At 37.1% G+C, this 144,179-nt stretch overlaps 7 protein-coding genes and 1 long non-coding RNA gene across 8 annotated transcripts; 3 read left to right on the top strand and 5 right to left on the bottom strand.

Moving 5' to 3' along the window:
* Positions 1–5,818: 5,818 nt before the first annotated feature.
* LOC119085473 lies at positions 5,819–7,940 on the top strand. The gene is made up of 2 exons (XM_037195890.1): positions 5,819–5,875; positions 7,574–7,940. Exons 1-2 carry the CDS (start codon positions 5,833–5,835, stop codon positions 7,870–7,872), a joined length of 342 nt encoding a protein of 113 aa, XP_037051785.1. The 5' UTR covers positions 5,819–5,832; the 3' UTR covers positions 7,873–7,940.
* A 19,595-nt stretch (positions 7,941–27,535) lies between these two features.
* On the bottom strand, positions 27,536–32,027 carry LOC119085472 (extracellular matrix-binding protein EbhA-like). The gene is made up of 3 exons (XM_037195889.1): positions 31,880–32,027; positions 31,453–31,689; positions 27,536–31,278 (listed from the first exon to the last, which is right to left on the bottom strand). Exons 1-3 carry the CDS (start codon positions 31,919–31,921, stop codon positions 27,586–27,588), a joined length of 3,972 nt encoding a protein of 1,323 aa, XP_037051784.1. The 5' UTR covers positions 31,922–32,027; the 3' UTR covers positions 27,536–27,585.
* An 18,195-nt stretch (positions 32,028–50,222) lies between these two features.
* LOC119085547 lies at positions 50,223–51,776 on the bottom strand. The gene is made up of 3 exons (XM_037195967.1): positions 51,218–51,776; positions 50,470–51,003; positions 50,223–50,398 (listed from the first exon to the last, which is right to left on the bottom strand). Exons 1-3 carry the CDS (start codon positions 51,704–51,706, stop codon positions 50,306–50,308), a joined length of 1,116 nt encoding a protein of 371 aa, XP_037051862.1. The 5' UTR covers positions 51,707–51,776; the 3' UTR covers positions 50,223–50,305.
* Positions 51,777–63,267: 11,491 nt separating this feature from the next.
* Positions 63,268–88,586, bottom strand: LOC119085549 (vasorin-like). Its single transcript, XM_037195968.1, has 3 exons — positions 88,422–88,586; positions 87,343–88,358; positions 63,268–63,309 (listed from the first exon to the last, which is right to left on the bottom strand). Exons 1-2 carry the CDS (start codon positions 88,430–88,432, stop codon positions 87,362–87,364), a joined length of 1,008 nt encoding a protein of 335 aa, XP_037051863.1. The 5' UTR covers positions 88,433–88,586; the 3' UTR covers positions 63,268–63,309; positions 87,343–87,361.
* Positions 67,503–70,933, bottom strand: LOC119085480. Its single transcript, XM_037195896.1, has 4 exons — positions 70,753–70,933; positions 68,156–69,255; positions 67,673–67,768; positions 67,503–67,616 (listed from the first exon to the last, which is right to left on the bottom strand). Exons 1-4 carry the CDS (start codon positions 70,931–70,933, stop codon positions 67,503–67,505), a joined length of 1,491 nt encoding a protein of 496 aa, XP_037051791.1.
* Positions 88,587–100,352: 11,766 nt separating the features above from the next.
* On the top strand, positions 100,353–101,180 carry LOC119085552. Its single transcript, XR_005089312.1, has 3 exons — positions 100,353–100,510; positions 100,586–100,886; positions 100,952–101,180. It is a non-coding gene; the product is annotated as an uncharacterized LOC119085552 (long non-coding RNA).
* A 1,419-nt stretch (positions 101,181–102,599) lies between these two features.
* LOC119085481 lies at positions 102,600–103,128 on the bottom strand. Its single transcript, XM_037195897.1, has 2 exons — positions 102,817–103,128; positions 102,600–102,758 (listed from the first exon to the last, which is right to left on the bottom strand). The coding sequence occupies exons 1-2, from the start codon at positions 103,126–103,128 to the stop codon at positions 102,600–102,602; spliced, it is 471 nt and encodes a 156-aa protein (XP_037051792.1).
* A 5,356-nt stretch (positions 103,129–108,484) lies between these two features.
* LOC119085482 lies at positions 108,485–109,651 on the top strand. The gene is made up of 3 exons (XM_037195898.1): positions 108,485–108,605; positions 108,798–109,238; positions 109,409–109,651. The coding sequence occupies exons 1-3, from the start codon at positions 108,549–108,551 to the stop codon at positions 109,649–109,651; spliced, it is 741 nt and encodes a 246-aa protein (XP_037051793.1). The 5' UTR covers positions 108,485–108,548.
* Positions 109,652–144,179: the final 34,528 nt, after the last annotated feature.

The raw sequence follows: 144,179 nt of genomic DNA on the forward strand, positions 1-144,179 counted from the left end.
TTTTCTTCGCCTAATATGTTCGTAAGCAGATTCTCCCGACGTTTTCGCAATATAAATTCGTGTCATTGAAAATTACCTAAAAATGTCATTGACATAATGTGCAGGCAATATAACCAACTTCAATTTTTTACGTTGCTCGTAAAAGTAAAATAGCATATGCGGGAAGTAATTGATATCTCGTATCACTATGAGTGAAAGTACCTTGGGTTGAAGCCCTCAGATACTCTAACTCTTGGATGATACCAGATATCAAATTTTCTCCATATGATAATCTACTAAAAATGTAACGTAGTTACTGCTTTATGCTCAAAACAAACGAGGCATTGAAAATGTGTTTTGGTCCTATTTTTCATGACGAAATTTTCGAAACTGTCAAATGAAGTTTGAACTTTTTCTATTCAAAATCGCGATTGCTGCATATGTCAATGAAAACTAGGACCAAAACACGTTTTCAATGCCTCGTTTGTTTTGAGCATTACAGCTGTTTTATTTGCAACTTTAAAGAATTCGCTGCGTTTTCCGAAAGAAAATGCAAGTTCTATATATGACATTAAGCCCTTAGGTCTGACAAATTTATTTTATGCTGACCTAGTTCAGTCTTAGTTAGTGATAACTTATATTATCCTTTATTTATTCCTAGATTACAATGGCGTTCCGGCACATGATCAAAACAGATACAATTCCCACTTTTGTGCCCCCTCATTTCACCCATTAAGTAATGTACATACACAAGACGACAGTATTCGCAGCTACGAAAATATTGACCAATCATTGAACAACGAGCGTTTGAAATTGGTCACTAGAATAAAAAAGTGCTTCAAAGAAACCGCAAAAGATACTTTTGAAAAGGTAAACCAGCATTGCAACCATTTCCAAAAAATTGTCTTTATCTGCTAGTGCTAGGGGAGTATATTTTGTTCTCGCTCGCGAAGATAAAATATAGTACCTACCTGGTTCCAAATTGCTATTTTGGATTATAGCCCTTGCCCTCTGCTTAGGCTATAAACCCCACTGGCCAAAATAAAAATTTGGAACCAGGTAATTAACGTACTATTATTATGCTCTGAGTAAGATTCCGAATGGTTGAAATATGCCACGTTATCGTTTCAACTGGCGAAACCCTTACTTGTGTATTGAAATTAAACTTGTTCGAATGTTGCAAGATAGAATCAATTAAACAGCATTGGCAACGTTAGAGATATGATAACGGATTTGTCAGTCTCGTGACAAACGGCGATGTCACCTATTTTCCTGTATATGTATACGATCTTTCTTTCAAAATCTGTCCGTTAATTGATTTTTGGAATTGAAAAGAATAAATTTGAATTTTATTACAGAGCTCATCACTGTTTGATGGACAAGACTGGCTTAAGGTCTCTAACACTTTCTCGGATGGAATGAAAATTTACGTGGCGGAGATGATATGTCCAATTTGTTGTAGTGCGAATATTATTATATTATATTATACCGAGGGGCGAAATAAATAAAATAACCAAGGAACAAGAACTTATCGCAATTCACTGGGCTATAAAACATTTTCGGCCCTATGTTTATGACACGTTTTTTACGGTCAAGTCAGATCACAAGTCGTTGATTTACTTGTTTAGTTTAAAAGATCCGTCGTCACGGTTGACGCGAATTCGGCTTGATTTAGAAGAATGTAATTTTGTGATAGAACATATTAAAGGAAAGGAAAATGTCGTAGCCGATGCCCTCTCTCGAATCCACATTGACGAATTAAAATCGATAAAAATATTGACGCGGAAAATTTTAGCCGTTACAACTCGGTCTATGTCTAATAGAATTAAGGAAAATAAAGAAAAAGAAACTAACGACGATAAAATGCATGAAAAAACCAAAATTGCTGAACCAAAGACTTTTGACATATTGAAAGGATCAGGAGATGGAAGGTTGCCGCTAATGATTACTGAATTTGAAAAAGATAGGGCTACAATAAAAGTGCACTTTGACAAAGATAATGAAAATAAACAGGTAAATAAAAGAAAAAGGGCTCAATCCAAAATAGAGATAGACGTATCTCTGACGGGAAATGAGAAATTTTTTCTCGAAACTATTTTTTCAAAACTCGAAAGGAAAGCCATTGAATTGAATATAAATAAAATGATGATAAAAGACAAGGATATCCTATTTAACCTGTATACAGCCCAAGAGTTTAAAAACGTTGCAAATAAAATTCTTAAAAAACTCTTTATTTTAATAATTCCATCTCCAAAAGAAATAAAAGATAAAGCGGAACAAATGTCGTTGGTTGAGAAATTTCATGATGATTTGACTATGGGAGGACACCCAGGTCAAAAACGTTTATTAGCTAAGTTGAGACAATATTATTTATGGAAGGGAATGTCACGCGATGTAGCTCGATATGTAAAACAGTGTGAAAAATGTTTATTGAACAAAATCAAAGTCGGAAATAAAGAGCCTGTAGTACTTACAGAAACTCCATTGAAGCCATTTGATAAGCTGGTTATAGACACAATTGGTCCATTAAATCTCTCCGAATCCGGAAACCGTTACGCTCTCACTATTATTTGTGACCTTACGAAGTATGTAATAGCAGTACCAATACCAAACAAGGAAGCCGTTACTCTCGCTAGAGCATTTGTGAACAATTGTATTCTGATTTTTGGTATTCCTCTGGAAATTTTGAGTGATTTGGGAAAAGAGTACAAAAATGAGATTTTCAAGCATGTGACCGAATTGTTGAAATTGAAACAATCATTTTCCACACCACACAGACATCAGACAGTCGGATCTATTGAAAGGAATCATCGTTCCTTTAATGAGTATTTGCGAACTTGTTTGCCAAATGGAGGTCAAGATTGGGATGATCTTCTTCGATATTTTCTATTCGCATACAATACGACTCCTAATACATCTTTTGAGTTTAAATACTCACCATATGAACTCGTTTTCGGCAAAATACCTCCTACAATAGATTGTGTCAGAAGTGACACCATTGACCCCTTATACAACCATGATGATTACGTGAAAGAAATCAAGTTCAAACTTCAATTGGCTCATTCCCATGCACGGGAATTGTTGAAAAAAGCAAAACTTAGGTATAAAGCAATCTATGATAGAAAATCAGTACCGATAAAATTGAATATCGGCGATCTAGTTGTTGTCACTAATGACGCCAGAAAACAAAAGCACGAAAATACTTATCTCGGTCCATTCGTGGTGGTAGAAATTAAAGAAACCAACGTAGTTCTTAAGGATAGAATTACTAATAAAATGAAAGAAATCCATAAAAATAGAATAAGAAAAGTTCCATATGAATATCAAATTTTAAAATAATTTTATGATTTATTAATTAATACTTCAAGAAAATAAAATACCATGCTCAAATACAATTTGAATATAATTTCTACATTTTTACTTATTTAGTTTAAGAAAATATGAAAAATAAATAAATCTCTAAAAAAAAAAAAAAAAAAAAAAAAAAAAAAAAAAAAAAAAAAAAATAAGAAGTAAGGTGTGAATCATGCATAAATGTTTAGTTTAAGAAAATATAAAACCTAAAAATAATTCCGGAAAATAATTGAGAGACATAAAAATTTAAGAGTTTGAAATACGAAATAATACGTGACAAAATTCTGTTATATTTTGTCACTTTCTGAAGGAAGGAAGTGTAGTGCGAATATTATGATGCACTGCAATTACGAGCCCAACATGCATAATGAAATGTAAATGCATGCTTGGCGACAAAATACATTATTAAATAAATTCATTATTGTATCAACCGTCAATCAAAGTGGTTTAACATTAAAAACGCATATCATTGTCATGGTAAAGTTTCTCCACAGAACAAGGAGAAGGAAGCAGGAAGACTCCCGAAGTGGGACCTGTATTCTGTAAAACGCCACGTGATAACTGTACATTGTAAAAAAGGTAATTATATTTAACCGAGTCAAAAGTGTGTCACGAGTGTGCAAATAATATTTTCTTCCCGGTATCAAAATCCAATTTCCCTATTTTTCCCGGTATCTACTAAAATTCGACTAAATTACCCTGTAATAATATTGGGATTTCCCGGTATCCGGGTTTTCGGCGAAAAATTTCCGGGTATCCTGGATACCAAGATACAAATTATTTTCACACGCGGTGTGTCATCGCTACTACAATGCTTTTTGTCGTTGTTGGAGAAAGAAATTTATTTAAGTCAACAAAATAATTTTAATATAGAATTTCCAGATGAAAATACTGCACCATCTAAACTGCCGACTAAAGAGAATTTGCATCTGACAGAACAGGAAGAAGAGAAAATTGAAATGTCTGAATCGTCTGATGGAAAATCAGCCGAAAAAAACAATTCGCCATCTGTATCCGTAAATATTCAAATTCCACCCGAGAAGAGCTTATCCGAAGGTAATTAATTGTTATAATTCGAAAATGTTGAGCATAATCTACTGAACACGAAACTCATATCTTTGTCCGGTGAGCGCTTTTCAAAGTCAATCGTTAAAAGTACTTTTTCGCAAAAAGTGACGAAAAGTAGAACCTTCCGTTGCTTTTATTGCGAAAAACGTTGTACACTACTCGGTGATAAATGATTTTTTAGGCACACGTTGTGTATTGTCACACTCGACCTTCGATCTCGAGTGACAATCTACACATCTAGTGCCTAAACAAGCATTTATCCCTCAGTTGTATAAATAACTATTTCATCCAATAGCGGCCTCGCTAGGATAAAGAGATTTCGTAGCTAATCTTCTTCTCTCTTTCGTGAAGAGTTATACTCGTAAGACCTCTAAGATACACGTTCTATTAATTTTTGGATGATTTTGAGAATGATTTTAAACAAATTCTATTTAGATTCATCTTCGGATTTTCCATCATCTGTAATAGGAGATGAGTCGGATTCAGCTGATTCTGAAGCAGGTAAGCTTATCGGACTGCAGTTATATAAGTTATAAAACGAAAACCGATTTTTGATTTACAGACGCCAAAAATGTTACTAAAAAAACCAGCGAAAAAGGTAAAAAATATAAAATAATCAAGCTTCACTGAGAGAGTCTTGTCACACTAGCACTAGTCTTGTCACAATATATCAGGCTTGACTCAACCTTTGAAGATAGAAGAAGCGTATTTATAATGAACTTTAACGTCTCGCTACTACTTGTTTTCATGTAGTCTAAAGTTCTAGAAAAACACCCGCCTGAAGTAGTTGCAAAAGAAGTTGCTAGATTTTTAAAAGGAAAATATTTTTTGCATCAACTTTTGCAATTTTTTTTAAAAGACTGTGAGCCAGCTCAAGTATTTAGAAAAGTAGCTATAAAAGGAAATAATTTTTTGTTACAACTACTTTTAAAGGCTGATCCAGATAGGTATGGGGTACTTTGGCGCACATTGCATTAAAACGCAATTTTAAACTTTAATATTTTTGCCACATTTTCATTTGATAATTTTCGAATTGACTTTCTATAAATTCTAAATTTTATTTAAAGCCGCTAAGAAACGCATACTGGAAAAACCCATTAACCAGCGTAAATCCAAAAGCACTTCAGAGTCGGAGAGTGATATTGGAGGTAATAATCGTTGACATCAATAATCAACATAAATTACAAATTTAATCTAATTACCAATTGATACAAAATAGGAAAGATTGCTATTAAGAAAAAGAAAACATTTGGCAAACGCCGCAGAACAGAAAAGACGGTTCACTCTCCAGGGAATGGTTGTTCAGGTACTAAAATTGTACACCAGTTAACAACAATTCTATTAACTAATTCCGATCAAAATTTAATAGACAACAAAAAAGGTGAAAAAACCGCTAAAAAACATAAAATGAAACCTGACCAACTCCAACAAATGAATGAACCAAGTTCGTCAGAGTCGGAAAGTAATTCGACAGGTATTACGCCACATTTTGATTAATATGTGAATAGATCACCATCTCAAGTAACCGACTGACTGTTTCTTAAAAGTCTTTCGCAAATCCTTTAGTCGCGTGCATCTGTATTTATGTATTTTGTTCCTTATTTTTCACCGCAGTCTTTCGGTTTATTATAATATAAATTCGAGTATTCGACCAGAATCAGCCTTAGGCGACGGGGACATCTACAAATCATGTCAGAGGACAAGAACTGACAGGCAAAACGTACTCAAAAGAGAAATCATCTTCTTTACATTTTTTCTTTTTATGAAGCGCCAATGTTTTTGTTTCATCATCTAAGAAATCTTCATTTTTTTTTTAATGAATTACATCTAAGATTTTTCGAAAAAACTGACGTCCACCGGGAGAAGTGGGTTCAGCAAAATCAGACACAACTGACAGGCGGGGAGGTGAACGAAAAATAGTCAAAATCAACTCACGGGGTTTGGGTAGGCATGTTCGATAATTCATTCGATTGATAAAATATCGATTATTTCCCTGGAATCCATTATCGATATTTTCAGAAAACCAATATCAATCGAATGTTTTATCGATAATCGATAAATATCGACTGAAAATCGATAAATATCGACTTATAATCGGTACATAACGACTGATAATCGGCAAATATAGACTGATAATTCGATTTTCAGTGGATATTTGTTGATTATCAGTCGATATTTATCCATAAAACATTCGATTGATATAGTATCGATTATTTGGAAGTTTTATCATCGATTGATGATATTTTTCAGTGAACATGCCTAGGTTTGGGGATATTGCGTATGACATATTTTAGTAGCTCAAGAAATCCTATTTTTAATATTAATTTGAAAGACACATCCAGTTACTCACATATGATTTTTTAAAATCTGGAATCTTCTATCTTGAGACAGGATGACATCCTGAAAGTAAAATTCAATTACGCAACTCCGATGTTAAATAAAAAATTCTTGATACAGTCGAAAAAAGTGCATTGTGACATGTTTCTGATTTAGGAGTGAAGTTATTGTATTCGCAATAGCTTGTTTATTTTTTTTTATCCTTCGCCTCAAAATGATGAAATATCAAAATTCGGAATCTAGTACTTCTTTTTGTAAAACAAAAGAATAAACAGAATGTGTTTTTTATCTCTTTATTTTTAACAGCGAAAAAAAGGCTGCAATGCAGTAAAAAACGATCTTTTCAAAAAATTAGGAATGTGTGGGTCACTAATATAGATAATCTTCAATGCCGTTTGAAATGCCCCATTCTACATTAAGAAGTGCCATCCACGTTAAAAAATAATGTCATTTGAACGAAAGATTTTGAGCTGCCCCCTATTGTTCGTTCTTTTCTTTACACAGGATTTTAAATTTAGTACTCAAATCACAGCTCATTTTTGACATAAAATTTTTGGTTAAATAAGACAACAAAAATAATCTGAGGCTACGTTTGAAAGTACCGTAACTTGAAGATGATCTATAGCCTAAACCATGTCCTAAAACAGAAAACACGTCGGTGTTCACTTTTCTGCCTTAATTTGCATAAGAAACGTAGCAATGTTTTTAAACAAAAGAATGCTTTTGCTTAAAAACATCGCTAAGTTTCTTTTGCAAATTACGGCAGTTTTCTACGACATACACATATCGTACATTCATTTGCTATTTGTACACATAATTTGTTGTATTGTTACAGGAATTTCACAGTGGCAAAAACCAGGAGTGACTTTCGGATGGGTTAAGATGACAGTAAAGTCACGTTTCCAGCCTGCATTCATTTTCCCGAAGCCTGAAGGCGAAGAAAAGCCTAGAGCCCAGTATATTCAGTTGAATGGAGATCTATCGGATTTGACACATTCGGTAGAGCAAGTAGCCACGCCAGCAGAAGTTGAATCGGTTAAAAAATCGAGAAAGTCGCAGAACTATTTGATCGCCATCAAGAAATTTAATGGAAAAAATAACTGCAATTATACACCAAATGGTCCTCAATTGTAGTACCGAAAGCATCTAACTATACTTTGTCTAAATTGTCTTTCAGCTGTCACTTTTCTGAAAATTATTAGTTAAATTTATAATTGATTGTTGTATGAGTCCAGGAATGACGGACATTTAAGATTGTATGATCAGTTGGATGTACTTGATTTCAATAAAACAATAATTTCTTTCTAAGAAATCCACACTAAATACGTCTCTTGCGGCTTTGAATCGCCTACAAACTCATTAACCGGTATGTTTTGATACGAAGCATAGTGTTTATTGTAATTTGAGGGGTTCGCGAAGTAGTGAAACATGTTTTTCCAGATTTATTACTATCTCCTCCCCTTAGCCCATATAGATTCTCTTAAACCCTGGCTCACCTCACTTTCTCGAACCCCCTCGAAGTTGATAAGGATTCTAATGAATTCAATGAATCTAATACCTACTCTCTAGTTAAAAAAAATTAGAGCGCACGCCAACATCAATATAGATTATATAGCGGCATTCTATAGCTGTAATAGTCAATACGAGGTTGCCCTAATTTTTTTTTAGTTTTTATTTTAAAATATTTATTTTCTTAGTGTGACATTACATCCAGGGTTACATCACACAATCGGAAGCGACGATTAACTTAATAAAAACGTATGCGACAATATTTAAAATCATGTACTTCAGTTCATGAAACTATACTCGGAAATCAGAACAGGTCTGGGTTGTTTTAGTTTAAGGTTAGCTGTACACTTGAACACTTGGACACTTGAACCCGATTTAGTTCACAGTATATAGCAGTATTTTTATCTAGCTTGCGCAAGAAAAAAAATCTTGGGTTAGTCCGCAGGTCAGCATTATTAAAGAATATTTCATAGATATAAGCTTCCCAGCTTTACATTTATTTACTAGATACCAGTTACTAGGGAAAAGTTTTCCATAGAGCACCTCATTTTCAGGAAAACTTCTTACCTTACTCGTTAAGTAAAATACCACATTTGAGAAATAGTTATTTCACGGAAAATTTGGCAAATTCGACATTTGTTGTGTGCTGCATATATTTGCTGCAGACTGAATAATGTTCCCGTGTGTTGTATTACAATAAACATGTAATATGAATATTTTCAAAATATAGTTCCGGCAACAATATTATTCAGCTCGTAGGAATATTGTGAGGTTCCCAGGTATATATTTGCTGTGTGCTGAATTATATCTTCAAATTAGTTGTGGGATGTATTACTTAACTTTACCTGCATGCCGAATATTGACTAAATGGTACTATCGAACTATACCTGCATGCTGAATATTGACTAAATGAATAAAGTCGTCTGTATTTGGAATGGACTATGCAACAATAAATTTATTGTTTTAATGAAATAAAAGGTAGATCTCAAGAACATACGCAAAAAGATGATTATCAAATCTAATTTTATTCCTTCATTTAAAGTTATTTCTATTTTTACCGAATTAATATGCAATGATAATGTTACATTTATGTATTTCAATAGAAATTTTGACGAACGAACTTTTAAATCCATTTTCGGTGTTAAAGGCTTTTGAAATGTTAACAGAAATAGTTGGTGCTATTCAGCAATAAATGAGGGAATTTGTTTATGTACTGTCCGTTTGACAAGAGGATCGCCACGGTTCAGCAGGGGTTTTTGAACATTTGTTTTTTACACGTTGGCACACGTGCTCTTGTCAGATTCAAGATTCTTTTTACGAAGGTTACGCTGATTATACTTTGTGAAAAAGGCCAATACCTTGCAAATATGTCACATCTTGGACAGAATTTGACACTGCAATATCTGCAACATGAAAAAACTAAATGAAACCCCCTGAAACCCCGTGCTTCCACCTACGTAATATACACAAACTAGGTGAGCCAATCTTAATTTATTAATTCGCGTAATAGATGCTCACTATTAATGTGAACAGTTTTTTTGTAGAACGATTGAAAAAACCTCTAATTCAGAACCAGGCTCAGAATTAAAATAATAATATCCGATGACATTGCTTAGTGGGGAGAAGTACTACATTTCATAGAAAATAAATTCAATTAAATGTTGTTGCATAACCCATTCTAAATACGGACGACTTTATTCATTTAGTCAATATTCAGCATGCAGGTATAAATATGCCTGTGTGCTGCATAAAGCAAAGTAACAACGGTTCGAAATAAGACTGCCACTATATGCAAGCAGTATAGCAGCAGTGGTAAAGTCGTTGGCAGTCAGAAACTGAGGTTAAGCATCGATGGTCGCGGTCCGTACTTGGGTGGGTGACCGGAAAAAACGTAAGCAAAAAAAAAATCTGTTAGCAATTTAATATGATGAATTTAAATATAAGTCTACGGCTAATAACAAATAATAATAATAAAATTGAAAAAAAAAAAAAATTTGAAAAAGTTTTTCTGTTTACTTTTGCTAACGCAAATAAAATTGATAAAGTTAATTAAATCAATTTCTTCTATTAAACGATAAATTAGGTTGTTTATTGAATTGAAAAAATGGCGTCATTTTATATTATAAAACAGGCATACAGCTAAGACCTGCACGCTGAAAAATAATATCCAGCACACAACAACAATATTCATTTGGCGGGCATTGTATGATCCTCAGATCAATATGCAGCACACAACTAATGTTCTATAATTGTGAAGCTGTTCCCGATTTCTTCGTCTGGGGTGCATATATGAGTTTTCCGTGTTGTTAACCGGGGAAAGCAAAGTAGGAAATTGAATTTCTTGAATTTCGACGATGTTGGCCAGAACGTAGCTAGTGTCATAATACACGTAGTTTTTCCAGACTTTCTGCAGATGTCGCATCACAATGAGTACAAATACCACGGGCTGAAGCCCTCGGATACTCATAACCATCTGAATACGATATATTAAATTACTCTTCAAATATAGTACAGTAATCTGCTATTAATTGATAAGTTTGAATTAATAACGTTCCGACTTTGGATGGTAGGCTGTCTGACTACTAATTCTACTAAAAGGAACAAAAAATAGATCAAACGGGGATGCCATGTTCGTGGCCTTCCTCGACACTTTTTTTGGTCATGGTTATTTTGTTCGGAATTGTCTGGGATTATATTGTACAAATTTCGTTAGATATAAACTCTAAAATTGAAATCTATTCGCGTCATTGTCATAGTTATCCGTTTTCAACTTTGATTTGAAAAGTCAAAATGGAGAAAAATATTATGAAAAATGAAGAAAGCAAAGGTACTCAATCAATTTTTTTTCGTTTTACAAGATCTTGAAAGATTTTAATTATTAGCAATTCAGAAAAATTGAATGGGCGATGAAGAATACGCGAGGAAAAAAAAGAAAAGGTTGCAAACTTTGTTCGACAAGCTTTTAAAGCTCTCAAGTTATGTTTGGATGGTTTTCAACAAGAAGGTATGATAAATGTTTGAGCACACAATAATGAATAATATGCCGCTCAAGCAGTCGCTCAGACCGATTGATATTTGTTTGAACAAATAAAGATTACGAAAACCTCTATGCGAGTCGAATGCTTAATTTACTCTTTACGTAGTCTGAAAATAGCGTACCTGCTAGTTCAACGTTAAAGAAGGTTTTCCTGATCATTATTGTGCTTAGCAGAATAATACGATACATCCTGCATTGAAGCATAATCGAATTCGCCTAAGTTTTCATTTTTATGTTTTAGAGTAATCCACCGAAACCTCGAAAAGATGATAATGTCCAATCTAAAAAAATGGTAAAATTTTTATGAATTTATTTTATTCTGTTAATTTTTGGTTTCTTCGCCACAATAACTAAATCCATTTTTTTATAATAACGAACATATCCTTCACCCCATTCTATTCACTATTAGTGAATAGACTGTTTCAAGAGCAGTGGACTCTTTGCAAATTTGTAGTCTACATTTAAGCGGAAAGATATTTGTTTTCTGATGATTTCTCTGAGCCATATTTTTTTAAAGTAAAATCATTACAGCACGCCAAAATGTGTTATACTTTTAAAGGAAAAATTGGTTTGTGGGTAGCTTTATCTGTGCAGATTACATAAATTTACAAAATCTGCACATGTTTCTCCAAGAGGAACTATCATCCATAAACCAATTTTTCCTTTAAAAATCACACATTTTGCGTGCTTTAATGGTTTTACTTTTTCAAAAAAAGTTTTTGGTTCATCGAAATAATAAAAAATTGAATATTTTTCCGCCCAAACGTAAGCTACAAATTTGCATAGCTATTAACCAAGAACCCACTCTGAATCTTTCTATTCTCCTCTTTCGTGCAGACTTTAATTTAATTAACATTAGCATAACGCAGAGACAGGCCTCCGTCAATGGGCCTGTTGCACTTTGCTTTCTGTAACAATATCCAAGCTTCATACCAACTACAGCTTACTTTTTTATCGAATAGGCCGAAAAAATCAAATTAACTCATATTCGCGGAACCTGGAACTATCACGACGACACCGGTTATATGTATACGAAAAATAGAACTTACAAGAATGTGGTCTACTTGGTCTGTCGAAATAGCACTGCTGCTAATTGTCCAGTACGAGCAAAATTAAAACCCAATGAAGAAGCTGAGAGGTCGAATGTCCACAATCATGCTCCGGACAAAAAAGCTGTTGACATAAGCATTTTCCAACAAATTCTGAGTCGCATATGCAAAAACGATCCTACCCTTCCACCACTTAAGTGCTACATACAAGCAAAAAATAAATCTAAGGGAAAAGTTGATCGTGGGCACATTCCAATAATCTCATATTTCCAATCGATGATTTATCGAAATCAGAGACGTACCATTCCATTAATTCCGAAAACTATTGATCACTTTGAAGAACTTGTCAATGAAATGGAAAATCATATACGGTATGCTTTTGATGATGATAAATCGATTTTCTATCGAGGTGTTTGGGCTGGTGATACTGGGACAAATATTGCTTTTGTCTCAGAGCGAACTCTTCAAAAAGTATCGGAAATGAAAGGTGTCACACTATTGATGGACCGTACTTATAGATCTGTACCTCATCACTTGAAGCTTCATCAACTGTATATCATTAACGTGATAGTGCGAGACCGGTGTTTTCCGTTAGCCTACGTGCTAATGGAGCGTAAGGATTACCTTTCATATATGAAAGTTTTATCGGAACTGAAAAAGTTAGTACCATCAATGAAAGTCTTGGAATGTATAACAGATTATGAATGTGCGGCCCGGAAAGCAATTTTGGAGCAATTCCCTGGCGTACGGTTAACCGGGTGCTATTTCCATTACATTCAAGCTTTAATTCCCTTGACTGAAAGTCAGGGTCTAACGGTCGAAAATGGGTAAAAATGAGGGTCCGTAACCAAAATAAATATTTAAAAAAAAAAAAAAATGAAAATGAGGGTCCGTAACCCAAAAAAATATTTTTTTTAGAAAAAACTGAAAATGAAGGTCCGTAACCCAATTTTTTTTTTTTTTTTTGAGAAAATTATGAAAATGAGGGTCCGTAACCAAAAATAAATATTTTTTTTAGAAAAAAAATGAAAATGAGGATCCTTAAAACAAAAAAATATTTTTTTTTAGAAAAAACTGAAAATGAGGGTCCGTAACCCAAAAAAATATTTTTTTTAGAAAAAACCTGAAAATGAGGGTCCGTAACCCAAATTTTTTTTTTGAGAAAATTATGAAAATGAGGGTCGTAACCAAAAAAATATATTTTTTTTAGAAAACAAGGCATCAGAACAGTCGGAGCGTTTGCTGCGACTTAGCCCCGTACAACCCGTAATCCTATTTCGTCCGCAACCATAATACGTCCGAAGCCCTAATAAGCCCTAATAAACCCTAATACGTCTACAACCCTCTAATGCGTCTGTTACCAAAATGCAAGTCAAGTTGGGCATTGTCAAATTTACTGAAACTGTTCATTTTTAAAATTGCGCATAGCGCAATTACGAAAGCCCGTACGAAGTACCTCTCAAATAAAACCAACAATTTACGACATTATTTTAGAAACCCAAAATTTTTTGCCAACTTTCCATTGGGTATTCAATTACCTCTCAAATGAAACAAAAACTAGCAAAATCGGTTGAGATTTACTCGATTTATGTGCAAAAAACACTTAGGGCCGAGTAGCGGCCTTAATCCAAGGGCCTAAATTTGAAACTTTTTTCGCCATCAGTCTATTCGGCATTCAATTATCTCTCAAATGAAACAAAAACTAGCAAAATCGGATGAGATTTACTCGATTTATGTGCAAAAAACACTTAGGGCCGAGTAGTGGCCTTAGTCCAAGGGCCCTAATTTGAAACTTTTTTCGTCACGTTCTTTTCGGTATTCAATTACCTTCCATAAAAAACTAAAACTAGCAAAATCGGATGAGATTTACTCGATATATGTGCAAAAAACACTTAGGGCCGAGTGAAATGGTGGAATGAAAAATTTTATATGGGAAAAACTTCTTTTTTGTTGAGGAGAGCGTGATGAGGGTCCGTTACAAATTTTTTTTTATTAAAAAATGAAAATGAGGGTCCTTAACCCAAACAATATTGACCACATAACGCCGATTCCAACCGAGAATCAAGTTCAAACAAGTGACCACTATAGAGCGTGTAATTTCGAACCAAATTCTACAAATTCTACAAATCGGTCGTGTGGATCAGTAGCACTTTGCAGCTTCATGTCTCTAGCACCCCCACCATTTCGGGCTGTGTCCACTAAGGGCTTATTGTTTAGAACGCTTTTAGGGAAGGTGAATGAGAGTTTGAAGTTTTGAAACATGTTGTTTTAATATTTTAGCGTAGACTAAATGAGGCAGTGGCGGATTAACCTATGGGAAATTTGGTACCGTGCCCATGCCGCTGGAAACACTTGGCGCTGGAGAAACTCGTGCACCATAAAAATTTCAAATAATGTTCTCTAAAATGCGTGCAATAAAATGCAAAAAAAAAACCAAATTGGCGCTGAATTTTTGAAATTTGGCGCTGCATTTTTATATACTAGTGGTTCTGAAAACCTTAATCCGCCTCTGAAATGAGGGATTCTTTTGAAAAACAGCCTGTTGAAATTGAAAGCATTTTTAAGTGGATATAAAAAAATGTATCTAGAATTTCTGTTTGAAATCCTCTCAGGAACATAAATTTGCTTACATCCGTCGTAGGCAATGAATGTCAAAACCGCCAGACAAAAATTCAGTGTTTGCCCTAATTTAGAGCAGACATGCGCATCCCGGGCTTCCCGTCATTGTTTTAGATATAACGATTTTATAAATATTATCCAGCAGCTGTAATTACTATAAGAAAAAAAAATTTTTACAATTTTTTGTGGTTGGATTTTTTTGAGTAGTTGAACTAGGTGTCAAATTTACACTTCAAATTCACACTCATCGAGACACTATCATTGCATGTTGGGTGACATTGAAAAGCTTAGACCAGTAGCAATCAGAGGCAAAAGTTCTTGTGTTTTCGATACGTTTCGGATGGTCAGCAACCGTTAGAGATTTGCCAAAATTATCAAGTTTTTACCCCTATTTGCAACTACTCATATCTCATCGGAGGTGAATTCTACCCGCGTATAAGGCGGTTTGCCCCGAAAGTACATACAATCACATTTATAATGGCATCACACGACCTTGTACGTTTCGTGTATCTGGAGAAATTCCCATTAGAAAAGTGCTTGTTTTCTGTTTTCGATCACCTCGCGCTGGCCACACAACAATCGAGGAATTTCTATGAAAGTGGTTTAGACTTCTAGGGGCCAATAGCTATTAGGCACATATAAAAAATTCACTGGGTGATGCGTCCGATTTCGGCAGGCTGTCCAAAAGAATCCCTTAATATATTTTTGTAGTGAATACGTAATTTGGGACTAGTTTAGGGCTGACGATTGAAGACGATTGCATTTACCCTGCTTTTAAGTACCGTAAAGTTAAACCGCGTTCTTTGGCTAGTCCTTATTTTAATGATGATTGATTTGCGTAGCATTAATAGTATGTGGTCCGTAAGCTATGATCAGTTTATATATCGCGAAAACTGCTACAATGCATGGCTAGTGATGGAAAATTTGGATAACTTTGTCCGATTAGAAGCCCTAGACCGGTTCCAAACGTCAGCTCTAAATGAGCCTTAAACATCATACTACCAATTAGCGCTGAAACACTTAGTGTATTGCTAAAACAGCATATATGACATGGTTTTTCACTTAAAATGTGAACAACTTCGCCAAATTAGCAGCCTTAAACTCGCGACAGGTTCTAATTGTCAGCACAAGCCTCAAATTACACATCAACTGTAAAGTCAAATTTATAATAAATTTAAATACACTAAAATGATAAAACGTCATGTTTCAAACATTTAGGGTTCACTTTTTTGGGCAGCCCCAACCTCGAGTCCAGTCATCCGTCATCCATAGACGAGCCCTATAAGCTCTATAAGCTCTAAGTGGACTGTGGACAAAGCATAACGTCAGTAAATGTTTGTGAACACGATAGAGTGTGTAATTTCGAACCTAACTAATTTGGTTTCAAAAGAAGCGCATATCGATTTTATAGGTCGAGTACGAGTTTGAAAACGAGGATAATCTGTCGAGTAGTTCAACGGTGGTAGGGTTATGTTTTAAATGTGGAATCGAAGTCAGTAAATTACGTCTGTAAATACATTGCTGATTATTGATCAAACTAACTCGATTAGGAACGCCTTTAATTGTTTCATTTAAATTTTCAAATATGTACACAACAGTCAAGGGATCTGACCCACCCATACCGGTGGGACCTAGTCAAAACGAGTAGACGACTTGGCCTGTTAAAAGATGAAAAGTTTAAATCAGCTGTAAACAAAATAGGTGCTCTAGCACTATTGCCACAAAATTATATAATGGAAGGTTTTGAGGCCATTTCGAAAAGTGTTGAAAATTGCAGACAGTGGAACAAATTTCGGTCGTATTGGTTGTTTCAATGGAAAAATGCTAATATTTCGGTTTATGGGTTAAAACACCGCACCAATAACTTTTCCGAGACGTTAAATCGTACCATTAACAAATTGATTGGCTTCAAAGATCCAAACATATGGAAACTAATTCTAAATTTGCAGTCATTGGAAATGTTAAAGTCAGACGAATTACAGCAAGTTAAAGGTTTGCCACCGATACGTCAAAGTAAAAAAACGATTTTATTTAACAAAAAAGTGGAAACCGCAACGAATCAATTTGAAAACACCGAAGATGTTATGGAATTCCTCGACTACATCACTTTCACCGAAGATTTAACAACAATGTTTAATAAGCAAGGGGATTTTGACGATCCAAATGAACATGAGACTATTCCAAACATGTTTAATGAACTGACCCTGTTTCGAAAAAATCATCCACGTACGACTGTAACAAATCGAAAGCGTGCTTCGGGATCGTCGGGAGGTGGCAGTTCTAAGAAAAAGAAAAGATAAAGATCGGTGCTAGACTGCTAGTGCGTCTTATCAAAATTGTTATTTATGTTAATTCTAAAAAACTTTTCGTATATAAATTTGCAGTTGTAAATAAATCGTTTTCGATCAGGGTGTAGTTCTTTAGAGTCTTTTTGACCTTGATACAACAATGACCTACAATAAAAATAGAAGTCGACGTGTCTCGAAATCCCACTTTGAGTAGATATGCTTAATATGTTGTTATTTTACACTCGAATCAGCAGCCCAATCTTTCTATTACTGCCTTAATTCGGAAGAAAAACAATTAAATAACAAAAGAATTATTGGAAAATCTTTTGTTATTTCTACTGTAAATTGTTTTTTTATCAAAATTACGGCAGATTAGGTACTAGTAGCTCATAAACCTCGTTAAAATTTTAAATTATCAAATCACAGAGTAAGTTGAATGCGATCTAACACTTTAGAAGAATATTTTAGTAACGGATCTCAACGGAAACACATCAGTGCATCCAGGATGCTGCATCCTTCAAATTTGTGTAATTTAAACCAAAGAAAACCATTGTATTGACTCTTCTTCAAAGTTCATAGGTGGCATGGCACGAGCTTGTTTTAATTTCACGCTTGTCTTCGGCTCGTATAATTAAACACTTTTTGAAAAGACCGAATCTTGTATCTTAACAACATATGACTGAGTTTGCTTTTGTCACGAAGTTGTTATCTCCATGTAATGAGTTACTTTACTTGTTACTGCATTTGTAAATTCACCACTTTGCACGCTTGTACAAGATAAAGAATTTAAGAATAAAATTTTATTGTACGCCGAGAGTGTGTTGGTGTAAGAAGTACTAGATTACATTGGGCTCTGCGAAAGTAATTCATTACATGAGTGATACATTTTCTAGTACGAGGAGAACTTACCAGTGTAGTTTTTCTTTGGAAACTGATATTTCAACTATTGTATAGACTTCGCATATCTGAGCCGAAGCTGCGTATGTAACAACACGTGTCAAAATATCAAACAAAAACGAGTTTTCTAAAGGAAGATCACTTTCGCTTTGTGTGCACCAACATTTCATCCTATTACAGTATATATATTACTCACTTGTCACGAAGACGTCGAGGCGTGCCGAGACTGATAGTGACAAGTGTGTACTCTATTTTATCACATAAGCGAAAACGAGACAACAACATAGAAGTGAAGTGTAATTTTTGAATTATTCTTCTAGTTAAGTAATTTTGACATCGGAAATGTGATAATGTGATAATAGTAGGTTACAGTGCACCCTGCGAAAATGATTCATTACATGGGGGAACAATTTTGAGATACGAGCAACTCACAAGTGTGTGTTTAAGCGCCAAGGTTTGAAAACTGTTATTTTGACAAGGGTAGAGTTTGCATATCCGAGCCGAAGGCGAGGTATGTAACTACCCGCGTCAAAATAACAGTTTTCAAATCGAGGCGCTTAAACATACACGCGTGAGTTGCGAGTTTCAAAATTGTTCCACCATGTAATGAATCATTGCAGCAGGGTTAGGGTTGCCATTCGTCCTCTTTTTAGAGGACATGTCCTCTTTTTTCGTCTAATTCTTCTTTTTTGTAAAACTTCTAAGAACATCACTTTTTTCACACAACGTCCTCTTTTGTCCTCTTTTTTCTAAAATATTGTTAAATTTTAGCAAAACTTAACAGATGTGGTCGAATTTTACGGAAAAAATTTCGCTGCGCAGCTATTTCTAAAGCTACATAGTTTCTACAGCATTCGAATGATATAGTTGACTAGTCCTCGCAGTCAAAAATTCGACTTCATATTTAGGAATTAAGGAAGCTTTAGCATTATGATTGGGAATTTTTATGTTTTTATATGAATAAAATAAGGAGTAAACCAGGAGTATTAAAAAAACGAAATTAAGTTGAAATCGAAATCATATTCTAGCAGCAATTTAAAAATGCAACTAAATTGGTGTGAAATAGGCAGATTGTAGGAAATTCGTGAGAAACGGAAAGGTTTTAGAAAATTTTCCTACATTGGTCAGAAACAGTCAGATTTCAGAAAATGAGCCTAGAACAGGCCTAGATTTGTAAATTATTAAGAAACACGTTTCTTATTTTTTAGATTTTTACTTCGAAACAAAAATGGAGTATCGAAAAAAACTTATGAATTTCTTCTGAGATAAGTGCATGTTTGTAGCTTACAGTTCAAGAACTCCAAGTAAAGTTAGCAAAAAAAGTAAAAGAATCACTTTTCTGGAAAATAAGGAAATGGTAGTTACTGAAACCTCGGATTCGCCTCAAACCAAATGAAATTTTAATTTTAACTTTTCTCACTAATTATTTGAATATCTATTGGTCCACATAGAATAATAAAAGAGCTAAGACTCTATATTTGTCCTCTTTTCGTCCTCTTTTTCGAATTAAAAGGCGTCCTCTTTTTGTCCTCTTTTTTCGTACAAAATGTCCTCTTTTCGAATTTTCAAAAATGGCAACCCTAAGCAGGGTGCACTGTATTCTATTTTATTGCTTGCCCATGCGAAAATTGATTCTTACATATCAATTTCTATAAATAGCAACAAAAGCTGAAATCGGCTCATACTTCTTCATAAAAATATCCCGAAAATATTGGTATTGGTACAGCAGTATTGGTACTGCTGTACCAATACCAATATTTTCCGTACCGAAAGTGATCGAAGTGATCACACCATAGCAGGTGCCATATTGTCATTGAATTGTTATTCCGTTCCATGATAATACATTCTAAGCAATGATTTTGTTGTTTTTGTTATTTAGACGAAAACTTTTGCAGTGAAGTGAAATGAATTGTATCTAAAATTAATCAATGTGTGAAGTGTTTTCGAATTGAAGTGAAAAATACGCACATGTGTGTTCATAACAAACATTGAAATTATTGCTAGAAAAAATATGGATGACGCTTTCAGTTTTGTGATTTTTCTTTTTAAGAATTGAAATTCTTTTGCCACACTGAACTCTCGCCACTGCAAAATAATTGTCCAAAAACACAAAACATCAATAATTATTCCCGTTTTCATGTTAGAGAGCATAAAATATTTCAGATGACGCATTCACCTTCATATGGCTGCACCCCACGAAAACTGATTTTACATGAATGACTCGAGCACCCCGCGAAAATAGAGATTTCCTGACGAAAGTGTCACGCAAATATCCCTCATGTAATCGACCATTTTCGCAGGGGCCAAATTGATATGTAAGAATCAATTTTCGCATGGGGCAAGCAATAAAATCTATTTTAAAGTAGACTAATCCGCACGAGTGTGTGTTTCCTCATCTTGTGTGGTCTATGTTGAAATGTACTTTTTATTGAAAGGCCTCAAATTTTGTGGATTTCGAACTTATCTGTTTCGACACGACGACAGGCCCTGCAGTTGATTTTAATTTTTAAATTTCGTTATTCATGAACCGCACCACTCTGCAATATTAAAGTGAAGTGACATGCACTGAAATCACCTAAATGTTTCGCTTAAAGCTTTTGAATCAGCAGGCTTTTTCAGTTATAAGATTCTGGTGACATTAATTTATTGCAATATTTTCGTTCTATTTATTTTGGTTTAATGCAGTTCTATAATCTAAATGTAAAAGGAAGACTATGCAACTTCTAAATACGGGATTATACGCCGCGATAAGGTTCTTTCTACTAAAACATATGTTCGAGTATTCCGAGTATTCGCAGAAATTACGGTTGCGCCATTGTGTTGAAATATTTTTATATTTTATCGGTTCTCAAAACAGTTTGATTCATTTGATAAAACATTTTGTTAGTAAAATTGTGTTGAGTGCTTAACGAGAAACAAGAAAAGCCATTATTTAGAAGAAAGAGGACTTCTAGAAGCAAAATATACTTTCCGTAAGTCTGCTACGATTTTTTGCACCTATTATTAAATATGAAACGCGTCACCGTCTCCTAAGGAGGATGTTAAGGTATTAAATATTTTATCGAGTTAATCGTCTTCTAACCCTTGATATCAAAATTCTGAATAATTTTTTATGCCACTCATCACCATAATATGCACAATTTTGCAAACTTTAGACGCATCTGTAGCATAAAACGTTGTATGCAACTCATGTAGAGGCTAATAAAGTACTTTATCTATCTAGAACGATAATCTCGAGCTTATCTCCCTAGGAAGTTTTTACTTATCTCGATATATCTGTTCTCGACAGATAAAATATGCTATGCACCTATTGCCAGACTGTTAGTTTGACGTGTAGGCATTACTGCCCACGCCTTCGGCTAGGGCAATAATGTCCTACACGTCAAAATACCAATCTTGGCAACAGGTACATAATATATATTATATGTCTCTGTGTAGTAAGACTAACAGAAAAATGATATGCACCTATGTCCAAATGTTTATTTTGAAGAGTTGGATTATGATCCGCGCCTTCGGCTTAGGATCACAATCACCAACTCGTCAAAATAAACATTTGGACACAGGTGCATAATATTTATTGCACCTCGATTGCATAAATCACTAACATACTTCAGGCAACATTCCCAATAGGTCAGCAACAAAACTTGGTTGCATAATTTGAAACAACCAAACCAGTGCTGTTAATGTATACATATCTTTATTGTAAAGTGCTTTTTACGGTAGAGCAAGCGAACTCTAAGTCGCTCGATATTTAAAACTATTTATGCTACTAGAATTTGAAACCGGTATCTCGGTTATCGATGTAGTAAACAAGGTTACTACTCCGTCTCGAACCGAGCTACCGTTTTACAGTTATGCACTAATCATTTTTGAAATCCAAAAAAAATTGGCTGGTGTAAAACACATCTGAGTTCTAGAAGTAAAAATATCTATTATATTTGATTACGTACACAGTGAGAGTGTTGTAAAAGTGATATATTACTGATGTATAAGTGTTGGATTCATGTGGAAAAATGTGGGCCTAAAGTGGAAAAGTGGGGTGTGGGTGAGGTGAAGCGATGATTGAATTATAAAATATTTGTACAACAATCACACCACCCACTCAACAATTATCCACCAGTTTTACATCAGTCGCACCACATTGATACAACAGTTCCACGCTGCTAGTAGACCACCAGAGCTACACATCATATGGAGAAGTGTGGTGATAAAGTGGAAAAATGTGGGTTTAAGTGGAAAAGTGGGGTGTTGGTGAGGTGAAGCGATGGTTGAAATATAAACAATTTATACAACAGTAATACACCACCAGCACCACAACAAGTGTTTGATGATAGTGGGAAAATGTGGGTTTAAAGTGGAGCAGTGTGGTGTAGGTGATGTAAATTCGATGGTCAGATACTTAAAAATTGATCCAACAACCGTCCCATTCCACACAACAATAATCCCACTGTTTACCATCAGTTACACCACACAAACACAACACTTATACAACCCAACACCTCACTTGTACAACACATGTACATCAGTTTTATAACAAAAATACAACAATAATCCATCAACTCCACCGAAAATTTATCAGATTGCTTATTATCAGAGTGACATACACTCCTTCAGACTGACTGATTGTAACTGACTGGTGTTCAAACGGATCATAAACAACTTCAGAGGTGGTATCAATCGTGGGATTATACACAGAATTAAAGTACGTCGCAAACAAGTTGCAGATTGATGACCTACATGAAGCTTCCTCATCCAAGTACGTCATACAGTTGGGCAACGTATTAGTCTTCCTCAATGACTTTGTAAAAGCAAAAAAACACTTAGAGTTCGACTTAATCTTTTCCTCACAACTTTTCACGTAATCGTTAAAGCAAACCTTAATGCCAGCTTTCACTGCCTTACGAAGCTTAACGAAATCAAACTCGAGTCTTGGTTTAACCGAAGGACAGTCCTCTCCTTTCCTTCCTCTTTATCAGTGATATCAGATCATTCGAGTAGTAAACCGGGTAATCACCAGCATGAACAAATGTCTTAGGAATCGTTTCAATGAAGGGCTGAAGAAGATCATAAAATTTATCAACCGCATTATCAACATTGAGGTGCAAGAGCTCATTGCGCCAGTCAATTTCCATGAGACCTTTGTTCAGATGATCGTAATCGGCCTTGAAAAAGTTTACTCTTGGCGGTCTACGTTCCGCCAGGAATTTACACCGTGATAAGTTAATACACATATCAAGAGCCGGATGGTGGTCATCCTCTGGGACTAGTGGACTATCTGACCTATCTGACGAACAACATTAAGCTGATTCAGATCACACAATGATAACATATCGAGGAGGTCATTCGGAATGGAACCATTTACATCGGACGCATAGTAGTTATCACTCAACGGGTCATGACACCACGTTATGCTTCCACCTAGGTTGTAATCTCCATACATAACGAACGAATCATTGACGTTCGATGACATCATATTCTCAACAGTTTTCTCGAAATGTTTTCTATACTCGTCTAGAACAGTGCCGGGCTCAATGTACTTCACATTGAAATATGTCTTACTGCCATCGACGTGTTCAATTGACACCCAGAGATCACTTTGGAGCTCAAAGCTCGAAATACGTTTGGAGAAAAGTTTTTTGTTCACCGCTATCAGGCACCCACCACCATCTTTTTTGCCTGCGGCTCTATTGTCACGATCGTTTCTATAGACAACGTACCGATCATCAAACTGATCGGACGAAAACACGTCTTCTCTCAGCCACGTCTCACAAAGTATTATAACATCATACGATTGCAACAACAGCTGAGATCTAAAGTCTCTCGTCTTAGTTTTCAGTCCACGAACATTCTGATAATACACTCGTAACATACGATTCATCTTAGATTGAATCATTTTGTAGTCAACAATGAAACAAAATTAGCAGAAATATAGTTTTCGGTTTTTCGTTTGGTCTTACGTCGTAATGCTAATTTTGCCAGAGTGGACCACAAGTAATTCAAACAGTGCTTGACAGAAGAAAGCCGTACGGCCTTCAGAACAGAATTTAAAAATAAATGGTTTTGCGTTTGGTTTTTCGTAAGAAAATATGTATGGGATTGCAGTTCGTTTTTTTTTAACTGAGGTGGTTTTACGTATGAAATTATAGTTATTTATAGCAAATTACAATTACAGAGATTAATTTACCTTTTATAAGAAGTAGATCTACGATCAGTCGGTTTCCACCGATCGAAATTGGACAAAATTCTTTCAATAAAGGTAATAGTGACTTATTCATTGCACTATAGCGAACACATTACTGGTACAGGTGACTTAGCACAAAGTAAAGTTACCGTCGTGACCTTCATCTCATCATCAATCGTATTGAAACGGACCAATTGAGGTTATGTATTCACGTTCAATACTTTACGCTGAAATTTCCTAAGTAATCACAGCGTAATCGACGAAATTTCAAATATATGAGCTTGAATATGCACTAAATAATTGGTTTACGTTGATTTGGCTTATTCACATAGGTTTGAACTTATATTTTTTGTATTAAATTTACGGAGCAAAAGAATTTGACTTTTCACTCTTCTTCTTCTTTGTAAGTATCATTTTCACCGATTTATATTGATTTTACAAAAATCCAAAATGGCGGCCGACGGCCATTTTGTTAGGAGGTGGAAAGTAGTACGGCTGCTTTACATTCGTTAGTACCTTTCAAACAAAAACAAATCATGAAATTCGGTCAAAGTTTACTCGAGGTATTAATAAAAAACACCACCTTCACTGTACGGCCGAATAGCCAAATATAAGCTCACTCCAAGAGACCTAGCTCACGCTCCGGTGAACCAAATTTCATGAACTTTTTTTTCCCTGATTGGTACGGGTACCTATCTACCTGATACCTATCTAATAAAGCAAAATCCGTTCAAATTTGGCCTACCTACAATCAAAAACGGCTTGCCGCCCTGTACCTAGTTCACACCAAGGGGTCTAACTCACGAGTCGGTCATCCAATTTCCATAAACTTTCTTTTGGTCGATAGGTATTGTAAATACCTTTTATTTGATGTATCACTTACAAGTTTAGCCTTTAAATGGCCAGAGACATCTTTGGAAAACGTTAAAGCACTTATTGGGCCCCAGCTCGGGAGGGGTCGACCCAAAATCGCCCATCTTCGAACTTAGCCTGTCTTTTGATATTACCAAACTGTTGGATTAGGTAATTTACACTAATCTAGTGTTCGATGTTTAAACTTTAGTATGCCTGGAAACTAAATTTTCTCGTATGATTTTCATTCTGTTTTATCACTTAATACAATTCAGTTCGTAATTAAGCTGCTCTGTGTTTCAATACAATTGAAGGAAATCTACGGAATCTAAGAGGTTATCGGCCCAGGAACGCAAAGGTATGGCAGAAAAAGAAGCGAACGTGAAACGTTTTCAGTTCGACGGAACGAATTATAACAATTGGAAATGCATGCCGTGTTGGAAGAGAAGGATTTAATGGAATACGTCGAGGAAGATCTGGAAATAATTACGCTAAATGCTAACGATCGCGATTACAGAAAACATTTAAAGAAAGAAAAGATATGCAAGTCTGTACTAATCCAGCATATTGCGGACAGTCAATTGGAATACATTAAGGATAAGTCGGTGGCAAAGGACATCTACGACGCTCTCAAGTCAGTATTCGAAAGAAATAGCGTCGCCGGTCAGTTGTTGCTCCGAAAACAGTTATGCACTTTGAAATATGACGGAATCGGTGATATCATGAAACACCTTCTGGAATTTGATAATATCATTCGCGAATTGAAAGTAATTGGAGCGAAACTAGAAGAGATAGATGTAATATGTCAACTATTGCTAACATTGCCTCAGTCGTATGATTCGCTCGTCACGTCATTGGAAACCCTTCATCCTGAATCACTGAACATTGAATTCGTGAAGAAACGTTTGTTGGACGAGCATGGGAAAAGATCGGTTCAGAACAAAAACGGAATATCGAACAATGGACACTTTTCAACTGCTATGAATACATTCAGATTCCAGTGTCACAGCTGCGGGAAGGTCGGACATAAGAAATGGCAATGTCCAGATCTGAATACCCATTCGAATGGTAACGGAAATGTATCTTATTGGCAAGGCTTCAACAATGGTAACGGCAACGGAAATTACAATGAAAATTCGAATTTTAACAAAACTCCAGTGAACAACCAAACCAGAGCAAACTTAAGCGAAGCTCGTGCAGATCGTTGCAACTTGTAATCTGTGCGAAATGGAATTGGAAGGAATATGGAAATGGAAGGAATATAGAAATGGAAAGAAACAGGAAAGAAACTACAATATGGAATCGAAGCTTGGAAATTTAATCGGAAATTCAATCTTTGATTTATGTAACTTAAGCGGGGGTGTTGGATTAGGTAATTTACACTAATCTAGTGTTCGATGTTTAAACTTTAGTATGCCTGGAAACTAAATTTTCTCGTATGATTTTCATTCTGTTTTATCACTTAATACAATTCAGTTCGTAATTAAGCTGCTCTGTGTTTCAATACAATTGAAGGAAATCTACGGAATCTAAGACAAACGGGGAAAAAAGAATTTTGAAATAGGATTTGATTTACTCAAGATATCGACGTGACAGACGGACAGACAAAATTTTTATTGCGGACTCGTCATCTATGAACATAGGCAAACACTTTGCCCTTACCGCCTGCTTCGAAATCCATCAATTACACACGGCACCGTAATCCTATCAGCCCCTTCGTACATCGTACGGGGCTAAAAATACAAAGCGTCAGTACTGTTTCCGGTTCCCTAACAAAATGTAAAAGGCTGTCGGCTATATTGGATTTTGGTAAAAGTGATATATCTTAAGAAAAATGGTGCTTAGAGAGTTTTTGGTAACAGAGAAGCAGGGCCGTATCTAGATGGGGCGCAGGGGGGGCGGCGCCCCTCCTAGAGAAGTCATTCTTTCATTTTTTTAATTTTTCCCATACAAAATAATTTTTTTGGACCTTGCGCCCCCCCCTAGCGCACTCGGATTTTGAAGTCTGGCTACGGCCTTGCAGAGAAGTAATTGGTTATGTGTGTGGGGTGATTCAGTGACATTGTGATAAAAAAAGTTGCAAATTTGGTCCGTAAATTTTTGTTTTATTTGGGCATTCGGGCTTTCGTAATTGAGATATGTGCATTTTTTAAGATGAATATGAATACTTTCATCAAAATTGCACATGCCACACTTGAGGTAAGTGGGCAATACTGTCAAGGGTTACGGACCTAATAAGGTCACGTACGACATAAGTTTACGGGTCGTACGAAGCTCAGTCGCAGCATACGCTTCGACTATTCTGACGGCTTGTTTTTAACTCTGCTGAGGGGATGCCTTCACGTTACAGGTATGAAAAACACAACCATTTTGGCACGGGGAAAACTTTATTATTTGTAAATACCCCAATATCCATCAACCGACTGCACTCAAGAAATTAGCAGCAGCTTGTTGTTTTTGTGTTATTTTATTTTGAACTTTTTGTTGCTGAGCCTCTTGTTTCGCTGCTGCTGCTGCGGCAACAACGTTTGCAAAGTTACTTAATGCTTGTGTTGCAGCTTGAGCGTTCTGTTGTTGAGCAGCTGCTGCATTGCTTACTACAGTTTGAATAGCTTCCACTTTTTGTTGTTGGGCTTGTTGAAAGGCACCAGCCACACCAGCAGCAGCTTGTTGTTGATTTGCAACGGCCTGGCCGACAGCATTCGCGACGTTACTTAAGACCTCTGATGCTGCTTGAGTATTCTGTTGTTGAGCAGCAGCTACATTACTTGCTATAGTTTGAATAGCTTCCACTTTTTGTTGTTGGGCTTGTTGAAAAGCACTTGCCGCTCCAGCTTGGGCATTGGCTGCATTATTTACTAAATTTGCAATGGCTTCTTGTTGGACCGACGCGGCTTGGCCGACAGCATTTGCGATATTACCTAAAACCTCTGCAGCTGCTTGAGCATTCTGCTGTTGAGCAGCTGCTGCATTGCTTGCTACAGTTTGAATAGCTTCCACTTTTTGTTGTTGGGCTTGTTGAAAGGCACCAGCCACACCAGCAGCAGCTTGTTGTTGATTTGCAACGGCCTGGCCGACAGCATTCGCGACGTTACTTAAGACCTCTGCTGCTGCTTGAGTATTCTGTTGTTGAGCAGCAGCTACATTACTTGCTATAGTTTGAATAGCTTCAACTTTTTGTTGTTGGGCTTGTTGAAAAGCACTTGCCGCTCCAGCTTGGGCATTGGCTGCATTATTTACTAAATTGGCAATGGCTTCTTGTTGGGCTGACGTAGCTTGGCTGACAGCATTCGCGACGTTACTTAAAACTTCTGCTGCTGCTTGAGCATTCTGTTGTTGAGCAGCTGCAACATTGCTTGCCACGGTTTGAATAGCTTCCACTTTTTGTTGTTGGGCTTGTTGGAAGGCACCTACCGCTCCAGCTTGCGCATTGGCTGCATTATTTACTAAATTGGCAATGGCTTCTTGTTGGGCTGATGCGGCTTGGCCGACAGCATTTGCGATATTACTTAAAACCTCTGCTGCTGCTTGAGCATTCTGTTGTTGAGCAGCTGCAACATTGCTTGCTACAGTTTGAATAGCTTCCACTTTTTGTTGTTGGGCTTGTTGAAAGGCACCAGCCACACCAGCTGCCGCTTGTTGTTGATTTGCAACGGCCTGTCCGACAGTATTTGCAATATTAGTTAACACCTCTGCTGTTGCTTGAGCGTTCTGCTGTTGAGCAGCTGCCACATTGCTTGCTACAGTTTGAATAGCTTCCACTTTTTGTTGTTGAGCTTGTTGAATGGCGCTGACAGCTCCAGCTACAGCTTGTTGTGGATTTGATATGGCCTGCCCGACAGTATTTGCAATGTTACTTAACACCTCTGCTGTTGCTTGAGCGTTCTGCTGTTGAGCAGCTGCTACATTGCTTGCTACAGTTTGAATAGCTTCCACTTTTTGTTGTTGGGCTTGTTGAAAGGCACCTGCCGCTCCAGCTTGGGCATTGGCTGCATTATTTACTAAATTTGCAATGGCTTCTTGTTGGGCTGACGCGGCTTGGCCGACAGCATTTGCGAAATTACTTAAAACCTCTGCTGCTGCTTGAGCATTCTGTTGTTGAGCAGCTGCAGCATTGCTTGCTACAGTTTGAATAGCTTCCACTTTTTGTTGTTGGGCTTGTTGAAGGGCACCTGCCGCTCCAGCTTGGGCATTGGCTGCATTATTTACTAAATTTGCAATGGCTTCTTGTTGGGCTGACGCGGCTTGGCCGACAGCATTTGCGATATTACTTAAAACCTCTGCTGCTGCTTGAGCATTCTGTTGTTGAGCAGCTGCAACATTACTTGCTACAGTTTGAATTGCTTCAACTTTTTGTTGTTGGGCTTGTTGAAAGGCACCTGCCGCTCCAGCAGCAGCTTGTTGTTGATTTGCAACGGCCTGTCCGACAGTATTTGCGATGTTGCTTAAAACCTCTGCTGCTGCTTGAGTATTCTGTTGTTGAGCAGCAGCTACATTACTTGCTACAGTTTGAATTGCTTCAACTTTTTGTTGTTGGGCTTGTTGAAAGGCACCTACCGCTTCAGCTTGCGCATTGGCTGCATTATTTACTAAATTTGCAATGGCTTCTTGTTGGGCTGACGCGGCTTGGCCGACAGCATTTGCGATAGTACCTAAAACCTCTGCTGCCGCCTGAGTATTCTGTTGTTGAGCAGCTGCAACATTGCTTGCTACAGTTTGAATAGCTTCCACTTTTTGTTGTTGGGCTTGTTGAAAGGCACCTACTGCTCCAGCTTGCGCATTGGCTGCATTATTTACTAAATTTGCAATGGCTTCTTGTTGGGCTGACACGGCTTGGCCGACAGCATTTGCGATATTACCTAAAACCTCTGCTGCCGCCTGAGTATTCTGTTGTTGAGCAGCTGCAACATTGCTTGCTACAGTTTGAATAGCTTCCACTTTTTGTTGTTGGGCTTGTTGAAAGGCACTTGCCGCTCCAGCTTGCGCATTGGCTGCATTATTTACTAAATTTGCAATGGCTTCTTGTTGGGCTGACGCGGCTTGGCCGACAGCATTTGCGATATTACCTAAAACCTCTGCTGCCGCCTGAGTATTCTGTTGTTGAGCAGCTGCAACATTGCTTGCTACAGTTTGAATAGCTTCCACTTTTTGTTGTTGGGCTTGTTGAAAGGCACCTGCCGCTCCAGCTTGGGCATTGGCTGCATTATTTACTAAATTTGCAATGGCTTCTTGTTGGGCTGATGCCGCTTGGCCGACTGCATTTGCGATATTACCTAAAACGTCTGCTGCCGCCTGAGTATTCTGTTGTTGAGCAGCTGCAACATTGCTTGCTACAGTTTGAATAGCTTCCACTTTTTGTTGTTGGGCTTGTTGAAAGGCACCTGCCGCTCCAGCTTGGGCATTGGCTGCATTATTTACTAAATTTGCAATGGCTTCTTGTTGGGCTGATGCCGCTTGGCCGACAGCATTTGCGATATTACCTAAAACGTCTGCTGCCGCCTGAGTATTCTGTTGTTGAGCAGCTGCAACATTGCTTGCTACAGTTTGAATAGCTTCCACTTTTTGTTGTTGGGCTTGTTGAAAGGCACCTGCCGCTCCAGCTTGGGCATTGGCTGCATTATTTACTAAATTTGCAATGGCTTCTTGTTGGGCTGACACGGCTTGGCCGACAGCATTTGCGATATTACCTAAAACCTCTGCTGCCGCCTGAGTATTCTGTTGTTGAGCAGCTGCAACATTGCTTGCTACAGTTTGAATAGCTTCCACTTTTTGTTGTTGGGCTTGTTGAAAGGCACCTACTGCTCCAGCTTGCGCATTGGCTGCATTATTTACTAAATTTGCAATGGCTTCTTGTTGGGCTGACGCGGCTTGGCCGACAGCATTTGCGATATTACCTAAAACCTCTGCTGCCGCCTGAGTATTCTGTTGTTGAGCAGCTGCAACATTGCTTGCTACAGTTTGAATAGCTTCCACTTTTTGTTGTTGGGCTTGTTGAAGGGCACCTACTGCTCCAGCTTGGGCATTGGCTGCATTATTTACTAAATTTGCAATGGCTTCTTGTTGGGCTGACGCGGCTTGGCCGACAGCATTTGCGATATTGCTTAAAACCTCTGCTGCTGCTTGAGCATTCTGTTGTTGAGCGGCTGCAACATTGCTTGCTACGGTTTGAATAACTTCCACTTTTTGTTGTTGTGCTTGCTGAACTGCACTTGCTGCATCAGCTGCAGCTTGTTGTTGATTTGCAACGGCCTGTCCGACAGTATTCGCGATGTTACTTAAGACCTCTGCTGCTGCTTGAGTGTTCTGTTGTTGAGCAGCTGCTACATTGCTTGCTACAGTTTGAATAGCTTCCACTTTTTGTTGTTGAGCTTGTTGAATGGCACCGGCAATATTGGTGGCGATAGTAGCTCCTCCTGATGCAGTTTGAGCAGTGGCCACATTATTGATGAAATTGGTTACTGCCTCGACTTTGTTGCCTTTTTTTCCAGCATCGAATTTCGGAAGTGGTGAACAATAAATCTGCGAGCGTTCATAATATTTAAAAAATATTTGATTCAACGTTGGCTTAAGCTCAAAACACACAGGCATTGAAAACGTGTTTCTACCAAAATTGTCTTTGATCTGTGATCTTTAACGAAACTATAACAAAGAGAATTTTGATCGAAACACGTTTTCGATGCCTCTGTGTTTTGAGCTTGATATCACTTACTTGCACCGATACGAGTAACAATGTAAACAACACACAATTCATTTTTATGTGAAATTACCACTAACGTATCTTCTTGAACATTGATTTAAATAACTTTGTCCAAAGTTCTTATATAGGAAAATTGTTGGGAATAAATTATTGTTTTTATTTGCACATATGTGAATCTGCACTTGTTTCAATATAGAAATTGTGTCAAGCATAATTTAAAAATTTTAACTAATAATTTCCGATGGATTAGTTTTGTACCTTTATTGGTTTGAAACCCATTTTTATTTTGAACATAAAAAACATCCAGAGATGTAGCAAGAAGAATTAAATAAGTAAACCTAGAATGTGTGTTGGTTTATTATTTATGATTCGCTGACGTTTTAAGAGCTTATGCCATATGATTCCATTACCTGAAACGAAATAAATATTTGCATCTCACGAAGCGAACACACGAAATTCCTGAATAAGTATGAATTCACATACTGTTAGATGTATGTGTTTCTTTGACGCAATAATTATGTATTTACATATATAAAAATATTTCTGTTCTGCTTCGCACCTTAGAATGTTTGTAAGACGCGTGATCTTAAGTGTTTCCGTGTCATCAGCATTCCTGATTCAGCAAAACTTTTGAAGCATTTAGAATATCTCAGTCGAAGATATCTTAGAAAATCGTCATTGGCGTCAAAACAAAGATATCTGGTTTGAGGCCTTGTCTCTAAAAACGGCTTATATGTGCACAGGCAGGCTAGCGGTCTAAATAGCTCACGACTTTTAAATTGTGTACCTGATTTCATTAATGAGCACAATGAGAGAAAATTAAAACTTATATGGATTCTTATAGTTACTTATTTTTGATCAGGCCAAAATCGACTTAAAGATGGTAATTTAAGGGAAAGTCATCGATTGTGGATTTGAGCACTATTTCACAGGACTCTCAATGAATGACGCTGTCGAGAAGGCGGTCACTTCTGTCACTTCACCGAAGGCACTGACTCGAAGGCAGTGGCATCGTTGATTTTTACGTTAGTGACAAGAACAATTTCCACAATCTATTTCCTCTCGAACAGATCGATCTGGCTAGGCCTGATTGTCAATCCAGCACTGCAAGCAACATCTAAGTTATTCAAATCACCAGAATTAATTTAATTTTTATGCTAATTTAATTCCACGCTACTTCAGGTACACCGACATTCTTATGCCGAAAAAAAACGTCAGTTATGCAAATTAGCAGAGAATTTCCAAAATTATGAATTCTGATTCTGAATTAAATTCTTTTACTTATAGGTGCACGTGAACTTACAACTGCAACGGTTATTATCAGAGTTCTCATAAATAATCACTTTAACCGTAGGTGTAAATAATTTTTTTTAAAAGATTTTTTTTTTGTAACGGTCGAGTAATTTATTAACATTTTTAATGACGAGCAGATACATTTTTTCATCAACGGCGTGCCACTAAGTAGATGCCAACATTCTCTCTTCTAAATTATGTTTGCACTGTTAGGCCAACTCCCGACCTAGCGGCACGTCAGGTCCCTTGACTGAGCATCGAACATTTCTGAATCCTCACTTCATGAAAAATTTTCTAAAAAAAATTAGGACAAAAAAAAGTCATCATCTATAGTTAGCTTGATTTTGTATAGCTTGCATCCAACCAAATGAAACACAAAGTTCATTGACCTAAACTTTATTGTTTACCCGTGCATTCGGTCCTATTACAGACCATTTTCAAGGCTAGAAACAATAGTAAAAATTTATCATGAACCTAGTGTTCCACTTAATCAAAATTGAAGATAGCTCTTCTTAAACTTACGAATAAATAGGAATCTAGTATCTCAAAAAATTAATTTCGGTTGCGAAGATTATACCTTGTTCTTGTGTTGCGATTTAGATTATTGTTGTTGTTGACACTTTCAGTGTCAACCGTCAAAACATCTGTTGCACTGCTTACACTTGGTACGTATGAAGGTGGTAGTGACGGGTTCATAGTGGGAAGTTTCGAATTCTGTTTTATGATGTTGTAAAATACCGGGCTGATGTGTGCCGCATCAGACTTAAAATTGACTGCTTGGTTGCCATGTAGAATAATTTGATTGGCTTCATGAATCTTAAGTACTCCTTTCTTCCTAACTTTTTTCAGGATTTCTTTTCTGTTGAAGTCAAATTCATGATGGTTCGGTCCTGTATCAACAACATGTTTCACCAATGCCGTTTTCTTTGGATTCTTGTCTCTGTTCTTAACGTCCGATTCGTGTGTTTTGAACCGATCGCATAAACACCACGTAGTTTCACCAATATAGAATTTTCCGCATGTTTTGCATTGCACTCTGTATACCACGAATGACTGTTGGTCGGTTGTTAGTTTCTGTTTCAGATCTGTGAACATTTCCCCAACTTTTGCTATTGGACGCGGTGCGACGATTACGTTTGGAGCGATTCTGGTTAGCATTTTGGATAATTTCTCCGATAACCCAGCAACGTATGTCATACCTGCGAATCGTTTCGGTTTTGTGACAGCAATTGTTGAGTTGGCATTCGGTTCAGTAACGACATTTTCCAACTGGGATAGGTCAAGCGATTCGTTAACCACAATGATCGCTGATTCGTTTGGCACTCTGTTTTCGGAGGTAGTGGTGTGATTGATGAATGGATAGCTTGCCATGTGTTTGGAGCCATTTCCTTGACGTGAACTGTACACCTTACTAATCAAATAATCGATGGTTTGGTCCGGGAAGTTGTTCTTTTTCAAAATTCTGCGGATGGTCTCTTTGTTATCCTGGTGGAACGATGAGTGGCTCAGACTAAACACTCGTCTAACTAAGGCCGTTGCAGTGTTCAGGATCATGTTTTTCGGGTGTTTTGAATAATAGTTCAGCAACCGGTTCGATGCAATGGGTTTGTGGAACCATTTGGTTTTCATTTTGCTGCCACAGTTGTAGACCGTTGTGTCCAAAAATTCGATGGATTTGTCATCTTTCTGGATTTCAACAGTCTATTGTCTTGAACCGTTTGAATGAGCTCCTTTTTTATAGCAGTCAGGTGATCATCAACGTAGGTGAACCAAAAGTCGTGTTGAACACCCAATTCTTCCAGTGTCTTTTCAACAATGTATTCTACTACTCGTTCAACAAGAATCGGTGCGAGGGACGATCCCATGAACATGCCACGTTTCTGTCTGTAGAATTTGTCTTCATAAACAAAGTAGTTCGCTTCGTTCAAACATAACCTTAACATTTTCATAAAGTCTTCCTTTCCAATGCAGGTATGAAGCTCCACCAGGTGGAAGTCTTTCTCAATCATTTCGAGGGCCAATTCGACCGGAATGTTTCCAAAGCAATTCACTACATCAAACGAGACCAGAACGTTGTCTTCGCTGATGTGTATGTTCCTCAATTTCTTGACAAATTCTTTCGAATTCTTAATGCCATACTTCGATTTAAACGATTTTCGCAAAATTGTGGCCAAAAACCGCGCCATTCTGTACGCCGCTGAGTTTATTGTGGACACTATTAGTCTCAACCGGTGACCGGCTTTGTGATATTTAATTTGTAGAGAACAAGAACAAGGTATAATCTTCGCAACCGAAATTAATTTTTCGAACCAATTACTGCTGTGATACTAGATTCCTATTTATTCGTAAGTTTAAGAAGAGCTATCTTCAATTTTGATTAAGTGGAACACTAGGTTCATGATAAATTTTTACTATTGTTTCTAGCCTTGAAAATGGTCTGTAATAGGACCGAATGCACGGGTAAACAATAAAGTTTAGGTCAATGACCTTTGTGTTTCATTTGGTTGGATGCAAGCTATACAAAATCAAGCTAATAATTGCCCCCAAAGCCAGCAATACAACTTAAAAGACAATCATCTATAGGTCGCGTAGGAGCAATTTTGAAAAATTCCGGATTAAAATGGGTAGAGAAGCGACTAATGAAAAAAAAATTTTGAAGCAAGGACACCAATATTGAGGACCGTTTTATGCTCCTCTCTGGCGTACGTACTTGAGTTAGTGAAAGACTGGGTCTTAACCCATACGAAGTACTAAGGTCTTATACGCTTAGAGGGATTCTTTTCAATTTCGACTGACCGAAATCGGCGCTATTTATTCCGGGAATTCTTTATATATGGCTTGTTAGGCCTTGGTGCCCCAAAACCAATGTCAGATATTTTTGATATTCCATACCTGGCTGGTTGTAAGTGGTCAAAAGTCGAAAAATGGGGTTTCGTAGAACGGATTTCATTTCCGTAAGGTGGCGAGGACGCGGGCGTGTATGGATTCGTTGGAAAGCTGAGGTCGAGTACGCCTGGGGCAAATATTAACTTCTAAAAATTTGATGATAAACGGCCGACAATATGAATTCCGGAAAATTTCTCAAAATCGATGTAACCTCGGTGAACTTTGATGAGTGATGTGACCTCACTAATGCATTTATTTGATTAAATTGTTACTTATTACTAATGTGGAGGACCTCAGCTTTACAGTCATACGCATATTTAGTAGTTTGGCGGAGTGAAACACATAGTTTTAATCCGTTACGTAGTCACGTTCCATCGGTTTCTTCGGTAGTTTTGTAGAGATTGTTTTTAAAAAAACTTTCAACTTCTCGAGTTATGACCATTGGAAACTTAGAATCGTCCGGGGACATCTTCTCCGGCTCCCGGGAACTGTCCCCGGAGACAGTCTTCGATGATCTACGTTTGCAGACACACACACACACACACAGAGAGACACACAGGCTATTGTGGACGTGAAAATTCGCAAAATTCGGTACGCCCTATTCGTTGTTGAGAGCTTACTGTCACTTTCATTCAATATTTTAAACTCTTTCTTTCAAATAGTTAGTATTGTATTGTTGACGTATTGAAAACGTTGGTTCGCTCCTTGAATTTGTTCTTTTTTTGAGTGAAATCGGTCGTTTTAATAGTTTATTTTGTGACCATATCGTCAACTTATTTTTTTTTCGTTCTTTGTATGCCAAATTTATGGAAATTGCTGAGATTTTGGTTAGTAGGGTGTAGCGGTTTTTACAAAATGTGTTAGTTCTTTTAAGGCTCAGACGGAAATCCACTCAGCTGGTCCATCTGATCATTTTATGGAAGAAAAAAAAATTTCAAACTTTGATTTTGTGCTGCCGCCAGATCGATTTTTGAAAATTTCGTCGTTTTCGGTCCACGTCACATTTATCGATTTTTTACGGTGGGCTCAGTGTACATAAAAAGTTGAGTCAACATGGTAATCTAATCTCCAGGCTTCACAGATTATTTTATAAAAAAGATCAAGTCTAAAAAATATTTTTTGAGTTCATGACTGATTGTCAAAGTTCCCCGATGGTGATTTTGAGACTTTAATCTCGCCTCGAAATTTGATGAAAATGTGCAAAAATGTAAATTAAACTTTAAATATGCTAAATGGACCGCGGTGAGTCAAATACAACATCTGATTTGATTTGGGACACCTAAATTTGATATTTATCGTAATGATACTTACAAAGTCACTGATCAGTGAGTGGTTACGTGTGTGGGGTGTTTCAAGGATTCCAAATATGGATATCTATATATAAATATATATAGCTATATTGAGCTATATAAGGCTCATTTTCTTTTGTACAATTCTGATGTTCGTGCAATTAACAAACATTCGTGCGGTCCATGCACGGCTAAATCGTCTGGAAGCGAGAATTCGAGCAAACCGAGAGTGAGCCAACCGTATGACACATCTCGAAGCACAAGGGAAAGAATTAAAGCGTCAGTTGTCGGTTGTCCTCGCGAAACAAAACGAAAAACAATAATAAAACCGATTTGTCGTAGTCAAGTCATTCCCTAGAGTACCTAGAGACACCGTTTCGTCCAGCTGATCTCAAAACTCACTAGTTCACTTCCATAAAATTACCGTGAATTTTATGTGGAAACAGCACATTGGGGGACTCGTCAGGAACGACAATGTCGAGAGTTTTGTTATCGTATGCGCTCTACGGTAAGGAGGGAAGCTTTCGTTTAAATCACCCAAAATTCAACGTTAAAGAAAATAAATAAAAAGAAACGGCAGGAAAATGGCTTTATTGAAATAAAAAATAAAATTCAAAACCTGAAACAAGTTCCATTCGTGCATCGGCTACCACTGCAACTCGCTCGCTGAACATCACACAACAGACAAGGAAATAAACTTTCACAAAACTTCCACACGACTTCACGCACTTTTTACACAAACCAGTTTCGCACATACCAATTTTGCTTAACCTGAGACGAAAAGCTCCGGGGCGCAAATTGCAAGAACCGGACATCTGCACACAAACCAAAACAGGACTCCTTTTCACATTCACTAAATCACAAAGAAACTATCCTTCGGAACGACAAACAGAGCTATAGCTCTTCCCTTGCCCACACATCACGTAAAGTGACAAAAAAGAAGAAAGAAAAGCTGTTTCGACCTCGAGAACTAACGGCGGTCACTGGTCAGAGTGGACTGACCATCTTCAGTTGCTTCCGCTAGCCTCTTACACAAGACAGCAGCAAAACGTTCCATGAACAAGTGTAGGATAGTTTGCATTGAGAAATTGCCATCTGCTGATGGAAAATTTGGGGAAATAGCGGAAAGCTGCTAAAAACCACCAAAAAATGCAGCAAACAAAAGAACTGAGCCTGAGCTTCAAAAGCAAAAAATAAAAAATAAAAATCCTCATGCGCCGTACTCACGTCACCAACCGTCTGATCCGTTCATTTTCACCATTCATCCATCCAGCGAAAATTGCACAATCACTGGCAAAACAGCAACAACGACAACGAAATGGAAAAACAATGCGAAAATCTCGCGAAAAACTTCGATTGAAGTCAATTTGACTGAAATAATTTGACTGAAAATGTTTCTTAGCCTTCTGTGTAGAAGAAAATCTCGTAGTGAGTGAAGTACGGCCTCAAGCTACACTAATTGGCCCAAAATTCCGGATGACGAAACTCTATTTACAGAGAATGACTCGCCAGCACTCAATCTGTAAAGATCAACCAGTCGCCTTCAAAACACAAACGTTGAAACTCAATTTGCAGGGAATGACTCGCTATAGCACTCGATCTGCAAAGATCAACTTTAGTCGGCTTTACAATGGAAACATCAGAACTTTTCGTCTCAGTTTAAGCAAAATTGGTATGTGCGAAGTTGTTTCGTTGTCGTTGTTGCTGTTTTGCCAGTGATTGTGCAATTTTCGCTGGATGAATGAATGGTGAAAATGAACAGATCAGACGGTTGGTGACGTGAGTACGGCATGAGGATTTTTATTTTTTATTTTTTGCTTTTGAAACTCAGGATCAGTTCTTTTGTTTGCTTTGCTGCATTTTTTGGTGACTTCTTAGCAGCTTTCCGCTATTTCCCCAAATTTTCCATCAGCAGATGGCAATGTCTCAATGCAAACTATCCCACACTTGTTCATGGAACGTTTTGCTGCTGTCTTGTGTAAGAGGCTAGCGGAAGCAACTGAAGATGGTCAGTCCACTCTGACCAGTGACCGCCGTTAGTTCTCGAGGTCGAAACAGGTTTTCTTTCTTCTTTTTTGTCACTTTACGTGATGTGTGGGCAAGGGAAGAGCTATAGCTCTGTTTGTCGTTCCGAAGGATAGTTTCTTTGTGATTTAGTGAATGTGGAAAAAAGTATCGTGTTTTGGTTTGTGTGCAGATGTCCGGTTCTTGCAATTTGCGCCCCTGAGCTTTTCGTCTCAGGTTAAGCAAAATTGGTATGTGCGAGAAGGAGAAAGAGAAAATATTTGTAAAAGATTCGGAAAATCGTAAATAAAATTTGTTGTTGTTTAAGGTACCGGTAGTGTGTCATTGAATAGTTCATTTATGGTCATGAAAAGTTGTACAAACGAAATCTGTTATGTACAAAATGAGTCCCTCACGTACAATATGGATTTTTTTTGTACAAATTCATGCGAAGAAATTCGATTTTCTTTGTACAAAATTGGATTATTTGTGTACAAAGTAGTTTTTTTGTGTACAAAGTAAGTTTTTTGTGTACAAAGTCATGGTGAAAGTGTTTTTTTTTGTGTACAAAGTAAACTTTTTGTGTACAAAATAAACTTATTCTGTACAATATGGAAACGAATTGTACAAAAAGAAATTAACCGCTATATAACGGTATAGATAGTTATTTTGAGCTATATACTAGCATATTTATCAGTAAATTGTTTATTTATAGGTTAATATAGGACTGAGGAAATTTTAGATCGTACGGGGCTTCGTAATTGCGCTATGTGCAATTTTTAAGATGTACAAATTTCATAAGAATTTTACTTTACCGACGTTTACGGGCGCAGTAGACTTACGGTAATAGTAGGGCGACGGACGAACTAGGGTCACGTGCGCAATAGATGTACGGGTTCGTACGGGGCTCAGTCGCAGCAAACGCTCCGACTGTTCTGACGGCTCGTTTATAATATGTCCGACACTTTTTTGAATGAAAATATTTTACCGCCGAAGTGAACACAGCAAACATTCAATCTAGTACTTATAATAGCGGAGTGTCGCAGTTGTGTCGAAATATTTTCTGTGTTTTTGTCGCGACAAAACAAAAAAAAACTTTGTGCATTCCACAACTGAAATACGACCTATTTTGCCATGATTTTTCATTAAGAAACGTCAGTTTTTCCCGAACTATATATCGTGCGGGAAAAAACTTCATTTCTTTACGATTTATAGTGCGGGAAAAGAATTACATGAATTTTTCTATGACTATAATTATTCAACAAAAACGTTCCGTATTTATAATACAATTTTGTCAATTAACATGTAATAAATGTAAACGATTAATTTGGATTTCCATGAGTGATTGGATGGCCAGTGATTCGATGTTGCCACAACTTCAACGTTTTTTTAAGTACCGAAAAGGAGCGTGTATTCGAAAAAGGCGTTCACGTACAGGAATCGGTCTAGAAGTCAATACAAAAATGTGAACGTCATTGTTGAATCAATCCCTATACACACAGCGTCAATTAATTGCTTCGGTAAGGTATCAAGTTATATCATCGATTTCAATATCCATATTACCCATTTTAATTAATCTAAATGTATAATATGAACATCTATCTCCTGTTGCATCTATTTTTTCCAATCGATTTTACTATCCACCCTGGAATGATGGGATGGGAAGCGGGCATTATTAGCTCGGTTTTAGAAGCTTTTATCGTCATTTTGTGTTTAACAGCTAAATCGATTTGTCACTTTCAGTCTTTATAACATCGTACTCAGACACAAACAAATTAGCGCTCAGTACAGTTTAGCTCAGTTCAGTAATCTTTTACGAACTTGAGTTAGTGACCCGTGAAGGAAGTAACGCTTTCAGTTGCAATGGAAATTCAAGCAGTACTAGGTGCTCTGACTCTTATTTCTCAAGAAGCCAAGCTTATCGATGAGTTGAATGAGTGCTTCAAATTCGACCATAATGTTTTTGTGCTAGATTCATCAGCAGATATCGATCGTTTTCTGAGACATGGAAATCAACCGAAAAGTCTATTCGTTTTTGAGCGTGCTAATGGTAGTGTCACAGGTCTAGAACATGTGAGGAAGATTGAAAGTAAAAATACTTTCATGATCGTTGTTCCGGAGAGTTCATCATTCAAGAAGAACATAAACTTACTGGAAAAGGTCAAGAGCATTCAACGTGTCCACAGATTTATGAAAATCGGAATATTCTTTCAAAGTATCACTTCCATGCGCGACATACGAATCCATTTTCTCTGGTTCAGAGGTCAGACTGTTATCAACGTGTTTGCGGCAGCTTACGCACACGTAGAAGGTTCGGTACCACATATTGAACGTTCGTTGAATATTTTCACGTTTCATTCGTTCGGAACTTTTGCAGTCATAACCGTGACGAATAGAAAAATGTGCGAGGAAATATTTCCTACTCTAGACTCAAACTATCATCAACACGAGTTCCTAGTGTATCGGTTTTTGAATAGCTTTTACAAAAAATTCTGGGTCTCAGTATCCCGATTAATGAATGCGACATTTGAGATAGTCGAATTAGACCAGAATAGAGTGGACATAATTACGTTTATGCATTCGGTATCGATAAACTCGTCTACATTTCCCATGTACCCACTATGTACAATGCAACAAATTATTGTCGTCCCTGAAGCCGAACCGTATTCCGGTTTCTATGCATATCTCCTCACTTTGACGTCGAACAAATTTTTCGCATATTGTTCAGGAACACTCATTGCAACCGTAATGACATTATTCGTTTGTCGCTACATCAAAGAAAAGAAAATTTTATTCTTTCAAAGTTTAATGGACGTTCTGAACCTTCTGATCAATGATAACGATTCTATAAATTATCAACGCCTTTCTCGTGCCGAAGCGTTTCTAATCGGTCCGCTCACGGTCGTAGGATTCATTATCGTTAACGGATACCTGTCCAGTTTGCAGAGCTACCTGACGGAGCCGGTTCTACAGGCGCAGCTGAAAACAGCTACTGATATTTACAAGTCACCATTGTCTATTGCAACCCTAGAGCAATCCGTAGTGAAAGTCCTTGAAACGCTAACGAAATTATCGCCTCAGGAAGACTGGAACAACAAAATTCTCCCAATGAACAATGCAGATTTCGTAAATCAATTTAACACTTTTAACACTTCGCAGTCGTATGTGGTGGGCGATCGTAATATCGATGCGATGTTAACAGTACAACGACGGTTGTATAAATGTGTAATAAATTAAGTTACACAAGCTGCTACTTAAAACAGCAATATCACAATAAATATTGGAAAAAACGAACTTATGGAACCTTTTTCGTCCGGTCGGAAGTAGTCATTGACTGTCAAATAGCGATCAGGTGAGCAATTCCGATTATACGATAATTGTCTTTCTCTTCTCTATCTGACGTTGCCACATCAATAACGAGAGAAAATTATGGTGTCATTGGAATTTACCACCTGATCGTCATTTGACAGCTTCCTCAAATCAATGAACTGTAAAGTTTAATGGCTAATCGAGTTTTTAAGTTAATGGAGTTATATGGAGTTATAAGGTTTTTACTGTTCACCAATCGATGATAGAACAACTATATAATTGTCTTCGAAAGACCTCAAAATTTTTAAAGATACGTGAGTCTATGAAGGCCCTATTCGCTTTATAATTTAGGTTCTATTATGTTTGGATTTTCATGTTATATTTATTAGATCGTCTAATAAAAGGGTTGCAAGAATGGGTCAATAAAAGCAACTAACTATAGCTAGACCTCTATACCGTGCAGTAGAAACACCACCCAGTATTTATCAGGCAGAAAATGTCTGAATACAAACTGAAACGTAAACCGAATTTTCTGTTGACCACACTACTCTTTCAAAGTCTTTTATTTGTGAGAGATTTGCCAGGAAAACTAATTATTATTACCAAGGTTCTGAAACAACAGTTTAACACACTTTTAAGTTGATCACGAAGGCGGTGTGATCAAAATTTTCCTGTAGCGCCAACTAGGTTTGGAAAATTTTCAAACAATATATATGTCTGAATTGTCAAGATTTGTGTTTCACCATCTTTCGTAAGTGTCTTAACCTGTTCTTTCAGAACCTTGATTATTACACCAAGCCCTGTATAGAATCAGTCAAAAAAAACCTTTAATAGTAAAGGTGACGCAAGTCTACAGTAAGTCACGCCGTGCGGTCGAAATTCAATATCTTCCTAACGCAAGTCTTTCTAAAGCAGCGCCATTTTCATACAAAGATGCGTTGAAATGTATTTTTTGGTTCGGCGTGAATAGAGATTCGAAAGTGGGTAAAGAAGTTTTTACTAAAAAAGTGTGCCACAAGTGACTTTGTCGGTTCGACATTGATTGATCGAGAATGTGCCGTTTCCATAACACAACTTCTAACACGATCTTTGAGAAAAGTCCAATTTGGAGGCTTCTGTGATGAGAGCTACCACATAAGATTGTTTGTAGATGTCGTTCAGATGATTCAGATGCCATTAATTTTGGGGTTCATTTGTTGCTTATGTGTTTATGATTACTCAATATTTCAATTTAATGTGACGTGAGGCCCAATTCAAGTTTATAAGATTTATTGACACGACGAAGGCACAATGCTAGAATTCAAGATATTGTGAACGCCAAACAACGATTGTCTAACGACAGACAGTTACAAAAATATACTGAACTATTTTCGTTATCTTTCATCATAATGCTGCCTCATGTAATACATTACAATATTGGTAAAATAAGAGAACATCCGACAACTAACCAATGCATGACAATTGAGTTTTCTAAATTTAATTTTTTTTTTCTGAAGGTGATAACAACCTTGTTGTCGAAAGCTAGGCCTATAAAACAAAGATTAACCAGTCCAATTATCAGAATATCTTTTAAAATGGATACAGAACTTGGAAAATGAAGTTATCTACTATTAATGAAGCTATCCATAATATTCGTGAAATTTAATGAAATTCGTGAAATTTCGTGAAATTCATGAAATTTCGTGAAATTCATGATATTTTGTGAAATTCATGAAATTTTGTGAAATTCATGAAATTTTGTGGAATTCGTGAAATAAATTTTCAAAATAGGCACTGGTTATTAACACTCAAAACACTTTCAAAATCAGTCAAAAAACCCTTAAAGGGTAGATGTGACGCAAGTCCTTTATCTTACTTATAAAATAACTGATATTGCTGAGGGTGACGCATTCTGCGCCTATACGAAAAAGTTTTATCAACACAAGATGAACCCAAAAAATTTTAGATAGAAAATTTTAGGAAACAAAATTGCGTCACATAGTTTTTTCAACTTTTTTCCGAATTCTTATTTTTAGGCCATTATTAGCCTATAACCAAAATATCAGGAAAATCTATAGAAACGTTTAGGAGAAGAAGTTGCTGGATCCACTTTTCCATAGGAACTAAGTAACTGACTAACTAACGTAGGCGATTTACATTATCTGAAAATACGAGATTTTGCTTATTTTCATACAAACATCAATATTTCGAAGTTAAATATCTCGGCCAATTTTGAAGCTGCAGTAACGTGTGATAGCTCGTTAAACTCGTAGGGATTAGATTCCAGTTTGGGAGTCATTGGAGCCAAGGGGGAGATGCCGAAAAGGTGCTATAAATATGCTAAGTCGTCCCAAAAAAAATAATAAACTTTTTAGACCCATACGAAGTACTGGGGTCTTATAGGTCTACGAATACGTTTGTAACACGTCGAACAGCACTCCCTGAGTAAGGGGAAACCTATTGTGGTTGCCAAATCAGCAGGAAAAAAATGTCCGTCTGTCTGTCTGTGGGTTCTCTAACTTTAATTAAACTCATCCGATTTTGAAATTTTTTTTTCCCGTTTGGTAGTGTCAAAAGAGAGGCTAAGTTGGAAGATGAGTGATTTTGGATCGACCCCTCCCGAGCTGGGGCCCAATAAGTGCTTTACGGTTTTTCGAAGATATCTCCGGACGCTACACTTGTACGTCAAATAAAAGGTATTTACAATACCGATCGACAAAAAAAAAGTTTATAGAAATCCGATGATCAACTAGTGAGTTAGACCCCTTGGTGTGAACTAGGTACAGGGCGCCAAGCAGTTTTTGCTTGTAGGGCGCCCAAATTTGAACATATTTCGTCTGCTTGCACTATTGGATAGGTAGTGACCGTACCAATCAGGGAAAAAAAATTTATGAAATTAAGTTCACCGTAGCGTGACCTAGGTCTCTTGGAGTGAGCTATTATCCGGCTACTAAAGCGTCAGTACTATTTCCGGTCTCCTAACAAAATGGCTGCCGACGGCCACATTGGATTTTAATAAAAGTGATAGAAAGTGGGAACAATTCTACTTAGATAGTTTCTGTTAACATAGAAGTAATTGGTTATGTGTGTGGGGTTTCAGGGATTCCATATATGGACATCTATATATACCTATATACAGCTATATTGAGCTCTATACAGGCATATAGAGCTATATAATAGCATATTCATCTGTGAAATGTTTATTTATAGGAAAATATAGGTAAATAGAGCGGTATATAGCTGTTAAAGTAGGAATTTATGAAATTTGACTTTGAACGGGGATATCGATATTGCCTCCGGCAATTTATTTGTATATGATAACACGGCAAAGAGTGGATAATGTAAGTGATTTTAAAGGACGAATAGCTTTTCAGTAGAGAAGAGGATGAAGGAAGAGAAATAAATAGTTTCACATTAAAGGCCTTTAATACGAATAGTTGTTTCGTACGGGTCGGCGTTAGCTATGTTTTGGTAGTGGACTTGCGTCACGCCCGCTTACTAACGTGCGGGCATGATATTACTATTACACACCAGCAATTTTGAAAATCGACACATTTTCTGTTTCTGTTTTACTTCAGTTTTTGTTTCTTCATATTAGAGATACATGTAAAATTCACAACAAATTAATAAACCACAAAGCATAAAATGTGTCGGTTTTCAAAATTCCGTGCGTGTAATTCCCTTGACTTACGGATGATAAACACTCTAAAGCAAAATGTTTGTCACAAAATGTTCACTATTATGATTGAAAATGCATGAATGTATGACCAAAAACCTTAAATACATGACAATGTTTGTCCCACTTTGTTCATTCCTTGATAACAAGATAACTTGAGAAAACCTCTTTTTTAATCGACGATGAATTAAATTCCTGAGTCTAAGTTTGAAGATGGGCTATAAAGGTTCTTGCGATTTGTTGATTGTAATGGAAAATGCGGGAATAATTGAAAACTGGCGCCGTTTCAGTTTAAAATGGAGAGTTGAGTCACTGGGCGTTATGTCCAGCCCCGTTATGAAAACCGTATATCCCCCTTGTGACTCGTCGATATAATTTCTCACACGATGCTCATGTAATCGACGAACTATCATCCACGCTTATGTTCGTTTTGCCCGGCGCTTCGCATATTTTGTGTCAGCAAGATATTATGGAAATGTTTCCATTATGGGCTGCATATTATGGACGCTTGGATAATATATACACGTGTTCCACGAACTACAATGGGCAGTGTTTGCCGGAAATCCCCACTGATGACAATGGTTTAGTTTAGACCGTCACCGAGTGAACATCAAAATCATGAGGTAAGCTAAAAGTAAGGCGAAAATTGGCCGAAATTCTTTAATTGTGTGCTATGGCCGAAGTGTTATATTTTGTGCTTTGCCTATATTTTAGTTTTCAGCCTGTTTCTATCCACTGCTGGATGTGGGCCTCTCCAACTTCTTTCCATTTCGTACGATCCATTGCCATTTGCTGCCAGTTTGTGCCTGCAATATTCTTAATTCCTGATCTTTTTGGTCCAACGTTCGTCTGTCCTTCTTGCAATATGTCCCGCCCAGCTCCATTTCAGAGATGCTATTCTTTCCATGACATCAACGACCCTGGTTTGTTGTCGAATCCATTGATTCGTCATTCTGTCTCTGAGTGTTATTCCCAGCATACTCCGTTCCATGGCTCTTTGTGTCACTCTCAATTTATCTTCGGATGCTTTCGTTAAAGTTAACGTTTCCGCTCCATAAGTGAGCACTGGAAGGACACAAGTGTCGAAAACTTTGCGTTTCAGACTATTATTCATTTTGCTTTTGAAAATTAGTCTGAGTTTTCCGAACGCTGCCCATGCAAGACCAAACCTACGTCTTATTTCTGCAGTCTGGTTGTCCAGACCTCACTTCAGTTTATGTCCTAGATATACGTAGCTCTAGGCCATAAACCGAAAGAATTGGGGTTAAGGGACCAACGTTGAGGCGAAACAACACGATCAGGAAGCCCAAGGATAGAACGATCCCAGAATTCTTATTAGCTACTAGCTTAAGCTTTTAAAGGACGTCCTTTAAAAGACGTCAATAACCTTTTGCTCAGATAGGTTCAAAAGAATGGGCAAAGCTTTATGGAAAAGAATGTTCAAAAAGAGTAACACTACCCCGTCGGGCACTGTGCACTTTGATAGGCACTGTGGTCCCGGTACGTGCAGAAATGTGCGGGTCAGAGCTCGGGGATTACCGGGGCGAGCAAAGTAAAGCTTTCATACTCACCAACCCGCAGTAGCAAGCGTAGTGTTTTAATGCTAAAAACCTTCAAAAGAAGCCACAACGAATTATACCCCATCGATACCTGGGAACAATTCTATAACTTTTGCGACTGCCAATCAATTCGTTTCTTGTTATCCAATTCCACCACTTTTATTTTGTTAAACATGCAGTGTCTAATGTTCCGATGGGCTAACTGACTTAGGTAATACTTACGGAAACGATCTCTCAATTCTTGTCTCCTGGTCTTCTGCAATGTACGTCAACGGCCGAGAATAGATGACCTGCTCATAGTCACATAAAATAGTTTCCATTTCCACATAATCCAACGTCTGTTTGCCCAGATCACAATTTAATAAGTTTTTGACTAGTCCTAATAATTTCTCCCACCATCCACCCCACCATGGAGCACTAGGGGGATTGAAAATCCATTTAATTCGTCTCGCGCTGTTTATGTCTTGCTGATTTCGTCCCAGTCTAACTGCTTCATTAAATTGTCCGTGTCAACAAAATTTGTGTCATTGTCCGTATGAATTACTGCTGGCCTTCCCCGTCTAGCGATAAACCGCCTTAAAGCCTGTTAAATCCTTCCGTTGAGAGTGACGTGACTAATTCTAGATGTACTGCTCTATATACGGAGTCAACGGTCCTCCAAGATCAATCTCAACAATTTCGAAACTCGTCGCATCACGTACGCGGTTCAACGGTAATGGAGGCTCTGGTGCTATAAATTGGCATGCTTGGATGACTTCGATGTTTGATTTTTTAGCGCAGCCCCAGAGTGCTGCACCGTACATCCAGATCGGTGCTAATATTGATTTGAAGATCAATCTCTTGCAATACAGGTTCAGTTGGGAGTTGTATCCAACTAGCCAGTACATTTGTCTTGATTTCAGTTTAATTTGTTGAGTTTTCTGTTTCACATGATGTTTCCAGTTTAATCTGTTGTCCAAATTTAGTCCCAGATATTTTGCTGACTCTGCCTGTGGAACTGGATTTCCATTTAGGAAGATGCGGAGATTGCTGTTTATATGTCGCAATGTAAAAGTGACGTGGTTGGATTTGCTCTCGTTGAGTTTTATTTTCCAATCTGTGGTCCACTGATTTATTTTATCCAATGATTCCTGCAGTTTTTTAACAGCCTCACTATGAGATGAATCCGTTGCCATAATCGCTGTGTCATCAGCGAATGTGCCAATAAAAGAGTTCTCTGAGACAGGTATGTCGGCAGTGTATATCGTGTAAAGGAGAGGAGAGGAGCTTGTACGCTTCCTTGTGGTACTCCTGCCGAGATTAAATAGTAGTTGGAATAAGTTTCTTCGTCTTTCACTCGGAATTTCCTTTCCGACATATATGATTCAAGTAATTTACAGTAGTTTTCTGGAAGTATTTTGCTCAATTTGTAAATGAGTCCTTCGTGCCATACTTTATCAAATGCCTGTGATACATCTAGAATGGCAAATTCTAGCAATTTTTAGCAAATTGTGGAAAATTGAATTTAAAAATTTCCTAGTGTCTATGTCAAAGAAACCTCACTAACAGCCTTTTACGGCCAATAACAAGTTCAGTCTGGACCACGTGCAGTCAAATGACAATGTGACGTTGTTAACGTGATTTCTAAACGACGAGGTATGCAAATACTCTGCGAAGAAGCTAAACGCGTAACTGATATCTCGCCTAAGTGTAGAATAGATAGTAAATGTACACAAATTCATCGTATTTGGGTGACGTCATACGAGTAATTCGGTTTAAACACACCGCAACTACCCGAATTATGAAGCTTGAGTGAACTTTAGGACGTTATCAGTGTGGTAGAGAAATTTCATGTGTAATTTGTCTGAGACGGGAATCGAATCCGTAGCATTTTGGTAGAAGGCCAATACGTAACCACTGAGTCATCCCGTTTCGTGTATAATACTGCCGTGTTTTGAGCTTTCTTTGTAATGTACTGAAATCTTCCGAATTTCCAATGGAATCCAAAAGGAGCTCAAAACTTTTGAAAGCTTTCCAAAGCACACACTCAATCCGATACGTTGTTTTGGCTTATAATAGGACTTTTCCAAGGCTATTTGAGTAGTCAAAAAGTCATCCACAGAGACATACAAAAGCATTGTTTGGATAACATTATTTGTGTTAGACCTAGGGGTCACCGACTTATTATTTCGAAGTCGGTGACCCCTTGAGTGAGACAAAGCTTTCACAACTTACTACTTGAATCAGTTACACGAGATGGTACAGAATTAAGATTGGCCTTAAGGTTTCAGCTACTAACCACAAGTAAAGAGTCATACCCTGTTGGCTGTACAAGTCTAGCATCATAAACAAAATGAAAGAATTATGACAGAATTAAGGTCTTTCATTGAGAATTTTCATCTTTATTGTTCGTATCAATAACTATTCTGATGTAACGTCATCTTGATGTTGTATTCGTTAAAAATCATTGAGTGGCACACTTATTGTCCGTTCTAGTTATGTCTAAAAATTCGATAGCCAATCCATTGTGAACTGCAGCATTTGTTTGAATGAAAATCTGAAGAAAAATTTGTAGTTCAAATTAGAACTCGCATTTCCAATTCACAAAAGTTTCGCTTCTGACATTACCTGTGCATGATCGAATTTTCGATTTACACTCCCAGTTAAAGATCTCCATTCGTTGCCACTGCTTTCCACTGACAAAATCACTTGTCTGTCACCCGTCAGCTTATCGTAAACATAAATCTCAACCCAAGCGCCAGGCCACAATGTGTTCAAATAAATGGCGCTTCGGATTCGACTATTCGAGTCCAAAGCTAGTGGTTTGGATAACTGCAAGCAGGACATACCTTCGGTTTGGCTGGACAAGTGAAATGTCGACGATGCACGGTATGGGGAAATTGTTGAATTTTCATAAGACTTAATTGTCAGTGCTGGCAGTTGTAGGTCTTCACAACTCTGAAAGGCATTTAAGATCTGAGACGATGATTGTTGGTTGAAGTCGATCGTTGCGCAAAGATTTTCTTCTGGAGTTTCGGGAGCTTCTGGAGTGTGGTAATTATCAACGCATAAGCCATCCGATACTGGATAATCGTAAATTTTGATGTACTCAAAGGCTGCATAAGGCGCGTTACTCAACAATGGTTTGGCATAAATTTGAAGCTAAAATTGAATTTTGCGCTTAATTAAAATCAAATTCGACGTTTTGCATTAATATGCAGTTGAAAAGTATCATTTCTTATACAATGCTCTATGAACACTATATCATCATGCACACGAATAAGTCTAGCGAATCATAATAGAAATGAAATTTCAATTTGTTCCTTAACTCAACCACTCGTGGCCAGTGTGTATGTGGTCATTGCTCTGCACTTACCACAGCTTCACCAATCCAATCTGGGACCGAAAAGCTTGTCACCAGATACGTTTTTGCCGCCGATTCCCACCAATGTTGTGCGTAAATTGTGTAAGATTGGTTCAATGGGACTGAGTACAAATCGAATCGCCATATATCACGTGTAACAAACATGCTGATGTTTAAGCCGATGTTTAAAGCCATTTCTAAATTGAGTGTTTTGCTTGCTGGTAACGTGAATGGCCTCGATGCGGAGCATCTGTTCGCCACTGCGTCAGTATCATATTTGGGTGTTAAGTAATAGGTTGATGTTGGCCGAATGCTAGACGGTTCAGTTGATTCATTGTACATTCTTAGAGCCCATGGATCGAGGTCATTGTCATAACACTTTGTGAAGCCATTGAACAATGACGGATCACTGAAATCGAACATCCAGCAACCCTCATTCTGCGATGAAATCAGTTCAATTTGAGCGAGTAGTATAATTGCAGCGGAAAATAAAATTCTCATGTTGAATCACTGACACTGTTGCGTTGAACTCTCGAAGTTGAATTCAAAATCAATTAACGAATCTCCTCGAAATATCTTCTATTTATGCGCGAAAACTCGATTCTAATAATTAGAGACAGAAACTTTGGTGGTTTTCTTATCGCAGGTTTATTATCGAAGATTAGCAATTTTTGACCCATACGAATTCAAAGTTTCAAGATTGAGTGAAAAAATGATTAAATGTCCGAAACGTCCATAAACGACGTACACTATTTTTCCAGATTTTTAGGCTCTCCCCTCCTTCATCGTTAATGATTTTACCATACCTTCAATATGGCGTGACACACACAGCCAGACCCCCTTCCTACCCTTCAAAGTACACGTCATTTGATGCAACCCTCGGCTTCGACTCGAACTGCAAACGCCATTTTTTAGAGTGATTTTGGATAAACTGTAAAGTCCGTTCGATTTCGGTGAGCTGTTTTCCAGAACGAACCCCCCTATCCTTCCAGTTACGAATGTTTGTCCATACTATTGGAAAATCAAACAATATCACAACTGAATCGGCTTCTGTCGCTATTTACAGTAATATTCGACTCATCAAGCAGGAAAAACCATAAAAATTCAAGTGCTAAGAATCCACAGAATTCGATGTTGTCACTTTCAGTTTCTCAAAATTCAAATGATGACTTTATTGTACAGACGATCAATATAAATTTTACAGCCGTCAACGAAACAATCAAAATGATTAACATTGCGTTGACAATCAGATCGTTATTGTACGTAATATCCGGAGAATACCTCCATAAAGACTGTAAAGATAATGATAATCAACCAATTCAGCAATTTGCAGTGCACAAAACTTTACATTTTTTCACAGATAGAAAATTGTTCAGTCATGTTTTGGATTTTGTAAGAGTTATTTGTGGAATATCATGTCATTATCACACTCTAGCAGTGACACAACATTTTCATAAGTCATATTGAACACTGCACAACGCTTCCAGTTATTCCCTTGACTGAAAGTCAGGGTCTAACGGTCAAAAATGGGTAAAAATGAGGGTCCGTAACCAAAAAAAAAATATTTTTTTTAGAAAAAAATGAAAATGAGGGTCCGTAACCCAAAAAAAATATTTTTTTAGAAAAAAATGAAAATGAGGGTCCGTAACCCAAAAAAAATATTTTTTTAGAAAAAAATGGAAATGAGGGTCCGTAACCAAAAAAAAATTTTTTTTTTAGAAAAAAATGAAAATGAGGGTCTGTAACCAAAAAAAAATATTTTTTTAGAAAAAAATGAAAATGAGGGTCCGTAACCAAAAAAAAATATTTTTTTTAGAAAAAAATGAAAATGAGGGTCCGTAACCAAAAAAAAAATTTTTTTTAGAAAAAAATGAAAATGAGGGTCCGTAACCAAAAAAAAATATTTTTTTAGAAAAAAATGAAAATGAGGGTCCGCAACCAAAAAAAAATATTTTTTTTAGAAAAAAATAAAAATGAGGGTCCGTAACCAAAAAAAAATATTTTTTTAGAAAAAAATGGAAATGAGGGTCCGTAACCAAAAAAAAAATTTTTTTAGAAAAAAATGGAAATGAGGGTCCGCAACCAAAAAAAAATATTTTTTTTAGAAAAAAATGAAAATGAGGGTCCGTAACCCAAAAAAAATATTTTTTTAGAAAAAAATGGAAATGAGGGTCCGTAACCAAAAAAAAAATTTTTTTTAGAAAAAAATGAAAATGAGGGTCCGTAACCAAAAAAAAATATTTTTTTTAGAAAAAAATGAAAATGAGGGTCCGTAACCAAAAAAAATTTTTTTTTTTAGAAAAAAATGAAAATGAGAATCCGTAACCAAATTTTTAAAATGACACGCCACTCCACTACAAAAAAGAAGTTTTTTGGAAATGCACTCAAAATGGCACCTATTGGGAGCTCAGAACAACATTCAGTAAAATCGGTCAAGTTCCTTCCCCATACAAAATTTTTCATTTCATGAAATTTCATGCGCCCGCGCCCTTTCGAAATCGTTTTGTCATAAAAGTTCAGTGAGTGGACATGTTTTGACCGAAGTTAATTTGTATCTTATAGTCAAAGGTCAGACCTTTCTAACGATACCCCACTCAATATATTTCACGTGAGAAAAATAAGTTTGTTGACTTGAAAATTGTCGTGAAGTCCTCCAACTCGAAAACAGGCTAAATAGTTAGGACACTCATATTGAGTCTTTATACTTTTCATATTTTATTTGGCTTTGATAGAAGGACCGTAAATAAAACGTTTTTTAAAGACAAATCTATGAAAATGAATACTTTCTTTGATTACTCCGTTCACTCTATTTTCGAGTTGGTGACTTCACGACAATTTTCAAGTCAACAAACTTATTTTTCTCACGTGAAATATATTGAGTGGGGTATCGATAGAAAGGTATGACCTCTGACATATTTTATTTTATTTTTTATTTTATTAAATAGGGCGTATGACTAGTTACTCAGTCATACTGCACTTAGGCCGCCTGTGGGCCCATTGTGCTCACCCTTTTGGAAAAATAAATATCTGACATAAGATCAAAATATGTCCACTCACCAAACTTTTGTGACAAAACGGTTTCGAAGGGGCGGGAGCGCATGAAATTTCATGGAATGAAAAATTTTATATGGGGAAGTAAATTGACCGATTTCGGAAAAACTTCTTTTTTGTTGAAGAGGGGCGTGATGAGGGTCCGCAACAAAAAAAATTCCAACCGAGAATCAAGTTCAAACAAGTGACCACTATAGAGCGTGTAATTTCGAACCAAATTCTACAAATTCTACAAAATCGGACGTGTGGATCAGTAGCACTTTGCAGCTTCATGTCTCTAGATCCCCCACCATTTAGGGTTGTGTCCACTAAGGGCTTATTGTTTAGGGCTCGTTTAGGGAAGGCGAATGAGAGTTTGAAGTTTTGAAAAATGTTGTTTTAACATTTTAGCGTAGACTAAAACTAGACTATCCGTCCGTAGGGGCGGATTAACCTATGGGGAATTCGGTACCGTGCCCATGCCGTTGGAAACACTTGGCGCTGGAGAAACTCGTGCACCATACAAATTTCAAATAATGTTCTCTAAAATACGTGCAATAAAATGCAAAAACAAAACAAAATTGGCGCTGAATTTTTGAAATTTGGCGCTGCATTTTTATATGCCAGTGGTGCTGAAAACCTTAATCGGCCCCTGAAATGAGGGATTCTTTTGAAAAACAGTCTGTTTAAAATTCTCTCAGGAACATAAATTTGCTTACATCCGTCGTAGGCAATGATAGTCAAAACCGCCAGACAAAAATTCAGTGTTTGCCCTAATTTAGAGCAGACATTCGCTTCCCGGGCTTCCCGGGCTTCCCGTCATTGTTTTAGATATAACGATTTTGAAAATATTATCCAGCAGCTAAAATTACTATAAGAAAAAAGAATGTGTAAAATTTTTTGTGGTTAGAATTTTTTGAGTAGCTGAACTAGGTGTCAAATTTACACTTCAAATTCACACTCATCGAGACACTATCATTGCATGTTGGGTGACATTGAAAAGCTTAGACCAGTAGCAATCAGAGGCAAAAGTTCTTGTGTTTTCGATACGTTTCGGATGGTCAGCAACCGTTAGAGATTTGCCGAAATTATCAAGTTTTTACCCCTATTTGCAACTACTCATATCTCATCGTAGGTGAATTCTACCCGCGTATAAGAGGTTTGCCCCGAAAGTACATACAATCACATTTATAATAGCATCACACGACCTTGCACGTTTCGTGTATCTGGAGAAATTCCCATAAGAAAAGTGCTCGTTTTTGGTTTTCGATCACCTCTCGCTGGCCACACAACAATCGAGGAATTTCTATGAAAGTGGTTTAGACTTCTAGGGACCAATAGCTATCTAGGCACATATAAAAAATTCACTGGATGATGCGTCCAATTTCGGCAGGCTGTCCAAAAGAATCCCTTAATCATGCCCGCACGTTAGTAAGCGGGTGTGACGCAAGTCCACTACCAAAAACGTTTTTAAAAACAATTTTTGAGGACGGCGGAACATATTTACAGCAAATTTTTGACTTCTCCCCCTTAACTCCAACGACCCCCAAACAAGGATATTTGGAATCTAGGCATCCATACGAGTTCAACGAGCTATCACACGTTACTGCAGCTTCAAAATTGGCTGAGATATTGAAATTCGAAATATTGATGTTTGTTTGAAAATAAGAAAAATTTCGTTTTTTCAGATAACTGAAATCGCCTACGTTAGTTAGTTACTTAGTTCCTATGGAAAAGGACGATTTCGTAACTCTTAAACGTTTCTTGCGATTTTCCTGAAATTTTGGTTATAGGTCCATCTCGGGCCCTAGATCAAAATAATATTTTAAAAAATGGGGGTATGCAAGCGTTTTTGGGAGCTAGGACTCCCGGAAGTTTCCATACAATGCCATGTAACAGCTTGTGTTGTGTGTGTGTGTGTGTGAAGAAATAATTTTTTTTCACTAATTATGAATTATGATTGGTAAATGTTGGAAAAAGTGTTTTGATGGCTTTGGGTTATTTTCGTCATGAGTGATGTGTTCCGAGGTTGGTTCCTAAATTTTGGGATGACAGATGATTCCTCTGGGACTACCTGAGGTGCTCTAAGATTGGTTTCTAGATTTTGGGATTCAGACTGATTTCTCTAGAATTTTTAATTTCCATTAGGTTTTTTGATGTTGTCGAAATGACATACTTACAAAAATGGTGATATCAGTCAAAAAAAACCCTTAAAGGGTAAATGTGACGCAAGTCCTTTATCTTACTTACAAAATAACTGATATCGCTGAGGGTGACGCATTGTGCGCCGTACGCAAAAGTGTTATCAACAAAAAATTGACCCAAAAAATTTGTGAAAGAAAATTTTATAAAAAGAAATTTGCGTCGCAAGTGGCAGATGTTGAGGAAATTATTGTTAGGTAAATGGTTAGAAAATGTATTGAAAGAATTGAAACGTAAGAAAACCGAATCATCTGCCACTTGTGATGCAAATTTCTTTTTGTAAAATTTTCTTTCACACATTTTTTGGGTCAATTTTTTGTTGATAACACTTTTGCGTACGGCGCACAATGCGTCACCCTCAGCGATATCAGTTATTTTGTAAGTAAGATAAAGGACTTGCGTCACATTTACCCTTTAAGGGTTTTTTGATATATTTTTATAGTGAATACGTAATTTAAGGCTAGTTTAGGGCTGACGATTGAAGACGATTGCATTTATCCTGCTTTTAAGTACCGTAAAGTTAAACAGCGTTCTTTGGCTAGTCCTTATTTTAATGATGATTGATTTGTGTAGCGTTAATAGGATGTAGTCCGTAAGCTATGATCAGTTTATATATCGCGAAAACTGCTACAATGCATGGCTAGTTGGCTAGTGATTGAAAATTTGGACAACTTTGTCCGATTAGAAGCCCTAGTACGGTTCCAAACGTCAGCCCTAAACGAGCCTTCAACATCATACTACCAATTAGCGCTGAAACACTTAGTGTATTGCTAAAACAGCATATATGACATGGTTTTTCACTTAAAGTGTGAACAACTTCTCCAAATAAGTGCCCTAAACTCGCGACAGGTTCTAATTGTCAGCACTAAATGAGCCTCAAATTACACATCAACTGTAAAGTCAAATTTATAATAAATTTAAATACACTAAAATGATAAAACGACATGTTTCAAACATTTAGGGTTCACTTATTTGGGCAGCCCTAACATCGAGTCCAGTCATTCGTCATCCATAGACGAGCCCTTAACTATAAGCTCTAAGTGGATTGTGTACAAAGCATAACGTCAGTAAATGTTTGTGAACACGATAGAGTGTGTAATTTCGAACCTAACTAATTTGGTTTCAATAGAAGCGCATTTCGATTTTATAGGTCGAGTTTGAAAACGAGGATAATCTGTCGAGTAGTTCAACAGTGGTAGGGTTCTGTTTGAAATGTGGAATTGAAGTGAGTAAATTACGTCTGTAAATACATTGCTGATTATTGATCAAAACTAACTCGATTAGGAACGCCTTTAATTGTTTCATTTAAATTTTCAAATATGTACACAACAGTCAAGGGATCTGACCCACCCATACCGGTGGGACCTAGTTTTTCACTTCACTCGGCGATATTGTGATACTTTAGATTAACAATTTGAAGTAGAGTCGCCACCAAATTTGACAATGAGAATGACGATCCTTCACATCGAGTTTCTTTTGTTTCTGTTACTGTAAGTTAAAGAAACAGGTTGGCTCAGTGGTGACGTACTGGTCTTCAACCATGAAAACCCGGGTTTTCTTGGTGGAAGGCTAGTACGTTACTCCTGATCCAACCCGTTCTGAATTCATTTTACTTGTCTTAAAATATGATTTCGCAAACTGCAATATTACAAGGCACATGATCAAAAGTTTCAAATTGCTTAAAGTTGCAAAATCTAAAAAAAAAATCATTTAGACTATAGAGGACACAGTTTCTCAATTTGTAATTTCTTTACTCGTTTTAAGTCCGATTTGGAATTCTCTTTTATAATGCCGGAATCTCCGATTGAGATAGAGCATCCACTTTTCGATGAAATTCATTATGTGAAAACTTTCATTCATTTGAAAATATTTTCCTAATGGCTAAAAACTACTAAAATTCGAATAGCCCATATGAACCTGAAATTAAAACTTTATGTGATCGTACCTAATTTCAGAAGTTTTGGGAGTAACTTTTGTCTTAAAACATAATTCATTTGCGATGTATCCAATGTTCACATTGTTAAAGCAAATTACACATATTTTGGTTCTAAAACACAAAAATGGCTGAAGAAAACATAGCTAACGCCGACCCGTACGAAACACCTATTCGTATCAAAAGCCTTTAATGTGAAACTCTTCATTTCTCTTACTTCATTTTCTTCTCTGCTGAAAAACTATTCTTCCTTTTAAATCACTTACATTATCCACTCTTTGCCTTGTTATCATATACAATTAAATTGCCGGAGGCAATATAGACAGCCCCGTACGAAGTCAAATTTCATAATTTCCTATTTAAACAGCTATATACCGCTATATTTACCTATATTTCAATGTAAATAAACATTTCACAGAGGAATATGCTATCCATATATGGAATCCCTGAAACCCCTCACACTTAGCACATTATTTCCATGTTAACAGAAACTCTCTAAGCATCATTTTTCCCACTTTATATCGTTTTACTAAAATCCAATATGGCCGCCGGCAGCCATTTTGTTAGGAGACCGGAAATAGTACCGCCGCTTCACATTCGTTAATACCTTTCAAACAAAAAAAAATCATGAAATTCGGTCAAAATTTACTCGAGATATTGTCAAAATACACCACGTTCACTGTACTTCCGAGTAGCCAGATAAGAGCTCACTCCAAGAGACCTAGCTCACGCTCCGGAGAACATAATTTCATAAAAAAAATTTTCCCTGATTGGTACGGTCAATATCTATCTAATAAAGCTAAAACAGACGAAATATGTTCAAATGTGGCCGACCTACAAGCAAAAACTGCTTGCCGCCCTGTTCCTGTTCCACACCAAGGGGTCTAACTCACGAGTCGGTCATCCGATTTCCATAAACTTTTTTTTTGTCGATCGGTATTGTAAATACCTTTTATTGGACGTATCACTTACAAGTTTAACGTTTAAATGTCCGGAGATATCTTCGAAAAACCGTAAAGCACTTATTGGGCCACAGCTCGGGAGGGGTCGATCCAAAATCACTCATCTTCGAACTTAGCCTGTCTTTTGACATTACCAAACGAATTTTCAAAATCGGGTGCGTTTTACTCAAGTTATCGTGCAGACAGACAGACGGACAGACGGACATTTTTTTTTTCGCGGATTTGGCATCTCTAGACAACCACAATAGGTTTCCCCTTACTCAGGGAGTCCAATTCGACGTGTTATGCGTAAACCTATAAGACCCCAGTACTTCGTACGGGTCTAACAAGTGTAAAATCTTTTTGTGATCGATTGAAAATTGCCATAATTGGGGCAACCGACAAGCTAATTAGCCAGTGCTGCCAATGAACAAATTTTCAAATTTACATCAGAGCTTCAATTGCAAGATCCGCCATTGTCTGAACGACTCAAATATGAAGTATGTGAGCGCTGGTCGATTTCCATCAACGAAACACAATTTGCTAATGGCCAGAACTTCAAGGATGCGTTGTGCGACAAACTCGAGCTTTTGCTGAACGAAAGTCGAAAGTTGAAAGACGTGACCGCAAAGCAAAAATGTTTTTTGACGAAGGCGAACGCGACTGTCTTGAATCTCAAGGAACAATGCTCCATCAAAACACAAAATGACATGGATCAAGGCGACTGTGAGTATTTTCGTACTTAATAAAGTGGCATTAGCGAAAGTAGGATTTATTGCACAAGTATCTCAATGACAATGAAGATTCCCACTTCCAATAAAAATTTTCTAGACCTAGGTTAAGAACTCGGACTCAGACTTTAAAGTAGGTTAAGAACAAGCACTGTGTGCAGATTGACCATTGGTGGTAGCCGTCTGTTGTCGAAGTTCTGTAAATATATATAATGCATTTGACCGAATTGAGTTGGTGTCTTAAAGTTCCCTTATATCACGCGACAACAAATTAGTCAATACTTAAGTGACCCAATTTTGCAGCGTCGGAACGAATGCAAACAATGCCGGAATAGGAATTGGCAATGGCTCTGGACTATGAAATAATAATTACGCCTGATGAGGGTAACACCTTACAAAATTCATCTGTCTGTACACCGTTTGTGCAATATTTAAAATTTCAGGACGTGACGATATGTCTGGAGACGACTCATCAGACGATGAGGGAACAGACGAAGCCGTTCACAAAGGCCGGCGTTCAAAGTCGTAATTGGGCCCGATTTGGTGAGACGCATACACATACACACATATGTTTGGTGGCCGTCCGGTTATTTTGGTAGAGGATGAAACAGTAGTAAGAATGACTCCAGTGTATCATAACCGCCGCAACCAGATGAAATGTGGTATATGTTCCCACATTGTGTCACTCTAAGCACACGCATAAGGGTGGGAAGACGTGCACCGTTTGTTTTTCAACTTATTTCGGAGAAAGAACATTCCGGTACCACAACTGCTCCGTTAGTCTCGGCTTCACTATAGATCAGCGCTGCGCCTTTTTACAACAAACAAATACGAAATTCCGTGTATATCTGTTACGACTGACAGGACCAAACGTTGAGGTAGTCGTTTGGATCGGAAAAACTTCCGAAACGACAGCTGTAAAAGGAGCCAGAACGCGAATAACACGATGCGCGCAATTCAAGGCGGTGGATTTCGCTGATGCAAACGGAACTTCGCAGTGATGCACGTCTTTAATTGACATTTCGTGCCCCATCCGGAAGAGGCGTGCTTTTTGGAGTTGCCCGGTGGGCAACCTTTAAGGCCATCGACAAGTTAAAAAAATTAATCCGACGAATGCTGGAGTCACCAGGTCACATGAAATCGATTTCAGCCGAATTCGCATTTCGATCGCACCAACAGATGATTTTAAATGTCCTACGAAAAATTGAAAGTCTGTCCACAGTCAATAAGGAAGCTCTCACGAAGTAAGTCACATTTTTAACTCTATGATTACTAACGGTAGACCAAAAGTGTTGCATTGTTGCATTTTTGTTGTATTTCAGTACAAAATTTTTTGAAATTGTTGTATTAAAACAACACGTCTCCTAAGGGTAAACTTCGAGATTCGAGCGACTGGGTTGTCAGTTAATTTGAAACGAAAGATATTCAGTTTAGACCTATTTCATTATAGATGGAAGATCGCGGACTAATTGAGAATCCATTGGAAACGGCACGGACACATTGACCAACTTTTCTTCGACCCATCTTTGTAATGGTTTTTTCCAGGCATAAAATTAAATACGTTCTTCTTTAAGTCATGGCAGTTACAAAATAGTCACAAAATAAAGCGAAAAAAGTTCATTGAACATCCATCAAATTCGTTAGATTTTCGATTCAGTTCGGAACAGACATAAAGTATGCTAAGATCAAAGTAAGGATTTTATCCTTCGCAATTTCACACACACACCAAAAAATATTTTAACTGAAAGAGAAAGGAAAAATGGTTTTGCGCGACAATGGCGACGGGTAAGCCGTAAAATTGAAAATTCGTTTTTTAGTTGTATTGAGGCATGGGTGGCCAAAAATGTTAAATCACAATGAATGGATTCAAAGTTCGTGTCGACTGCGTGTCGTTTTTAACCCCGTACGAAGTACGAAGGGGCTTATAGGATTACGATGCCGTGTGTAATTAATGGAATTCGAAGCAGACGGTAAGGGCAAAGTGTTTGCCTATGTTCATAGATGACGAATCTGCAATAAAAATTTTGTCCGTCTGTCCATCTGTCCGTCCGTCTGTCACGTCCATATCTTGAGTAAATCAAATCCGATTTCAATTTTTTTTTCCTGAAAGATAGTCAATATAGTGAAGCTAAGTTCGAAGATGGGCGATTTTGGGTCGACCACTCACGAGCTGGGGCCCCATAAGTGATTTAACGTTTTCCAAAGATTTCTCTGGCCATTTAAAGGCTACACTTGTAAGTGATACGTCAAATGAAAGGTATTTAAACCGATCGACGAAAAAAAAAGTTTATGGAAATTGGATGACCGACTCGTGAGTAGGGATGGGAGACGTTCAAAATTATCGATAATATCAATCGAAAGAAATTATCGATAATCGATTAATCATATCGTTATCGATAATTTAATAATTATCGATAATTATCAAAATGACCAGAAATTTGCTCACTCCAAGAGGCCTAGCTTACGCTATGGTGAACCGAATTTCATAAACTTTTTTTCCCTGATTGGTACGGTCAATACTTATCTATTAAAGCAAAAGTAGTCAAAATTGATTTAAATTTGGCTGACCTACGAAGCAAAAATTGCTTGGCGCCCTCTACCCGGTTAACACCAAGAGCTCTAACTTACGAGTCGGTCATCAGATTTCTATAACCTTTTTTTTCAGTCTGTCTGTCCGTCTGTGGATTCTCCAACTTGAGTAAAACGCATCCAATTTTGAAAAATCTTTCTTTCCCCGTTTGGTAATGTCAAAAGACAGGCTAATTTCGAAGATGGGTGATTTCGGATCGACCCCTCCCGAGCTGGGGCCCAATAAGTGCTTTTCGGTTTTTCGAAGATATCTCCGGACATTTAAACGCTACACTTGTAAGTGATACGTCAAATGAAACGTATTTACAATACCGATCGACAAAAAAGTAATCGGATGACCGACTCGTGAGATAGAGCCCTTGACGTGAACCAGGTACAGGGCGTGAAGCAGTTTTTGCTTGTAGGGAAATAAGATTATTAGATACGTATTGACCGGTTCACTGGAGCGTGAGCTAGGTCTCTTGGAGTGAGCTCTTATCCGCCTACTCGGCCGTACAGTGAACGTGGTTTTCGTCCAAGTTATTTTGTCGGGAGTTATTTCGTCCGGGGCTATTTCGAGATAAAATTGAGAGAGTTAAACGAGTAAAACTGACACGAATTCACTAAAATTTCAGTATACTTTAATGAATTTTTGAATGCCGTAACCGATGTTTATTTGAATTGAAATAAACTGTAAATTTTTATACAGTCATATAACTATGCATTTGGGAACCTATAGAATGGCCTATTATTTTTTTTTTTTCGATTTAATATAACTACAACTTTGGGGACTTTGTTATTTTAAATATGTGAATGTAATTTAATGGCTGATTGATTATACTTCATATAATATAAATTGACGCAATCTACTTATGAGTTACCGCAGGGCACCGTAACACAAATAAGTTATCATAAAAATGCCGCAAAACTCCGCAAACCTATTATAAGTTACCGCAAACTACCGCAACTTACTTACAAATCATTGCAAAATACAGAAAACCTATTAAAAAGGACCGCAAAGCACCGCAACGTTTTTATAAATCATCGCAAAACGCCGCAAACCTATTAAAAGGTACCGCAAAGCCCCGCAACTTACTTACAAATCATCGCAAAATACAGCAAACCTATCGAAAGTGACCGCAAAGCACCACAACTTATTTATAAATCATCGCAAAACTCCGCAAACCTATTAAAAGGTACCGCACATCACCGCAACTTACTAACAAATCATCGCAAAATACAGAAAACCTATCAAAAGGGACCGCAAAGCACCGCAACTTATTTATAAATCACTGCAAAACACCGCAAACTACCACAATGCACCGCAACATGTAAATCATCCGAAAACACCGCAAACCTATTAAAAGGTATCGCAAAGCTCCGCAACTTACTTACAAATCATCGCAAAATACAGCAAATCTATCGAAAGTGACCGCAAAGCACCACAACTTATTTATAAATCACTGCAAAACACCGCAAACATATTAAAAGCTACGCCCTACGCAATTTACATAAAAATCATTGAAAATCTATTTAAAGGTACCGCAAACCATCGCAAAACACCGTAAACCATCGTAGACCATCGCAAAACACCGCAAACCATCGCAAAACATTTTGCAATGGTTTTCGGTTCCTTTAAATAGATTTTCGATGATTTTTATGTAAGTTGCGTAACTCTTAATAGGTTTGCGGTGTTTTGCAGTGATTTATAAATAAGTTACGGTGCTTTGCAGTCCCTTTTAATAGGTTTTCTGTATTTTGCGATGATTTGTAAGTAATTTGCGTGGATTTGCGGTACCTTTTAATAGGTTTGCGGTGTTTTGCGTTGATTTATAAAAAAGTTGCGGTGTTTGCTGTCCCTTTTAATAGTTTTTCTGGATTTTGCGATGATTTGTAAGTAAGTTGCGGTAGTTTGCGGTACCTTTAAATAGGTTTGCGGTGTTTTCGGATGATTTACATGTAAGTTGCGGTGCTTTGTGGTGATTTTTGTGGTGCCGGAAACCTATTAATAGTCACCACAATGCACCGCAACTTACATGTAATCATCCGAAAACACCGCAAACCTATTAAAAAGTACCGCAAAGCACCGCAACTTACTTACAAATCATCGCAAAATACAGCAAATCTATCGAAAGTGACCGCAAAGCACCACAACTTATTTATAAATCATCGCAAAACACCGCAAACAAAGTTACCGCAAACTACATGTAAATCATCGGAAAATACCGCAAATCTATTAAAGCTACCGCAAAGCACCGCAGCTTACTTATTAAACAACGCAAAACATCGCAAACATATTAAAAGGGACCACAAACCACTTCAAACAGCTTGAAAGATACCACAAAGCACCGAACTTACATATAAAATATCGACAATCACCAAAAACCTATTTAAAGTTACCGCAAACTACCGCAACTTACAAGTAAATAATTGGAAATACCGTAAACCTATTAAAGGGTACCGCACTCGGCTTTCTTTAGAATTGTGTGGGACAATTAGAAGATTTGCAACGAATCAAATTGAAAATGTAAGTGAAAATTCTGGTGTCTATTAAAGATACTTGTCGCGACATATGTATGACATGATTGGTATCGTTGGACACGGTAAGATGCGGGTTAACTTGTAAACTTGTGTTTTTCCCTCTTTTAATGGTACCCCCAAAGCTCCTAGCAGGGTAATAGAAAAAAATAAAGTAATACTTTAATCGAAGTATGCGAAAATTTCTTTGGCTTACTCTGCGTTATACGTTTCACTCAAGTGGAGGGATTCGGATCCGTTTTACTCGAGTTATCGTGATAACGGGACAGACAGATGGATATCTTTTTTAGCATATTCGGCATCTCTAGGAAACTATAATAGGTTTCCTACTCAGAAGCTCCAACTCGACGTGTTACAAACATAAGGGTAAACACATCAGCACGTCGCACGAGTCTAATTAATCTAACATCAGGAGTGCTTTAGTGCGTGTCGAAGTCATGTAAATGGCGAGTTAATTAAAGTTAATATGAGACGTATGTATTCACATTGCCTAATGACGTAAAGTACACTACGTAAGCAGTTCCAAATTTTATTTTAACGATTTTTTGAGATTTTTACCATCGCATCGAAATTGCAAACTTCGATTTTTACTCAGTTCTTTGTGTTGTCCGTGATTAATTAAAACCGTCAAGCATTTACTTCCAATTAGTTTTGTACTAAAATTTGGAGCATACATTCCACTTACACTTATAAAAACAAAATCTGATACAACTAAGATAAGTATCATATTAACAAAACATTTTTGCACAAACGCGGGTATGCATAGTTACACACCACCACACCAGCTGTTTCAACTCATTTTTAATACTGAACAGACAAGCTACAATAACCTAAATAACGCCAAAGTGTTTCCCTATCACTATAGATGGCAAATCAGCAAAAAAAATGTCCGTCTGTCCGTGTGCACGATAAGTTGAGTAAATCTGATCCAATTTCGTTTTTTTTCCCTGAAAGGTAATCGAAATTGTAGATCTAATTTCGAATATGAGCAAAATCGGTCCTGATTGACCAAAGTTGTGTTCGATGGCTTGTCAAGGTTTTTCGCACATATCTTCGCCAATATGCAACGGATCACAGCTACAGACCGTACCTTTCAGGGAAAAAATTTGTCAAAATCGGATCACGGGTCACGGTTTGGTCTCGTTGAGAGAGTAAATGACGACGGTAATTTTTTTTTCAAAAATTTGTTTGTTTTTTTTGGTACTTTGTGTGGGCTTTCCTAATTGCGCTCTGCGCAATGACCAATGACTCTTTGGGTATGTAGGACGCTAGGTATACGGGAACACGCTTGGCATGAGGGAACGCTAGGCAATCGGGGTACGGGGCTTTTATCAATTTAATAAGGGTAACGGTGCTAATTGCTTGCTGGCTAGGTAATTTCTTGTAACAATGCGATACATTTATCAACTAATTACCGTAAGCTTCAAAGAAGTTATCTTTTTGTGGGTCAAGTAAAAGTACAATGAAAATCCCTCTCAATTCAACGTCAATTTTTAATAAAACTGGCAAGCGATTCAATTAATTACGGTAGTTACAATATTTCTGGTCTTTTAAGCGATTATATTTGTGTTAAAATGCTTAGCATAAAATCTTTTTTTTGAACAATAGTCGATTATTAAAATGAAAAATTAAATTTAAGTAAAATAATGAAAAAAATAGGTAGCACAAACAGCTCACAGGGTATTTTTCAATTGGTCGGCTTGCAAGCTCGTCGAGACTTTCCTAAAAAATTAAATATATGAATAAAGAAAGGAAAGAGCAAACGCTGTCAAAGCTAATTGTATCGGTTAGAAATTGGTTGCCTGTTTCACTCGCTGTTTGTGAATCTGTTATGACTTGCTCTGGCAAAAGATATTAAAGATGAATCCGTGAATGATATAAACTTTATCAGAAAGATTGATGTGATCTTATCAGATTCAGAAAATCAAGCAGAGAGGCGGTAGGTAGGACTACCCTTTCAAATAATAAAAGAGTAAAAATAAACGAAACATGTAAACATGAGTACGGTCAGAGGCGGAACATTCAAAGTTGTAACCGAAGAGCATTATTTTAGCGGGATGGCCAACAATAAAAAACCTTAAAAATACCAGATCCTGTATAACAGTTGAGTCAATTCAAATTTCATAAGACAAAGGGTTTCAACCTTCCGCAGACAAGTTGGTATCAACAAAAGCGAAGAAAATAAGCGATGATCTCTGGCTAATCAACAAAATGAACGTTAATACTAACGAAGTAAGCAGATGAAACAGGCAACACTATGTTCGTCGCGGTTGCAAAAAATGTTTTCTTCCCGGTATCCAAAGAGGGGAAAGTGACTTCCCGTTATATACAATTCCCACTATTTCGTTCAGCAATCATTCGATTTCCCGGTATTCAAAACATTTTTCCAAAAATTTCCCGCTATCCTGGACACCGCGGATACACATTTTTTGCAATCCCGATGTTCGTTCTGGTGGTGTACATACAGTCTGTAAATGATTAAATTTTTGAGTTACTCACTCGTTCCCTTTAGATCTGATGATACCGACTTCCGTTTACGACCCTTATTGACGTGCTCTTGTCCGCTTTGAACTGCATCTTCATTTGTGACCGTCAAATTACCCTGGGCAGCTTCCAACACCTGCGACATTTGGACAATTTGTCGCTCAATTGGGTTTTGTCTATAATGATCGCGATGTACTTTTTCCGCATGCCCCATGAATTCCGCTACGTCTGCTACAGACGTATCGTTTAATTGCAATGTAACACATATTGTTGCCAAGTGTTTTCTTAAATTTGTGGCGGTCAAAAGTGATGGATTTTCGGCTCCGCAAGCTTTGGCAAATTTTCTCAAAATTCGACCCGCGTCCACAACTTGGTAAATATCTTTTTTGGAAGGCAATCCGAACAAAAAATTGTTAAGTGGGGAGACTCCAGCCGCTTTCCGATGTGAAATGAGTAGTTCGAGGCACTCAGCGATGTTTGCTTTCAGTAACACTGGAACCGTTCGGTTCTTTTTTCCACGAACCTTCATTCGGCTGTACTGGGTTGCAATTTGTTTTGAATGTTCTGGGAGGGTCGACAAAAGCTCTGCACTTGTATCGTCGTTTATCATCTCCTTACGCGCAAAGTCTTCGTCCAAAATATTTTCCGTATCTCCAACACGTCTTCTGTTGAAGATAATTATAGATGCCATAACGAGTTCGTTCAAACGTTTCCAACTATCGAAATTGTACGATTGTGACAACTCGTTGTAACATGCAGTTCGTTCTGCTTCGAGGTATTGCGCAAGTCGTTTCACATCGTCCGACGACGGTAGAATCACTGTCCTTTGCCGTGCCATCCGGCTCTGGGTTTCATTGACCATCTTGTTGATCGAAATGTGCATGTCAGAGTTCATTACCGTCAAAAAATCTCGGGTAGTGCGCTGATTCTCCTGATCGTCTTGTTTAATGTATTCCACAATAAGCATTTCACAGATCTGTCTAATAGCGGTAACGGCACTGGATGCAGTGGCTGGTGCAACGAATTCGTTGCGCACTTCGTCAACACGGGCAACGGTTCTGATTGCCTCCACCACTCGATCGTAATATTTTGGCACGAGAAAGCGTGCTAATTCGGTGACTTCTGGCTCGATAATTTTCAACGCACTCAAAACCCGTCCGATCAGTCTCATTCGATTTTTGATCATTTTCCTATGTCTTGGTTTACTGTATTTCAATGTCAATTTGTTGCCATACACTATGGCGAGCCAATCAAATCTAACACCACGAACAATATCGTCGTTGTGACAATTATCGAATACGGCCTGTAAAGCCGGACATGCGTTTTCGCGGTATCGCCGCTCCACTGAAGACGTCAACGCTGGTAGTACACGCTCTCCCTTTGTTCTTTCATCTTCGATAGGTTTCTGTGGGCACTTGTTCTTAATGTGGAAATGAATTCCGGACTTAGCGTACGAACCGAAGCAATAAGGACAGGTTTTTTGATCGACAGCTTTTCGATTGTGTTTTGGGTTCGATCTCCGACTAGGAATGAGTTCCTTTTTGTTCAATGCAGCGTTTTTATTGAAATTATCCTGACCAATTTTGCGCAAAGAATCTTGTATGGCTCGACGCTCTTTTGAACCTGTAAACGTAGAAAGGTAAAACCCAATTTGAGAATTCAGACTTGTCTACTAGCATAACTTTGGATACGAGATTCACCAACGCAATGCAAGCAAAAGTGGTACTTTACGAAACTCTAGTAATATCACAAATACAAATACAAATATCACTGTAAAAAACAGTTTTAGATAAAATAGAACTCTATTAAACAGTTGTCGACTATGATCACTTTTACGTGGAGTACGTTGAATGTAGACCGAAACTGGTTTTTTTGGGAATAAGTGTGATGAACACAGCGACGTCCGAAAGTGGACAAATGAGCAAAACAGTGTAAATTTTACAAGTCACAAAACGTATTAGGCAACATACCGTTGAACTTAAAGTAGATGAAGTGGATCGACGCACTTCAAACATTAGTGGTACTCTTAATAGACAACTGACATCTGTCGAAAATGATCACTTTTGCGACTATACTACGTTACTGTGATTAACCAATCGTCGTCTCACATAAGAACTGAATGATCGGAAAATTTTATGGAAAAATGTTTCGGAAAGACATCAAAGTTGAGAAATATCACGTTTGATGAAACGTTCGAGATGTAAATAGCACCTATAAATGTTGTTTCACGCAATAATCGAGGAAATTTCATTTGAATGACTAACTCAAAGATCCGCGGATTTAAAGAAATCAAAATTATCGAGATTTGTATGTGAAACAACTAAGGTGAAGCAACCAACACATGGTTCATATTATTCTGTTAGAATGCAACTGTTGTGATTTGAGCCGAAGAATAGTTCAAAACTATCGATGGACAAAACTATAAAATTTATTAGGGTAAAAATAATATCCAAAGCACAATATGAGGGGAGTTATGCACTAACCATGTTTAAATGACATTTTATAAATGAAAAAAAAAATGGCTAGTGCATAACACATCCCATATATCAAAGGTGTACTTTGCTAATGTCTGGCGTGTTAATCTAACCTAGGGGCCATACATAAAGTACGAAAGTTTGTGCTCACCGATGGGGTAGGGAAGAGTTCCGAAAAAGCGTACAAGTGGAGAGGGGTTACGCACCTCGTTTTTATGTGATTTAAATTTTATGTCAACTTAAAATCAAATTGATGGTTTAAACCGTTAAAATGTGCAATGAAAGTAAAAATTAGCATTTTGGAATGAAACCTAACAATTTACCTAACAACGGTAAAATATCTAATCGTATAAATTGAAAATGTCGAGAGCTTTTTTCGTATGAAACAAATCGTATACGGGTTATAAAGGTCTGAGGCAAATCCTGATGGGGAGCATTAAAAGCATTACTAAATTCTTCCACAGGTAAATCAAAAGCGCCGATTCTTGAATATTCGATTTTAAAATTTGTGTCCCTCAGATGGTCGAAGTAGTAAGTTTTAGTTTGAAAACGGGTCCATCAATATTTAGTAAAGACTTTAATAGAAAGTCAATAGAAAAATTATTTAAAAATTCGAAGAGAACAAATGTTCGTTTTGTTTAGTTACCTTTCGGAAGTTTCATGAACTTTTGAACATCGGGCTGCTGATAATGCTTCACTTCCATGTGTCTTGCCAATTTTATGAACAACTTTTGACAAAATGGACAACACAATTTCTTCGCTGACTGGTCGGATGTTTTCATATACATGTCACGGATGTCGCATCCTAATTGGTCTTTAGGTTTCATAGCCACTGTAGCGTCCAGTGAATGCACACTACTATCTGGGACCTAAAAATTTTCAAATAACCACATTCAGAAAGAACCGAGAACTTTCCTGCATGACTAATTCGTATCACAATCAAAAATATCAAATTAGTCGCCATGTCATAACAGCAGTCAAAGACTTCACAGTGCCATTTTCGTGTCAATTTTATTTATATTTGAATATCGGTGTTCGTTGGGAAAACATACTTTTACATTCCCATAACACTGAACAGAACTCTTGGAAAATTTATTAGTACATTACGTCCGAGGTTCCAAATTTTTATTTGACGAGTGGGGACGTTATGACCCGACCCGAAGAGGAGGGATGTATTCCCACTCGTCAAAACAAAAATTATGAACCTCGTACTTAAATGCGAAAAATGTACTCAAAAAAAGACCAGAAGCACGTAAAATAACAAAACCCGGAAATTAATGGTTAAACAACAGATTGCAACAGAATACTCTTTTCATTTAATTCGTAAGTAATTACGTTTCGATACGTAATGTTACAAATGTGACTTTAAACTTGAATACCCCATGTAGTTGAACGGGTCTATACATTGACATATAAATCATGTCACTTTCATTTGACCTATTTGACATCTAGGTCTGTGCAGTCTTAAAGTCTGCCGATTTTTTTTTACTCCATTTCTTAGTTGAAATGACGAAATCAAACTTTGTCCAGACCGGTAAGAGTTACTTCAGTTGACACAATATCAATAACAATAAAATACAAAAATGATTGCATTTATAAGACACACGTATTGTAATTCGGTTGTGTTTGTAGACTATGCAGAAATGAGCTTATGTGATTCAAAAATTGTTCGATATCTAGCGTACGAAAATTCAAGTTTTGTTCTATTGGACAATTGGTTCATATTAGAATAAACATTGAAGATTGTATTGCAAAAAAACAAATTGGATTGCAAGACAATCTCAACATTTTTACGATTTCTTCACTTCATTTTTCCTACGAAAAATTGTCATCTTGATAATTAATGATTGACCGACACCGATTCGGTTCAATGACACACTGTCTTTTGTTGTTGTAAAAATGATTTCATTCGAATCCAAACAGGATTTAAAACACCAAGGACAACCTAATGTCCGCCATCAGTGATCATTACTAAATTTTGAAATTGTCTCGGGCCCGTAAAAATGCTTAACGCTAACAATGGAATTACCTCTGATCGACTAGATGACGCAGTGACTTTCGATTTCGATACTGATTTACCGGTTGATAAATAATTTTCGCTTGATACTGTATTTTGCTGAAAGTTATGATTGATTATGCAAGACGATACCCTCCATATTTTTTCAACAATTTTTTGCCTACCATTAACAGATTGCAGCTGTGAGGTACGTATTGTTCATTTTGTTGTTGCTTATAATCGATGGACGGAACTTGTGCAACGGTGGACCAATAGCTGCCATTGCCGTTATCGATCCATTGCCCCGATCCACTACATTGCGTGGGAATTTCAGAATATCTATTCTGATGGATTACCGACTCTGCCAGGCTGTGACCATGTTCACGGTAGTCATGGTATGGAAACCGCCCAACGGATGCATCGCCGTGACTGCCCGATGTATGGTTCTGAAAATAATCGTTTTGACGGTAATCCTGGGTTCCACAACATTTAATTTTTGACTCGAAAGACAATATAATTTCACTTGCCTCGTTTAGAGTCCGCCATTCTTCGATCTGAGAGAAATTATATTGATGGCAATCCTGAACCGGTTGCAGCAGTTGATATGAGGGCAGTGCGCGGTTGCCATCATTTTGACGATAGTCATGGTGTGGAAACTGGCCGGTGGATGCGTATCCATGACTGCCCGATGTATGGTTCTGAAAATATTCGTTTTGACGGTAATCCTGAGTTCCACAACATTAATTTTTGACTCGAATGACGATATAATTTCACTTGCCTCGTTTAGAGTCCGCCATTGTTCGATCTGAGAGAAATTATATTGATGGCAATCCTGAACCGGTTGCAGCAGTTGATATGAGGGCAGTGCGCGGTTGCCATCATTTTGACGATAGTCATGGTGTGGAAACTGGCCGGTGGATGCGTATCCATGACTGCCCGATGTATGGTTCTGAAAATATTCGTTTTGACGGTAATCCTGAGTTCCACAACATTAATTTTTGACTCGAATGACGATATAATTTCACTTGCCTCGTTTAGAGTCCGCCATTGTTCGATCTGAGAGAAATTATATTGATGGCAATTCTGAACCGGTTGCAGCAGTTGATATGAGGGCTGTGCGCGGTTGCCATCATTTTGACGATAGTCCTGGTGTGGAAACTGGCCGGTGGATGCGTATCCATGACTGCCCGATGTATGGTTCTGAAAATATTCGTTTTGACGGTAATCCTGCGTTCCACAACATTAATTTTTGACTCGAATGACGATATAATTTCACTTGCCTCGTTTAGAGTCCGCCATTGTTCGATATGAGAGAAATTATATTGATGGCAATCATGAACCGGTGGTTGCGATTGAAAATTTGGCCAAGAGCCTTCGGAATGAATATTTGTCCAGTTTCGAATCATATCCCCATACTCGATGGATGGAAATTGTGCAATGGTCGAGGACGAGTAACTGCCGTTGTTCATCCATTGCCCCGATTCACTACATTGCATGGGGATTTGAGTTGATGTAATCTGATCGTTTTTTTGCATTCTGATTGGTGCCAATTTGATTAACATTGAACACTAATGTACACAAATTATCGAAATTAAAAAGTATCACGAAAGAGCACACCAATTTTATCTGACCGTATCGATAGCCACACTTCATACTTGAAAACCGGGTTGCTTGGTTGAATTAAATGAATCTGTCAATCGTCGAAAAAGCACTGATATTCATACGACGTTTTCAGCTTAAGAGATTAAACAAAATTATTGATAGGTGTCTTGAATATTATTTACGTTTCCCGCAGTAATAGTCAATCCTGGCTGCTATTACTAGTGTTATTATTTGTGCACATACATACAACACAATACTGCCAACGTAAAAATCTCAAAGTAAATTCAAAGGTACGGCGCAGCCGGAACGAAAAGATATATTTAGAAAATGCATCAAGTTTGTAGGTAGCGCAACAACTTCTGCATTATCTAGGAAATTTGAACTTCGTGATGTAGCGACTGTTTTAAGCAATGGTATTTACATACCCATCGGTCAGTTTATTATAGATACATTCAATGATTTGACTATACCCTCATAACATATTATTTGCTGATCAATTCAGGTTAGCAATGTTTATACTTTAAAATGATAAAGAGCGTTAACAATGCGTAGGTTTCACGATTGTATTTTTTATGAATGGTTGTGAGTTATATTATAACAACTCACCATTTCCTATCGACATGCGAAATTATCACTGTATGAATGTTAAAATAAATTAGTGATGGTATAAGTTTTAAGTATTTCAGAACCTGAGATAGTAGAAAGGGTGCTTCGTTTTGCCACGGACGTACTGTTATTTACGTGATTAGGCAATAATAAATGAATATTTTGAATGATTTTCATTTCCGTAACACTTAAAAACAATTAGTTTTCTTCGAGAGAGCTGAATGAACTTCCGACGAATGTTTGATAAATCTGTTTATGGTTCATTCTTGATCTCTAACACAAACAGTGAATATCTTGAAAATTCACGAAAGTTCGCGAATAAGAAAATAAATAATATTCAAATCATCATAATGTCTTATTTCTAATTCAAAGAGCCGCCTTAGTAGAAACCTCATCTAAAAATAATAATATGAGATTGTTGATCGAAGTCACTGTAGCATGAATAAAACGTAAATGTCATACGCCGCACAGGGCAAATTTTCACTCGCTAATATTAAAAGTGTGTCTACAAAAAAACGAAGTTTTTTAGAATTTACAATGGAAGGAGACTCTATCACCTCCGTTTCGGTTTTGTTACCAATTTGTATGGAATGGAATGAGGATATGTTCCTTTCAATTTTAAAAAATATCGTGGCCCGTACAAAATTTGAAGATAATTACCTCTGTGGATTAAAGGCGGGGATGACGACAGATCAGCTAAATATTGTCGACGAAATATCAGACAATTGGAGAATGCTAAATTCCAGAGGTCAACGCATCTGGCAGTCGAAACTGATTGGCTTTTGGTGTTCGAAAAATTACCCTCTAATTGGAAAGAAACTTTTCGGCGAAGGGTGGGAAGCTCCCCAAAGAAAATACGTGACATCAAATGGCAGAGTTGTTAAAGCAGATGACGTGGACACTATCCTTTTCACAAAAATGCGACTTCGGATCGTAAAATTAAGTTGCAGTGCCAGTACAACGGATCGATTGAAATGTTTTGTGAAGGCCCCCAGTTTGATTGACGTTTGCGATCCGATTCAGTTGTCGAAGAAAATGAGATCCTTTACTATTCGAGATGGACATCTGCATGTTTGCTGGAAAGCACTACAACTCGGAGAATTCTCCGTAAATGATGCTGTGAGTTTTCTTTAACGTCTTCCTTTTTTTGTGTTTGATTGTCTTGATTACTCGAGTATATAACTTGGGTATAAACTGGAGGAACAGTGAGTTTATATGCACATTATTCAAGGTGTAACAATTCTAGCGCCCTGGGCCATAAATTACTGGGATGTAATTTAATGATCGCCGGCGAGAGACTTTCTATTTCTCACTTCTCAGCCCTCGTGACATTTGAGAAGAGATTAAAAATGATCGAGAGCGATAAAATTTAGGGATTGTCTACTTTCTGACTTCTCAGGGCCTTCATTTATACGGCCATGTTTCTCATAAAAAGAAAAAATACAGAACAAAGACTAGAAAGGGCCATAAGCTATGTGACTTATTTTGGCTGAACTCAAGATTTTCCAGTAGAATGAGATATCAAGAAAATGTTTCTTTACATGTTTCAAGCCATGATCTTAAAATTATCTCGACAATAATGCCGGATATTCGGATGATATACATAAATCTCAGTATGAGAAACACCAAATCTCTATATTTTTCCTAAAAGGATGAAGGATACATGTAAGTTCTAAAATTATCTCAATTAAGTCTTGAGATGAATAAGGATGAATTGAGCTGAGCTAAAATAGTTCCCATCATAGTCTGTTGTTTCTGTAATAGTCTAGTCACTACGTAAGATATTTTTACAGGTTTCATTGTCGAATTCACCAGAGAGCCGAAGCGAAGAAATTGATAATACAATGGATCATGACGACGATCTCACTGTTGATGATGGGAACAGTAAGTCAAATGTTTCTAATGACAATGCAGCCATTTAAATTATCGATGAAAGTCTATGCGGTTGCCCTTACATTATGTTTTGCAATTAGAAAATTACTTCCACTTGATGAAGTTACTAAAAAAATTAGTTTGGCGACCTCTTAAGCATTAAACCGCATTATGTGTCATGTCTTATCAAGAGATGCATTGCTAGTATTCGGGTAATATGTGGCCACTACATATACACCGCAAATTTGGCCAACACCCAAAATCATGAAAAGCAATTCTCGTTGATCTCGTCGCCTGCTCAGTAAACTATCAATGAATAATTACAGGTTATCCGCCAAAACGATCACGAGTAGACTACGTCGTAACTGGTGACTCAAGCGCTTGTAAGTAGTATTTAAAGAAAACGTTGTTCTCATACTTCAATTATAGTCTTAGGGGGCCATTCACATACGGCGCACGCTAAAAATGACGAATTTTAGACCCCCTCCACCTGCACCCAAAAATGTATGAAACGCACGCTTTCGTCTAAACCTCCTTCCCCCTTAACAGCGTGCGCACTTTATGAATGACCCCTTTTCTCATCAAAAAATTAATCCATTCGACTTGTTTATATCCTATCCTATGTTAGCAAGTTCGTGTGAAATGATGACGGAAATACGGGACAACGTGAGACTTTTAACAAATTGGCTCGACCCATCCAATTTTGACGTAATGCTTGAACTGAAAAAGAAAGAAGTAGAAGTTGCCGCAGCCAATGTATCGCTGTTCGAAATGACCGAGAAGAATGAAACACTACAAACAGAATTAGAAGGAGCACGCCAAGCACTGTTAGATGTGAAGAAGCATTTGGAGACAGTGGAAAGAACAAAAGCTGAAGTTCTACAAAACATCGCGAAATTAGAGGATGATGCTACGAGTAAACAAAAAGAAGTCGAAGATCTGGTCGCTGAGAAGAAGATATTAACAGAAGCTGAAAAAATGAAAGTGGAGCGCATTTCTAAACTGGAAACTGATGTGATCGGATGGACCGTGTATGCTGCGAGTAAAGAAGAGGAACTGAAGACGATGGTTGCCGAAAAGGAGAGATTGGAAGAAGCGGAAAGAATAAAAATGGACCGAATTACTAAATTGGAGGCTGATCTTAATGTGTGGACCGTTTATGCAGCTAGTAAGGAAAGAGAAGTTGGAGCGCTGGTTGCCGAAAAGAAAGGATTCGAAGAAGTGGAAAAAATGAAGGTGGAACATATTGCCAAATTGGAGGCTGATTTGAGCGGATCGGCACTTTGGTTTGCGAGTAAGGAAGAGGAAATAAAAGCGCTGGTTGTCGAAAAGAAAAATTTTGAAAATTCACTGAAAGAGGCAGACGGAAAACTTATAGCTGCGTCCGTGAACTACAAGCAGCTAGAACAAGAATTTATCTCGTTTAAAAGAAAAATAGTAACCATCGTACCGGACCTACAACGTCAGATCTTAGAATTGGAAAACAATCTGGCCAAAAATGAGGAACAACAAACCATCGAAAACCGAGCCATTACCGAATCTGAGAACCGAGACATTGCCGAACGTGAGAGCCGCGACATTGCTGAACGTGAAGGTCGAGACATTGCCGAACGTGAGGGCCGAGATATTGTTGAAAGTGGAATCATGGACACTACTGATAATGAGGTTTGTTGCATTTTATTCCTACTTTTGACCCTTAGCCTCGCGAACTTCCTAAGCATGTTACACCCTATCCTCTCCTTGAAACTCATTATTGATCGGCTAATGCAGTTGAAGTGAGAATTATACTCAATTTTGGTTATCTTTTAATTGTGAAAATATTCACTTTGACTGTCATAGGTGGTATCTTCGATAGTGATTTTGATTTAATATCGGAATTTGGGAAGCGACAACAAAATTTTCGTATTGTCGAAACGTCTATTCGTGTAAAGACCCTTTACTATGCTGTTGCATGTAATGAGGCTATTACATGTATAGGCAATAACCTTTACATCACTCGCATAGTAAAAAACGTTATATATACTACACACGGGAAATAAAGTTATATCTCGTATCACGATGAGTAAAAGTACCTCGGGCTGCCGCCCTCAGATACTTTTTCTCATCTAATTACGAGATATCACTTTCCTTCCCTTGTATAGTAATGTACTATTACTGTGCAACTTCACTCTCTTTATCCTTAAATCTTTCCATTAAAACTATCTCTAAACTATACCTCCCATTAAAATTGCTAAAAGAAATTTTGAAAGCCCAGCACGAAATACACTTTCTTTATGTATGTATAAAGGGCCATTCTACATCTAAAATATATGGGATGCCTAAAATACACCCAGCACATAACCAATCATCAAATCACACGTATTTTATCCGAGATATCGACAAAAATTGCTACGTTCATTGCACGGTCGAATAGTCGGGCTCACGCTTACTCTGTTGACTCTAACTTCCGATCCGCTGATCCGATTTTTACAAACTTTCTTTTCTTAAAAGGTTTTGTCAGCAGCTTTTATTAACTTCTTAGCTACATATATTTCACATAGCTGTAGGCGATAAACCGTTACCGGGGCCGAAAATAGCACTTCTTCTACCTTATCTCAGGAGTGAGTCGACCGAACTTAGCCTGTCTTTTGAACGGCACAAAAAAATTCAATTTGGATACGTTTTACTCGAGTTATCGTGAAGACAGACAGACGGACATGATTTTTTTTTGCTGATTTGGCATGTATATGCAACCACACTTAGGGACTTAGGGACAACACGACGTGTAACAAATGTAAGAGTAAACGCATAAGACTCTCGTACTTCGTATGGGTCTAATAAACACATTCAGCAGTAAAATGAATTTCTCCTATACCGAATCATATCGCTACTCATTTTGGCGCTTTCTGTGAATGACGCATAGGAAGTCCTTATTCATTGTATGTGCTCATTTCTTATCTTTTCAGATATTCAGGTCAGACGATCCGATAGTGAATGCGTGTCGACCAATTCTGCTCAAACTAGCGTTCGGCTGGATAAAATTTAACTCAAACAAAACATGCAAACCGTGTCCAGGCTTCGTGTATCCGCCAGATCCGGATGGACACGCACGGGCGCAGATGATAACATCAAATGGTTACGTGGCTAATGCAAAAAATCTATTCTTTGAATATCGACAAAATGTGCCGTACAATGAGAAAGAGAAAGCTCAAGTGACGAAGCTGAAACTGTTCAACAAAAAGTTCGGGCTTAACTACGAATAATTATTGTTCAGATGATTTTTGTAATTTTCATTTCTATTATAAATCGTTTGGTTTCTGAAGTACGAACACAAAATTTTTCTAGACACTTATTAGGAGAGAGAAGTTGCATATGCGACTATGATATGCAATAATAGGAGTGAAATATCTCAGTTTCGAATTAGTGTAAAAACCTTAATTATGTACTGACATCATACCCAGTTACACCTATCGGACGGTCATTCACAAATTAAGTGCATGGTTTTCTGCGGAGTAAAATGTTGCGGACGGACAATAATATACCGTTTGTAACATGTCGCATACGAAGCTCACGATATGGTCAAAGCATTCTGTCCGTCCGTCTGTGTTTATACGACTGAATCGGATCCATAATGAAAAATTCTTTTCTCAACTCAGTGACAAAATGACAAACCTTCGCTGGATTTTTTTGAGAAAAACGTTGTATACAACTCGGCGATAAATGATTTTTTAGGCACACATCAGCATTTATCACTCGGTTGCATAAATTACTATTATTTATCCCTGAAAGGTGGTTACAATAGGAATCTTCGGAGATATTTTCAGCAAATTCGATCGATCCGATGCCGAGGTAGCTGAGGAAGAGTGCTACTTAGAAGGCTGGCTTCGAGCAAGTTTGTTGTAGAATTTGATTAAGCTTATTTAATTCAGTTAATCAGTAGAACGGGTTTTCTATGCATGTATTTCATACTGGATTTCGCATTACATTAAATTTTATTTTTTACGTTACTTTTACGAAAGCAATAACAAAACTGTAAGTCATGTTTCACAGTAGTTTTTCAAACGTAGTATGGCAACGTGCATAATATAGCCACGAACCCATTAAGGTCACTAACTAACTAAGGTCATGGACTTACTGGGTCGTTAGAGACCTAGTCGAGCTATAAAATACCCCCGCTCGTAGGTTTACAAAATACTTACCAAATGTAAATTACACGCATGCAAAAGATTTACACAGCGTTCACTTCGGAGAAATGTGCCCATCGAAAAAAAACTCAATGTGTGCAAAAACACAAAGTTATTCTGTTGAATATGTTCTTTAGTAAAATCAGGTTTTCTGGCTCACATTATGATTTATCGATCATCGATCATGCTGCACTCAATTTATTTTTGGTTCCCCCAGCCTAACAAAGGGAAATTTTCTTTTCAATACCTAATGGACAAAATTGTAGTTTAGGAAACAAGCACGAATGTTGGACTGAAGGACCTTTTTCGGGTTTTTCGTATTTATTCTTATGGGATCGATGGGGGACAAATCAACAAGAATTACAACAGGAAATGAGCCTGTGATGTCCACGCCCCTTTCACCCTTCTTTTGTTAGTTGTTCGTTACAATACATGTAGACGTGTTAAATGTTTATGTAGTTCCTACAAGGAAAACGAAGTGAGTAAGAAAATTGTTGTTGTAATGCATTTTTCCTGATTTTCCAGATTTACCACCCTTAATCGATCCCATTCGCGCTTCCATTCGTGCTTGTCCCATAAACTATACTTTACTATAAACTATAAGACTATACTCACATCATTGTCGTCGAAGAGGTAATACAAGTAATTCTTCATCAAGCTCTCCTGAAACGGATAAAATGGAAATGGACAATCATAATACAGTGTAATTTCGATATTTTTATAACAGGATGATCGTGTTCAATCTCTACAGAGAAGGTACGGTTCTAATGCCTTAGCGAAAATTAAAGCGGAAAACGTTTTTTTTTAAACGGTTAGTCATAAATGTGAAAAAAAATGTTTATTTAACCAGCCAGTGAGGGCCTTACGGTCTTCAAAACCTTTCAAACGAAAAACGTTTATGAAAATCGGACGTAATTTACCCGCAATATCGGCAAAAAACAGCACGGTAGACGGACTTTTTTTTGCTGAATTGTCATCTCTTGGCAACCACACACTAGGTTTCCCCTTACTCAAGGAACGTAAGAGTAAACGCATAAGACACTTTAACGTAATACTTACTTCGTTTAATACAGCGTTTAAGCGGTTCTCATCAAAGGTCACAACTGTCGGTATAGCAACACCCATGACTTGTGTGACTTTGTGAATTTCTCCTGTAACCTAACGAACAAAACATTTGTTCCATGTTTCTCATTTTACATATTTTAAGGATTTTCATTTCAAATAAATTTCAATACTTACATTCGCACTCTCAACAATAGAATTTAGTTTTGTAAATAATTCTTTGATATTTTCAAGTTTTTTTCTGTTATTACGCTTTTTAGCGTCCATGGTTATGCAGAAATTATTGATGACGCGTGACGGTTTGTGACGTTTCGCCTCCATAATGTGATCGCAGGTTTGATCACATGAAGTGTCATTTGAGCATGTAATATGCAAGGTAGATATATGGGCGGAGGTAACGCCATACAGAACCGAATCAGATGTGCAGTGGCACGAATGTTTGCTATAACTGCCATCTCTCCACTTCTTCAAAAACACGAATTTGGATAGAAATCTGGGCCATCTGTTTTGTGATAGGCACAAAATTTTGTGAAACACAAGTAAGTCATAGTCAACCATTTTAAAAAAAGGTGTCATTAGCATCGAACTATTGTGTTACGCCGCGCGTCTGAATGGCATTACCTCCGCCCATATTTGCCTTGGCGGAAATTTACCTTGGTAATATGTCTTTCGGTTAGTACACAATTGAGAACACAATATTCTTCAAATTTGCATAAAAAGTGCACAAAAATTTGTTGCGCCGAACCTAAAACACATTTCCACTGTGATTGCAACATCATTCCGCGTAATCCTGCCGAATTTCAATTAGGTCGAGACACTACATTTGGATGTATTGACCGTTGATTGTGACAAACGCAAGGGCAACTATATAACGCTAATGAAAAATTCCTGTGAAAATGACAAACTCACTGAACTGGTAATTTCATATCCAAATGTTATAGGTTTCTTACATCGTAAAGTCGAAAACGAACGAGCGCATCCACAGAAGCAAACATAACCGCAACTTGAAAAAAATTTGATCGTTGAAACTTCAAAGTGAGGTTGTGTTTCCTTCTCTGTAGATGACGATTGACATTTTGAACGACCTTGGAAGAAACCTATATCGGGACGATCTTAGTAGTAAGTCTTCGTTTTGGATATGCCAAGCTTTAGACGTTTTTAGCCTTTTTAAAGTATGAATGGATTTTTTGAAGGTTTTTTGAACACTTAGAAATGTAAAATAGTTATTTATACAACCGATGTGTATTGTCACACTCCGCCTACGGCCTTGAGTGACAATCTACATATCTAGTGCCTAAAAAAGAATTTTTCGCAACAAGTGACGAAAAGTTGTCTCCTTTGCCTTTATTGCGAAAAACGTTGTATACAACTCGATGATAAATGCTTTTTAGTGCCTCGAGTGACAATCTACACATCTAGTGCCTAAAATAGCATCTATACCTCGGTTCTATAAATAACTATATCATCGAGTTGTATACAACGTTTTTCGCAATAAAGGCAGAGGAAAGTCCTACTTTTCGTCACTTGTTTCGAAAATAGTGTGTTACATTGGGTGCTGCGGAGGTAGATCATTAATCGGGAACAATTTGTGAACATCGCTTTTAATACTGTTATTTTGACAAGACAACTTAAATGTCGCTTGCGGCACTTCGTGAAAATTTATAAGTGACTTGCGGTATTTTGCTATAACTTATAAGTGACTTGCGGTACTTTATAGCTTATATGTCACTTGCAGTACTTTGCGATAGCTTATAAAAGACTTGCGGTACTTTGCGATAACTTTTAAGTGACTCTCAATACTTTGCAATAATTTAGAAATGACTTGCGGTACTCTGCGATAAGTTATAAGTGACTTGTGGTACTTTGCAATAACTTATAAGTGACTTGAGGTAATTTGAGATAACTCATAAGTGACTTGCGGTACTTTGCGATAATTTATAAGTGACCTGTTCTTTTTAGCACATCGCTTTTAAAACTGTTATTTTGACACGACAATTTATAATTGACTTGCGGTACTTCGCGATAACTTATAATATAAGTGACTTGCGGTACTTTGCGATAACTTATATGTCACTTGCGGTACTTTGCTCTAACTTATATGTCTCTTGAGGTACTTTGCGATAACTTATAAGTGACTTGCGGTACTTTGCGATAACTTATAAGTGACTTGCGGTACTCTGCGATAACTTATATGTTACTTGCGGTACTTTGCGATAACTTATATATAAGTGACTTGCGGTACTTTGCGACAACTTATATGTCACTTGTGGTACTTAACAATAACTTGTAATCAACTTGCTGTACGTTTCAATAACTTATATGTTACTTGCGTTACTTTACGACAACTTATATGTCACTTGCGGTACTTTGCGATAACTTATAAGTGACTTGCGGTACTCTGCGGTAACTTACAAGTAACTTGCGGTACTTTTCAATAACTTGTATGTCACTTGCGGTACTCTGCGACAACTTATATGTCACTTGTGGTACTTAACGATAACTTAGAAGCAACTTGCTATACTTTACAATAATTTAGAAATGACTTGCGGTACTCTGCGGTAACTTACAAGTGACTTGCGGTACTTTTCAATAACTTATATGTTACTTGCGTTACTTTGCGACAACTTATATGTCACTTGCGGTACTCTGCGATAGCTTATATGTCACTTGCGGTACTTTGCGATAACTTATAAGTAAATTGCGGTACTTTGCGATAACTTTTAAGTTACTTGCAATACTTTGCTATAATTTAGAAATGACTTGCGGTACTATGCGATAAGTTATAAGTGACTGGAGGTATTTTGCAATAACTTTAAAGTGACTTGCAATACTTTGTGATAATTTAGAAATGACTTACGATAACTTATATGTCACTTGCGTTACTTTGCGACAACTTATATGTCTTTTGCTGTACTTTGCAATAACTTATAAGTGACTTGCGGTACTTTGCAATAACTTTAAAGTGACTTGCAATACTTTGTGATAATTTAGAAATGACTTACGGTACTTGACGATAACTTATAATCAACTTGCGGTACTTTGCAATAACTTATATGTCACTTGCGTTACTTTGCGATAGCTTATATGTCACTTGCGATACTTCACGATGACTTATAAATTACTTGCGGTACTTTGCGATAACTTTTAAGTGACTTGCAATACTTTGTTATAATTTAGAAATGACTTGCGGTACTCTGCGATAAGTTATAACTTATAATCAACTTGCTGTACTTTGCGATAACTTATAAGTGACTTGCGATACTCTGCGGTAACTTACAAGTAACTTGCGGTACTTTTCAATAACTTGTATGTTACTTGCGATACTCTGCGATAACTTATAAGTGACTTGCGGTAATCTGCGGTAACTTACAAGTAACTTGCGGTAGTTTTCAATAACTTGTATGTCACTTGCGGTACTCTGCGACAACTTATATGTCACTTGTGGTACTTAACGATAACTTAGAAGCAACTTGCTTTACTTTGCAATAATTTTTTTGTTAATCCTAAATTTGTACCTGTACATGACACAAATTCCACCCATGGAGTGGCTTCTATTCTTAACAAAAATTACCCTACTCTATTTATCCAGAACAATGGAAACTGGCCTGATTCAGGAAATTTAGAAATGACTTGCGGTACTCTGCGGTAACTTACAAGTGACTTGCGGTACTTTTCAATAACTTATATGTTACTTGCGTTACTTTGCGACAACTTATATGTCACTTGCGGTACTCTGCGATAAATTATATGTCACTTGCGGTACTCTGCGATAACTTATATGTCACTTGCGGTACTTTGCGATAACTTTTAAGTGACTTGCAATACTTTGTTATAATTTAGAAATGACTTGCGGTACTCTGCGATAAGTTATAACTTATAATCAACTTGCTGTACTTTGCGATAACTTATAAGTGACTTGCAATACTTTGCTATAATTTAGAAATGACTTGCGGTACTATGCGATAAGTTATAAGTGACTGGAGGTATTTTGCGATAACTTATATGTCACTTGCGTTACTTTGCGACAACTTATATGTCTTTTGCTGTACTTTGCGATAACTTATAAGTGACTTGCGGTACTTTGCAATAACTTTAAAGTGACTTGCAATACTTTGGAATAATTTAGAAATGACTTACGGTACTTGACGATAACTTATAATCAACTTGCGGTACTTTGCAATAACTTATATGTCACTTGCATTACTTTGCGATAGCTTATATGTCACTTGCGATACTTCACGATGACTTATAAATTACTTGCGGTACTTTGCGATAACTTTTAAGTGACTTGCAATACTTTGTTATAATTTAGAAATGACTTGCGGTACTCTGCGATAAGTTATAACTTATAATCAACTTGCTGTACTTTGCGATAACTTATAAGTGACTTGCGGTACTTTGAGATAACTTATAAGTGACTTGCGATACTCTGCGGTAACTTACAAGTAACTTGCGGTACTTTTCAATAACTTGTATGTCACTTGCGGTACTCTGCGATAACTTATAAGTGACTTGCGGTAATCTGCGGTAACTTACAAGTAACTTGCGGTAGTTTTCAATAACTTGTATGTCACTTGCGGTACTCTGCGACAACTTATATGTCACTTGTGGTACTTAACGATAACTTAGAAGCAACTTGCTTTACTTTGCAATAATTTTTTTGTTAATCCTAAATTTGTACCTGTACATGACACAAATTCCACCCATGGAGTGGCTTCTATTCTTAACAAAAATTACCCTACTCTATTTATCCAGAACAATGGAAACTGGCCTGATTCAGGAAATTTAGAAATGACTTGCGGTACTCTGCGGTAACTTACAAGTGACTTGCGGTACTTTTCAATAACTTATATGTTACTTGCGTTACTTTGCGACAACTTATATGTCACTTGCGGTACTCTGCGATAAATTATATGTCACTTGCGGTACTCTGCGATAACTTATATGTCACTTGCGGTACTTTGCGATAACTTTTAAGTGACTTGCAATACTTTGTTATAATTTAGAAATGACTTGCGGTACTCTGCGATAAGTTATAACTTATAATCAACTTGCTGTACTTTGCGATAACTTATAAGTGACTTGCAATACTTTGCTATAATTTAGAAATGACTTGCGGTACTATGCGATAAGTTATAAGTGACTGGAGGTATTTTGCGATAACTTATATGTCACTTGCGTTACTTTGCGACAACTTATATGTCTTTTGCTGTACTTTGCGATAACTTATAAGTGACTTGCGGTACTTTGCAATAACTTTAAAGTGACTTGCAATACTTTGGAATAATTTAGAAATGACTTACGGTACTTGACGATAACTTATAATCAACTTGCGGTACTTTGCAATAACTTATATGTCACTTGCGTTACTTTGCGATAGCTTATAAGTGACTTGCGGTACTCTGCGGTAACTTACAAGTAACTTGCGGTAGTTTTCAATAACTCGTATGTCATTTGCGGTACTCTGCGACAACTTATATGTCACTTGTGGTACTTAACGATAACCTAGAAGCAACTTACGTTACTTTGAGATAACTTATATGTTACTTGCGGTACTTCGCGATAACTTATAAGTGACTTGCTGTACTTTGCGATAACTTATAAGTTACTTGCAATACTTTGCGATAATTTAGAAATGACTTGCGGTACTCTGCGATAAGTTATAAGTGACTTTCGGTACTTTGCTCTAACTTATAAGTGACTTGCTGTACCTTGTGCTAGTTTATGTCACTTGCGGTACTTTGCGATAACTTATATGTGGCTATTGTGAGACTACGGGACTACGATTAAAAACGAAAAAACTAAGTCTTAAAGTTCTTGTTATTTTAAATCATATAACACACATTGGAAGTCCTCAAACTGTGGTGAAATTACTAAATTAACATATTTTGTTTTGTTTCTTTTAAAAAGTTCCTAAATTCATAATTTGGAAAACTTTACAAAATTTTCACAAATCAGACAAATCTGTATACATGAACACCCGGAATGATCTTCTCAATATCGTCGTCGGTAAAAGTTATATTATGTTCAGTTCTTTGGATGTAAAAATCAGACAGATTCTTGAAAATTCGATGAACTTTAATGATGAAATCATGACTTAGTTGATCTTCGGATACCAAAATCCTAGTCAATTTTGATTCTGCAGACTCGGCAGTAGATAAATCTCCATCGATCTTGAACGGAGTTTTAGCAATGTATAGAAATCTCAACACGGGGAACATTGCAAACTTCGTGAAACTTAAATCATCGATGGGATTTCCGCTCAAATCGATCCAGCTCAGTGTGTTCTTCATACCATCGAAGAAATCACCAACTGTTGTCAAGCTGTCTCCGGACATGTAGCACTCACCTAATGGCGGATTCACTCGGAAGAAATTGCGTGATAGTGTGGTCAACTTAGTGTTTTGCAAGGATAATATCTCCAATTGTGGGAAATTAAAAGCGCCGTCTTCGATTGTTTTGATCGGATTGTCTCCTAGATAAATGTTCTTGAGACTCACTAGTCCATCGAAGGTGTTTCGTTGAATTGCAATTAATTTATTTCCACTCAAATTCAGTTGTGTAGCTCTGTTTAATCCAGAAAATGAAAAGTCCTCGACAACCTCGATCTCGTTATTGTTGAAATCGAAGTCGTCTACGTTAACAGCCTTCTGCAGATCAGCCCGGTTGATTCGGCTTACACGCGTTCTGCTAATAACCACTCTATTCAAATTTGGAAATGTTTCAAAAAATGATGCATGCAGTCTTGTCACGGTATTCACTTGAATGTACAGGCTTTCTGCGAGCTCTGGTCGCCGAGCGATAATAGTCACCTGCTCATTTTCGTTTACTATCGGAAATTTCAGAATAGTGCAGATAGATGGAACTGCATTGTTCCAATCTCGAGCACAAGCTACATCTATGGCTTCACAAAGTCGCCCTGCGTACACCAACAACAAAACGGAAAGATATCTGCAAATAACATAACTATTCAGGCCGAGATCACTTCCCCAAAGGTGATTTAATAGAACTTACGCTATACGCATGTCACTTTTCTACTATGAGCTACTGGTGTCTCGTCAATTGAAGAATTTAATTTCAACTGAGGTGACCTCGAACAATATTCGTTTCAGCTTAGTGAGTCCGAATGTTCAGACAGATAACAGGAATGCCACTTCTCTAAATGAAAGTCAAACGTAACATTTCGAATTACCGAAATTAATTGGCGACCTTCAGTTGCACCCCAGTGATAAGCCGAATAACATTAACAGAAATTCGCTGAACGATTTCTGATTAGAAACCATAGCATAATGTTTTCACTTTGACGCAGACGCAATGTCAATTTCTCTAATATAAAATACACGTAAAGTTGAGATCATATAATTGTTGGCAGTATTTCCTTAAAAATTAAATCCACACTCCTTCCACAATCCATATTACATTTTCTAGATATTGAGAATGGCCACACTGACAATTGCAATCCATCGGATGGCACACCATTGAAAACTAATAAGTTCAAAAAATAGCGCAATAATGTTAATTTTTGTTAATGCGCTTGGTGAGTGAATTCTTAATAGATTCTTTTCCACAAGAGAAACATGTGTACTAGGTGAGAGTTCAGAATGATCTGATTTTATTTCTAACAATCAATCGTATTTATACAAAACATTTACAAATGAAAACTTAGATAATTTAAACAATTTTAAATATAATATTTCTGAGAGTGATTTTCATTGACGATGTGATGAACGCCACAGTTGCATAAAAACACAAAAAATGTACTGCTTATCTGCCAAAGAAATTATCAAAGTTTATTTAACTAGAATTTCACGAATACGCATTTTAAAAACTAGATTTGATCAGAAATATTTGGCTTTCACATTTACTTGAACAATCATCTCCGTTGATTCGATTGACAACATTGTCAAACGATAAATATTTCTTTGAAATTAGTTAAAAAGATTCATCAATACTCATGCTACCTACCTACCTCACAAATAATTGATTCATACTTACCATAGTAATAAAATGTTGCGCCATTTTCTTTAAAAACATGTTGCAAATCATACGCCATCTAATGGCATGTACTGTTATTCTCATTGAGACCATTCACAATAACTAAACGAGCCGTCAGAACAGTCGGAGCGTTTGCTGCGACTGAGCCCCGTACAAACCCGTACATCTATTGCGCACGTGACCCTACTTCGTTCGTCGCCCTACTCTTACCGTAAGCCTATTGCGCCCGTAAACGTCGTAAAATTCTTATGCAATGTGTACGTCTTAAAAATTGCGCATAGCGCAATTACGAAGCCCCGTACGACGTTCCTTTCAAAAGTAACACAAACTACACTTCCCACTGATCAGTGATTTTGGAATTATCATTTTCACCTATTTATATTGATTTTACAAAAATCCAAAATGGCGGCCGACGGCCATTTTGTTAGGAGGTGGAAAGTACAACGGCTGCTTTACATTCGTTAGTACCTTTCAAACAAACAAAAATTCATGAAATTCGGTTAAATTTTACTCGAGATATTAACAAAAAACACCACCTTCACTGTACGGCCGAGTAGCCACATATAAGCTCACTCCAAGAGACCTAGCTCACGCTCCGGTAAACCGAATTTCATAAACTTTTTTTCCCCTGATTGGTACGGTCAATACCTATCTAATAAATCAAAATCTATCTAAATCCGTTCAAATTTGACTAACCTACAAGCAAAAACGGATTGCCGCCCTGTACCTAGTTCACACCAAGGGGTCTAACTCACGAGTCGGTCATCCAATTTCCATAAACTTTTTTTTTGTGGATAGGTATTGTAAATACCTTTCATTTGATGTATCACTTACAAGTGTAGCCTTTAAATGGCCAGAGAAATCTTTGGAAAACGTTAAAGCACTTATGGGGCCCCAGCTCTGGAGGGGTCGACCCAAAATCGCCCATCTTCGAACTTAGCCTCACTGTTTCAACTACCTTTCAGGGAAAAAAAAATTTTTTGAAATCGGATTTGATTTACTCAAGATATCGACGTGACAGACGGACAGACGGACAGACGGACAGACAAAATTTTTATTGCGGATTCGTTATCTATGAACATAGGCAAACACTTTGCCCTTACCGTCTGCTTCGAATTCCATCAATTACACACGGCATCGTAATCCTATAAGCCCCTTCGTACTTCGTACGGGGCTAAAAATTTAATGTGGATTGTGGATTTAATTATTAATAAAATTACTGCCGACTAATGTATTGAGGCAAAGCACCTAGCAGGGTAATAGAAAAACATAAAGTAGTACTTTACTCGAAGTATGCGAATATTTTAAAACTTTTTTTTTCATAATGTCATTGCAAAATTACCATTAAGGCTGCTAATGGTATTATTGGTATCAAAAAACTACTCTATTTGACGTGTAAAAACCTCTATTACCCTGCTAGGTGCTTTGATTGAGGCTGTTTACTACGTACAGACGAGGACGTTTTTAACATAAAATCGCAGCTCGAGGGGTGACGCACTTCCATTTAATCCATTAAATCCATTTAATCCATTTAATCCAAAAAAAAAATTTAGTTTTACCGAAATAATTAGGCTACCCACCTGAAAAATTTGTAAAGTAATTGCGAAAAATAGATTTGCACGATCACCAGCTCGTTTAAGTACTCGTGAGGTAAAGGAATTTTTTTTTTGTTAAAAATGGTATTAAATTTATTTAATCCATTTAATCCATTTAATCCACTTTACACCAAAAACTCCTAAAAGTGGATTTTTTTCGCTTTTTAACATTGTAGTATGAGTTGTAGTACATGGTTCGATCAAAATCAACAATTTTTAAGACTTTTACAGTATTTTGTAAAATGAAGTTTTTTCGTATTTAATCCATTTAATCCAATTTTTATTCCATTTAATCCATTAAATCCATTTAATCCATTAAATCCATTTAATCCATTTAATCCATTAAATCCATTTAATACCATTTAATCCATTTAATCCATTTAATCTAGAAGTGAGTTACCCCTCGTCGCAGCTAGTAAATTTAGAAATTAAAAATCTACCCGGTTCTACAAACTGAAGACGTCGCTGGTGTTTTTTATAAAATTGTGGCCAACACCAAAAATTTGGATTGTGGACAAAACCAAAATTTTGAAATATTTATAAAATAAATCGAAATTTCAATCGTGTCCCTGCTGTTTTCTTAAGCTCATCATCCTGACACACGGGTAGTCTTTCGAAGCGGAAGATATTTAGTCAAATTGCCTATAAATCGGTAGGTAATCTGAAAGTTTTGTTCCTGGATTGTGAGACCAGTGTAACAGACTAGGCGGCGCAGAGACGAGTTACATCATTATACACATTATACCTCAAACAAAGGCTAAGCATTGACGTTCAACGAGGAAACGCGATATCAGTTCTCAATACATTGCCATCAACGAGTTCTCTGGAAGAAGTTTTTTATTTGATTTCAAAAAAAAGGTTAATTTTTTGTAATATTTTCTTTTGAAAAGTTCGTTTTTTTACTGACTGCGCCTTAGTGCATTTTATAATAAAAATCAATTATGTTTTAGTTACATCAATGTTCTGTTGGAAACTTTCATGGCCCTACGTTAGGGCCGTGACGCAAGTCCGTACATGCTGAAAAATTTGTCAATTTTTTTTTCCGTAGGACTGAGGAACATACACCTCGAGGAAAACATAACAGTTCAATTGGAAAATGAATTCATTGGAAAAAAAACTTCGTCGTAAGTGAATCAATCAATATCAATCCAAATAAGAAAAAATTAGACTATTTTTAGCAGGTACCTACTTCGGAACATACACTTGACATCACCGTTTTGACACTGAGGTCACGTCCACACAACCACTCTTTCAATACCGAACCAGTTTGCCGAAGAAACTAACTCTCTATCTGCTTCACATCCAGAGATACGAAAATTGAGGGGGTGGTCACTCCTACACAAAAGTGGACACTGTCAATCACAGTTGGATAGCACGTCACGTTGAGACTACCTTTTAATTACTTCGAAAAAACGAACCACGGCAAAAACGTAACACAAACTTCCTTTGTCGATTCGACAATGTCCAATGTCTAAAAAACATTATGAACGAACTGCAACCAGTCATCATTGCACAGCAAACAAACGGTTTTTCTTCACAAAGAATTGAGTGCTTGCACTAATGTTTTGTCAGAACCGTTGCGATTAAAAAATCGCTGCAAGCTAACTACGAAGGGCCTTTGGAAGTAATTTCAAGACAGTCCAAGTATTTTCTGATAAACTTGAAGGGAAAAGAAAAACATAGCTAACGCCGACCCGTACGAAACACCTATTCGTATCAAAAGCCTTTATTGTGAAAATCTTCACTTCTCTTACTTCATTTTCTTCTGCATTATCCCCTCTTTGCCTTGTTATCATATACAAATAAATTGCCGGAGGCAATATAGACAGCCCCGTACGAAGTCAACTTTCATAAATTCCTATTTAAACAGCTATATACCGCTATATTTACCTATATTTTCCTATAAATAAACATTCCACATTTGAATTTGCTATTATATAGCTCTCCATGCCTGTATATTGCTCAATATAGATATATATAGAAGTCCACATATGGGATTCCTAAAACCCCCACACATAACCAATTATTTCCATGTTAACAGAAACTCTCTAAGTACCATTTTCCCCAAGATATTTCAATTTTGCTAAAATCCAATATGGCCGCTGGCAGCCATTTTGTTAGGAGACCGGAAACAGTACTGACGCTTTACATTTAATAATTCCCTTGACTGAAAGTCAGGGTCTAACGGTCAAAAATGGGTAAAAATGAGGGTCCGTAACCAAAAAAAAAAATATTTTTTTTAGAAAAAAATGAAAATGAGGGTCCGTAACCCAAAAAAAATATTTTTTTAGAAAAAAATGAAAATGAGGGTCCGTAACCCAAAAAAAATATTTTTTTAGAAAAAAATGGAAATGAGGGTCCGTAACCAAAAAAAAATATTTTTTTTAGAAAAAAATGAAAATGAGGGTCCGTAACCAAAAAAAAAATTTTTTTTAGAAAAAAATGAAAATGAGGGTCCGTAACCAAAAAAAAAATTTTTTTTAGAAAAAAATGAAAATGAGGGTCCGTAACCAAAAAAAAATATTTTTTTAGAAAAAAATGAAAATGAGGGTCCGCAACCAAAAAAAAATATTTTTTTTAGAAAAAAATAAAAATGAGGGTCCGTAACCCAAAAAAAATATTTTTTTAGAAAAAAATAGAAATGAGGGTCCGTAACCAAAAAAAAAAATTTTTTTTAGAAAAAAATGAAAATGAGGGTCCGTAACCAAAAAAAAATATTTTTTTTAGAAAAAAATGAAAATGAGGGTCCGTAACCAAAAAAAATTTTTTTTTTTAGAAAAAAATGAAAATGAGAATCCGTAACCAAATTTTTAAAATGACACGCCACTCCACTACAAAAAAGAAGTTTTTTGGAAATGCACTCAAAATGGCACCTATTGGGAGCTCAGAACAGCATTCAGTAAAATCGGTCAAGTTCCTTCCCCATACAAAATTTTTCATTTCATGAAATTTCATGCGCCCGCGCCCTTTCGAAATCGTTTTGTCATAAAAGTTCAGTGAGTGGACATGTTTTGACCGAAGTTAATTTGTATCTTATAGTCAAAGGTCAGACCTTTCTAACGATACCCCACTCAATATATTTCACGTGAGAAAAATAAGTTTGTTGACTTGAAAATTGTCGTGAAGTCCTCCAACTCGAAAACAGGCTAAATAGTTAGGACACTCATATTGAGTCTTTATACTTTTCATATTTTATTTGGCTTTGATAGAAGGACCGTAAATAAAACGTTTTTTAAAGACAAATCTATGAAAATGAATACTTTCTTTGATTACTCCGTTCACTCTATTTTCGAGTTGGTGACTTCACGACAATTTTCAAGTCAACAAACTTATTTTTCTCACGTGAAATATATTGAGTGGGGTATCGATAGAAAGGTATGACCTCTGACATAAGATCAAAATATGTCCACTCACCAAACTTTTGTGACAAAACGGTTTCGAAGGGGCGGGAGCGCATGAAATTTCATGGAATGAAAAATTTTATATGGGGAAGTAAATTGACCGATTTCGGAAAAACTTCTTTTTTGTTGAAGAGGGGCGTGATGAGGGTCCGCAACAAAAAAAATTCCAACCGAGAATCAAGTTCAAACAAGTGACCACTATAGAGCGTGTAATTTCGAACCAAATTCTACAAATTCTACAAAATCGGACGTGTGGATCAGTAGCACTTTGCAGCTTCATGTCTCTAGATCCCCCACCATTTAGGGTTGTGTCCACTAAGGGCTTATTGTTTAGGGCTCGTTTAGGGAAGGCGAATGAGAGTTTGAAGTTTTGAAAAATGTTGTTTTAACATTTTAGCGTAGACTAAAACTAGACTATCCGTCCGTAGGGGCGGATTAACCTATGGGGAATTCGGTACCGTGCCCATGCCGTTGGAAACACTTGGCGCTGGAGAAACTCGTGCACCATACAAATTTCAAATAATGTTCTCTAAAATACGTGCAATAAAATGCAAAAACAAAACAAAATTGGCGCTGAATTTTTGAAATTTGGCGCTGCATTTTTATATGCCAGTGGTGCTGAAAACCTTAATCGGCCCCTGAAATGAGGGATTCTTTTGAAAAACAGTCTGTTTGAAATTCTCTCAGGAACATAAATTTGCTTACATCCGTCGTAGGCAATGATAGTCAAAACCGCCAGACAAAAATTCAGTGTTTGCCCTAATTTAGAGCAGACATGCGCTTCCCGGGCTTCCCGTCATTGTTTTAGATATAACGATTTTGAAAATATTATCCAGCAGCTAAAATTACTATAAGAAAAAAGAATGTGTAAAATTTTTTGTGGTTAGAATTTTTTGAGTAGCTGAACTAGGTGTTAAATTTACACTTCAAATTCACACTCATCGAGACACTATCCTTGCATGTTGGGTGACATTGAAAAGCTTAGACCAGTAGCAATCAGAGGCAAAAGTTCTTGTGTTTTCGATACGTTTCGGATGGTCAGCAACCGTTAGAGATTTGCCGAAATTATCAAGTTTTTACCCCTATTTGCAACTACTCATATCTCATCGTAGGTGAATTCTACCCGCGTATAAGAGGTTTGCCCCGAAAGTACATACAATCACATTTATAATAGCATCACACGACCTTGCACGTTTCGTGTATCTGGAGAAATTCCCATAAGAAAAGTGCTCGTTTTTGGTTTTCGATCACCTCTCGCTGGCCACACAACAATCGAGGAATTTCTATGAAAGTGGTTTAGACTTCTAGGGACCAATAGCTATCTAGGCACATATAAAAATTCACTGGATGATGCGTCCAATTTCGGCAGGCTGTCCAAAAGAATCCCTTAATCATGCCCGCACGTTAGTAAGCGGGTGTGACGCAGGTCCACTACCGAAAACGTTTTTAAAAACAATTTTTGAGGACGGCGGAACATATTTACAGCAAATTTTTGACTTCTCCCCCTTAACTCCAACGACCCCCAAACAAGGATATTTGGAATCTAGGCATCCATACGAGTTCAACGAGCTATCACACGTTACTGCAGCTTCAAAATTGGCTGAGATATTGAAATTCGAAATATTGATGTTTGTTTGAAAATAAGAAAAATTTCGTTTTTTCAGATAACTGAAATCGCCTACGTTAGTAAGTTACTAAGTTCCTATGGAAAAGGACGATTTCGTAACTCTTAAACGTTTCTTGCGATTTTCCTGAAATTTTGGTTATAGGTCCATCTCGGGCCCTAGATCAAAATAATATTTTAAAAAATGGGGGTATGCAAGCGTTTTTGGGAGCTAGGACTCCCGGAAGTTTCCATACAATGCCATGTAACAGCTTGTGTTGTGTGTGTGTGTGTGTGAAGAAATAATTTTTTTTCACTAATTATGAATTATGATTGGTAAATGTTGGAAAAAGTGTTTTGATGGCTTTGGGTTATTTTCGTCATGAGTGATGTGTTCCGAGGTTGGTTCTTAAATTTTGGGATGACAGATGATTCCTCTGGGACTACCTGAGGTGCTCTAAGATTGGTTTCTAGATTTTGGGATTCAGACTGATTTCTCTAGAATTTTTAATTTCCATTAGGTTTTTTGATGTTGTCGAAATGACATACTTACAAAAATGGTGATATCAGTCAAAAAAAACCCTTAAAGGGTAAATATGACGCAAGTCCTTTATCTTACTTACAAAATAACTGATATCGCTGAGGGTGACGCATTGTGCGCCGTACGCAAAAGTGTTATCAACAAAAAATTGACCCAAAAAATTTGTGAAAGAAAATTTTATAAAAAGAAATTTGCGTCGCAAGTGGCAGATGTTGAGGAAATTATTGTTAGGTAAATGGTTAGAAAATGTATTGAAAGAATTGAAACGTAAGAAAACCGAATCATCTGCCACTTGTGATGCAAATTTCTTTTTGTAAAATTTTCTTTCACACATTTTTTGGGTCAATTTTTTGTTGATAACACTTTTGCGTACGGCGCACAATGCGTCACCCTCAGCGATATCAGTTATTTTGTAAGTAAGATAAAGGACTTGCGTCACATTTACCCTTTAAGGGTTTTTTGATATATTTTTATAGTGAATACGTAATTTAAGGCTAGTTTAGGGCTGACGATTGAAGACGATTGCATTTATCCTGCTTTTAAGTACCGTAAAGTTAAACAGCGTTCTTTGGCTAGTCCTTATTTTAATGATGATTGATTTGTGTAGCGTTAATAGGATGTAGTCCGTAAGCTATGATCAGTTTATATATCGCGAAAACTGCTACAATGCATGGCTAGTTGGCTAGTGATTGAAAATTTGGACAACTTTGTCCGATTAGAAGCCCTAGTACGGTTCCAAACGTCAGCCCTAAACGAGCCTTCAACATCATACTACCAATTAGCGCTGAAACACTTAGTGTATTGCTAAAACAGCATATATGACATGGTTTTTCACTTAAAGTGTGAACAACTTCTCCAAATAAGTGCCCTAAACTCGCGACAGGTTCTAATTGTCAGCACTAAATGAGCCTCAAATTACACATCAACTGTAAAGTCAAATTTATAATAAATTTAAATACACTAAAATGATAAAACGACATGTTTCAAACATTTAGGGTTCACTTATTTGGGCAGCCCTAAAATCGAGTCCAGTCATTCGTCATCCATAGACGAGCCCTTAACTATAAGCTCTAAGTGGATTGTGTACAAAGCATAACGTCAGTAAATGTTTGTGAACACGATAGAGTGTGTAATTTCGAACCTAACTAATTTGGTTTCAATAGAAGCGCATTTCGATTTTATAGGTCGAGTTTGAAAACGAGGATAATCTGTCGAGTAGTTCAACAGTGGTAGGGTTCTGTTTGAAATGTGGAATTGAAGTGAGTAAATTACGTCTGTAAATACATTGCTGATTATTGATCAAAACTAACTCGATTAGGAACGCCTTTAATTGTTTCATTTAAATTTTCAAATATGTACACAACAGTCAAGGGATCTGACCCACCCATACCGGTGGGACCTAGTACCTTTCAAACAAAAAAAAAACCATGAAATTCGGTCAAAATTTACTCGAGATATTGACAAAATACTTCGCGTTCACTGTACGGCCGAGTAGCCGGATAAGAGTCCAAGAGACCTAGCTCACGCTCCGGAGAACATAATTTCATAAACTTTTTTTTCCCTGATTGGTACGGTCAATATCTATCTAATAAAGCTAAAACAGACGAAATATGTTCAAATTTGGCCGACCTACAAGCAAAAACTGCTGGTTCACACCAAGGGGTCTAACTCACGAGTCGGTCATCCGATTTCCAAAAACTTTTTTTTTGTCGATTGGTATTGTAAATGTAGCTTTTAAATGTCTGGAGATATCTTCGGAAAACCCTGAAGCACTTATTGGGCCCCAGCTCAGGAGGGGTCGACCCAAAATCGCCCATCTTCGAAGTTAGCCTTTCTTTTGACATTACCAAACGGGAAAAAAAAGAATTTTAGAAATCGGGTGTGTTTTACTCAAGTTATCGTGCAGACAGACAGACGGACGGACTTTTTTTCGCTGATTTAGCATCTATGGACAACCACAATAGTTTTCCACTTACTCAGGGAGTCCAATTCGACGTGTTACAAACGGATGCGTAAACCTATAAGACCCCAGTACTTCGTACGGGTTTAAACAAAACTCGAGCCGTTCCAATGTGCATTCAAGCAATAGTGCAAGTTCGTCTCGGACTCTAAATTATTCAGTCGCAACTCGCGAGCAACGCAATTGCATACTCTTTAGCAGACGCACAACATCATTACGCTTCTCCATCGACAAGTCGTGATTGTGTCGCTCATACAAGCCGTTTATCATCAACATCAGTTCCGGTTATGTCAAGAGATCGCACCGTAGTTCAAACGATGTCGTCCTGCAAAGCCAACGCAGCCGCTACTACAGCAGTTCGAGCATCTGCAATTTCAACCCCTCTACCAGTTCGTCCGAATTCCGAAGCCGTAGCGCGTATCTGCTGGTCAATTCAGGCAGACTTCTGTGGATTGCATACCACCATGCAACTTCGTGGTGCCGATCCTCACTGCCGTTGGTGTCGTTCAAAAAGCGGCTTACTAGCAACAACTTCCAAAACAGAATGAACCAACGCGATCCGTTCCAAAGATCAATGGAACCACCAAGTGACAGGAAACTGGAAATCCATCAACACCGCAAGATCAACAGAAACCAGAATCTCCAAACGGAAAATCGATGGACTGGGTGTTACAGTCCTCAAGTTCTTCCATCATCGGATGACTCGGCAACGAACAACAGAACTAACCAAAATAAAAACCAAACACAAAAACTGGCCAAAAAGTTTCGTCTTTTCTTTAAATGGAAGAAAATCGTGACTTTCCTGGAAGAGGACTAATGTGGCAACACTGCCGCTAGATAAACGAAAACATCAACCACAGCCATTATTGAAGACGTTTAGAATTAGACTATTTGAAAATGTTTCATTTCATTTTTCTTGAAATCATAATACCCCAATTGGTGCCTCGACCTTCAGCCTCATGCTACGAACACATTTCTTTTAAAACCAATTTTTATTTTATGACAACAAACGATATTAGTTCAGTCCTCTAAAATACATATTAGTGACCTCACGTTGGCAAATGGTCAATATGGTATTGCATATCAGTACCACATATTGATAACTCCGACACACAGCCTGCTGATTCTAAACAGAACTATCAGTGCCATCTTTGCAGGACTAGTCACTAGATGTGACAGTGATTTTTCTAAGGCTGTAAATTTTGGAAAAGTCACGCATATGCAGATGCGCGGGTGTTTCACACACAAAATTCACCACACCATACAAATTAAATTTTAGTGAATTTTAGTTTTGTATGGAAAAGGTGTGTTAGGTTGTGAAAAGGTATCTAATAAAATGGCGATCTGCATTACCTCCCCAAAGTTTACAGCCTAGCTTTTTCCCATCGACCTCATTGCTTGACATTTTTTCAAAGTCACCATTGGCAAGCATTTTGAATGCGTGTGTGTATGCAGGAATGTACACGAGCATCGAATACCATACAAAAGTGGTTCAATTTGGTTCTCATTTCTGGCTCTAATTGGTTCCGCAGTGTACGCCAAAAAAAATGTGGACTTGCGTCACGTGCGGCATGATCAGTTAAAATTCGAGAACCTCAATTTTAGGTATTTGCGAAGTTATTTTCATCGTCTTACCTCATCCATCCTACCTGACAATAAGCATGTGAAAAAAATAATTGAAAATGTCATAGAAATGAGCATTCCATATTTACTCAGTTGTTTCTGTTGCAAATTTTGAAAGATCAATATTTAGAAGATTAAACTTAAACAATGCCACATCGCCTATTGCGTTATCAAATGAGTAGATATTTTTTCCCTAATGCCAATTGATCAAACACAGGGGTGCGTCACTAAAAACCCAACTGCATCGAGAAGAGAATTTTTTTTGCGTCTTTTAATATCCACGTTCTGTTACATTTCAGTTCATAATTTGTGAGTCCGTCGAACAGTTAAGTAATTTGTGGCGATTTGCAAAGAGTTTCTTCTTTTTCAAGGCCTAAAAGCACTTGTAATATTTCCAAATGTTGCTGAAATCTATTAACAAACACTTACATGGAAATAATCCGTTTCTATTGTCCCACAGGAACTTTTACAATGGCGAAACTGTTAATTTTAGCCACAATAGTGGCTTTGGCCTTAGCGACTGAAGGTGTCCGGATCGGTGAAAACTCACCACTTTCTGGTGTCTTCCCTATCATTGATGACAACGAGTGCAAGGAGATAATTGATGGTGCCATCGCTCAATTGAAACATATGGCTTATAACAATCCTAAGAGATTCGCAGATATGTTTCATTTGTGTGAGGAATTCAAAGTCGCAGCCAAAATTCCAATTTTCTTCGATACATTGTTACAGGTTTTCTTGCTAAAGGCTAACTATGACCGGTAAGTTGAAGCAAAATTTTGTTTCGATGACTTCTTTGATTTCACTGAATGCTATTTTACCATAGATGCGCAGCAGTAGCAATCTGTAGTGGACTTAGAAATAACAATCGGAACTACTGTGCTGGTGCAGCGATCGCAGCCATATATGTAGATTTGGTGCATCAACTTGGCGGTGGCACGGAATGTATCAACATTAACAATGTAATCCATTTAATCTCTTTAATTCCAGCAATCATTTTATAATTAAAAAAATTATTTGCAATTAATAAACCAGTAAAGTGTTCTGAACTTGTACGTAGTTGTTTTTGCATCGAGTAAAAAGTGTTTTCGTGTCCAAATATGCCTTGGCGACCTGAAGAGACTATGGATGAATACAATGGAAAGCATAAGAGGGGAGTTTCTTTGAATTTTTTCGGTGAATTTTCTTGATAAAATTTTCCATACATTTTCGGGAAACTTTTCTGTATATCCCTATCACACGGGCCTTAAAACATGTCAATGCGTTCGTGCTAGAGAAGGGTTTGATTGATTTTATTCAAGAGTTTTCTCTTACAAATTACAATTGGATTTACAAGAAAAAGGACATCGAGGCCATCCTTGTTGGGCCCATTGTGGCGTGCTCTTCGAGTTTGGTTGTTGATGACATTGATGGTAATGTTCATTCTTACGCCTAGTCGTGCATCTAAGTTAATTTCCCGCAATTAACACAATCGCACGCTTTCTATTCGGAGTGTGCAACAGCTATATTGGTACACTAAATGAGCCTCGATAGGTATGTGATGCTGTCAACGATACATTCTCGTGCTCCCGCCAATACATGTCTATTCTCAAGTCCCAACTGCGTATGTTGTTGGTGTCTATTAAGAATTTATCATCCATGCATGCGGTATGCGTTTCCATGAAACCTCGCTAACAGCACACTCCCATATACGATATATCTTCTAGCTCCCAATACAACCATGCACACTCTGAACAAGCCCGTGTATGCAGTATACCTAGAACTTACATACACTCGTAGGACATTTGTGTGAGTAATACGATGATTGACCATTCTCTTATGCACGGCCAAAATTGACTCGAACTTTGTTACCATCCAATCTGCGTGCCGCAGCCCGCGATGTCCATACAGGGGAGCTTGCCGGTAGTTCCATACATTAATTCATACATTCATTGTCTGATGTGTGATTTTTTCTGTGTCGCATGTATTTTACGTTATAATAACAATCATTACGCTTTTAAAACACAATTTTTGATACTTGTTGTTGTTGTTACAAATGGGCTTCTGCACATTTAATTTGTGTCGTGGATCTACCGATCCGTGTACAGCCAATAGGGAACGTCAGCAATTTGCACGATGACAATACGGTAACGGAACTGATCATAACACTGTAACGAAACGATAATTATACTGTAACAGAACGGTAATGATACTGTAACGGAATGGTAATTATACTGTATCGAAAAGGTAAGGAAGATCACCGTCGATTGTCCAAGATAACTTTTAATCAATTTTAATTTGCGTAAATCAGATAATTTAGAAAGGTGAAAGTTAGCTTCCACTTATTTCCACTAGTAAGTCCAAAAAGTTTTGCCTCCATTTCTATTGCATTTTATTAAAATTTTATTGGTAGACAGATAGAAATACAAATTTCTAAATAAGCTAATTCCAAATGAAATTTTTACAATTAATTTTGACTAAAAAACTTTTTTAAATCATTCGCGCGATGCCATTTTTATAAAAAAATCGTTAATCCGTTTACGCTCTTCCACCTCTGCTGCTGCTTTGGCTTCCAATATTTTTAACTCGGCAGCCTTATTGACAGCTTCCATTTCTCGGACTTCAATCTCTTTTTTTCGCAATTCGATGTCGACCTGTGATCAGATCTTTGTAAACTGATTGTCAATAAAATAGTGGGTTTGTTACGTATACCTTCGACTTTTTCTCAAGATAGAAAACGAGGTCCTTCTTCGGGTTTGTTATGCGACCGTCAGATTTTGACGAATTCGATTTTTCGTCTTCTGGTGACTTATCAGTTTTCTGCTTCTTCGAAAGTGGTTTTATCTTTGAAGTTTTAATGTCATCGTTGTCGCTGTCGGAATCGCTAATTTCCAGCAGAGCGCCGTCTCTTACTGCCTCTGCTTTCGATTTATCTATCAACGAATACAGCTTGTTCGTGGGTAAATCGGGTTTCTTTTCCTCCAACTCCGAAACGCTGGTCAGTAAGTTCTTGATCTCAGTCATTTCGGCTTCAGAAATACCCGAACTAACACAAAAAAAAATAAAGAAAAATTCACACATAAATTCAGCTACTCTTACGCTCTCGCGCTGTCAGTTTCGTTTCTGCGATGAATTTTGAGAAGCTCTGTTACTCGGTCTCTGCAGCTGCGATCAGTAACTTTCATCTTTAAGGGTCCTTCTTCCAAGACTTTCGCAATGTCAATCCAAGCTGACTTTTGGGTCTTGAAGGCAAATGGATTTCTTGTTTGAACTTCTTCAAGAAGCATAATATCATATTTTGGATTTCTCCGCCATAAGAAACGAACTGATTCCGTTTCATTTTTTGGTTTACCCATTTTCACAAGAACGAAAATATTCGTAAGGTAACTAAAGTAGCAGCCAAAAAGTCAATCAACGATCACAAAGCGATTCCCTAGGTAACTGGGACAGCAATCAAAAACGAATGCACGACGCGGATCTGGGAATAGTGTGAATGAAAACACAAGATTAAAGACTGAACTTTTTCGGTCGTGCACACTTGAACACACACTTTTGTCTATGGAAAAAAGTCTGATATAAAATCAGAGGTTTCTTTAATTTACAAATTTTGCACAGAAAGTGTCATGATTTTAACTTCACGAGTTGTACTGCCATTATTGGGATGCGATGCATAATCTACAACACAGCAAAACTCACAATTATCTCACAGAATGTCTTAAATTCATCATAGTATTTCGACTCAATTTCTACACAAAATTCAATTTAGATCAGTAGAACAGGTTTATTTTATCGTACGGTAAAAAGTTTTTTGACGAGCCTAAGACGAACAATAATATCCACAGAGCCATAACTCTGACATTTCGATTGACACTTGGTTTGACTTTATTTATAGACTTAAAACAGGACCTAGTTTGAGTTTATTTAGATTCAAGGCAGGGCTTAGTTTTACAATATTTAGACTCAAGACAAAGTCTAGTTTGACTCTATTTAGACTCAAGACAGGGTCCAGTTTGACTTTATTCAGATTCAATACAGGGGTTAGTTTGAGTCTATTTGGACTCAAGACAGTGTCTAGTTTGACTTGATTTAGACTCAAGACATGGCATAGTTTGATTTTATTTAGACTCAAGACAGGGCCTAGTTTGACTTTATTTATACTCAAGACAGTGTTTAGGTTGACTTTATTTAGACTCAAGACAGGGACTAGTTTGACTTCATTTAGACTCGAGACATGGCCTAGTTTGACTTTATTTATATTCAAGACAGTGTCTAGTTTGACTCTATTTATACACAAAACAGGGCCTAGTTTGACTTTATTTAGACTCAACGCAAGGCCTAGTTTGATTTTATTTAGACTCAAGACAGTGTCTAGTTTGATTTTATTTAGACTCAAGACAGTGTCTAGTTTGATTTTATTTAGACTCAAGACAGGGCCTAGTTTGACTTTATTTATACTCAAGACAGTGTTTAGGTTGACTTTATTTAGACTCAAGACAGGGACTAGTTTGACTTCATTTAGACTCGAGACATGGCCTAGTTTGACTTTATTTATATTCAAGACAGTGTCTAGTTTGACTCTATTTATACACAAAACAGGGCCTAGTTTGATTTTATTTAGACTCAAGACAGTGTCTAGTTTGACTCTATTTATACTCAAGACAGGGCCTAGTTTGACTCTATTTATATTCAAGACAGTGTCTAGTTTGACTCTATTTATACTCAAAACAGGGCCTAGTTTGACTTTATTTAGACTCAACGCAGGGCCTAGTTTGATTTTATTTAGACTAGTTTGACTTCATTTAGACTCGAGACAGGTCCTAGTTTGACTTTAATTAGATTCAAGACAGTGTCTAGTTTGACTCTATTTAGACTCAAGACATGGCCTAGTTTGACTTTATTTATATGCAAGACAGTGTCTAGTTTGACTCTATTTATACACAAAACAGGGCCTAGTTTGACTTTATTTAGACTCAACGCAAGGCCTAGTTTGATTTTATTTAGACTCAAGACAGTGTCTAGTTTGACTCTATTTAGACTCAAGACAGGGCCTCTATTTATATTCAAGACAGTGTCTAGTTTGACTCTATTTAGACTCAAAACAGGGCCCAGTTTGACTTTATTTAGACTCAAGACAGGCCCTAGTTTTATTTTATTTAGACTCAAGACAGTGTCTAGTTTGACTTGATTTAGACTCAAGACATGGCATAGTTTGACTTTATTTAGACTCAAGACAGGGACTAGTTTGACTTCATTTAGACTCGAGACAGGTCCTAGTTTGACTTTAATTAGATTCAAGACAGTGTCTAGTTTGACTCTATTTAGACTCAAGACATGGCTTAGTTTGACTTTATTTATATTCAAGACAGTGTCTAGTTTGACTCTATTTATACACAAAACAGGGCCTAGTTTGACTTTTTTTAGACTCAAGACAGGGCCCAGTTTGACTCTATTTATATTCAAGACAGTGTCTAGTTTGACTCTATTTAGACTCAAGACAGGGCCTAGTTTGACTTTATTTATATTCAAGACAGTGTCTAGTTTGACTCTATTTATACACAAAACAGGGCCTAGTTTGACTTTATTTAGACTCAACGCAAGGCCTAGTTTGATTTTATTTAGACTCAAGACAGTGTCTAGTTTGACTCTATTTAGACTCAAAACAGGGCCTAGTTTGACTTTATTTAGACTCAACGCAGGGCCTAGTTTGATTTTATTTAGACTCAAGACAGTGTCTAGTTTGATTTTATTTAGACTCAAGACAGGACCTAGTTTGACTCTATTTATATTCAAGACAGTGTCTAGTTTGACTCTATTTAGACTCAAAACAGGGCCCAGTTTGACTTTATTTAGACTCAAGACAGGCCCTAGTTTTATTTTATTTAGACTCAAAACAGGGCCTAGTTTGATTTTATTTAGACTCAAGACAGTGTCTAGGTTGACTCTATTTAGACTCAAGACAGGGCCTCTATTTATATTCAAGACAGTGTCTAGTTTGACTCTATTTAGACTCAAAACAGGGCCCAGTTTGATTTTATTTAGACTCAAGACAGGGCCTAGTTTTATTTTATTTAGACTCAAGACAGTGTCTAGTTTGACTTGATTTAGACTCAAGACATGGCATAGTTTGACTTTATTTAGACTCAAGACAGGGACTAGTTTGACTTCATTTAGACTCGAGACAGGTCCTAGTTTGACTTTAATTAGATTCAAGACAGTGTCTAGTTTGACTCGATTTAGACTCAAGACATGGCCTAGTTTGACTTTATTTATATTCAAGACAGTGTCTAGTTTGACTCTATTTATACACAAAACAGGGCCTAGTTTGACTTTTTTTAGACTCAAGACAGGGCTCAGTTTGACTCTATTTATATTCAAGACAGTGTCTAGTTTGACTCTATTTAGACTCAAGACAGGGCCTAGTTTGACTATATTTATATTCAAGACAGTGTCTAGTTTGACTCTATTTATACTCAAAACAGGGCCTAGTTTGACTTTATTTAGACTGAACGCAAGGCCTAGTTTGATTTTATTTAGACTCAAGACAGTGTCTAGTTTGACTCTATTTAGACTCAAGACAGGGCCTAGTTTGACTCTATTTATATTCAAGACAGTGTCTAGTTTGACTCTATTTATACTCAAAACAGGGCCTAGTTTGACTTTATTTAGACTCAGCGCAGGGCCTAGTTTGATTTTATTTAGACTCAAGACAGGGCCTAGTTTGACTCTATTTATATTCAAGACAGTGTCTAGTTTGACTCTATTTAGACTCAAAACAGGGCCCAGTTTGACTTTATTTAGACTCAAGACAGGCCCTAGTTTTATTTTATTTAGACTCAAGACAGTGTCTAGTTTGACTCTATTTAGACTCAAAACAGGGCCTAGTTTGACTCTATTTAGACTCAAAACATGACTCTATTTATATTCAAGACAGTGTCTAGTTTGACTCTATTTAGACTCAAGACTGGGCCTAGTTTGACTTTATTTATACTCAAGACAGTGTTTAGGTTGATTTTATTTAGACTCAACGCAGGGCCTAGTTTAATTTTATTTAGACTCAAGACAGGGTCTAGTTTTATTTTATTTAGACTCAAGACAGTGTCTAGTTTGATTTTATTTATATTCAAGACAGTGTCTAGTTTGACTCTATTTAGACTCAAAACAGGGCCTAGTTTGACTTTTTTTTAGACTCAAGAGAGGGCCCAGTTTGACTCTATTTATATTCAAGACAGTGTCTAGTTTGACTCTATTTAGACTCAAGACAGGGCCTAGTTTGACTCTATTTATATTCAAGACAGTGTCTAGTTTGACTCTATTTATACTCAAAACAGGGCCTACTTTGACTTTATTTAGACTCAACGCAGGGCCTAGTTTGATTTTATTTAGACTCAACGCAGGGCCTAGTTTAATTTTATTCAGACTCAAAACATGGCCTAGTTTGACTTTATTTAGACTCAACGCAGGGTCTAGTTTGATTTTTTTTAGACTAAAGACATGGCCTAGTTTGACTCTATTTAGACTCAAGACAGGGGCTAGTTTGACTTTATTTAGACTCAAAACAAGGACTAGTTTGACTTTATTTAGACTCGAGACAGGTCCTAGTTTGACTTTAATTAGATTCAAGACAGTGCCTAGTTTTATTTTATTGAGACACAAGACAGGGTCTAGTTGGATTTAATTTGGATCAACTCAGTGCTTAATTCACCTAAATTATAGAGCAAATCCATGAATTGAATTTTGATTGCTATTCCAGTTACCTAGCGAATACTTTGCTTGAGAAAATCTCGATTTTGAAATAAATGTTTCCACAAGTTAGTCTTTATATATTTATATAAATGGCACTATTTGAACTTTTGTTGTAATGGAATGTGAATGTGTATCGATGGAACGTTGAAATGTTTTAGTCCTTCATTCTTTTTATCATATAAACACTTCGATCATTTTTTGTAACATTCAAAAGTGTTCGATGAAGGCGTGTTTTGGAGGAAAATTACCAATCTTTGAAAGACTGCCGAAAATCGTAGTGCTGTCGGATTGTAATAAAAAGTAGCGTATTGTAAAACTTGATCAATAATCTTCAAATAAAAAATCTAAAAAAATCTCTTATTATTAAATTTTTTGTAGTATTTTCATTTTCCCGAAGGTATGCATAGACATGTAACTACGTTAAGTGAGAATTTAGAAAATTTCTTTTAGTTTTTTCTTTGAAGATTTAGCATCAAGCTTTTCTTCGAATGTCATTATACTCTTTGGGTGTCATGAATCACATTTTTTCGGATTGTAGGGACTGTCTACGTCGGTTCGAACTTTTTATTTCGATTTATAAATGAGGGGGTTTGATGGAAGTAACACAGTTTATTATCGCATATTATTTTTGTCTTTTCGACGGCGTAGCACATTTCTTTGAATTTTATTTTTAAAAGTAATTTATTTCTTTAATTTTTAAAATGAGTCCACCTCAAACAAGAAAAAGGAGCAGACCGGACAATGCTGATTTGTTGGAGGTATTTTAGTTTCTTTCCACCGTCATTATTTCTATTCTACCAGAAAGTAGTCGCCTTTGACTTTGTTGAAAACTTAGCTTATAAGTTTGTGTAACTAAAATGAGTAGCATCAAACACTCTTGTGCAGATACTGCTACAAAAACAAAAGCATTAATGCCCAGAAACCACTCAAATATTCAATCTTTTAAGCAGAAGAATCCCGTGACTGTGGCGGAAAAACTGATTCTGCAAGAACAGAATTTTCAAAAACTGGCTGCGGAATTCCATGATATGAAAACTGAACAGCAGTTATACAAAGTTCAAATCTTAATTTGCCAGCAAGAAATTTCTGAATGGAAGAAAACAAGCGAGGAACTACGGGCAGAAATTTCTAAATTGAAAATTGATCATCAATTGCACGCAGATCAGTGGATCCAAGCCCAAAGAGAGTTTTCTGAGTGGCAAAAAGAAAGTGTGGATCGTGCAGTGGTCCAATCAAAACTGGTCGGTACGCGAGCAAACGAAACCGCAGGTGGTGTCATTGATGAGCGCTTACAGATGAGAGCCATCTATAATAATCTTCCCTGTAAAGGCATAGACGAATATGAGCGGTTGAAAATTGATCTCGCGAATATCAACTTTTTCGTTTACATGGTCAGTATAGATTTATTGAACTGGATCAAAAGATTGTGCAACATTTTGCTTTAACTCTTTTCATAAACCGGTTTTACATGAAAATACAAGATAAAGAAGTTGCACAATCTTCTGATGAAGTCAAGTTATCCGCCTAGATATTTATTTCTCTGGTTTTTTCTTTCTTTCAGGAAAAGCGACTCGGCTCCATTGGTGGTGTAGACGTGAGATCTTGCATCGTTGCTATATTGAATCGTTTGATGTGCCCAGATGTACAAGGAAAATTTTCGCTTACTGGAAAACGTACAACAAAGCCGGGGGTGACAGATACGATAATCATTGAATTGGTGCACTGTGCCGTACGGATCACACATCCCACTTATAAGGACAAAGATGGTGAGACGATAATCGGAAAAATCTTCACAAACAAATGATGATGTCACGATTATAGAGTAATAAATGCTCTGAAATTTAGTTTGTTTCTATTAAAGACAGATTGAAAAAATCTGTTGTTTTATCAGTTTGTATACGAGAATCTGTACATGGCACCACAATTAGCAGACACGAAAGAATCACTATCGGCTTCACAAATACACAAATGTAATGAGAGCTTAGTTTTCTTTCTCTCGGTACTGACTTTGTTAAACTAATCAAATTTAGCCCTGGTGCGTTTGAACTTTGACCGGAATCTAGGTGGTTGATTTGGCTGAGCTTTGACCGAAATGACTTTGTTAAATATTGATTTTACTATTTTTACGAGACTTTAAATCTAAATGCTTCTTTAAAAGTATTTCGACCTCATACATCACAATCGAATTTGGATGGGTATTATATGAAGGAATTTTACTTATACATGTAGCGTGTGCATGTGTATGCGTAAAATTATGCTAGCTTCGAAGTTGATTTTCCGAGTCACGAGAGTTATTACTTAGTCAAATCTGCATTTTTATACCGTGGTTTCAAACATTCTCTCTCTTCTAATGAACCCATGCTTAATTACATTATTTCAGATTACACGTTTTTGAACTACAAAAACAGGCAAAAACAGTTATAGCAAATTTTTTGATAGGGTAAGTGTAGATAGGCATTGGTACGTTTAACCTATACTTTCAAATGAAAACTTTAGCTAAATTATTCCTGGTCTACCTATACAATTTTCTTTTTATCAATATTTTATAGTTACTTACATAACAAGGGATAAAAAGATGAAAAGTAGAGTTTTCGAGTGAATTTTGTTGATCCGAGGCGAACACACGAAAACGAGACTTTTCATGCCTTGGGCATAAATTACGGAATTTTTCTCGTAATTTAGGCCGTCAGCATGAAAAGTTGTATACGTATCTGTTGTTGACGGTACATTTTAGGCTTCACGAGTTGTAGCTCGAACGAAGTGAGTTACGTGAATAACTATTTCATTTTTATCCCGAATTATGTAATCGATTTTATATGCTTTTGAAACCTAAACCAATTTTCTTGTTTTCGTTGGTGTGTAGTAAGCCATTTTCGACCCTAGGGAAAACAAAAAGTTAATGTATCTGTTGTGGACGGGTACATATTTTCATGCAAGTGACCGAATTTTTTAATTGTCCCTTGACATGAAGGATTTTGTTTGTGGTCAGAGGGTGGCGAGTTCCACTGAGGCTTCCGAAGCTTCACCTGAGGTGAGAAAATGAACAAAGCTTTATTTACATTGCTAACACATACAATATGCCACCTAATCAAGTAGCAGTGTCATATGAAGAAAGACTTAGTGTGCGTAAAAGGCGAAAAGTCTTTATGAAAATATTCGTCAGGTAACTAGAACGGCAAACAAAAACGCAAACTGTAAAAGTACCTGTAAACTGAAAAATTTAACAAAAGATGATGGACTACAATCAAATTATACCGCTAATAGCGGAAAGTGACGAGGAGGTCATAATATTTGACTATATTTTAAATTCCAAGAACCGTGTTTACCATTATTTGGACAGAAGACCTGGCGTTTTTCGCCTTGAAGAGCTGGGAGACAGTTACTGTTTTACTCACTTTCGGTTTTACAAGGCTGACATTTTGAAAATTAAAGAACTTTTCAATATCCCCGACGAGCTAATTTTGAAAACAAGAATAAGAGTACATGGTGAAGAAGCCTTATGTATTATGCTTCGACGACTGGCATATCCAAACAGGTTAAAAGAGAATTTAATTTAAATTATAGCGTTAACACCATATATCCAATAGATATGTTGATCTTATGGAGTTTTTCCCGAGAGGCCGTAGTGCTCTAAGTGAAATTTTCAATTATATGATCGACCATATTCTACGTGAGAAAGGCCGAGTTCTTAAAAGTCTAAATCAACCGTGGATGTCTCGTCAAGCCATAAGGCGGCTCTGCCGAAGTGTTTCCGAGAAAGGATCTCCTTATAAGCACTGCTTTGGATTTTTAGATGGGACTGTCAGATCGACTTGTCGACCAACCTATCGACAGAGAGAGGTACAAGCAAACATGAAATGAAAGAGCAAATTGACATAATTTATTCCTACAGTTTTACAACGGACATAAAAGGGTTCATGCCATAAAATTCCAGTCACTTATGATACCGAATGGAATTATTGCTAATTTATTTGGTTCCATAGTTGGTAGAAGACACGATGGTCATCTTTTAGCAAGGAGTCGTCTTGTGGAGAATTTGGAACAAAAATTGAACGGTTTTGTAAACCCGCCATATGTTTATGTTGATTCCGCTTATCCACTTCGAAAATTTCTTATAACTCCTTTCAGAGGGGTTCTCAGTAGAAGACAGAAGAAGGTAAATAAGGTGATGAGTTCGTTAAGGGTCTCTGTTGAGTGGGGATTTGCAAAAGTCATCCAACTTTTTCCATTCGTTGATTTTAAAAAAAATTCAAAATTATACAAACAAGTAGTCTCAAAATATTACAAAGTGGCGACAATTTTAACAAATTGCCATACGTGTTTGTATGGTAGCCAGGTTGCAGATTATTTTGATTGTGATCCTCCTACGTTAGAGCAATATTTAAATTAATTGAAATATGTCTTTATCATGTTAAATAAACAAACCAAATCGAACCGAATCTTTAATTTATAGATGGCAAAATAAAAGTGATTGTTCGTTCTGTGACGTCATACTCTACTGTAAGACCTGTGGATTTGCACCAATTTCTTTTTTTCAAAACTTCTTCAAAACTCGAATTCTACTAGCAGTGCTGTGCTAATTTTCAACCACTTTCAGTTTGTAGCTCAATTACTCGACGGTGACACAAGCATTTTTATACAGTTACCGTTTACTATTTCGTTACTGTATACTTACTGTTACAGTATAGTTACCGTTTTGTCACAGTAAAATATTGATCAGTTCTGTTACCGTATCGTCATCGTGCGAATTGCTGACGTTCCCTAATGTCTTCTATTCAATTCGATAGTTCTGGAAACTATCGTCACACGCGCTAATGTCGATCACGCGTTTATCATTGTCTTTCTAAGATGGCGTTGCCGCCATTTTGTTACGAAATCGTAGCAAATAAAATTTTCTAAATTCACTACAAAAAACTTCACTCCACACGCCCTTATGCGCAATACTGTTCTTCTATCAAACGGCACAAAAACACAAATTTGAGTTCGCTCCAGTCTCCAGACGGGCTCCCTCACGGAACCTGAGAACCCAAAGTATTTACCAGGGCCGAACGTCCTCCCCGGTTGAAGGCTGAAAGCGATCTCGATTTTTGATACTTTTTTCAATAGCACAGAAAAACATGACATTTATTTTCGGAGTCCGTTCACGTAAATCACGCTAGAGAAGGGAATACCGGATCCTTTCGGCGATATACCGGTTTTATGTATATATATGTTTTTAGCGATGCAGTAGAAGTCTAAATCATGCCCGCACGTTAGTAAGCGGGCGTAACGCAAGTCCACTACCAAAAAAGTTTAAACAAGAATAGACCGGCTGAAGCCTGGTGAGGTCTTTTTTCATTTTTTTTTCAATTTCAGTTTACTACTAGCTTGGTACTCATTCAAGTACCACTTTGGTATTCAACTACCAAATTTTGGAATTATAAATAGGCAAGCGAGCCGATTAATTTCATCAGTCGGTGTGCAGCTCTCCTCAAACAGTAAACATATTTACAACATCCGTATTAGTCAACTACCATGTTGGTAGTCAACTACCACTTTGGTAGTCAACTACCAAATACTCGATTTATAAATAGACCAGCAGGCCGAATAATTTCGTCAGTCGGTGTGCGTCTCTCGAGTAAGAAACATCTTTGCTGCTAAATATTTTGGGGGTCCAACTACCAACAACTACCAAACTTTCAAATTGCAATGTCTGCTATGAGCGATCGGTTACCAGATAACAAATAACAATTGATTTGCCTGGTGTTGGTTTGCTCATAGTAGCATTGCAATTCTAACTTTTATCAATCACATTTGATTTGTGACACAGACGGACGGACGGACAGATGAAGTGCCCACAATAGGTCTTTTTTTCCTATGGAAAAAAGACCTAAAACGAGTTCAACGAGCTATCACACGTTTGGCTGAGATATTGAATTTCGAACGAATCTGATGCTGCAACAATCACAGCCGCTCATGTACATTTGATTGACGGAAAAGGGTGCAACGGGAATGCAACGGCAAAAATAATAATTTAGAATGGGAAAAACTAAAAAAACTCAGGAACTCCATGGGTGGGCCTCTACGGCACTGTACTACATCAAGACGACATTACAAATAAATGTCTTTCTTATATCTATCAAACATTTAAAGTCATATTGCGATTAAAATGTTTTCCTTAAAAATAGATAATTCCTCTAGATAGCTCTAGATTTGCTAGTGGAGCGACATCGATGCAAAACTTTTTCATCAATATTTCTTGTACAGCATAAAGTATGGCATATTTGGTATCGTTGTAAAGCTGCCATATAAGCAACCACATTGACGGAAAATACTCATACCAGTAAGGTATTGAAGCTTCCAAAGTTCACCGAGGGTAGCCTAAAAGTGCAATCTCTGAAAACGTAACAGAAAATTTCGATTCAAAAATAATTTTTTTGCTGTTCAAAAGGGTTTGCAAAACTAGTCTGGGATCACCATTCAAAGGCTTCCTCGGTTGCTTCGTAAAGGAGATATCAGTCTTTTAAAATGGCTTTTAGCTACTATTGCTCAATAAAGAAATTATCGAGAGCCATAATTTTTACACTGTAAATCTTAGAATTTGTCCCTCTACCAATTCCAATGTAAATCTTAAGTCCTCACTGTTTCACAAGCCCTGGCTGACGCTGGTGCTGGTTCTCAGGAACAGTTCAGGGGATTTTGCTAAAACTTGTTTACTTGAACAGAACGTCCCTCCCCCAACTCACTTATAAAAAAAACCTGGATGTTAAAATTTTTAAGCCTCACCGTGCGCAGAGATTGTTTGAATGTCGAATGTACAACGCCATATCCGGTACAATTGATTCTACATTGGCACACAATCAGTTCCGAAACGTATTTCTCCGAGTACCTGACTCCGACCGAAGCCAATTTTTAGTGCTGTGATATTTTTGTGAAATTTTTATTTCTATTTGCTTGTTCTACGTACTGACGACATATTATGGCCATTATTTTGACTACACACTATGTGATATGTCCACTTGTATTAAATCGACTTTAAATGAATGAATACCTATTGTAAACGCCGGAAAGTACAGCAAAATCTTAGGGATCCCCGACAACCGAAATACCACCAATAATGAACTGACTATTGCGAATTTATCCCCAACGGTGCTGGCGAATATTTGCGACAGACTCAAAACAAATGATCTAATTTCCCTGTTCAATTACCAATGGCCAATAATCGATAATATGGCAAAAGAAGGTCTGAGCGTGTAAACCTGTAAACCATCATCTGTTGTCGACAGCGACGATAAAAATGACCGAAAACCTCCACAAAATGTGGTTTTATAAAACAAAAAGGATGTTAAAACAAATGAAGTACAAGACATTTTGTATCGAACGAACGTTAGGTTTAGTTGGTAGCTTTAACAAAAGAAGTAGCTGATTTATGATTTTAGACATAAATTGGGGATTCAAACTTTATGTAAATAGATAAGCCGAACAGATGGGTCCTGTTTTAGCATAGTTTTAACTTTTTAATGAACAATTCCCTCACCGGAGACTTAGAAAAATGACCAAACTCAGGAATTTTTCTACATCTTCCGACTCTTGAAACTCGGCGGTGGCCTTACGAATTTTTTCATTGAGAATTTTCATTTTCCGATTCCACTTTCCTGTTTACTTTCAATTTTCTTGGTCTTTTCCCATTTTTCATCATATATCCGTCTGAAACTTTGATCAATTCATCGCTTTCGTTCATCTCCACCATTCGTAACCAGTAAAAAACGATCTTTTCAAAAACAAACATTTACAATAAATAAAAATCATCAACTCCCCAAAATGCAACTAGCGTTTCCCCGTTGAATTTCAATAGAAACCCCTAATTCGCCAGAAGCTTTTCGCATTAATGAACCCAATTTCTGGTAGCTAATACTTTTTAGCTATTTAAGAGAGACATTAGTCAGTTTCCTTTTTTATTGCACTATACTATGTGTAACATGCAAATATGGTCATGATCGTAGTTAATTTATTTAACACAGATACCAAATGTCATGTGGAATGCGTGGAACGCGAGTGCTTGGAGAAACAGCACTGCTACGCAATTGACATCTGATTGTTTTTTTGTTGATTTGTTGGTTTTGTCGAGTGCTTTTCAATTTTAACATTTTCTTTCGCTTTGGTGTACAGTGAACGACATCTCAAATGTCTCACTGTCAAATTTTTCTGAGAATTTTATTGTGTCATTGCAAATTCACAATGACATTCTCTGAAAAAAATGACAGTGAGACATTTGAGATGTCGTTCACTGTAACAAGGACTGAAACAGCTTCTAGTTTTGAGTTAAAATTGTTTCAAAGTCTTCTAAATTTTATAGGTTTGAGATGTGTTCGTATATAATAAGCTCTAATTTGGCCGTTAAATCATGAATTTTGCTTTGTGTTTGAGTGATTTGTTTCCGTACAGAACTCATTCTGTTCTTTTCTTTTTTAAAAGAAAAATTTAATTAATTTGATAATACAGTAGGCAAAGTATCTAAATTAATAATTTTCCATTAATTCGTCACAACTTTTAATTCATAATTCAATTCTGAAAATTCGTCGATCTAAAAGGACACTGCTCGTACGCATTCACATCCGCAATCAACAAACGTCAAACGGTTTTCATTGTCTCATTAGATTTTTTTGTGAAAATGTTTTTTGCCTACCTATTAAACCAGAGCTCTCAATATTTCCGAAATTGTTTCATTTCGAATAAGGAAAGTGCTCTTAAAATCAACAAATCGAAAACAAAAAACAATGTTTTTTATTCTTGGAGTTATTTTCAGAAAAGTTATGCTCCGCAAGTGTCGGATATCGATTTTTTTTAAATAAAACTTAGATTTATTGATCAAAAACAGTTAAAGAACTTATATAAATTGTTCTTCGCTTGTTCGATACTGTTTTTAATTCATTCTCATTTAAAATGTGTTTTGACTAATTATCTACTCGAAAATAAAGAAATATCAGGAATTCCTAATAAGTTGCAGATGTTTTCGATTCAAAAGTTTTTTTTCTCTATTTCAATGGATCTTTATTTTAATATTGAATAATAGAAGGGTTCTGTTAGCCGGGCTCACTGAATATCTTTGAATTTTGACCTAATCTCTTTTTAAGTATCTACAGAAATTCTTATCAAGTCACTTTGGAGGAATTATTTCAGCAACCCCTTCTTAATAAGATTTAAAAAATCCATTAGTCGAAAAGATATATCTGATAAATTTGTTGCACTCTTAGCGCTGGTTTTTGTATTGAACTTCTTGAAATAAGTACGTTACTTCAGTTAATTCATTCTTTATTTGGTTTTTCGTTGCTTTTTTTAGAAAAATACCTTGCAGTGCTGCTTGATAATTTATTAATCCAGTGGGGAATAATATCCCTCACCTATGGCATTATGTAATAAATCTCATATTTCTATCTCCGAAATGCTGCGTAAATGTCGACCATTAACAAATTTGGACAATTGAAAAATATCAGAAAATGTGAGTGTAGAAAATGGCTTGACTACTACACCTCGTAGGCTTATCTCAAATCTTAATAAAATTCTAAGCTCTAACCGTAACTCAACTTTTTTTCGTTAAATATATTCTTTGGTTTTTCTGGCAGAAGGATGTGCTATGTGACAATAAACTAAAGTTGGTTGATTTCTTGGACTATAGCGGTGGTTTGTAAATAAAAGACGTTAGTTTACGCAATATTTCGAGCTTCGGCGTTGCTCTTCATCAGGCTCTTTTGACTACTAATTACATTACTGAAAATCAACAAAAATATGAAGCTAAGACTACTAACTCCTCTCCACATGCATATTACAAATGTTTTGTAGCTTTGACTTTAATTTAGCCAACGGCGAAGAAACAAAATCCAACATGTGTCAATAAACATCAGACGCATCTTCATTGTATTTTCGTTAGTAATTTGAAGGACACCACGAGTGTAATCGAAAATCATTGAAATAGGAATAGCCTGAAACCTGATATGATCTGGATCAGATCTGATAGATTTTGACTTGACCTGATTCGAGTTGAACCTGAAAATACAGACACTGACTCAGCGGCAAAGGAAACTAACAAGAAATATGCAAATGAATCAGGTCAATCCTGGTTATTTCAGGTAAAATTTAAAACATGTCAGGTCAGATCAGGTTTTTGATTTTCATGTCAAAAACCTACCTATTCCGAGGCATAAGTGGTTTGTAGTGTGGCCAAGCTAATTCACTGACCGAAAACAGCATGGTTGCCTCACCTTTTTAAGTACAATCTTCAAAAAAAAACCTTCAAAAGAAATCTTTTCCTATTTGATTTTCCACATAAACTACATAGTTTTCTGAAATTTCGCCTAAATCTTTTGCCGATCCCAAAATGCATTCCAATTTGCTGTAAAGATCTTCGCATCATCGATTAAATACAACAGTCGATTGAATTGACGATTCAAAGTCTTGCGTAGCATAAATTTCCTGAAAATAACTCCAAAAATAAAAACATTGTTTTTAGCCCCGTACGAAGTACGAAGGGGCTTATAGGATTACGGTGCCGTGTGTAATTGATGGAATTCGAAGCAGGCGGTAAGGGCAAAGTGTTTGCCTATGTTCATAGATGACGAATCCGCAATACAAATTTTGTCTGTCCGTCTGTCCGTCTGTCACGTCGATATCTTGAGTATATCAAATCCTATTTCAATTTTTTTTTCCCCCTGAAAGATAGCCAGTGAGGCTAAGTTCGAAGATGGGCGATTTTGGTCGACCCCTCCCGACCTGGGGTCCCATAAGTGCTTTAACGTTTTCCAAAGATTTCTCTGGCCATTTAAAGGCTACACTGGTAAGTGATACATCAAATCAAAGGTATATACAATACCTATCGACGAAAAAAAAAAGTTTATGGAAGTTGGAGAACCGACTCGTGAGTTAGACCCCTTGGTGTGAACTAGGTACAGGGCGGCAAGCCGTTTTTGATTGTAGGTTGGCCAAATTTTAACGGATTTTGATGGATTTTGCTTTATTAGATAGGCATTGACCGTACCAATCAGGGAAAAAAAAGTTTATGAAATTAGGTTGACCGGAGCGTGAGCTAGGTAGTGAGCTCATATCCGGCTACTCGGCCGTACAGTGAAGGTGGTGTTTTTTATTAATATCTCGAGTAAACTTTGACCGAATTTCATGAATTTTTTTTTGTTTGAAAGGTACTAACGAATGTGAAGCAGCCGTACTACTTTCCACCTCCTAACAAAATGGCCGTCCGCCGCCATTTTGAATTTTTGTAAAATCAATATAAATCGGTGAAAATGATATTTACAAAGTCACTGATCAGTGGGAAGTGAATAGTTACGTTTAACTTAAAGGGGGCTGAGCCAATTAAAACTTTTTTTTTATTTTAAATTGCACTTAAAAATTATTTGTTTTTCCCAACCGGTTTCAATAGCTAAGCTATCATCATCAGAGGCTGATAATTGACTAACATGAGAATTACATAGAGCACTGCGCCGTTCAGCTGATGGACAGTTGGCGGGTAAAACGTAGCCGTCACCCTTCGGCGGCCGGCTAGTATGATATTTATGGCGGCTAGCCGGCTCAGCCGGCTGAATAACATAATTAAAATACAGTAGAAGAAAAGTGAATACCGTTAGGTTTACCGTTTACTGATTTAGGACTAGTTTTGGATTTCAAATGATTCCACACAAAATTTGTTTAACCAATAAAGGACTAATATTTCACATTCGGAATTTTTGGTAGGCACGCGATCGCCAGCTGAAATGAAATTAATCTAGGTCCTCTTTTGTTAAACACATTTTGTGTGGAATCATTTGGAATCCACAATGAGTTTCAAATCAAAATACCTGACGATATTCACTTTTGTTCTCCTGTATTGCAATTGCTACAATCGAATCAAATCTCATAGAAGTACGCAAGTCAGAAGTCAGTTACAGAAATATTTGTTTCATATGGATTAGACGAAACCGCTTCCATTCAAAAAAGGAATCAAACATTCAACAAAGGCTTTAGCTGTTTAAGCTGATCTCACTCGTACTACAACTAAAACACGCGCACGATTTACCATTTCACATGTAGTACATTCATGACTTTATTGTACTGCCCTCTACCAGTCGACAGGTGCGTACACAATTTTGTAAGCCAACGAAAAAAAGTGCTGCAAAATTCTCCCAAACTGTGTTAAAACCAAAACTTTCGCAAGTCATCTTCCGCCGCCGATTTTTAACACGGCTGAGGCGGCTGAGAAGGGTATCGGCGGCGGTTCCGGCTGATGTGCTTTTTCGGCGGCGGCCTCGGCGTGGCTGAACGGCGCAGTGCTCTAGAATTACATAACAGCAATGATATTATCTCTTATCTATATCTCATTCTTCATTCGACCGTTCGAGTGAACAGACGTGTTATTAAATCGCTCTGATTAAAAAAAAAAAAAAAAGACAGTTATAAAACATACCGTTAAGTGATGTAATTTAAAAAAATGTTTATAATTACAAAAGACAAGTTTGTTGTTTATACAAACAAAAAGTTACCGTGAAAAAAAAACCTCCGTGTATTTATTCTTTCAATAACATAAAATGTTTTCAAAGAAAGATAAACAAAGCCCGACCGCGGACAATACAAAAACAATCACGATTACGCAAGCAGACTATGACATTCTAGTGCATAATAGTGAATATGCAAAAAAATTGCATAAAGATAACAGTGACCTACAATCGAGTCTTGATGCATGTATTAAACGAATTGCTGAGTTTGAAATCAGTGAAACTGCACAAAGTGCTACAAATGCTGACCTAAAAAAACAACTGGAGAAGTTGAGTGAAAAAATTTCTGCGATGGAAAATTCTTCCAAAAACACAGAACTAGAAAATTCAGTCGTCATAAATAATGTGGAATACACAACAGATGAAAGTGAGTTAGAAAAGGAAATTGATCCTAATAGCTTCAAACGTCAATCTAGCAAAAGACGGAAGAAATTTAAAAAGCCAATGGAAACGGATTCCAAAGGCTCGACGAGTGATGCAACAACAAAAGAAAAACCTATTAAAAATGAGAAACCTCCACTACCGCCGCCGATCAACGTGAGCAATGTGAAAAATTTCTCTACATTTAGTGTAAAAATCATTGCTAGTGCTAGCTCAGCCAAATTTAAAGCTACTTCAGCAAACGATATAAAAATCACAGTAGAGAATGAAAAAGAGTACAGGAATATTAAAAAAATTCTAGAAGAACAAGTGTCAGAAGAAGGAGATTTAGCTGGCATCGTATACCACACTTATCAGCTGAAAAGCGAAAGAAGCTTCCGTGTAGTAATTAGAGGCCTCCCCCCCACTTGCGACGAGCAGGACGTTACTACTGAGTTAACCAAATTAGGACACGAAGTCCTCAAGACAACCGATATAATCAAAAAAATTAAAAACAACGAAGGAAAAACAATCGTGAAAAAATTTCCATTATTCATGGTTGAAATTAAACAAAGCATTAATAACAAAGATATATATGATCTCAAATATTTGATGCACTGTAAAATCGCAGTAGAAGCACCAAGAAAAGTTAAAGCAATTCCTCAATGTTTGAATTGCCAACTTTTTTTTTTTTTTAGAAGAAATATAGATATAGCACTGATCACTGAAATACATTTTACAGACAAAAGCTTCCTAAAATTATATGGTTATGAAATTCACTGGACTACTCATCCTAGCGATAGAGCGAGGGGTGGATCAGCAATTATTATTAAGAATAATATAAAACACCATAAACAAGAAGATATACGAGAAAAGTTTATCCAAGCAAATATTATAACTATACACTTCAACAATCAGGATGTGAATATTGCAGCAGCTTACTGCCCTCCAAAACAAACACCTACATATCTACAATGGAATGAAATCTTCAAAAAAATGGGACAACGATTCATCATCGGAGGAGATTTCAACACCAAACACACAGCATGGGGATCGAGACTAATAACTCCTGTTAAAGGTAACGGTCTGCTGAACGCAATTAAAAAGGAAAACTGTACCTACCACTCTGCACGACGGCCCACATATTGGCCCGCAGACCCGAAAAAAATACCGGATTTACTGGACCTCTTCATTTCTAAAGGAATCTCAACAAACAACGTGGAACTGGAAAACATTGTTGATCTAACATCAGATCACACGCCGGTTCTATTGACCCTCAATGCATCAGTTGTACTAAAAAACAAAAAGGAAAATCTCACTAATAAATACACAGATTGGAACTTCTTCAGGAAATTGGTGGAAGAGTCAATAAACTTAAACGTCAGCCTAAAAACAAAACAGGAAGTTGATCTTCAGTGTGAAAAATTCATCAGCCTGCTTCGAGATGCAGCAAGAAAAGCAACTCCGAAACTAAAACCAAAGCCCATTCAAGAAGTAAATTATCCAGCCGAGATAAGAGACTTAATCAAAGAAAGAAGGAAAGCACGGAGATACTGGCATAGAACCAGAAATCGGAATGACAAAAATTACTTCAACCACATAAGCAACAAAGTCAACAAACTCATAAAACTGCATAAACAAAAATGTTTAGACAAATACCTGAGTAATTTGGGATCGGGTAAGGAAAATGATTATTCATTATGGAAAGCTACAAGAAAGTTCAAGCGACCGTGCGTACAAAACCAACCTATCAAAGACTCTAATGGAAAATGGATAAGGAAGGATAGCGAAAAAACGGAATATTTTGCAAAATACCTAGCAGAAGTGTTTCAACCCAACGAGATACAATCGAACGTTGATACAACAAAATTATATCAACCATACAAAAAAATTAAGAAAATAACTCCGCATGAAATCGCAACGGAAATTGACAAGCTAAACAAAAAAAAGGCACCAGGAGTAGATGAGATTGCTCCAGGAGTATTCAAAGAACTGCCAAAACAAGCCATGTATATGATCACATATATTTTCAACGCCTGTCTAAAATTGAAGTGTGTACCAGGGAGCTTCAAGATTGCACAAGTAATTATGTTGAGAAAACCCGACAAGCCAGCTGAGAAAGTTACATCGTATAGACCAATTTCTCTCCTACCAACAATCTCAAAAATTTTCGAGAAACTACTGATCAAACGTATAAAACCTTTTGTGAATATCCCTGATTTCCAATTTGGTTTTAGAAACAAACATTCAACAATAGAGCAAATTCATAGATTGACTACTACAATTGAAAGAGCATTCGAAAATAAGGAATACTGTCCAGCAGCATTTCTAGATGTATCACAGGCATTTGATAAAGTATGGCACGAAGGACTCATTTACAAATTGAGCAAAATACTTCCAGAAAACTACTGTAAATTGCTTGAATCATATATGTCGGAAAGGAAATTCCGAGTGAAAGACGAAGAAACTTATTCCAACTACTATCCAATCATGGCAGGTGTACCACAAGGAAGCGTACTAGCTCCTCTCCTTTACACGATATACACTGCCGACATACCCGTCTCAGAGAACTCTTTCATTGGCACATTCGCTGATGACACAGCGATTATGGCAACGGATTCATCTCATAGTGAGGCTGTTAAAAAACTGCAAGAATCATTGGATAAAATAAATCAGTGGACCATCGATTGGAAAATAAAACTCAATGAGTCAAAATCTAATCACATCACTTTCGCATTGCGTCACATAAATAGCAATCTCCGCATCTTCCTAAATGGAAATCCAGTTCCACAGGCAGAGTCAGCAAAATATCTGGGACTAAATTTGGACAACAAATTAAACTGGAAACATCATGTGAAACAGAAAGCACAACAAATTAAACTGAAATCAAGACAAATGTACTGGCTAGTTGGATACAACTCACAACTGAACCTGTATTGCAAGAGATTGATCTACAAATCAATATTAGCACCGATCTGGATGTACGGTGCAGCACTCTGGGGCTGCGCTAAAAAATCAAACATCGAAGTCATCCAAACATGCCAAAACAAATTTCTACGAATGATCACCAACGCATACCGTTTTGTGACGAACAAAGAAATACACAGAGATCTAGAAATAAAATGGGTAGCCGAAGTAATTCGAGAATATGCCATCAAACACGAAACGAGGCTGTTAAACCACACCAACATAGAAGCCATTCTCCTGCTCGACATCACAAGCGAAGTAAGGAGGCTGAACCGACTCAAACCACACGAATTGACGTGATGAGGAATCCGAACACTTCATTTGGGCCCGGTCAATGGATCGTCAACCCACTCACGTTTTACTAATTTCGATGCATTCGTAAAGAAATTAGTACACTTCATCAGTAGTAATAAATTAACGTCAAGCTAAGATTGTACTATTCATACCAATAAAGGTGTTTTTGAAAAAAAAAAAAAAATCTATATCTAACATAAATGTAAACAAACTTTACAAAAACTTTCGACTAGATAAGTTCGCCATACATGTAAAAGTCATAGAAAATCTCACTCATGCTGGTATCAGGCGTTTCTACAGTCAAATCAATGACTCTCTCATCAATTCGTCTCTTTAATACAAACAGATTTAACAAAGGCGATTTTACATTGCCGTCATCTACGTTGAGTAGGTTTTCGTGTTTGTGCTTATGAATGTGTATCGCTTCGTAGTATTCTACCTGCCAGAGAAGGTTTGACGGGTTGTACGAGTTTTATGTCACTAATGTCGATTTCATGTTTGGTCATGAATATGTGCTTACCAACAGCCGTTTTTTGTTTCCAATTGGCTGATTTTATGTGCTCGTTGAACCTTACGAATAATTTGCGGATTGTCATACCAAAATATTCTCTGCCACAGCACCCACATTGTATTTTGTAAATACCTGACTTGTGCAAATCCAACGGAGCATCTTTGATAGTACCCAACAAGTCTTTTAACGAACCTTCGTTTCTGTGGACCAGTGCAATGTCGAATCTGTTGTATACCGGTTTCAACATTTTCGTTACTTTAGGGTAATAACGGAAACTGACTCGTTTGGGCGGTTCGGCAGGCTTTTCGTGCTTTTCGTAAACTCGTTGCGGTGTTTTTTGTTTTTTCTTGATGTGTTTCTCAATGATTTCGTTGACAGCTCCATTCTTAAACCCATTGACACGGCCTATCTCTAGGATCTTTGTTTTCTCTCTCTCAATTTGTTCTTCGTTCAATGGAAGGCTAACCATAAGTCCGCCATCGAATGGTATGCTGCCATTTTGTGTTTCATATCGTGGAAAGAATCGCTGGTGATTAGTCTCATAGTTTTGGTTGGCTTCCGGTAGACATCTACTCTCACTTGACCGTCGACGATTTCGCACATCACGTTCGAAAAAGGGAGCTTCTGTTCGTCTGATTGCCTTTCGATGGTGAAACGTATGGCTCCTTTCTTCACCTTGTCCATCTCATCTTCCAACAACTTTCTGAATGCGTCGAATTTTCTCTTGTTATGGATCACAAACGTGTCGTCGATAAATCGTCGATAGAAACGTGGAAATAATGGGTGGTTTTGGAGCCTTGTTTCGAAAAAGCACATGAAGAGCTCTGCCATAAAACCTGACAAAAAAAAGGAAAAATAAATAATTTTTAAGTGCAATTTAAAATAAAAAAAGAGTTTTAATTGGCTCAGCCCCCTTTGAGTTTGACTCAATTGCACGGTGTACCGCGAACCACGTATAATACGAAAATTTGAAGAATAGTTACGTGTGTTTGGTGTTTCAAGGATCCCAAATATGGATATCTATTTATAAATATATACAGCTATATTGAGCTGTATAACGGTAGAGATAGTTATTTTGAGCTATATACTAGCATATTTATCAGTAAATTGTTTATTTATAGGTAAATATAGGTTAATATAGGACTGAGAAAATTTTAGGTCAATTTTAAATTTGAGTTACGTTTGAAAGGAACATCGTACGGGGCTTCGTAATTGCGCAATTTTTAAGACGTACAAATTTCATAAGAATTTTACTTTACCGACGTTTACGGGCGCAGTGGACTTACGGCAAAGTATGGCGACGGACGAACTAGGGTCACGTGCGCAGTAGATGTACGGGTTCGTACGGGGCTCAGTCGTAGCAAACGCTCCGACTGTTCTGACGGCTCGTTTATTTTCGATTTGTTGATTTTAAGAGCACTTTCCTTATTCGAAATTTATAAAAATTATCAATTGAAGCATCTTGTAAACAATTTATTGAATCGAATAAATGAAACAATTTCGGGCAGTGTCTTTTTAGATTGAAGAATTTTCAGGATTGAATTATGAATTAAAAGTTGTGACGAATTAATGGAAAATTATTAATTTAGATACTTTGCCTACTGTATTATCAAATTAATTAAATTTTTCTTTTAAAAAAGAAAAGAACAGAATGAGTTCTGTACGGAAACAAATCACTCAAACACAAAGCAAAATTCACGATTTAACGGCCAAATTAGAGCTTATTATAAACGAACACATCTCAAACCTATAAAATTTAGAAGACTTTGAAACAATTTTAACACAAAACTAGAAGCTGTTTCAGTCCTTGTTACACCAAAGCGAAAGAAAATGTTAAAATTGAAAAGCACTCGACAAAACCAACAAATCAACAAAAAATCAATCAGATGTCAATTGCGTAGCAGTCGCTGTTTCTCCAAGCACTCGCGTTCCACGCATTCCACTTGACATTTGGTATCTGTGTTAAATAAATTAACTACGATCATGACCAATTTTGCATGTTACAAATAGTATGTTGACTAGATTAAAATTAAAAACCTTTTTGACCCCAGTAAACATACCAAAATAATCCCATATATACAGCCGCTTTCCTATTAATCGTCCTATTCAGTTATTGAACTTGTGAAGTACACAACTAAGACCCTAAAAATAAATAAAAAAAACAAAAATTCAATCGATAATTCAGTTTTTGTGCAACATGGACAAATCAAAACTATCTGCCGAGAATACATCAGATTGGGAGGATAGCACGCACCCGAACTTAATCAGTTGCGCAACGATAACGGAACAAACCGACATTTATTGAACCAGGTCTTAACCTTTGAACAAACGCTCGTTCCGGTTATCCAACCGCATCAACCAGCAAACCCGACACGTCAATTGCATGCAGCTGGTCCTTCATCAACGAAACCAACCAGTGAATCTGGTTCGCCAACCGACTCAACCTTCAGTGCATAATCGAATTACATTGGCTCGCAATGCAGTTGCTCAATCAGCCCGGCCAAATTCACATGAACGACAGAAACCGATTTGTCATCAAGGCGCATCCACAACGTCTTCATCAATGCAATGTCGATCAACACATCGACCACAATTGGTCGAGAATATTGCCAATCGACCAAATGCTGTTCGTGACTGTTGGTATCATCGCCATGCGATGAGAACAATGAACATAATTGCATATTCTTTCAAGATTCAGGAATGCTTGCAATGTTTATCATTATCCAGAATTGCTACTGTTTGACGCTACATACCGGCTTAATAATGGAGAAATGCCTTTATTCATCCAATCGATTGTTGACGGCAACGGAGTAACAGAAATCGCCAGTTTAAGTATTTGTAAAAGTGAATCGCGAGTGGTTATTGAGTTTGTATTGGACTGTTTTAAAAAATACAATTTGAATTGGCAGAAGGTCAAATGTGTTATTGGTGATAAGAATTTTGCCGATCGTGTTGTGTATCAAGAAAAGTTTGTCGGTGTCGTAATGCAAATATGCTTGTTTCATGTCTTAAGAACATTCAACCGTGAAATATCTGCAATAAAACGAAACATAACTACCAATCAAAGAGAAAAAGCATTGAACATTTTGCAACGGTTGTGCTTCGATATCAGAGGACGAATATTCGAAAGAATACAAAAACTTATGTGACGTGAAACTAGAGGGAGTTACAGATTATTTTAACACAAATTGGCACAATATAAGAAATGAGTGGTGCCTGTTCGCTCGAAACACTTTTTCGAATTATGTAAATGATACAAATTCTCTAAGTAGGCAGTGCGAACGAAAGACGTTAAAAATTTCTGCTCTGCTAAATATTTTAATAAAATTGAATTTTAATTAACAATTGTGCTTCAATAAAACAGTTTTATTGTTTGGCTGTTGTAAGAACTTATGCTGAACAAATTACGTTTGAATTTTGGTGGAATTTTTCTTGCTGGTCATTGAATTTTTCCTCTGGATTATTCTGCACGCATATTTGTACAGCCAAAAAAAAAAATATGGGACAGGCGTCTGGTGGAATGTCTGGCGATTCAGATTATGTTTGTTATTGTTTGGTCAACAATAATATGCAAAACGTTGAAAATGACGATTGGATAGTGTGCAAGGGATGTAACAAGTATTTTCATAAATTATGTAGTTTGATGTTGGATGAAGGTAATGATGGAGGAAGTTGGTATTGCTTAGCCGAACGGTGCCGTGGGTTGTGTGGTTTAGGTGTTGCTGAATGTAGTAGTGAAAGGTCGGGTAGGCAGCGTCTTGGTAGGAAGTGTAAAGATAAGGTGAAGGACAGTCCCTCGGAGGTTTTTTTAGAGGAAAGTTCTGGTGACAGAGTTTCATGTGAGGTCTGTGGTTTTTTGGCGAAGAATAGCCGAGGACTAAAAATTCATATGAAGGTGCATAAGCGTGTTGTAAAGGCTGACGCTTGTTCGCAGGGGAGCATCTCTGTTATAGAACGAGATATTTCTGGTGCCTTGGGTGACTTTGGGCGGCTTCTTAATCAGTGTAGGTTGTCGGTTCCGCTGACTCGTATCATACAGAAGTCGGTTAGAACTGTTGTGTGTCAGGAGCTTACTGAAGCTATTGAAACTTTGGTAATGAAGAACGATGTTCGATCGTGGATGAGATTAATTGCTTTCCCGTATATCGTTCTTAGTAGTAAATCCAAAGGGAAAGATGGGGTGAATCAGATTAGGTCAAACGTTAGGTTTTTTAAGGATTGTGTAGACTTGAATGAAGCCTTGATGGTTGTTTTGGAAACTAGAGGGGTTCCGTTTAGTTTGAAAGAGGCTGTTGATAGAGATAGTATTGTAGTTAAGACTGCGACCAGGAAGGTGAGTGAGGGCGATATTAAGGGTGCGGTTAGAGTTTTGTGTTCTAGTGAGTCGGTAGCCCCTCAAACAGTTGAGACAGCAGTTAAGTTGCAGGCTAAGCACCCGGTTGATAATGGTGACGTTTTTGAGCAGGTGGAGGTAGATGTCGATATAGGTCTCACTACGGTGAATGAAGTTGTTCGTGCAATTAGGAGTTTTCCTTTGAGCTCGTCCGGAGGAATTGGGGGAATGCGGCCTAGACATTTGAAAGATCTTATATCTTTTACTTGTGGCGATTCAGCAAATCGTTTATTGAAGGCGATTTGTTCATTGATGGATGTTGTTCGGTCAGGTAAAGTGCAGAATGATGTGTCAAAAGTTTTTTTTGGTGCTTCTTTAACTGCTCTTAATAAGGGAGAGAGCGATGTGCGGCCGATAGCAGTTGGCCTTGTTTGGAGGCGCATGGCGGGAAAGATTTCGAATTTTAAGGTTAGAGATGTGTTAGTAGAGAAGTTGAAACCCGTTCAGTTTGGTTTCGGTGTAAAAGGAGGTGCTGAGGCTTTGGTTCATTCGGTACGTAGGTTTTGTAAGGCTAGGCATGGTAAGCCGATGGCTTTAGTCAAGTTTGATTTTGAGAATGCTTTTAACATGCTTTTCAGGAAGTTTATGTCAGGTGAAGTGGAGGACATTTGTCCTGAGTTGCTGCCTTTGTTGCAGCAAGCGTATAGGCTTCATTCGAATCTTTATTTTCTTGACGACCCTTTTTTGTCGCAGAGAGGATTTCAACAAGGAGATCCATTAGGTCCGCCGGGTTTCTGTATAGGAATTATGAAGATGACTCATTCTCTTTTGTCTAGGTTTAATGGTTGGTATTTAGATGATGGTTGTATTGGTGATGAATTATCAACAATTCTAGTTGATATTCAGAATGTTTTGTCGTTTTATGAGGTTTCAGGGCTACGGTTGAATTCTAGTAAGTGTGAGGTTTTCTTCATTAATGCGACTCCTGATGAAGAGGCTTGTATGTATGCTGAGATATCGGCCTTGTTGCCGGGTATTAAAAAGGTTGATGAGTCGTCTCTAGAGATGTTAGGTGCCCCGATATTTGAGTCTGGTCTAAAAAAGATGTTTTCGTCAAAGATGCAAGAGATTAAGTTGATGTGTGACAGGTTGAGATTGATGGATGTTCATCCTGCTTTGTGTGTGTTCAGGAAGTCTTTGAGTAGTTGTAGATTCAGTTATTTGTTGCGTGCTTCTGAAGCTTATTTGTTGTCGGATAGTCTTAAGGCTGTTGACGAAATTTTTCGATCAACATTAGAAGCTATTACGAATACTAGAGTAGAAGGTTCATCGTGGGATCAGGCTTCTTTTCCGTTGTCATTTGGTGGTTTGGGTGTTCGAAGAGTTGAGGAGCTAGCAGTACCAGCGTATTTGTCTTCTATTTATTCTTCATCAAATTTATCTAACATGATACTTCAGAAGTTTGGTCTAGAAATTATTGATGAAGAAATTTTAAAATTTATTTCTGAAATTCCAATTGAATTTATTCCAGAAAATGAGGTATTGAGAAAAGAACAAAGAAATTGGGACCTACCTAAGATCAAGCATCAATTTAATGAGATGTTCGAATCTGGTGATCTTAAGACTCGTGCCAGACTACTTGCGTCATCGACTAAAGAATCTTCAAAGTGGCTGCAAGTGGTTCCATCGAGTCAATTGGGATTGTTACTGGATAATAACACCTCTAGAATTGCTGTTGGTCTTCGACTAGGTTCTCAATTATGTGAAGAACATAAATGTGTTTGTGGTGAGATTGTTGCAAAGGATGGTTTACATGGTCTATCATGTGCTAAATGTGCAGAAGGAAAATTCGCTAGACATGACAGTATGAATATGATTTTCTCTCATGGTTTTTCTAGTGCAGGTATTCCTAACATAATACAGCCACCTGGTATCTCACGAGATGATGGTAAAAGACCTGATGGAGTGACTTTGATACCATGGAGTCATGGTAGATCATTGTTGTGGGATGTAACTGTGAGAGATACAATGGCTGCATCCTATATTACCGATTCATCAAAGAAAGCACGGTCAATTGCTGACAGAGCGGAGAGGCATAAACATAATCATTATATGAAATTAAAGCAAAATTATTTATTCACTCCGCTTGCTTTCGAGACATTAGGTTGCATGGGTCCTGAAACGAAGAAATTTGTGGACAAATTGGGATCATTAATGAAAAAGGCAACTGGTGAGGTTAGATCAAAGGACTATCTTTTGCAACGAATTTCAATCGCTATCCAACGTGGAAATGCTGCCTGTATTTTGGGCACATTAGGGAAAAGCAGGATAGATGATTTTTATTTATTGTAAATTTAATTTTAGAAAAGATCGCTTTTTTACTGGCTGCGTCATTATTGTGAGCAGTCTTTTTTTGCGCATTTTCCTTTAATAAAAAGTAAAGAATTTAACAAAAATACAAATAATAGAAGTGAATCAATGAACCAAAAGTTGAAAATGATAAATAATCGTAATGCCGGTTTGCTTTCATTTTTTGAAAACGTTTCCACATCTCTAGCCGTGCTGACTTCCGAAAAAGATATAAAGGTCGTACGAAACGATATGCGAACTCAAAGAATTCAGTTTGAAGATGAGTCCTTGGCAAGTTATCATGCCTTTTTTACTCCATTCATATTTTGGAAAATTCACGGTGAATTTGAATTGATACAACAAGTGAATTTTGTGTCGATTAATGTAAATACGGCTTCAAGTGATCATGGACGTACCGTTTCGAGATCGAAATGTTCTTGTGGGTTTCATTTGAGAATGAATTTACCGTGTAGACATATCTTCAAATTCCGTAAAGAAAATGATATGAATATGTTCGCTCCTGAAATATGTGCATTGAGGTGGACAAAACAGTATTACATCGCATCCAGCATTACAAACGGCAAATGGCAATATTCGTACAGCGACGCCAATATACGTTCAAAGGATTCGAATACGGTGATCGGAACAAAACGAATGGGGACAAGAAAGTCGATTAACAAGAATAAGGTAAATTAAGAAGGAAGAAGGAAGAAATGACTCTTCGCACGCGCGTGCGAATAGTCGTTGCTATTGTTCTTGACTATTCGCACGCGCGTGCGAAGAGTCATTTCTGCTGTTATTGGCTATTCGGACGTTAATTTCATCTCTTTTCATACTGAACACCCAGGAATTTTTTTAAAAAAATTTAATGTTTCAAACTTTTCAAAAAATCATAGTCTGTGAAAGAAAGAAAAACTAATTGTCAGGAATATATAAATAAACAACTTTCGATAGTTGTACCATCTATTCGCGCGACTTTTTCGCATTGGAAGCCACTTCAGACCTGCCATCAATTTGTAGCTTCTTTCGAATTCGTTCAGATCTCAGGGGTTGAACCAATTCTTTCGGAGGCCCAAATAACTGTGTAAATAAAATGGATTAAAATCAAATTGTATGGCAACGTTCCTTCTTAATTTACCTTATTCTTGTTAATCGACCTTCTTGTCCCCATTCGTTTTGCTCCGATCACCGTATTCGATGAACCCTTGGGTCGGCCGACTGATTTTCTTTTAGACGGAAGACTAATTTCTCATCGCGTAGCACTTCTATTACAGCCCCAGGCACTCGGAGCATGCAATTTAAAAGCTTTTCAAGCTCAATCTCTCCATCGTGAAGTTGCTCTTTTCCCAATCGACTTTTCGTCGATAAATTGTGGATTGCCTTCAGCATGACCGGCACGTGAATGCCCTTTTCAATACGTTGTAACATCAAGTTCGCCTTTATCTTCGCCTTCTTACCACCCGACAGCAACATTGTCTTGGCTTTTCTTCTTCGTCTGGTGACAACCGAACATTTTCAGGGTAATGGTTAAAAGTTTGTTCGTTTAACTGGTGATTATCGTGTGTCATATTTGTAAATGACACTTTGAGCTTATTGTTCCTGAAAATGATGTTAATCTGTTTGAAGATGTGAGAAACACACATGACATTTTCAAAACAAATTCATTTTAAAAAAGTGAATTAGTAAATAAAATCACCTTCATTGGACAATTTTTTTTGAACGTTGATGACAATCGAATACCCTTGCTTTGGGTTCGTCTTTCTTTGCCAGCTTTACATTGTAAGGACAAACGATCATAAATACATTGTCTAACAATATCACTATCACCTTTTAGTTTGTGGTTATCACGAACAACTAAAATAACTTTATTCTCTCGTTCGTATTTTTCTTTAGCAGCCAGAATTTGTTCAAAATTATCGAACTCTGTATTTACGTTAAATATGATGTTCTCCATCTTGCACGCTACACAGATTCGTTTTTCAACACAATAATAAAACTCTTTCCGAGAGTGTTTATGTGTCAATGTATTCGATTCAATTCTTCAATTACAATGAATAGTATCTGCATGATGCGTACTTTATAATTTTCTGACGCATTTTTTTAATACCTAATATACTCAGTAACACTCCGCAATAACACTTTCTTCATAAAATTAACCAAATAAGATTAAACTGTGTTTGCCAAAAGAAAAGTAATATTGTACGCGAATGAAACGTGTGATTTCCAGTATGTTCAGTAATTGTGTTATTTAGAGAGCATATCCTACATCGGTAGGCTATTCGGACGCGAAGCAATCCGTGGAATATGCTATTCGCACGCACGTCCCAATAGTCCACACCTGTAGCAATGGCTATTCGCACGCACGTACCAATAGCCAACAACCGTAAGAAAGACTATTCACACGCGGCGTACGAATAGCCTACAACCACAGAAATGACTATTCGCACGGGCGTGCGAATAGCCTACAACCCTAGGAATGCAAATAGCACCGGCCTTTTTCTTTTGATTTCAAAAACTTGCACCCGTTTTCGAGTCAAATTATAAAAATTCACTTCATTTTACCAGGGGTGGAATTACGGCTGCAGTTTCCTACATAGAAAATACTCTTTTCTATATAAAAAAGAATCGTTTTCTACCGAAAGAAAAACGTTCAGCTATTCTTCGACAGATGTCGTAGCAATGATGTTGGCGTCAACAAAATAAATTTCGATGCGTAATCGTAGCAGACATAATAATTGTTTTAATTGAAGTCATCGTCAGTTATTTAATTGTTTTTGGAGATGAACGATAATAATAATTAAAAATGTCGCACAACGTAAGAATATAATATCTATAATAGTTCCTTCTGTTCCGTTCTTAGTATATTTTCGTGCTTATTTAGGGAAGAATAAATGAACGACAGAAACTGCGGCTATTCGACTTAATGTCGCGAAACTATGTTACGCTGTTTGGCCGTTTCACTTCGATTAATGGAACGCATGTCAAAGAAGATTTGTGGATTAAGATTAAAAACGATCTTAACAGGGCCGTAGCCAGCCTAAAAAGTCAAAAGGGGCGCTAGAACAAAAAAAAAACACAAAAATAAGTTTTGTATGGGCAAAATTAAAAAAACTAACCCTCCAGGGGCGCAATCCCTCCCCCTGCGCCCCAGCTGGATACGGCCGTGGACCTTAATTTCACGGGCCCTCAAGTGAGCCGTGGAAAAACTGCTGGCGTGATCTAAAAAATCTGACAGGACAAAATTTATGCAGATCCGGCAGTACAAAACAAAAACTGGTGGGGGACCTCCTTGTCCATACGTGCTGACCGATTACGAACAAATAATCATGTCTATATGTAACTTGGAGGCCCTCGATGGTGTTTATGGGCAAGAGCTTGGATTCAAACAAACTCCTCCGCGCGATCCAGTCTGTAATGTTCAACAATTATCTATTGTCAGACAATGATTTCAACGTCTTTTAATTTTTCACAGTTCGGTCAAGATCTACATCACATTCGCGGGGGAACTATATTAACACCCAAAATTATTTTCCCCTAAATTAGGCAGATGCAGCAAATTTATTTTCTAGAAATAAATAATGCATCGTCTCAGAGGTATGCACAGAGTACTGGTACATGTATCCAAGACAATACACAATTGAAACGTCTAAGTGTGCATATACCTGAGACGATGCACAATTAATTAGACTGATTGTGCATGTCTTAAAGACGATGCACAATTGACTAGACTAATATTTTTCATACATTTGTTCTTGGGTGATAATATATTTCTGTGCAGAGCCGTTTTATGTTATCACCCAATTTTTCTTCATACATTTGTTCGTGGGTGATAATATAAAAACTGGCAGGAGAAAAAAAATATTATCACCCAAATTGGGGGATAATATTTTTATGCTCTGCGCCTATTTATATTATCACCCACGAACAAATGTATGGAGAAAAATTGGGTGAGAATATAAAACGGCTCTGCACAGAGATATATTATCACCCCAGTACAAATTGTCGATTTTTAAAGATTTTCCTGAAAATTTTTGGATGTTAACACAGTTCCCCCACATTCGCGTACACATGAATACACAGGTTCTCATGCTTCGAGTCGCTCTCGATCACCAAACGACATATCGATGCTGGACTCTCGTCAGCATTCGCCGATAAGTCGCGAAATGGAGTTTGCCGTTCATATCAATCTCAATTACCAAGCGACGAGTCGATGGATGAGGTTCAACGGATTTCGTTGAAAAAATACGGAGTCGATTCTGATCGGTCAGATAATTCAACACCGAAAGAAAATTGGTAAAAAAAATTGTAAATTCGGATTCTTAAAATTACATCGTAAACTTTTGTTTTATACTTGAGAAGTACTTCGTACGGGCTTTTGTAATTGCGCTAAGCGCAATTTTAAAGATGAACACTTATAGTTAATTTGCAAAAACAGGCAATAATGTCAAGTACGCAATAAGATTACGGAAGCATTTTGATAACGGACGAATAAGGGTTACGGGCTTAGGGGCCGTTCATAAATGACGTCCACTACTTTTGGTAGATTTTAGACCCCCCGTACCCTTCCGTCCAATTGCATCTGTTTCAGTTACCCCCCTATAAAATGACGTCCGTTTTCGTACACCCCCCCCCCCTCTTCAAAACAACATTCACAAATTTTTTCTAGGATGTGTAATACAATAAGCTTTGTACAATTTAGTGTACAGATCTATGGTGTCCACTCATGAGTCATGAGTTCTTTAGAACATCAGATCCAAAAAGATTCATCACACTGATTTAACATACCAACGACAATCACATCCTAGACAGAAGGCAAAACACAAATTTCCTGAAACAATATTTAGCTACTTACTTCGTTAGATCTGAGTTCGGAAATAAATTTCAAATTAGATTTTGTACTTCATTGCGTTTCATAATCTCTTGTGCCATTATCCATTTCCACCTGCATTTTGTAAGATGTCCGAAAATTATGACCCCATCTCCCCCTCCCGTCCAACACCGTCCGGTTTGAGCATACTCCCCCTCCCCCTAGCCGCGGACATCATTTATGAACGGCCCCTTATTAGGGCTACGGACGTATAATGATTTTGGGCAAAATAGGTTTACGGGTCGTACGGGGCTCAGTCGCAGCAACCGCTCCGACTGTTCTGATGCCTTGTTTGTTTAAAAGGTATTGACGAATGCAGAGTGGTCGTACTATTTCATATTGGATTTTATTAAAAACGATATAAATCGGTAAAAATGAAGTAAAATTCATCCGATTTCTCCTATTTTTGTTTAATCTGACAGGTACTTGCACACCGAATAGCGTGTTGTGGAAAAAGTTCTAGAATTAGGTCATTGGGCTAAAGGCTGCTACTGGGCCCTGAGTGTTTTTTGTACAAAAATCGAGTAAATCTCATCCGATTTTGCTAGTTTTTACTTAATTTGAGAGGTGTAATTCTTTAAAATTTATTCAAAGCAAAAAAAAAAGACTGCTCGCAGAGAGGTAATTGAATACCGAATAGGAAATTGGCAAAAAAATGAGTTCCTAACGCTCCGACTGTTCTGATGCCTTGTTCTTGGTAAAAATTATTTGGCAGATGATGAAGAAAACTAAGCCAGCTTGTTTGAACTAATTGGGCGTAAAATTTAATTTTTGCGTAACGAAGCTGAAAGCGTCAACTCTAGCTAGCGATATCATTCATTTTAGAAATTGGACCTCAAAGACTGCGTCACACTTTTCTCGAAGAGATTTTGGTTGGGATATCATTCATTTTAGAAGTTTTGGGCTCTTAACCCGAAATTTAGGCTGCACTCTATTCATCAAAATGATATCCGAGTGTAGATCTATCGATATCGATAGCCAATAAAAAAAATTTTATGTAAATTTCGGTCGCCATTTTGAACCTTTTCCTCGTCTCGATGACCCTACGTTCTATTCATCAAAATGATCGCCACAACTTTCCCTACTACTTTGCTGAAGAAAGTAGATATGAGTTCTATAATATGTGTTCGAGGACCTATCTTTTATATGCAAAAGTTTGAGGACGGTCCCTAAAAAAATAATAAAATTAGAGTGTTTTCGAGGTCTCTTGTCCAATTTACTTTATTAAAATCGAGCAATTAATATCAACTAGTGAGAAGTTCACATTAACTAGCGAGTCAGTCATTATAAACATCTCGCCAGTCAATGTAAACATTAACTAGCGAGTCAGTCATTATAAACATCTCGCCAGTCAATGTAAACATCTCGCCAGTCAATATAAACATCTCGCCAGTCAATATAAACATCTCGTCAGTCAATATAAACATCTTGCCAGTCAATATAAACATCTCGCCAGTTGATATGAACTGCTCGCCAGTTGATATGAACTGTTCGCCAGTTGATATGAACTGTTCGCCAGTTGATATGAACTGTTCGCCAGTTGATATGAACTGTTCGCCAGTTGATATGAACTGTTCGCCAGTTGATATGAATTGTTCGCCAGTTGATATGAACTGTTCGTCAGTTGATATGAACTGTTCGCCAGTTGATATGAACTGTTCGCCAGTTGATATGAACTGTTCGCCAGTTGATATGAACTGTTCGCCAGTTGATATGAACTGTTCGCCAGTTGATATGAACTGTTCGCCAGTTGATATGAACTGTTCGCCAGTTGATATGAACTGTTCGCCAGTTGATATGAACTGTTCGCCAGTTGATATGAACTGTTCGCCAGTTGATATGAACTGTTCGCCAGTTGATATGAACTGTTCGCCAGTTGATATGAACTGTTCGCCAGTTGATATGAACTGTTCGCCAGTTGATATGAACTGTTCGCCAGTTGATATGAACTGTTCGCCAGTTGATATGAACTGTTCGCCAGTTGATATGAACTGTTCGCCAGTTGATATGAACTGTTCGGTTCGCCAGTTGATATGAACTGTTCGCCAGTTGATATGAACTGTTCGCCAGTTGATATGAACTGTTCGCCAGTTGATATGAACTGTTCGCCAGTTGATATGAACTGTTCGCCAGTTGATTTTTTTGATATGAACTGTTCGCCAGTTGATATGAACTGTTCGCCAGTTGATATGAACTGTTCGCCAGTTGATATGAACTGTTCGCCAGTTGATATGAACTGTTCGCCAGTTGATATCTCGGTTGATATGAACTGTTCGCTAGTTGATATGAACTGTTCGCCAGTTGATATGAAGTGTTGATATGAACTGTTCGCCAGTTGATGTGAACTGTTCGCCAGTTGATATGAACTGTTCGCCAGTTGATATGAACTGTTCGCCAGTTGATATGAACTGTTCGCCAGTTGATATGAACTGTTCGCCAGGTGATATTAGGTGGTCTTCAGTCGATACAAAGTGCTCGCCAGTCTATACAAAATGGTCGACAGTCGCCAGTCTAAAGATCTAAAATTCATGTAAATACAAACCGAAATTTATTTTTCAGAAAAACGACGCATTTAAATAATAATCACACCACAGTTCAATGTTAGCTTGTTAAACAAAAGAAAATCGAAATTTCTCGTTGAACTTTCTTAGCGCCAATACTTCCGGCCTGCCTTTTTTAGCATCCGGAATATTCTCTGAAAATTCGAAAAACGGATTCTTTGTGTTTGAAACATATCCATCGGAGGTAACTTTTTGTGCGCGCTGCATATTATCGTCATCCGCTGGATGAACGAAAGCAGGGAAGAATTTGGCTTTTTTTGTAGGCTTAAATTTCATCCAACCAAATTGAAGGCTTTGTAGTAAAGGACGGCATTGATTCACAATTTCGTCCGTCTCGAAGTCCTAAGAACAAATTAGAAATTGCAGTTGCAGATTGCTTAACCTTTAAAAAACAAATTTACTGGTTGGGGGTCTGATTTATCAACGTTATTCGATGGAAAGCTTCCATTTTGAGAATGGTCATTGACGACTTGTTGGTGGAAATTTCCATTTGGCTCGGTACAATTTGATTTTTTGTCAGTAGTGAAGACGTTTGTTTGTTCGGTGTACGTACTATTTTGGACAACGGCATTTGATTCTGTGTCAGCTGACGTAAGACTGACCACCTAAAATATATTTACATTTTGAAGTGAGAATTTTCTCTGAAAACTAATTCACAAACCTCAAAAAAAACCTCTGTCTGTGTCTCCACGCTTGCTTTGCTTTTATATTCCAGGGACGACAAACGCAATTCATCTAAAGAAGATTTTAACTCGGCAACTACACTGTCTGTTTCCTGATGCAAGGTTTCGAGTTCCATCTGTAGTCTACTGTTGTTGTTCTTAACGCATTCATATTCGTTTTGCATACGTTCCATTTGCTGTTTCATCTCTTCAGTCACATTGAATTCACGTTCACGTTCATAGCGCAATTTTTGATTCTCTTGAATGATCTGCTGACTTTCGACTTGGAGTTGGTACAGCTCTTGCTTGGTCGTATCAGCTTGATGCTGCAAGTCATTGTTTTCGGATTGCATTCGTTCCATATCCAATTTCATGTTGTCAATGACATTCGAAGTTGAAGTTGCATCCAGATCAGCCTGCGATGTCTTTTGTGCTATTTGCTGTTTCAATGCTTGCATCGCATTGTTACTTTCATCATGTCGTTCGTCGCGCAATTTTTGATTCTCTTGAATGATCTGCCGACTTTCGATTTGGAGTTGGTACAGCTCTTGCTTGGTCGCATCAGCTTGATGCTGCAAGTCATGGTTTTCGGATTGCATTTGTTCCATATCCAATTTCATGTTGTCAATGACACTCGAAGTTGAAGTGGCATCCCGATCAGCCTGCGATGTCATTTGTGCTATTTGCTGTTTCAACGCTTGTCGTTCGTTGCGCAATTCTTGATTCTCTTGAATGATCTGCTGGCTTTCGATTCGGAGTTGGCACAGCTCTTGCTTGGTCGCATCAGCTTGATGCTGCAAATCATGCTTTTCGGATTGCATCCGTTCCATATCTTGTTTCATGGACTCAATTGCATTCAAACTTGAAGTTAGGTCTCGATCAGCTTGTAGTTGTAATTTCGAAGTAGATTCAATCCCTTTTTGCAGTGCATATATTAGTTCAGTTTGTCGATCGTTCTGTTCCTTTAAATCCGATTTGTCGCTCGCTAGGCTTTGATTTGATAGAAGCAGTTCTTGCGATGAAGCTTCCAATCGAGTGATTGCTTCATCTTTCTGATTGATTAATAGCATATGAACGTTATCGTGGGAGTTAACCGATTCCCGGTAACGTGCAGTGAAAGTAGAACGAACAAAGCCCGACAATTCACCAATCTCACTGCGAATTTCGAACAGAACTGCTTTGATCGGATCTGTGAAAAACGGATTTTACATTAAAACTAAAATGAGACGAAAAAAATAATTAAAAATCTCTTTGAAAGATGAAAGAAGTATTTCAGAAATATTAGTTGCACTCACCAGTGTCGTCTGTGGTGTGTGCATCAAGATGTCCCCGTTCAGCAGAAAAAGCTGAATATAATAGATAATAGGGTATTAAAACGGCTGATAATGTCTTCCACGGCTGTCCTCAACGAAGATAAAGTTTTATGAAAATGTACCCACAAAATGACTTCAGATCTGAGTTCTAGGACCTAAGAAGTGATCAAAATCACTTTACTTAATCTTCACCTAGATCCTTCCCCATAGTCGAATTCGAAGAAAACGATTTTCTCCATACATTTTCCAGGTCAGTCTGAAAGTGACCAAAAAAAATTGTTGCTGAATGACGTTTTTATATTTTTTATCGATAGAGACCATTATTCTGAGCAAAAAATTGTTCTACGGTATGTCTGTAAAAATTTTCGTTTTTTTTATAAAGTTAGCTTAGGTCCTATTTCAGTACAATTTGGTACATAATAGTTACTTCATAAAAAAAACGAAAATTTTTACAGACATACCGTAGAACAATTTTTTGCTCAGAATAATGGTCTCTATCGATAAAAAATATAAAAACGTCATTCAGCAACAATTTTTTTTGGTCACTTTCAGACTGACCTGGAAAATGTATGGAGAAAATCGTTTTCTTCGAATTCGACTATGGGGAAGGATCTAGGTGAAGACTAAGTAAAGTGATTTTGATCACTTCTTAGGTCCTAGAACTCAGATCTGAAGTCATTTTGTGAGTACATTTTCATAAAACTTTATCTTCGTTGAGGACAGCCATGCTTCATTGTTATTGTAAAAGCAAACAAAAATGAAATCGACACTCCGGTAAAAATTCTCTGTTTTGTGTCAATCCCTTTTATTTTAAGGGTTATAAAACTTTAGGAAGCTAAATTACGATAAAGAGATTGTTGCATGTTTCATTCATTGAACAAACATAAAATATACGAAGGTTCGAGACTTTCTAACCAATTTTTTAGCTTGATATTTTATAAACTAGACTGATAATACCGACCTGGCACAAAAAATGCCTTAGGGTAAAATTTATAAAAAAACTTTCGGGCCTGCGGAAAGCTGTCTTTTACTGAATAACTAAGGTTCTTTAAAAGGACTCATTTTTAGATGATTAAGATTCTTGCAGGACAGAAGAGTTTTACCCGATGGCCACGATATTTAATACGAAATAAATAGAATTGGCCTCTCTTATAGGCAGATTACGATAATACGTAGAATTCTCCATTCGTGTTAATGTAAATGGTCGTATTAGGGCTATCTAATAACAAAAAGTCTCAGAAAGAGGACCGAAAATGTTCCTTTCGTTTTTAAATTGAGTTTGTTTATTGATAAGACTTTTAAGTGACACGGAGCGTTATTAGGGAGATTGAGATTTTCATTCATAATGAAAAGTTGAATTACAACTGGAATTATAAGTAACTTCTCCATACAAACTATGTGGACTTACAATTTGTTTTACGTCAACTTTTCATTGTAATTGAAAAATTGCAACCCCCATATTTCGATTTGATGAGCTGTTTTGTGACCGTAGATTGCTTAAATTCAAATAAGTACTTACATTCGTTCGATTTGCCAGAGTTCACAGTGCTTGTTTCGAGTTGGATTCGTTTCGGTGCTCGGTCAGATTTGGAACCTGAATGTGCAGAATATTGTGTTAAAATTAAAACGGTTAATTCATCAGATAAGTCATCAGATTTGAAAAAATTGACTTACTGTCGTTCGATTCACTAGTGTTCACAGTGCTTGTTTCGAGATGGATTCGTTTCGGTGCTCGGATAGATTTGGAACCTGCATGTGCAGAATATTGTGTTAAAGTTAAAGTGGTTGATGGATTCTAGTTTTAAACGAGTTTTACTTCTGTTAAATCATCAGACTTGAAGACATGACGAGAACGAAAACTATAAGTCATGACGCGCGTCACCATACGAATGTTAAGATTTTCACTTATAAATTGACGTTAAACTTGAAAAAGATTACTAACTGCATTGAGATGCAACTTATAATTTGCAAGGTAAACTTAAACTTAAAAGTGAAAATGGTAATCTTCCTATTATTTATCACTACCACTAGTTACTCCAATCATTTAAGTGACTTGAAAGGGGGAAACCACTTAGATGATTAACATGATTAACCAAATGTTAATCAAGTGGTTAACAAGATATGATCTATGTTGATCGCCGTAATCAATGTTAATCACCAAAGAATTCACTGATTAGTCGAGATCAGAGTAGTTTCCCCCTCGGTGTCTTGAAATCTCTGATGTCAGATGGGCTGAATTATGTGATTTAACTTAAATTGAGTTGATAATTACGGATGAATTGGCCAATGTCAGATAATCAGAAAAATCGTCTCTTAAAAACTTCTATTGGTATTACGCATTATTTTAAAGTAAGTTATATTGCGGCTGTGTAATACTTTTACTTAATACTCACCAACACTTGGGTTTTTGTTATTGAAGTTATCGTTGCCATCTTCTTGCACCTGTTGCTTTTGCACAGAGATTGGTCGAGCACTTCGGGAACCTGAGTATCGATATTATGGTTGTTTTAACATCGGTAATTGGAGTCAATAACTACGAGTGAATACCTTTCAACGAATTCCAACAGAACTGAGAATATTCGTCGTCAAAATCGAATGACTTTGCTTTCATTGACAGTTGAAGTTCATTTTTTTTAGTCATGCCAGGTGGTACATCTACGACAAAATGTCTCATTTTTCGACAGGTGCTTGGGGAAACGTCCAACTCTATCAAACGAAGTCTCAGTTTCTTCATCACAATGGCGTCAATTTCTTCAGCCTTGATTTCATTTGCCTGTCCATCGATATTTAAACTCATTCTCTCATGCGGTTGCCATGATGCGCCAAAGAATTTTCTACCCAGAACTGGAAAATTATGCGAAGCCCAATAACCGAGGATTTTTGAATGCCGAATTTGGTCGTTTATTGCTTTCCGCTGAAGCCAATTCATTGTTAAGTCATCGGGTTGAATAACAAAAATCTCGCCACTCATTGCAGATTTCAGTGCATTGTCAAGATAATGACTATCCAATTTCAATCTTCCATATGCATTCCTTATAATATTAAAGAAACTGTCATGTTCACATTCGACGCAAAACGGTAAGATAATCTGAAGAATTGATGTTTTTTCCGAGTTTTTTTCCATTCTTCACAATTCTACAAGCAAACACGATTGCATTAAACCGAAATCTTTAACCTTTAAAAACGTTTTGTTATTCGGAAAATAAGTTAGAACAAACTTTGAGTTCCATATGATCACAGTAATTGATAAACATAAAACACCTATAGATATTTTCAGCTGGCAAAATGAATGACAGAAATATGTACAAAGCTCAACACAACTAACTTCACATTAGCATAGCAGTAACTAAGTGCGTTCTATTACTTAAAATGAATCCTATGAGATATGTAAAGGATATTTAAAGTTTGTACGCAAGAGTGATTTTGACTCGGGTAATACAAATCTCACTACATAATTGTGTGGAAAGTGCTGTTAGGAATCACGCGTCGGAGTGATTCACAGTGATACAGAAAATTACTGGAAAGTCAACTTGAAATCATTATATAGACTAATAGAAATTTTGATGCTATCTCATTCGTGGATCGACTCAGAAGTAT

The sequence above is a fragment of the Bradysia coprophila genome, unplaced genomic scaffold (assembly GCF_014529535.1).
Source record: "Bradysia coprophila strain Holo2 unplaced genomic scaffold, BU_Bcop_v1 contig_94, whole genome shotgun sequence".
NCBI lineage: Eukaryota > Metazoa > Arthropoda > Insecta > Diptera > Sciaridae > Bradysia > Bradysia coprophila.

Excerpts from the sequence above, each read along its gene's own strand:
- LOC119085473 (XM_037195890.1), top strand. The coding sequence starts at position 5,833 with ATGAATGAACCAAGTTCGTCAGAGTCGGAAAGTAATTCGACAG. Across the intron at positions 5,876-7,573 it reads GTCGGAAAGTAATTCGACAG|GAATTTCACAGTGGCAAAAA; the intron begins GTATTACGCCAC and ends GTATTGTTACAG.
- LOC119085472 (XM_037195889.1), bottom strand. The coding sequence starts at position 31,921 with ATGAATTGTGTGTTGTTTACATTGTTACTCGTATCGGTGCAA. Across the intron at positions 31,690-31,879 it reads TGTTACTCGTATCGGTGCAA|ATTTATTGTTCACCACTTCC; the intron begins GTAAGTGATATC and ends GAACGCTCGCAG. Across the intron at positions 31,279-31,452 it reads ACACTCAAGCAGCAGCAGAG|GTTTTAAGCAATATCGCAAA; the intron begins GTCTTAAGTAAC and ends GCAGCAGCAGAG.
- LOC119085547 (XM_037195967.1), bottom strand. The coding sequence starts at position 51,706 with ATGAGAATTTTATTTTCCGCTGCAATTATACTACTCGCTCAAATTGAA. Across the intron at positions 51,004-51,217 it reads ATTGGATTGGTGAAGCTGTG|CTTCAAATTTATGCCAAACC; the intron begins GTAAGTGCAGAG and ends ATTCAATTTTAG. Across the intron at positions 50,399-50,469 it reads GAAAATTCGATCATGCACAG|ATTTTCATTCAAACAAATGC; the intron begins GTAATGTCAGAA and ends ATTTTTCTTCAG.
- LOC119085480 (XM_037195896.1), bottom strand. The coding sequence starts at position 70,933 with ATGAAACCTAAAGACCAATTAGGATGCGACATCCGTGACATGTATATG. Across the intron at positions 67,769-68,155 it reads CCCAGTACAGCCGAATGAAG|GTGTTGGAAGCTGCCCAGGG; the intron begins GTTCGTGGAAAA and ends CAAATGTCGCAG. Across the intron at positions 67,617-67,672 it reads AGGGTCGTAAACGGAAGTCG|ACTGTATGTACACCACCAGA; the intron begins GTATCATCAGAT and ends AATCATTTACAG.
- LOC119085481 (XM_037195897.1), bottom strand. The coding sequence starts at position 103,128 with ATGACTGAGATCAAGAACTTACTGACCAGCGTTTCGGAGTTGGAGGAA. Across the intron at positions 102,759-102,816 it reads ATCTTGAGAAAAAGTCGAAG|GTCGACATCGAATTGCGAAA; the intron begins GTATACGTAACA and ends ATCTGATCACAG.
- LOC119085482 (XM_037195898.1), top strand. The coding sequence starts at position 108,549 with ATGAGTCCACCTCAAACAAGAAAAAGGAGCAGACCGGACAATGCTGAT. Across the intron at positions 108,606-108,797 it reads ACAATGCTGATTTGTTGGAG|AAGAATCCCGTGACTGTGGC; the intron begins GTATTTTAGTTT and ends TCTTTTAAGCAG. Across the intron at positions 109,239-109,408 it reads TCAACTTTTTCGTTTACATG|GAAAAGCGACTCGGCTCCAT; the intron begins GTCAGTATAGAT and ends TCTTTCTTTCAG.